Here is a 127,240-nt window from a genome sequence, read left to right on the forward strand (position 1 = left end):
CACAGAGAAACTCTGTCTCAAAAATAAATAAATAAATAATAAAATAAAAAATGAATGAAACAAGATAGTAAAAACAATTGCAGCCAGACATGATAATGCATACCAGAAATCCAAGCACTGAGGAAGCTAACCTGTACAACTTAATAAGCCGCTGTTTCAAAAATTAAAAGGTTAGCCAGACACAGTAGCACACTCCTATAATTTAGCACTTGGGGAGGCAGAGGCAGGCAGATCTCTGTGAGTTCAAGACCAGCCTCGTCTACAAAAGGGAGTTCAGGACAGCTAGGGCTACACAGTAAAACCCTGTCTCAAACAAACAAACAAATATAAAAAATAAATACAGAGGGTCTGAGCAAATAGCTCAGTAACAGAAGATTTGCCTAAGATGCGTGAGGCTTTAGGTTCAATCCTTAGTGCCTAGAGGGGCAAAGAAAACAAACAAACAAACAAAAAACCAAAAAACCCATTGAGATATGATGAGCTTTAATGTGAGACAGTGACCTTGGAAACAGATCATTCTGAAAAGTCCCATCTTTTTTTTTTTTTTAAAGATGAATTTATGTATTATTTATACAGTGCTCTGCCCGCATGTACACCTGCATGCCAGAAGAGGGCATCAGATCACGTTATAGATGGGTGTGAGCTATCATGTGGTTGCTGGGAACTGAACTCAGGACCTCTGGAAGAGCAGCCAGCACTCTTAACCACTGAGTCATCTCTCGCCCAAGTCCTGTCTTCTTGTCGGGCCGTGGCCTTCTCCTCAGGGCTCCAGATCGTCCATGTGACCCTGCGAGGGCCACCATCAGACTATGAGCTCTGTGGGCTTCCTGCCCTCAGTGCCGAACCCCTACTGACTACCATACAGTCTAATGCACAAATGGGAAAATAATTGTCTTATTTAGTGGGGTGCTGGAGTGAGAACCTAAGGCTGTACATATACAGGGCAAGCGTTTGCCACTGAGCTACCCTTACCTCCCCCCCCCCCCCCCCCCGCTGTCCCCTCCCAACCCTAGTAACTGTCAACTGAATGAGTCAGAAGCCGGGAGTTGGAATGTGTAAACCACCAGGAGAGAGCCCTTGTCTGGATTCAGATACCTCGATCCCCATTGGATCAGAAGAAGGGAGGTGGGGGTGGGGCTTTGGGCGGGAGGAGGATGGGATGGAGAGGAGGAGATAAACTACTGCTGTAGCAGCTTTGGCAAGAGAAAGAGGGCGTGTCACCTCTCCTTCCTCTGTGCCCTTCCACCCTTTCCTCCTGCTTTAGAGAAAGAAGGAAGATTGCTTCCCTGTGTGGAGATCAGTGGCAGAGCTGTGCGACTCTTGGCTCGATTCCTATCACTGTAAACAGTTTAAATGGTTTAAAAGATAACATTTATGCCAGGCATGGTGGTGCACACCTTTTAATCCCAGCACTCGGGAGGCAGAGGCAGGCAGATTGCTGTGAGTTCAAGGCCAGCCTGGTCTACAAAGTGAGTCTAGGGCAGCCAAGGCTACCCAGGAAACCTGGTCTCGGAAAAAAAAAAATACATTGATGTTGTTCAGTGTCAGGTGGGTGGCCAGGGTTCCCTAGGTCCAGTGGGTTGGTCCAGGCACTGCTTGCTTCCCAATGAGACCAGAGGGACCTCAAGATCAAAGGTCCCGTTTCTCTCAGGAACAGCTTAGAGCACTTTAAGGTGAGACCCATGCACTAGGTAAGGCTCCTGGTCTCACCAGAGGAGATGGAAATGATTTCCCACCAGGTGTCACAGTTTAGCTCTTTTAGAATGAGATTCTGGTATCAGATAGCAGTGGAAACTCACGACCTCCTTAAGCCTGTGAGGCTACCAAAAGTGTTGCAGTTCTTTATCAAGCTGCTGTGCTAGGCACGCAGAGGAAGCAAGTGGGTGTTCAAAACAGGATGGCAGTGGGGTTCGGTGAGATGCAGGCCCAGCGGTGCTTCACCTGCGGTCTGCACCGAGCTGGCAGCGATGGAGAGGGCTTCATTGGCTGCCAAGGCAGCTCTGCCATCTCTGCCTTGCCTGGCAGTCAAGCCTTGGGTATCCAGTGGCAATTCTCCCCCCAGAATAAACGGAATCTTAGCCAGTCACGCCAGAGGGATGGCACGATCACTCGAGAGCCAGTCAGCCAGCCAGCCCAACCTTTATTTATAAACCTTGGGCAGCAGGGAGGGATTTGAGGCTGGCTATGTCTGATTAACTGAGGCTAGGGGTGCCAGGATATTTAATCTACATGCAGTGGTACAGTAGCATGGGGTTCTATCACAAAAAAGGAAAATAGAGTACTTAATTATCCAATGGATGGGGGAAAAACTTCTAGGTACGATTAAAGGTCATTTGTTTAAGACTAATATCTCCTTAGCGTAGGATTGGGTATTTCCAGGAGTCCCCAGGTACTTGCTGAACAGGTTCTATCAGGAAAGGATTGGGCCTGTAATCTTTCCGGAGGGCTATGTGATGCCTCTTAGAATTTTTAGGGTTCCAAGAGGGGACCCAGCTGAGAAAGGGGATGTTGTCACTATATACCCAGCTCAGAGGCTATCTGGAAGCATCAGACTTTGACCTTTCCAGAAGGACCCCACACATGTAAAATACTTACTTTAAGTTAGGCATGGTTGTGCACACCTGAAATCTCAGCACTTTTGGAAGCAGAAGCAGGCATATCTCTGTGAGTTTGGGGGCTAACCTGGTCTACAAAACGAGTTCAGGACAGCCAAGGCTACGCAGAGAAACCCTCTTTTGAAAGTGTGTGTGTGTGTGTGTGTGTGTGTGTGTGTGTGTGTGTATGTGTGTGTGTATGTGTGTGTGTGTTGTTTTGTGCACATGTATCTACAGGTGCCCACAGAACCTGAAGAAGGTTTCAGATTCTCTGGAGTTAGAGGTAAGTTTGTGAAGTCCCTAATATGAGTTCTGGGAATCAAACTCAGGTCCTCTGAAATAGCAATATATGCTCTTAACCACAGAGCTATCTCTCTAGCCTCCAAAAGATACATTTTTTTTGTGTGTTTGTTTGTTTGAGACAGGGTTTCTCTGTGTAGCCTTGGCCATCCTGGACTTGCTTTGTAGACCAGGCTGTCCTCGAACTCACAGCGATCTGCCTGCCTCTGCCTCCTGAATGCTGGGATTAAAGGCGTGTGCCACCACGCCCAGCTAAGATATAATTCTTAAAAGCCTGCACATACAAAATGCACATAAACTGACACAGCTGCACACAAACTGGGCCATACATATAAATGAAATAAGTATTTGTTTGTTTGTTTGTTTGTTTTAAAGCCTAGAGGAGCTGGACATGATCCCTGAGTTTGGGAAGTTGAGGCTGTGTGTTTGAGGCCAGGCTAAGCTACATAGAAGACTCAATAAACAAAACAAATAAATAAACATTTAAAAGACAAAATTGAAAGTGAGGGACTGGCAGGTAAAGGCGCTCCCTACACAAGCCTGGCTGCATGGGTTCAATGCCCAGCGCTCACAGTAAGGTGGGAGAAGCCATTTCACAAAGCTATCCTCTGACCTTCATATCCGTGCCATGGCACAGGCATGCACACACATCGTACATGCACGTGTGCACACACACACACACACACACACACACACACACACACACACTGAAAGTCAAATGAACAGAAAAAGGCTGTAGGATGTTCTTCCTCCTTAGCCACGGGCTGCATCTCCGTTCACACAACTCATGCTCATCTGTCACCTGTCCAGCCTGCATTACCACCTCCTACCACACCACCCCCCTTCCCTTGTCCAGCCTATGCTTTCCACGGACGGGTTAGACAAATGGAACCGCTGACGGATAACTGTAGATGACTTCAGAAGAGAGAAAGACTCCCCTGTGGTGTCACTCAGCTGGCCATAACCCTTAACCAAAGAGCCTGTGGGCATAAGGCTGTCTGTTGGCTCTGCTGACATCCTTCCTTTCCCGTGCCTAGTCAGAGGGCCCTGATGTTTTCCTCCACCCTCTGCCCACCCACCAGCTTCAGAAAGGTCCCTGCTCGGCTTCCCTCAGGCAGCCAGCTCTGTCTAGCCTTCCTGTTTTCCTCCTTCTCCGTGGGGGAAGAAGTTCAGCTCTCTGGGATCTACGGGAGTCTGCATGCTCGGCTCTCACCCTCAGTCTACACAAGCCTTCTTTTAACACTACGCCCCGTTTCCATTGCCGGGGGAGAGAAATGTGCACACTAGCCCGGTGGGCTTCTTTTTTCTCTTCCTAGATATTGGGGTCCTCCTTCCTATGAGGAGATACCCCAGCTTCAGTACTCTACGCCTTCCCTCTCTCTCCCAGCACATGCTAAGGCTGTCTCTGTCATTTAACCCGTAGGATGTTTCTAGATCCCTGCTCCAAGTCCAGACCTCTGAGCCGCGTCTGAACTTTCCCTGGCCACGCGTCTCCCTCTGCCTAGACTTAACCAGTCTATCTCAGTTCAGCCTGCCTCGCTCTCTCTGTCTCCACCCACCTCCCATTCGCCCCCTCACACCTTGCCCCCTAACAATGGTCCGCTTACAGATTTGTCCAGTCCCCTCCCTTGCGGGTATGTTGAAGTCCTTTACAACCCCAAGTCATCTTAGCCCAATCCTCCAGTCCAGAGGACATGATAAATCAGCATGAAAGAAATACTCCTGGGGTGGAACACATCTTCCCCTCAAGGTTCACCTCAGTGATTTCTTCTTCTTCTTCTTCTTCTTCTTCTTCTTCTTCTTCTTCTTCTTCTTCTTCTCCTTCTCCTTCTCCTTCTCCTTCTCCTTCTCTTTCTCCTCCTCCTCCTCCTCCTCCTCCTCCTTCTTCTTCTTCTATTTTTTTTTCCTGAGACAGGGTTTCTCTGTGTAGCCCTGGCTGTCCTGGACTCACTTTGTAGACCAGGCTGGCCTCGAACTCACAGAGATCCGCCTGCCTCTGCCTCTGGAGTGCTGGGATTAAAGCCGTGCGCCACCATGACCCGCAGTGTCTGCCTCCTCAAGGCAGCCTCCCTTCTCTTCCTGCTACCAGGCCACCGTCCTGCCCAGTTACTTATTCCACTGGGGCCTGCCCATATCTCTGCCCCTTCTCTGGGGCAGGGCTGATGGTGCTCGACTAGTGAGGCATGGACTGACGATGAGTGAATAAATGGGTGAGTGAATGCATGGGCGAATGAACGAATGACAGATGGACGGATGGAAAGTGGGCTGGAGGCAAGGGCATAAGAGAACCCAGCCCTCCCCTCCTGCCCAAAGCGATGCATACTCTAGGTGTCCCGGGTCAGAAGGACCTCACACCCCTATTGACTGGCTCAGGCTAGGGAAGCCCGACCTGGACCAGAGGACTCTGCCCAAGGAATATGACCCCTCCTTCAGAGGACCCTTCCTCTGCCTGCTCCCTCTCCCTTGTTCCACCCACCTCGTGCTGGGGGTGGGGGGTGGGGGTTGAAGGGGGCTGGTGAACAGACAAACAGACTGAAGGCAGAGCCTTCTGGTTGCCCTGGCAACGGTCCCAGCCACTGTCCAAGGCCTGTAGTCAGCCTTTGCCTGGGCCTCTCTAGTCACCCAGACAACCACTATCTCCTTCTGGTCAACCATCAACCCTTCTCCCGTCACCCTAGCAACCAGCAGTGGACACATCACCTTGGCCTGGGTCCTTATCTGGTGGCCTAAGATTTTCTCCACCCAGACTTCCACTCTCGGCTCTGAGAGCCCCTCCTACAGGAGGAAGGCCTTGGTCCCGCCTATAGTGTGTGTAGGCCCTGCCCGGCCCTAGGGGTCGTGTGTCTTCTGTCCCCGCTCCCTGCTCCCCACCCCCCTACAGTCTGAGAAAGTCCATTCCTGTCTCTCCACACGCATTCTTGCATGAACAGTCCAGCCGCCACAGGCAGCTCTTCAAAATGCAAGCCATGTCCTTCCTCTGCTAAAAAAATCTCCCCGGCTCCCTTTGACAGCCTGCTTGCAGCCCCTGACGGGCTGGGAGCAGTGACTGGCCTCCTCCTCTTTCTAATGCCTGAACTTGCTTCCTTTTCGGACCTTCTACATGCCTGTTTCCCACTCCTGGGAAAAGTGCATCCATCCTTGCTCTCCCCAAGGAGGACTGTGTCCTCAGTGAGGCCTTATCTGAGTTGTCACTGGCAGAGCCTCCTATCCCCCCCCCCCCCCCCCCCGTGAACTCCAGAATTCTAAGATGGCCCCCCTGACTGACAAGAGAGGCCAGAGAGTGGTAGCTCTTGCTAGAATAGAAGGCGTTTTTCAGGTCCCACCAGCCCTTGTGCTACAGGGGATCCTATTGTTCATAGGGAATAAGCAGACGTGAGCGTGATGGGTGCCAGCAGGGCGGCCCATCCGGCAAAGGCTCTGCTGCGAGCTCAAGTCCTAATGCTCATCACAGCGACCCACCTAGTAGAAGGAGAGAATGAACTTTTGCACGCTTTTCTTCTGACTTCCACAACGAGCACTGTAGCACCGCAGCACGCACAGTAAATGAAGCACTATAGCACACATTACACACTACAGCACACATTACACACTACAGCACACACTACACACTACAGCACACACTACACACTACAGCACACACTACACACTACAGCACACACTACACACTACAGCACACACTACACACTACAGCACACACTTCACACTACAGCACACACTTCACAATACAGCACACACCACACACTACAGCACACACTACACACTACAGCACACACTACACACTACAGCACACACTACACACTACAGCACACACTTCACACTACAGCACACACTACACACTACAGCACACACTACACACTACAGCACACACTTCACACTACAGCACACACTTCACACTACAGCACACACTACACACTACAGCACACACTACACACTACAGCACACACTACACACTACAGCACACACTACACACTACAGCACACACTTCACACTACAGCACACACTACACACTACAGCACACACTACACACTACAGCACACACTACACACTACAGCACACACTACACAATACAGCACACACTACACACTACAGCACATACTACACACTACAGTACACACTACACACTACAGCACACACTTCACACTACAGCACACACTACACACTACAGCACATACTACACACTACAGCACACACTACACACTACAGCACACACTACACAATACAGCACATACTACACACTACAGCACACACTACACACTACAGCACACACTACACAATACAGCACACACTACACACTACAGCACACACTACACAATACAGCACACACTACACAATACAGCACACACTACACACTACAGCACACACTACACAATACAGCACACACTACACAATACAGCACACACTACACACTACAGCACATACTACACACTACAGCACACACTACACACTACAGCACACACTACACAATACAGCACACACTACACACTACACACTACAGCACATACTACACACTACAGCACACACTACACACTACAGCACACACTACACACTACAGCACACACTACTACAGAACACACTACACAGTACAGCACATACTATACAATACAGCACATACAACAAATAAATAAAACAATTTTTTAGAAAAGAGGGAAGGGGAGACGGTTCAGTGGTTAAAGGTACGTGTCACCAAGACTGATGTTCTGAGTTCTGGTCCCAGGACACAAAGATCCAACTCTTACAAGCTGTCCCATGACATCCCACCTGTACAACCCGTCTCCCTCTGCCCCCAACACACATGAAATAAACAAATCAAATGCAATTTTTAAAAGAAGAGAAGGCCAGTGAGGTGGCTCCATGCTGCCAAAATCAATAGACTTGAGTTCAATCCCCAGAAACCACAGAGTGAATTAAAATTAAAAAATAAAAATAAAAATAAATGGGCCAGGTAGTGGTGGCATAAGCCTTTAGTCCCAGCACCCAAGTGGCAGAGGCAGAAGGATCTCTGAGTTCCAGGACAGCCTGGGCTACATAGAGAGGGGGAAACTCTCTCAAAAACCTATATAAAAGTATAAAACAGCAAAGAACACTAGTTAACGGTAGTGCACACTGTAAATCCAGCACCCGGGAGCACCTTTGCTCTTACAGAGGACCTAACATCCCAGGACCCACACAAAGATTCACCATCCTCTGTAACTGCAGCTCCAAGGTGCCTGATGTCCCCCTCTGAGGCAGCAGACATACATGTGTACACACTTATACACACTAAAAACAATAGCTGAGCATGGGGGCCCCTCCTTTTTTTTTTTTTTTTTTTTTTAATCCCAGCACTTAGGAGGCAGTGTCAGGTGGATCTCTATGAGTTTGAGGCCAGACAGGATAGTGAGATCCTGTCTCAAAATAAATAAGTAAAAATAAAAAAACAACAATGCAGTAAATAGCCAGGAACAGTAGTATGTTCCTTTTTTTTTTTTAATCTTATTTTATGTGCATCAGAGTTTTGCCTGCACGTATGTCTATGTGAGAGTGTCGGGTTACGTCAAACTGGAGTTGCAGACAATTGTGGACTCCATAGGAGTTAGGTGTTGAACCCAGGTCCTCTGGAAGAGTTTCCGGTGCTCTTAGCCACAGAGCCATCACTCCAGCCCTTGGTGTGCGCCTTTACTCCCCAGTACTGGTGAGCCAGAGGCAACCGAATCTCTGTGAGTTCCAAGTCAGCCTGGTCTACATAGTCAATGTCAGACTACATAGTAAGACCCTTCAAAATAAATAAATACATCAGTTAATTAATTGTGAAAGACTAGGCAATGAAATTATTACAACTATTATGACAAGTCTGGAGCTGCTGGTCCACCTCACACTTGTTTAGTATTCTTCTGAGACTGGGTCTTTCTCTGTAGCTTAAACTGGTTTCATCCTCACTCTGTTGCTCAAGCTGGCCACAAACCTGCGATCTTTTTGCCATAGCCTCCGCTGTACAGAGATTACAAAGTGTGCCCCACCTACCATGCCCAGGTCTCTCTCTCCATATCTCTCTCTCTCTCTCTCTCTCTCTCTCTCTCTCTCTCTCTCTCTCTCTTTGTTTTTTGGGGTTTTGTTGTTGCTGGTTGGTTGGTGGGTTTGTTTTGTTTTGTTTCGGGGCAGGGTCTCTCTGTGTAGCTTTGGCTGTCCTGGAACTCACAGAGATCCACCTGCCTCTTCCTCCCAAGTGTTGGGATTAAAGGCATGTGCCACCATACCCAGCTTCTCTCTCTCTTTTAAATACTCCTATTGTGTTTAATAATTTATTTATTTTTATTATATGTACATTAGTGTTTTGACTGCATGTATGTGTGTGTAAGGATGTCAGATCCACTGAAACAGGAATTACAGACCATTGTGAGCTGCCCTGTGGGTGCTGGGAATTGAACCCAGGTCGTTTGGAAGAGCAGCCAGTTAACTGCTCTTAACTCCTGAACCACCTCTCCAGGCCCTCCCTCTCTATTTTTAACCCCATCATTTGGATGTTGGGTCAACAGGCCTTTAGACACTCAGCAGACACTTGGCTAAGCCAGATATGGTAGCACACACCTGTAACTCCAGTTCAACACCAGGAGAAAAAAAAGGCTAAGTTGGAGCAGGAGATTCTAAAAGCTGGCACTTGGAGGCCTCAGATGCCTATTTGTGTTTTGTGTGTGTGTGTGTGTGTGTGTGTATGTGTGTGCATGCACATGTGCATGTGTGTGTATGTATGTGTGTGTGAGTGTGTATGTGCACATTTTTGTGCGCACGTGTGTTTGAGTGTGTGCGTGTGTGTGTGTGTGTGTGTGTGTGTGTGTGTGTGTGTGTGTGTGTGTTATGAAGCAAATGTGGCAGTCAGAGAACCAGATGTGGGAATCAGTTCTGACCTTTCCTTCTGTCATGTGAGCCTCAGAGATTGAAGTCTTCATGCTTAGTGGCAAGCACTTTACCTGTGGAGAAATTGTGCCTCCTCCTAGACGTCCAGTGCTGTGCTTTCCTTTCCTGTGCTGAGTCAAGCATGCCCAGCTTTCTTTCTTTTCTTTCTTTCTTTCTTTCTTATTATGTATACAGTGTTCTGCCTCATGTACCCCTGCAGGCCAGAAGAGGGCATCAGATCATATTACAGATGGTTGTGAGCCACCATGTGTTTGCTGGGAATTGAACTCAGGACCTCTGGAAGAGCAGCCAGTGCTCGTAAGCACTGAGCCATCTCTCCAGCCCCAAGCATGCCCGGCTTTCTAAGAGAATCGAGAGTTATTTCCCTGGGGAGCTGAGACAGGTTGAGAAGAGAGAATTTGACCTGACTTGCGTTTGATCCTGATGGACAGGAGGATCATTGGGAGCTGCCCTGAGCCTGGACTCACTCGCCTGGTTTCCTGTGAAGGTCGTTGCTTGGTGAGGTGACTGATAAGCAGCAGAAAGGCACCTCATTCTTTGGTGTTTGTTTGTTTTAAGAAAATGAGCCAAAAATTATGTTTTTTTATTATTATTATTTCGCATTTGAAGTGCCCTTCAATGACATCCTTAGGTTCAGATCGTTACCATAGTCCTTAAGCACTGCACAACTGCACTTAGGCACTTTACCTGGCTTCCCCGCTCCCTCAATTTTGAGGCCTTCCCATCCCCCAGCTTCTTGTCTTCATCAACCTTAGGCTGACCTGGTGCTCAGCACAAAGCGCCTCTACCAACTTGACATACATAGGATCATCACAAGCGATGCCAGCACACAGAGAGGGGCTTGGCAGCTTTGAGTATGCCCACCACCCGGCCATTGTGGATGACGTTGTTGATCTGTAGCACCTGTGTAAAGCAGTACTGACATTCCTTAACGCTTCCAGCAGCAATGGCATTTGCCACCACTGCCCAGTAAGAAATAATTTTTTTTTTCTGGGTGGTGGTGGTGGTGCATGCCTTTAGTCCTAGTACTTGGCAGGCAGAGACAGGCAGGTCTCTGTCAGTTCGAGGCCAACCTGGTCTACAGAATGAGGTCCATCCAAGGCAGCCAGGGCTACACAGAGAGACCTTGTCTCAAAAAACAAAACAAAATTCTTTATTTAATTTTTTTTTTAATGTGTAGGAGTGTTTTGCTTGCATGTGTGTGTGTATACAGTGTGCATGTCTATATGCCAGAAGAGGGTGTCAGATCCCCTGGACATGGATTTATGGTGGCTTTGAAAGTCCATGTGGGTGCTGAGACTTGAACACTACAAAAGCAACAAGAGGTCTTACCCACTAAGCTTTCCTGCCAGCTTCACAGGCACTGTATTTTCTCTCTCTCTCTCTCTCTCTCTCTCTCTCTCTCTCTCTCTCTCTCTTTGGTTTTTCAAGACTGAGTTTCTCTGTGTAGCCTTGGCTGCCCTGGACTAGCTTTGTAGACCAGGCTGGCCTTGAACTCACAGAGATCCGCCTGCCTCTGCCTCCCAAGTGCTGAGATTAAAGGCGTGCGCCACCATGCCTGGCCCTTCTTTTTCTTATTTTAAAAAAGATTTTTATTTTAGTTTTATTTTAGGTGCATTGGTATGTAGGTGTCAGATCCCTCAGAACTGGAGTTACAGTTGTGAGTTGTCATATGGGTGCTTGGGTTGAACCCAGGTCCTTAGGAAGAGCAGACAGTGCTCTTCTTTTTTTTTTTTTTTTTTTTTCAGACAGTGCTCTTAACCACTGAGCCATCTCTCCAGCCCTGGCACCGCATTTTTCATAGTGGTTCACTTTAGCTAGTTAACATTTAAATTGAAGTATTAACCATGGGTTAGAACTCATGAATATTGTATGTCATATTGGGGAAGACTTAAGCTGCAGACTGGGGGGTGGGGGGTTGGAAAACAAGGCAGAACAGTTAGAATGTGTGGTCTGTGCAGCCATTGGGGGCAGGGGCCTCTGGTAAAGAAAGGCAAGACAGTCCCAGCATCTACCTCCACGAAGGAGAGGCACACCCGGCTCGCCAGAGCCAAAGTGATTGCTCATACATGCAAACACCCATGCTATGTGCGAGGCAAGATACATACCCACAGATGCTTCTGTGTGGAACTCAGGGGCCATTTGCTGTGGGTGCGCTGGGAGTCCACCCCATATGCAAAACTCCCAGGTACACAAGGACAGGGGATATATGCTTCTGCAATGTCATGTACCTGTTGGGCTGGTGGACAGGGGCTACTAGGCCAGCAGGTCTTGCAGAAAGGCCCACATGTACTGATGCATCTCCTGGGGATGGCTCTGTGGAATCCAGTGCCCACTGCCTGGCAGGATGTGGCTCTCCAGCCGGCCCGGCACAAAGCGGCTGCTGATGGCTTCCACCAGCCCCTGCTGGAAGGCGGGGTCTTTCTCACCCCACAACAGCAGTGTGGGTGTTGACAGTTCCTGGGGCTCCAGGGGGAAGTTCCTGTGGCCAAGACAGACAAGTATACAGAAAGAATGGTTACCCTCTTTCCCTTTGCCAGCCACTCTCCTGAGCTTCTCTCCTGAATACAACCTTACCTGAACAGGTTCCGGTAGTAGTTGAGGGGCCCAGTGAGGCCTCCCGGTTGTAAGAAGGGATAAAGCAAAGCTTCAAGTTCCCAAGGAGCCAGCTGCGGGATGCCGTTCTTGCGGTGGGTGAACATGGATCTTAGAATCTGGGTGTACACAACAGTGCGCTGGTTTCTGTGTCCGGGCCTGCCCAACCCCAGCTGGCCGGCCGGCTGTTCCCCATTGCTAGACCTCAACCCTCCTCACTGCACCTGGAAGTTGGACATAGCCAACAGCTTCTCTGGCAGCCACGGAAGCTGGAACAGGAAGATGTAGTTTGATCGGAATAACTGGCCGATGTGGCGGATTGCGTATTCTGGGAAGAGGGGAAAGGATGTGAGGTTGGGGTTTGGGGTGGCCCTATTCTCCTACGTTCCTATACGCCCAGCTCAGGCACACAGGCCTCTAGGACACCGCTACTGCCTGTCCTTCCGGGAAGACAACGACTCCACTCTGGCCGAATGCCCCCTTGCCACGCTGTCTTTGGATCTACAGAACAAGTTAAAGACTGGAAAGACAGCGGGTGTTTAAAGTGCTTGCTGCTCCTCCAGAAACCCTAAGTTTGCTTCCCAGCACCCACGTTGTGTGGCACACAATGGCCTGTGACTAGCCGCATGGGCTCTAATGCTCTCTTCTGGCTTCCATGGCATGTGTGCGTGCATACACACACACACACACACACACACACACACACACACACACACACACACACACACGATACATGCATATAAATATCTAACAAAAAATAACTTACTGGGGTGAGGGTGCACACCTTTAATGCCAGCACTATCTCTGAGTTTAAGAACAGCCTGGTCTACAGAGCAAGCTCCAGGACAGCCAGGGTTACACAGAGAAACCCTGTCTCAGGGAAAAAAAAAAAAAAAGAATGGTGCTAGCTCCCTCTACAGCTCCTGGGTGCCCCCCCAAGACACCAGCAGGCCTCCCCTGCTTAGGCCTGGATACATTCCCTGTGCTTCAGGTAGTAGACATTTATTGAACACCTACTGTATACTAGGCTCCTGCAGATAGGCATAGAAGGAGATGGATGTTGAACACAGTGAAGATTACAATGCTATTCAGGTAAGGTATGGGGTGTAGTTCAATGATATAGTAAGTGATTAGCAATGTTGAGGGTCTGGATTCTATTACCTCCCCCTCTGCCCCCAAGCAAACTAACCAATAAATAAAGGTCAAATGACAAAAGACATTCCATAGTCAAAGAGTGCATCTGCTTCTATCATAGTGTGGTTTATTAGTTGTTTGTATCTTTGCTGTCAATGCTGGGTATAGAGGCACATGCCTTTGATTCTAGGATTCAGGAGGCAGAGGCAGAGGTCTCTCTATGAGTCTGAGGCCAGCCTGGTAGATATAGCAAACTCCGGGCCAACTAAGGCTACATAGTGAGACTTTTGTCTCCAAAAAGGTAAGGAGAGAGAGAGAGAGAGAGACAGAGACAGAGACAGAGAGACAGAGAGAGAGAGAGAGAGAGAGAGAGAGAGAGAGAGAGAGAGAGAGAAAGAGAGAGAGAGAGAGAGAGAGAAGGCAGACACCATTTCCTTTGCCTCGGTTTCACTCAACTGAAACATGAAGCTAACAGCAGTTTCATAAGCCAAAAAGCCCTGTATAGTGACTTGTATGCAAGCCTATTATAGGCAACTGGAACACAGAGGTTGACACCATCATCCAAAACATTTAAATGCTCCAAAATCTGAATGGTTTTATATTTTGGAGACAGGGTCTCACTGTGTTGCCCTGACTAACTAGAAACTCACTCTGTAGACCAAGCTGAGCTCAAATTCAGAGATTTGCCTGCTTTTGCCTCCCAAAAGCAAAGTAAGGGCCACTATGCCTTGACGAAAATTTGAGTGTTAGCTATTATAGTGCTACAAGTGGAAAACTCCACAGCTGACTCTGAAGATTCAATATACACTCCTCTGAGCGTGCGTGCGTGCATGCGTGCATGTGTGTGTGTGTGTGTGTGTGTGTGTGTGTGTGTGTGTGTGATGTTTGTTTCAGACAGGATCTTGCACTATAGACCAGGTTGGCCTCTAACTCGTGATCCTCTTGCCTCAGTAGGAAATTTTTTTTTAAAGACTTACTCATGTTTTGGTTTGGTTCAGGTTTTGTTTGTTTGTTTATTTGCTTTTTGTAGACCAGGTTAGCCTCATACTCATGGAGATCCACCTGTCTCTGTGTCTTGAGTGCTGGGATTAAAGGCATATGCCATGATGCCTGACTTTTTGTTTGTTTGTTGGTTGGTTGGTTGGTTGGTTGATTTTTTTGAGACAGGGTTTCTCTGTGTAGCCTTGGCTGTCCTGGGCTCTCTTTGTAGACCAGGCTGGCCTCAAACTCACAGAGATCCACCTGCCTCTGCCTCCCAAATGCTGGGATTAAAGACTTGCGCCACCATGCCCAGTCTACCTGACTTCTTTTTAGATTTAATTATTTTTTATTAATGTGTATTATTGTCTACATGTATGTATTTATACCATGTGTGTGCCTGGTATCCATAGAGGCCAGATGAGGACATTTAGATCTTTAGGAAAAGGAGCCCCAGCCAGGTGAATGTGAGCTACCATGTGGGCCCTAGGACTCATGCTTGGGTTCTTTGAATAGCAAGTGCCCTCCACTGCTGAAGCCATCTCTCCTGACCCTGGCCCTCAAGGGCTCATATTAATAGGTGTACACTAGTATAGCCAACTCCACAAACTTTTCTTCATACACAAAATCACCAAAATGATTGCATTAATTTCTTTCAGTCTATTTAGTCTATATATAGAAAGTATGTAGGAAGCATAAATTAATTTCAGGCTTAGACTTAGGCTCTAGCAACATGATATCTATCTGATTATGTGTGTGAACACTCCAAAAGAAAAGAAAATACAAAGTCAGAAATATTCCTGACGTGGGCTTTCCCTTCCTTCCTCTCCTTCTCTCTCTCCTTCTCTCTCTTTCACACTCAGGCCCCTCTACTCTACTAAACAGGTGTCCGAGCACCTAGCTCCACCCCAGCCCTAGTGTGAAGAGTTTTGTTATACTCACTTCCAACCTGAAAGTGCTCAAAAACGTAGGCTATTCCTAAGAGTGCTATGATTTAGCTCAGTCCCTGACACGGTGTAAAGTCACAGATGACTATGCTGGCATGTAGGCATATCCCAACACACCTTGGAACACCGACATGGGAGGTGCACTAACCACGACCATCCGTTCCACCATGGACGGGAAGTAGATGGAGAAATCCCAGGCGATGGCAGCCCCCCAGTCGTGGCTCACGAGGACGCACTTGGAGTACCCTGGGTGGAGGACAGGGACAGACACAACGGTGTAAGATGTAGTAGGTATGAGGGTAGAAGTATTAGGAAGAGGTCCCAAGCCGCGGTGGCGCACGCCTTTAATCCCAGTGCTCAGGAGGCAGAGGCAGGTGGATCGCTGTGAGTTTGAGGCCAGCCTGGTCTACAAAGTGAGTCCAGGACAGCCAAGGCTACACAGAGAAACCCTGTCTCGAAAAAACAAAACAAACAAACAAACAAAGGAATAGGTCCCAAAAGATGAGGTAAGTATATACAGGATCGGAGAGGCCTCTCCTGAGTTGGGCAACGGCTCATACCCAGGCCTAGGATGATATCCCTGATATCAGCCAACAGCAGGCCAATGGTGTAACTGTCCACATCCTTTGGAGCATCAGAGGGGGCATAGCCACGCAGGTCTACAGCCACTACATGGAAACGGCCCTGGAACTCCCGCAGCTGGTAGCGCCAGGAGAACCTGTCAGGCGAGGGAGTCGGGAGTTGAGTCAACATCTGCAGGAAGCACCTCCTTGTGCCGCCCCACCTCTCTCCTCTGGACTTCTTAGGAAGGAAATAGAAACCCCAGGCAGAGAGGCCAAAGGCTACCTCATCTTCATTAGCTTCCTTGTTCTGTCTCTCCAGAGGGACAATGAGCCCTCCGGGTCAGTATCTCTGCCCCTTTGCACACCATCTGGGCTCTATATGCGCTGTACGCCCAGTACTACACAACCCTGTCGGGGTTCCCATTCCTTAAGTACCTCATAGTCAGAACTCTACCTTTCCCTAGTCCAGTGAGCACCAGGATCCACGGACCCAGACTTACCAGTTCTCTGGGAAGCCATGCAGAAATAGCATGAGGGGTCCGTTGCCATGACCAGCAGAGACATAGTGCAGACGCAGGCCGGAACTCTGCGGGAGGGCCCAATTTAAGTAAGAGCCAAGGCGAAGTAAAGGAGCTTCCTCCCTAGACTTGAGCCCCCAAGGACGACTTGGATTCGATATTTCAGCCGCCTTTTCTTCAATCAGCACCCACCCCCCATGAAACCTGCCGCCAGAATACTCACCCTGAGGGTCAGAAAGCAGTGCTCGCCCAGCGTGGGATCTCTCAGGCACTCTGGCTCCGCCGACAACCGCTGGCGACCGCAGCAGCCTCGGCGAGGGTGGCAGAGGAGGTTGGTGAACGCGATGCAGCTATAGACAGCCGCGGCCACCAAGGCAGCCAAGTACACCAGGCTCATCACCAAGGCGCGCAGCAGCTTCAGCGAGAGGCGCGAGGGCGCCAGCAGCGCAGTCACCACAAACTCCGGCATAGTCTCTTGCTCCGGGATGACGACAGAGCTGTGGTCAGAAGACTGGCCCACCGGTGCTGGCGCTGGCGCTGGCAGCCCACCACCTTTGTTTTGGGATCCCACCGTGCTGTCGGGGTCCGCGGGATCCGCTGAAGAAACAGATGAGCGGCTCGGGCAGGTACAGCAACCGCACATGACTCACTCTAAAGTGTCAGGTAAACCACCTGGGCGGAAAGAGACACACTTAAGGATGGGGTAGGGGGTGGGGGCGGATGAGGGGTGGAGCCTGCGAGGACTTAGTTTCTGTGGTTGGGGAGGAACTTTGGAGGAAAGTTTGGAGCAGAGCCCTAGGACATCTTGGATGGAGTTTAAGACGGGGACAGGTAATTAAAATGATTCCCGTAGCAGGTGGCGCCGTTCAGGGTCTCAGAGTGGCTCAGCAGGTAAGGGCACTTGGCATCACACCTGGCTACCTAAGCTTGATCCCAGGGAAGCACACAGTGGAAGAAGAGAATTGATTCTCATAAACGGTCCTCTGTTCACACGCATGAGGCAGATGTGCACCCCTAGGTGCTTTGATCTCAGCACTTGGGAAACAGAGGCAGGTGGATCTCTGAGTTTGAGGCCAGCTAATTTAGATAATAAGTTCTAGGCTAGCCAGAGCTACATAGAAAAAAATAAACAACGACTGGCAAGGCTCTAAGGAAGGAGAGCGGGGAAGCCTGGGGGAACACGGGGAGGCACCCTGTGAGATGGGTGGAGCTTTGAGCCAAGGGGCATGGCATATTCAGAGTAGATGGATTCTTTTTTTGGTTTTTCGAGACAGGGTTTCCCTGTGTAGCCTTGGCTGTCCTGGACTCACTTTGTAGACCAGGCTGGCCTCGAACTCATAGTGATCCGCCTGCCTCTGCCTCCCGAGTGCTGGGATTAAAGGCGTGCGCCAGCCACCACTGCAGAGTAGATGGATTCAATTTAGCCTAGACGGTGGGCAAGGGAGAGGGGTGTGGCTTATGAAGGTGGAAGGGAATTGGGTGGAGCCTGTATTTGGATGAGAAAGACTGAGGCTGCACTTGTTAGCTTGCGTAGAAGCTCGACCCAAGGACTGGAGTTTGCTCTGGAGCTGGAGCTGGGCCAACCCCAGAAATGGAAGGCAGGTGTGGGCAGCAGGAGTATCACTGAGTGCTCCCCGAACTGGAGGGCCGCGATCTTCCCCTGGCCAGAATGTGACCCATCATCGCTTTAACTGGCCCTGGTTCTAACCCCGTATCCTCTCCTCTAGTTGGCTTAGAAGGTTTGTTCTAATCCAATTACACGAACTGTAATTGGACAGCAGCTGCCACTGATTTCTAAGCAACAGCTGGGGCCCTAAGTACTAACTTGCCAGTATTGAGGTCCAGGCTCTCTCTATAGGTGGTAGTCAACCAGGGCCGACCCTGCCTCCTGAAGAATAGGTCAGACTTGGAAACTGGAGCTGGCATGGGCAGACTGCGTCCCTGGGACTCTGGTTGAAAGAGGAAGCAGGAAATGCCCAGGATGCTGATGGAGGATAACGTCAAGGGGTTGTGTCTCAACAAGAAGCCAGCTTCTTTTGCAACCTCTCCCAAGATCCTTGACTATTTTAGGGACACCCATTATTTAACCCTTGTAGCAATCTTGGCATGTAGAGTATGAACCTGAAATGTGGGAGTGAGGTCATTCTGACTGAAGCCATACATCTGGCTTTGCAGCAATCCAGGGCAACATAGAAGCAGCAATCTGCACCCAACTCTGAGGCTACTGGCAAAATTTCAAATCTCTTCTGGTGGTTAGTTAGGTATCTAGAGAAATATTAGGTATTTAGGGAGGTCGCCTTCTGTAGCTGCTTCTATTATTTCAGTACAAGTGACTGAACCCAGAGCCTTGCACATGCAGGGTAAGCACTTCAGCAGGGAGTTTCACCCTCAGCCTTTTTGTTTGTTTTGGTTTTTTTGAGACAAGGTCTCTTTCTGTAGCCCTGGCTGTCCTGGACTCACTTTTTAGACCAAGCTGGCCTTGAACTCACAGAGATCCGCCTGCCTCTACCTCCCGGTGCTGCGATTAAAGGCGTGCGCCACCATGCCTGGCTTCACCCTTAGCCTTAAAAAAATTATTATAAAAGCTGGTGCAGTGGTACATGCCTATAGTCCCAGCACTCAGGAAGGCAAAGGCAAGTGCATCTCTGTGAGTTCAAGGCTAGTCTGGTCTACAAAGCAAGTCCAGGACAGCTAAGGCTTCACAGAGAAACCTTGTCTCAAAATAAATAGATAGGTAGATAGATGGATAGGTAGGTAGGTAGATAAAGGCTGGAGAGATGGCTCAGTGGTTAAAGGCACTGACTGCTCTTCCAGAGGACCCGGATTCAATTCCCAACCCCCACTAAGAAAAGAACAAAAAAAAAAAAAAAAGAAAAAGAAAAAGAAAGAAAGAAAGAAAAAGAAAGCTTAAACATTTGGGCTGGGGAGATGGCTCAGCAGTTAAGAGAGCCTGAGTTCAATTCCCAGCAACCACATGGTGGTTCACAACCACCTGTAATGAGCTCTCTTTTCTGTCATGCAGACGCACATGTAAATAGAGTGCTTATATACACAATGCACAAATAAATGTCTTTAAAAATTATTATTATTATTCAGCTGTTTAAGAAAATGACATCACAAGCCGGGTGTGGTGGTGCACGCCTTTAATCCCAGCACTCAGGAGGCAGAGGCAGGTGGATCGCTGTGAGTTTGAGGCCAAGGGGGTTCCATGAAAAAAAAAAAATCCACAAACAACCCAGACTGTTGCTAAGACAATGGGCTGCTCTTCACAAACTGACAGTGAGACCCCACCGCAGAAGACAACACTCACACAACTCACTGAACGTGGAGAGTAAAGCGGGTGCCTACCTAGAACTTTCATCCCTACATTCTAGTGCCTTTGGTGCATGAAGGTACTCTGCAGGCCGCCAAAAGGAGAAACATAAACACCAACCCAGCCACAATCTCTGACCTACAATCTATCCTGCTTGCAAGATATGCTAGTGCAATGGTGGCACAGAACTTGTCAGCCAATAACTGATTTTAAGGCCCATTCCACAAGAGCAAACACATAACCATCAAATTCTACCCCCTCAGAGCTCAGGGAACCCAGAGGAAGAGGAAGTGGAAAGAGTATAGGAGCCAGAGGGAATGGAAAACACCAAAAGAACAAGGCCCTCTAAACCAACAAAGCCAGGCTTACATGAACTCAGAGACTGAAGCAGCAAACACAGCGCCTCCATGGGTGTGGACCAGGTACTCTGCTTCTAGTCTTCAGCCTGTTGTTTGCTTGAGACGAGTTTTCTCTGAGTAGTCCTGGAACTCGCTTTGTAGACCAGGCTGGCCTTAAACTCAAGAGATCCACCTGTCGATGCCTCCCGAATGCTGAGATTAAAGATGTGCCTGTTCTTGGAGCTCTTTTTCCTTCTGTTGAGTTGCCTTGCTCAGCCTCAGTGTGATGGCTTTTATCTACTATATTTTACTTTGCCATGCTTGTTTTTTTTTTTTTTTTTTTTTTTTTTTTTTTTTTTTTTTTTTTTAAGAAGCCTGTTTCTTTTCTAATGAGACTGAAAGGAAATGGATCCAGAGGGGAGGTACTGAGAGGACTAGAGGGAGGGGAAGCTATAATCAGGATATATCATTATGAGAAAATCTATTTCCAATAAAAGGCAGGGGAAACAATCACCCCTATTATTTTGTTTGAGACTGACTTAACTCTGTAGTTCAGGGTGGCCTGGAACTGGCCTCCTCTTCTGGTTTGATGAAATTAAGACATGGGCCAACTATATCCAAATTTTTGAGACAGGATCTTGCTTCCTACGCTGCTCGGGATCCTCTTGTGCCTCCTGAGAAGCCCTGTCCCTGGCTGAGTGGCTGGTTCTTTGAGACAGGATCTCATGTACCCTAGGGCTGGTCTCAACCCTTTCTATAACGGATTATTAACTTCTGGTCCTCTTGAGGGTTAGAATTACAGGGATGCATCATCGTGTTTGGTTCATGTGATGCTGAGATGGAACCCAGAACCTCATGCATGCCAGGCAAGCACTGTTCCAGCTGGGCCACATTCCTAAGTGACAACTTACATACGGACCATCTTGGCGTATTATCAGGTCACTCATATCACCCCTCACCTGGCTTTCTTCCCTCACTTCTCTATTGGTTGCCTCTAACTTTAAACACTACTCATCTCCTACTATCTCCTGTCCCACTTTCCAGTTATATGTCTTTCTATTATCAAACAGGATACTGCTGAACAGTATATTTATTCTGTTCAAGGACCATAATTAAACCCATGGTGAATGGCCATTCACATTTCAGTAAACAATGCCTTTGAATTACACTGCCTTTATTGTCCTTTTTAGACTTAACCATCTCCTTCCTTGCATGATTAATCAGCATTGCTTGGGGAGGGGGAGGCAGGGCCGGCCACCTACTCACGGTTCTGCCTCCACCCCTCCTCAGTGTTGGGATTATAAATGTGAACCACCACCGCCACACTCAGCTAACTTTGGCTTCTTTAACATTCCATAAAATCAATTATCTGGAATAAATATGGAATTCCCAGGATCTCTCCTGAGCCTCTAACTAGGTTTTTTGGCTAAGGGCATCTAATAACTTTCCGTCTATTAACTCCACTATACAGTCTTATCCCTAACCCCCAACTCACCTCCATTTTCCAATTCTACACTCAAAAAGACATCAGTAACCACAGGAGGATAATTTTTATATTCAGTACAAATGTTTATTTTTGCAATGAGAACTGCACAAAAAAAAACCCCCATTAGTATATAAGTGAAAAGTCTACGAATTCCCTTCTACAAATGTCTAAAGTATTTTAATACAAGTGTCTCAGATTCACTGACATAAGTATTGGCCAAGCGACCCGTGCATACAGTACAGTGGGGGCTTGTACACACCTTAATCTTGTATAGGACTAAAATGTCTAGTACTGCAGGATTTGAAAATGGTCAGAGAAACTAGATCCCAGTTCTAATTACAACCCAGTTAGAGGAACACACCCATCAGGCAAGTGTGGAGGGCATTCAAATCTCGAGCAACAAGGTATAGATGAAACAATTTCCCCAGCTCAGAAGTGGGGTCCAGAACGGGGAACTATGTAAATAAGAGAGAAACATGACGGAGGGATGTGGTGGGAGAAACCTCAACGGAACAAAGTGTCCTTGTTCCCGCACCGTAGCTTATGAAATGCTTAGAGTGTGGCAGGAACTTGAAGACGACATGGTGAACACTGGCTCACTGCCAAGTTTGGCCTTTTCTGGTTGAGGGTTGGGAAATACAGGTTAACAGTGCTAGAAATATTTCAGTCAATTGTCTTTGCATACATGTTGTTTATCTTGCATCCTAGAGACTGGTCTTCATTGTCACCCATGCCTTGTGGCTCGGGCATAAGCGAACAGGTTGGCACAAGGCAGGGAAGCCACCTCTGGGCTTTCTCAGTGGAAATGTGTTCATCTGTGGGGACACAAAGACCCTATTTGGAGGGAATGTACACCTACCTAAGAGTATCTGGGTAACCCTGAGCTTAAATCAAATACGGAGTTAGGTAGAGGCAAGAATGGTAGGGAAAGCGGCCCAGGGCCTTGTGTGAGCGCGGGGACTGGGATGGAGGAGGGCTTTCAGGAAGAGTGTGGTCTGGATATTGGCCAGTATTTCACTGGGTCCTTTTCACCATCCAGTGCAGGTAATTTATTTACAGGGTGTCTGGCTCCCTGTTACAGCTTGGGGGGAACACTGAGCCCAAACAGCTCCTGCCCAGGATAGGCAAGAGAAGCGCTCTGTGGCCACTGTTGATAAATCTTATGCAAAGGTGCTGGGGAACTGGGCTTAGCCTAAGCAAACTGTAATACCTAGCTGGTACACAAAGAAATGTCAGGGAGACACCAACATTATAAAAGAGAGATGTGTTTATTCCATGATCAGTACAGACCAAATGCATATTCACCATATGAAAGTCAAACCAGTCAGTGACTCCAGAGTTTGGCCAACACCGAGGCACCAGCACTGTGGTGTAGAGTGGGTTCTCATGGCACATGTAACCTCATCAGGGGCTCCAATTTTAAAACAAAACAAAACAAAAAAATAACAATAGGAAGGAAGGTACAGCCCACTGGTCTGACCAGTGCTGGGTGGGGAGTCTGCAGCCTTGCAGTGCCTGAAGCCCACCTCATCCCCAGGCTCTCCCTTTCTTGGTAAAAACAGATTTGACATTAAAAAACAAAGAAGCCAACACATATGGGGGTGCGGGAAAAGAAATTACAGCTTTCTGGTTTTATAATTAAAAATAAGACTAATAAAAGTTTGAAACTGAATACAAGCAGGATTTTTTTGTATGGGTGGTTTTTTTTTGTGTGTGTGGATTTTTTTTTCTTCTCTTTTTTGTTGTTGTTTTGTTTTGTTTTTTTACACCAGTTTGGTGGAGTCACCAACAAACTTCAAACAAAGATATGCCAACTATGTTCACTATACAGTACAGCCACAGTCACACACTACCCACAGCGCAGTGGGAGCTGCCGCTCAATGAGGAGACGATCACACCATTTGGAGATAAGCAGTGCCACTGTGTTTGAAAGAGAAGGGAGAATTAAAAATAAAACAGAATTCAACAACAACAACAAAAAATATATATATATATAGGAAAAAACAAAATCAGAAACAGGTGGGAAGGAACTGACTTTGGTTGGTGGCCTTACTCCCCAGGTAAGGTCTGTCCATACATGTGAACAGTCACCTCTATCTGAATTGCCATGGACAAACACACACTTCCATGGCACTATTCCCTTTTGCACAAGCGAACACTTATAGAGAGCGGCTCTCAATTAAAGGCTTGTGGGGGGAGGGGAGAGGGTCTGTTCAAGGCAAAGTCAGTGCCAGCAAGGGGTGGGCCAGTGCCTTGCTGCTCCAGTCCATACAGGCTTGCCCTAGCCTCCTGGTGGTGGGCAGCGATGGCTGGGGTGTGAAGGACTCCAATGAGTAGGACGTCACAAACGTCATGTTCTCAGAGACAGAAAACCAGTCACGGTGGCGGCAGCAACAATATCCTGTGTATACTGTGTAGACATTTGGCGCAGAGAAGGGCCTCTGCCCCGCATGCGGGGACGCAGGCCTTGGGTCCAGCCGGCACCTGACTTGTATTGAGGTGAGCGCTGAGCTGACGTCCTCTGAGGGGGTGGCATGTGGTAGGACGTCTGTCCGGCTGGCTGTAAGGCAGATGGGCTCTGTGATCCTCAGCTGCCCGTCAGGCCTGCCCCGGGCATAGCATGCAGGAGAGCCAGGCCCAGAGACATCCCTGGCCACTGCTACTGCCTCCACTGCCGCCCCTAACACTATGGAGAGTCAATATTTTTGCCAGAAAAAGTCAGAAGTCACCTAGGTGCTCTCAGAAAAGATTCTCTTCAAATATTGACAAAAGATCACTCTGGAAATTCATGTCAATCGTAGCTGCCATCTAGAGGGGAAGAAGGAGGAAGAAGTGAGTTTGAGGTACTCTGCTCTACCTGCTCCCCATTATTGCTGTGCACAGCTTCCACCTGCTGTTCTCTTAGACCCACCCTGGACCTTTTCAAATCCAGGTGTCAGCGAACTCATCAGACCAGGCTGGTGTAGACCAACAGGCCTGGGTTCACTGCCTACCCTCCCTCCCTAGGTCCTTAGGACCTGTACTCCCAGCATCTTCCGCCCAAAAGTTCCCACCAAGTCCCTCTACTCACTGCCTCCCTGCGCCTCCGTTCCTGCTCTCGTTTTCGGGCCAACTCCCTTTGTTGGTCCAGCATAGACTGGGGCTGGGAGCTCTGGGCCTGAGGGGCAGCAGCAGCGGCCACAGCAGCTGCCTGCTGCTGCTGCTGCTGCTGCTGCTGTTGCTGTTGCTCCTGCCTCTGCTGCTGCTGCTCCTGGCGCCGTCGTGCCTCCTCATGGGCTCGACGTGCCTGTTCCAGCGCATCCTCATCCTCTCGGCTCCTGGGCAGAGCGGGGCCCCAGGTCAGCCTGGAGCCCAGTATGGCCCTGGGAGCCCCAGTGCCCTGCATGGACCCCAGCCCACCTCATGCGCTCCTGCCTCAGCCGCTCCTTCTCCTTCTCTGCATGCTCAGCCTGAGCCTTCAGGGCCTTTTCCCGCTCCTCCTTCTCCCGAGCAGCACGGCGGAAATGCTCGAAGCTGTCACTTGAGGACTTGGCTGTGGAGGATGGGGTTGTCGGATGCTTCTGTACTAGGCTGGCCCAGGAGCCCATGTTCTTGATTTTCAGGTCCTATATAGGCAGAGGTTGAGGGCCAGGTGAGGACCCGCTGCACAGGATATGGCAGAAGTTTATGCCCACCAAAGCAATCTTCACGAGAAGAGTACCTCAGAGCACTTAAGGCACCTACTACCCTTACCTTTTTAGGTGCCACTGGTGTTTTTGGCTCCTGTTTCTGTTTATCCTTGTCAGGGGCCCCTGGTGGGGGTGCACTCTGCTCTGGGGGCCGGATCACAGGCCTCCCTACATCTACAGGCTTCATCTCAGGCCCTAGAATTTATAAGCAGTATGTGGGTCTGGGCCCCCTGGAAAGTGTGGCTCAGATCACTACCAACATGGGCCTGGGACCCAAGTCCCAGGGGCAGGCAGGGAGAACACTCACGCTGCGGCAGGTGGACTGGGGCTTTGATGCTCTCTGGGTGCTTGGGGGGCTCTGGTCGAAGTGAGGTGCTGAAAGGCTCACTGCGGATGATTGGTGAGTGAATCTTCTCCTCTTTTACTACCACCAGGGGCTGAGGCTGGACGACTGAGGGTGGGCGCAGCTCCTGGGACAGCATAGGTACGGCAGCCGGTGAGGCAGGTGGGCATCCCTGGCCTCGGCCCATGACTGGCCCTGGAGGCTGTGGCTCAGCCCTGCCCTTTACCTGCTTCTTAGGCTGGACATTTTGCTGGGGTGGAGACTGATGGGTCAGGCTCTGGAACTGTGGCATCTGAGGGGAATGTATCATAAGCGGAGAGGGAGCTTCACGAAGGTGACCTAGGAGACCAGACAAAGACTGTGTCAGAGGGCTGCTGTATAGGCCACTAGCCCTGAGCCACTTGGGCCTTGAGAAAACAGTAATGAGAGGAAAGTCAGGCTATACACAGAGTATCACATGGTCCAAAAAAAGCTGGAAGAATGGAGACCCACAATACCTGTTAAGGACACGACGTTCCTACCTCAAGGGATGGATTATCCCTTAGCCCCAACATATGGAGCCTGTTCCTGAAGTGCTAAGTCCCAGAGTTTGATCCTTTTGCACCTCAGCATTTCCCAGGAAGCTTTGTTAAACACACACCGGCCACCTTAGACGTCATGTGGGGTCTGGATGCCAGAGCTTTTATAAAAGCACCCTCAAAAGGCTCTGAAGTTAAACCTGGGTTATTCAAAGGTACATCAATAAATTCTGAAGACTCAACTAGATAATCTACTTTGTTTCCTTGTAGGCTGGGTGGCTGCAGAGGAAATGGACTGCTCAGACTCGAGTGAAGGTAGACTGCTCCCAATGCTGTTTCCTAGCTCAGCCTGCTCATCCTACTGAATGTAGGAAAACTTGAGACTGACCTCTATTTGGACAGCAAGCACAATAGTTTTCAGAGCTCACAGTGAGTCTACTTCCGGCATCTAACCAACAGGAATAAGGAAGTTAGGGGACCACCTAAGCACCCAGTTAGAAGAGTCCCAAGAAGTTCTTTGCTAGCAAGCAAACAAAGCAGAACATTGAATTTTGACACTCAACTGTACCCGAGTATTATGAATGAGTCAGAGCCTCTGGCCTCGGGAAATGGAAAAGCCAAGTCTTACCTATTCCCATAGTTTGCTCTCTATTTAAATCTAGCCAGAAAGGAGCCTTGCCACCTGTTATAGCTCAGCTAGCTACAGCCCAGACCCCCTTTTAAAAAATTGTTTTTTATTTATTATTATGTATACAGTGCTCTTCCTGCATGTACATGTGCAGGCCATAAGAGGGCATCAGATCACACTAAAGAGGGCTGTGAACAGTTGCTGTGAATTGAACTCAGGACCTCTGGAAGAGCAGACAGTGTTCTTAACCTCTGAGCCATCTCTCTAGCCCCCTGGGTTCCACTTTTAAGCCACTATGCTAGCACAGGATGGATACCTCTCTCTGTCTCCGTCTCCCTCCCCCCCTCCTCTTTCTCTCTCTCAGGGGTGGGGGAAGACAGTTTCTGGCTGTCCTAGACTCACTTTGTAGACCAGGCTGGGCTTGAACTCACAGAGATCCGCCTGCCTCTGCCTCCCGAGTGCTGGGTCCCATAAAACTCTTACACAGATACTTCATCAATATACCCTTCAGTCCAGTCTAAAATATTTATTTTGGCAGACCTAAAGACCAGAATATTTTATATATGGCAGACCCTTGGCTCTACTGTTGGGCTAGTACCAAAATCCAGTAGAGTGAGTTCTGACAGATTTTGATTTTTCTTCCTCCTTTGGAAGCTACCACCCTGTTTCCACTTGTCTGTGGTTCACAGGTAAACGTCTACGACAATCTGCCGTCTGTGTCAATGATGTTAAAAGTACCTGATGAGGCTGACCTGGACACCAGAAGACTCTCTTGCCTATGGTTCCACTGGTGGCTTAGCATTTCAGGGATGGTACCCAACTGCGTCTCTGACAACTTGGCTTTTGGCCCCATGAGCCACCAGCTAGGTTCCATCCCATATGGCTCCTTATGTCCCCAAATTACAGGAGCTTGGGTGGGCCCCTGAAGATTCTAAGGGAAAGTATGGACAGAGACCTTAGGCTGCTGGCCTGGGTGACCTAAAGTTCCTGACTCCCCTATTCACCACCTTCTTTCCACAGGGTGAGAACAGCATAGCTGCATGGGTGGTCATGTCCAACTCTGGTTTTTCCCAGAGAAAACCAACAGCTGCCTTCCGCTCAGGGCATGCAACCAACAATTCACTTGCCACCTGGCAGCTTGTGTTGAGTCTAGGAGCAGTCACAGCCTTGTTTTGGTACTCAATTTGTAGGCAGCACTTTAGTTCAACCTTAAAGCAGACTGCGTTGTTTATGTACAGTGCTGAGCCCAAGAACCCCACCCTGGCCCTCAACTCTTACTGTAAAATGTTACGGTAAGCTTTGAATGGCACACTTTTTAGCCAAGGATGGCTACAGCATTTTGGTTACCAACATTTCAAAGCCAAGTGTGCAAGAAAGGTGAAAGGCCGGGGCTGGAGAGATGGCTCAGAGGTTAAGAGTGCTTCTGCTGACTGCTCTTGCAGAGGTCCCGAGTTCAATTCCCAGAAACCACATGGTGGCTCATAACATCTATAATGAGATCTGGTGCCCTATTCTGGCCTGCAGGCAAAATACTGTATACATATTAAAGAAAAGAAAAAAAAAGAAAAGGTGAAAGGCCTAACTAAACAACCCCGATGGAGAATGAAAGGTCTGCACTAGGCTGCAGACAGGGAGTGTTCCTGAGTCAATTCTGCTTCTGAGTCCTATTCCCCAACATGGTCCATGCAATGCTACCCGAGTCTTTTGGAGCTCAGTATAGAGACTGACTACACCCCAAACTATTCTGATTCCCAACCTGCTTACCCCATGTCACCTCCAGGAAATCTACCCACCCTGGCCCTGAATGGGTAGATCTGGTGCCTTAACTGGCTGCTGGCTCCCGTTTAGCAGGAATTAAGGTCAAGGGAAGTCTTTTTCTGGGCTACTTCTGCTTGTGAGCAAAGCAGATAATACAAAGGAGGGGCGGTGATACTCCAACTACATAGTGCCTACAGGGTTTGGCTTTGAACCCAAAGAAGCCTGAAACACAACTAACACTGCTTTGTCACAATAAGACACGAAGCCCAGCTCCAGACTCCCCAGAGTACAAGAACAGAAACGACTTACTGGCTGAGTAGGGGTCTGACTTGTGGTGCCGGGGTGAAGGGTGATGCTGAATGACTTGCTGAGGCTTGGCAGGCTGTGGTGGGGGTGGCTGCTGTCCTGGGGGTGGGTGGGTAGGCTGCTGTCCTGTGGGGGGTGGGGGCTGCTGGATGTGAGCAGAAAAGGGCATGGATGGCAAGTGAACTGGCCGTGGTGGGGGTTGGTGTTGTTGCTGGGGTGGTGGCTGGGGCTGGGGCGGTGGAGGTGGTGGGGGCTGCTGCTGGAGCTGCTGCTGCTGCACAGAAGGGTGGGGTGGAGGGGGCAAAGGAGGTGGGGGTTGGGACTGCACCTTCACGGAAGGGAGTAGCGGTGTGGGGGGCTGCACCTTCTGCAGCTGTTGTAGGTACAACTGCATCTGCATGGAGGTGAGGGGTGGGGCAGGTGGCTCTTCATCCTCCAGCAGCACTTGGGGGGGCTGAGACATGGGTGGCTGTGGGAGCAGGGGGGGCTGGGCCAGGGCAGGGGACACAGCTGGGGGTCGGGTAGGCTTTGGAGGCAGAGCAGCAGCTCGGTTGCTGGGCCGAGATGGTTGCTGGGGCAGTGCATTGTGCAAGGCTGGAATGACAAAAAATATGGAAGTGAGGCCTTAGTTGCTTATCTATGATTCTGGACTGGTTTTTCTGTTCTACCCTGACTTTGTCTAAACTACAGTGACTGCCTTCTTTTCTTTCCCCGCTCTCCCTAAGCTTCCACAAATAGTAGAATAAAGACAGCTTTCAGAAAGCCCTCCAAGAGGTAGGTTCCTTACAGTCACCCTGACATACACACACTCTGTCCCTAACCCTTCCTCTTGTTCCCTGGGCAGACCTTATTCAGGTCTTACTACTCCCAGACTTTCATCAAATTGCTAAGAGGGTGAGCACCCACTTCTCTATCTCTCCATCCCCATCCATCTTGTTCAAGTTCCACAGGAGTAACTGTGAGAATGAGTATGTCTCTTCCATGCCCTAAACCAAGAGCTGCAGACAGGCTCAATCTTTTCTAATCTACCTTAATGCCTGGCCCCAGAGATTTAAGCTACAATCTTCTAACATGCCAGTCAAGTCCCAGAGAAGCTACTGACTTGATTACTGAAGCTAACAGGCTGCCTAGAGTAACAGGCCATGATGCGGTAGAACGAAGGTGGCAGAGGGAGAAGACAGCCATGGCTCACCTGGAGGAGAGACCACAGCATGCTGGTTGAGATGGGGTGGAGTGCTGTGCTCAGGAGGCTGGGGCAGGTGAGGAGGCAGCTCCGGCTGCGGCAGGTGCAAGATGGGCTGGGTGAAGTGACCAATAGGGTCAAAGACACTGCCTGGTAGCTGTGGTTCCAGGACGGGGACTTGGGCAGTGATGAAGGGCGGGGGCGAGGACTTCATCGCTGGGGCAGTCTGCTGAGGCATGGAGGGTGGTGGTGGAGGGGGTGGGGGCTGTTGTTGTTGCTGTGGAGGTGGGGGTGGAGGAGGCTGCTGTGGAGGTGGGGGCGGCTGCTGGGGCACAGGAGCCGGGGCTGGCTGCATCTGTTGATGGTGATGATGGTGATGCTGCAGGCAGACAGAGAGACACCCAAGGCTGATGTCAGATAGGGGAAACCAGCCTGGGTCAGACCCACAGTACCCTCTCAGCTGAGTGGCCAGCTGTCACCTAAGAAGACACCCCCAATGCACATACCTTTTTTTGGTCCCTCCCAGGATGCCCCTTCTTTTTTGACTTAGGAGCCATCTCTGCAGAGAAAAGAAAAGGAAGTGAGACTCTGAGGGAGAGATCATCAATTGGCCTCGGATGCAAGAGGACAATGACATAGGGCATTCAGGACAAGGGCTGGTAACATTGAAAATGCACCTGAATTGTGCCATCACAGGAAGAAAAAGATAAATGGAGTGTCACTTATCCATCTGCCTGCAGCTATCCTAGGGACCTGTGCCTGAAAAAACGCCTTAGCAAGCTTTAGACCACAGGCACAAGTAAAGCACAAGGCCCTAGCTATATCAGGATCTAAGCTATGGCGGCCTTAGCTTATACATCCCCATTTCACAAGTCGTATCTTGGGTGTTAAGTGTTAGCACACTCTGGATTCTAACCTGCTATATGTTGTAGAATAACTCAGAATGTCTACAATGACCCCATTGGATGTTTGAGAACAAGGCTCCATTAAAAAAGGTGAGTCAGTAATTTAGAGGCTCTGGCAGAATATATTACTGAAGTACTTGCCTCAGAGTGGGCAAGGAAAGTGCTGCTGAGTGAGAATCCTTTTAGGAGTAAGGAAGCAGGATGGCCTCCCCAAAATGACCAGGAACAAACAGGGCAGATGCTCACTGCCAAAAAGATGGCCCTGGCCCCTTCTCTTCCTTGGGCAAGACAGATGCCAATGATGTTCCTTCTCTGGAACTGTCAGTATGCTACAGAAAGAAGGCATATGTGCCTTGGCTCTTCAAAGAGCTGAAGGTCTGGTGCTTCGTGTGTTTACCTCTGTGAGGCTGGTTAAAGCCTAGGTGCATACCTCTATCTCTATCTACCCTGAGCGTTTCTAAGGCTGTTTTACCAACTGGGTATTCCAGAAGAAGGGTAAGACCCAGGAAGTACTCCAGGGTTGACAAACAATACAACTGTCATTCATCAGGTTGGAGGCTGGGCCCATGGTACAGAGCCTTTCAGATTCCTGTCACCAAAAGTCACTTTGTATCTTTGCTTTGGCTTCCCCCAAGGCACCTTGTCAGAACATCAGTTCTTGATGCTAGTGTCCAGGCCACCTCCGTCTGCTCTTAGCTGTGCCAAGCTACTGTGAAACACAGGGCCCTCTGCTACCTGGCAGGAGCTCACCACTCCACGCAGGACTGACATGACACAAATCTAGACATCAGCAGCCACAAACACGTCCTCCCACAAATGGCAAAGGGGCGCAAGTGAGGACACCCAGCACATGGAAACCCAAGGCTGACCCTAATTTGGATGCCAGGATCAGAGCTCTCACATCTCCTTGGGTCACAAGAAGAAGTTTGGTTCTTACAATGAAGACATCCAAAAGCGGGTTGTTGGGAAGACTTGGGGTATTGGGGGAAAATGCCATTTGGCTGTTTTGAGTGTGGAAGCAGCACTAGCTGGAGCCCTCACATCAGAAGGACTTGTATGACAGGGGACACACAAAGGCTAGACACCCACTAATTCAGTATTGGGAGAAAGAGACAGGGAGGCTGGGACAGCTAGTGGACAGGCTCCTCTATTATAGCACTTCCGGTGTAAAAAGGTAAAGTGGGGCAGGAGAGACAGGGACTTGGGGTGAGCTACTCAAAACAAATGCTGAGTACACTCTTAAGGGGTTCTCAGCATAGAGAAGCTAAGAGATGAAGCTGAACCACTGTGTCATACGTGACCTGAAAAAACCCTTGGAGGTGCTAACCAAATGCTAAAGTGAGTGGTAAGATGTGTGGGGAGGGTGGGAGTGGGGGGGGGGGGCTGCCGCCTGTTCTATGAGGTAGCTCAACGGCACTACAAAGGTCCCAGGAGTATTCTGGGACTCATCTTCAGAGTGGAAGTGAAGGTGGGCCCAGGTGAGGCTAGTGGACCTGAAATGTAATGTGAGGCAGTCCTGTGGCCCAAGCCTGCTGTTGGGTTACCAGTAAGAAGACAAGACAGTAAATGAACAGCTTCATGACATACCAGCCCCAGACGGCCCTCCACCCCCCACCCCCCACAAAACTCTCTAGAAAGGGCTACATGAAGATGGCCTCAAATACTGTGTGATCTTTATTCCATAACAATCTTAAACTCCAACACAAGTTTCATCTTTACATAGGATGGTATTGTACAAAGTAAAAATCTGATTTAAACACTGATTTCTTTCACTCCAGCCAGTCCCACTTGAATGAAGGAGACAGAGATTTAAGGGCAGGGCAATCAGAGGAGGAGCCCTCCACTGTCTTGGCTGTCTCCCAGACAGGACCCCATAGTCAGCTGGTACACGAAGCTTAGTGCACCCCCCCCCCACACACACACCTTGAACCTCCCATTGCCTAGAAACAGAAAACCACCAACAAGGAAGAGCAGGTGGGACACTGTCCTTTCTGGCTGTGTTCCCAGGGCACCAAGTACAATTGATAGTTTAAGTCTAAAGATCTTTCAAGTTCAACAGATCCTGAGTGTTCCTGCCACACAGAAGGCCCACATAGGCAGAAATGGGATTCTGGACAGCAGAGAGTACTATACAGGACCATCTGTCCTGTATGCATGCACGTGTGTAGAGAGGGTGTAGGGAGGGGCAGAGGTGGCACACAGCCAAGACACTGTGGGAATGTAGGCTGCCATTTGGTCCAAGATAGCAAATCTTCCCAGAAAGATAGTGCCAACAGCTTCCCAACTGTCCTGTGGGAATCTGGGCAAGAAGTCTCCCTTCCCTCTAGTCCCAGCCAAGCCAAGTTCATTGGGAACACGTCAGGCACAGGCCAAAGGGCAGCTCAAAATAGTCTGTTTGGCAAAAGGAACTAACTTAAAGCTAGACAGCACAGAGGGACTTGGAATGGCCTAGGAACTCAGCAGCATTACCATGTGGGTGGAGGGAGGAGGGTGACACTAGATGGCCTTAGTCAGGTACAGGGCAGCAAGCAGCCCAAGGATCCCGAAATCTGGCAAGGGGCAGAGCACCACCTTAGACTGCTTTTAGACCCAGGGGATGGCAGGCTCCAAGAAAACAGTCCTCTCAGAAATATGTAAAAGTGCATTTTAAAGGAGAAAAGGACAGAAAGAGCCCACTAAAATAAAGACGCAATTCCTCAGAGGTCTTTTTATGTTAGGAAGTTTTCTGGTAAGATGCTAGATTTATGATCAAAAAGGGGCAAGGACCAGTACTTGTTTTCAGGCAGGAAACGAACAAAAAAACCAAACCAACCAAACAAACAAACAAAAAACAAAACAAACCCCAGCATTATTTCAGTTTGTTTCTGGACAGCTTTGGGTGATATGACACACTCTTGCCTGTTCTACCCCAATAGTGTTGTCGTTATAGGAAGCTGAAGATGAGGATGGTCATGATGGCAACGGAGCTTGGAGAGGCGCTGTAGGCAACTCACAAGTACTCATGATCTCCTTTTTACCTACTTCCCAGATCTGACCCAGCTTGGCTGTGGGGCCTAATGTGCCTGTATGCCCCTCACCAGCAGCCTTGGAGGGTATTTTTCTTATGTGACTTGAGGAAAGACCAAGGAACTTGGGAAATGCCTGCTGGGCCACTTAAGCTTTTAGTCCTCTATGGGGACAATGGAGACTCAAGGAGAATTCAGGAGGCTATGGGTCAGCTAAAGCTGGTCATGGCCTCCAGCTAATCAAGCCAACCAGGGTGGCCCCACATAGCCTTTGGGAGCCCAGCTGGCCTTTAAAGATCCCACATGTTCGCCCTCAGGGTGATTAGATCTTTGCTGGGCTAAAGTCTGCAAGGTCTGGAGTCTCAGAAAAAGATGGAAGGGACGGAGAAAGGAAACACACTGTGATCAGGCTTCATACATAGAGCAGCACCACGTGTATGCAGAGAGGAGGCTTATCACCACCCTCTAGGAGATGTCACCCACCCAGAAGACCCCAGATGACCAGGGGGGCCGGGCAGGATAGCCAGGCAGTCTTTGTACAGAGAGGCCAGGCAGCAGGCCAGGCAGGCAGCCTTCCTGAAGGTGAGACTAGGTGTGCTGCTGGACATGACTAATCCACCCCGGGGGACAGGCCCAGGGCTCTGAGCAATTCGATAACTTGATGGAGTCCTGTCCCTTTCACAGAAGAAAATGGACTTAAGCTATAGCTCGCTGGGAAGGAATCTGGAACTGAAGACCGTTTTATTAAGAGTCCGTGTCCAATGATTAGGCAGGACCTACGTAGAGGGAGAAAGAAACCAGTGTGAGAGAATGGTGTGGAATGTACCGTTCAAGTTACAAGAACAGAAGAATTGCAGATTGAGCCAGCTTCTGTACCCTAGTGACTAAAAGGGCACAAGAGAACTGTGTTGGAAACCAGCCCCATCCCTGCCTCAGTAGGACGGATAAATCTATACCACAGAAATGCTAGTAGTTTATGTACAAGTCTCTAAAACTGCTTGAAGCCTGTCTGCACTTCTAAACAGAACTGATTCTGCTAATTAGCTCCGTGTGCCCTGTTATACTGGTATTTTCTTTACCCCTAAAGTCTGTCTTGAATGTGAGAGGTGCCCGTGAGTGATTTCAGCAGTCAGGTATGTCAAAGTTACCAGTCACCAGCTAGTCAATCGTTCCTCAGAAAATACCAACCCTTTCTCACAGTGTCGTCAGGTAGGTAAAGCCCTCAACAAAGGAGGTAGGCAAAGAACAGAGTCATCTCTATCTCTGCATCTCCAAAACCAAAGTAGAAACTATGAAAAGGGGATTTGAGCTGGACGAGGTGGCGCACGCCTTTAATCCCAGCACATGGGAGGCAGAGGCAGGCGGATCGCTGTGAGTTCAAGGCCAGCTTGGTCTACGAGTTCAGGACAGCCAAGGCTAACACAGAGAGACCCTGTCTTGAAACAAACAAACAAACAAACAAACAAACAAAAACAAAAAAAGAAAGAAAAGAAAAGGGAATTTGATGATAACAATTGCTGAGGGGAGGGAAAGGCCAAAGAGAAAAGGCCTTGTCTTTTCCATCCTTTTTCAGAATATCCAATATGGCTTCTGGTCCAGAGAGGGGCTTGGACTGGTTCCCACATGTAGCAGAGTGGCGGCGCCTCTGCTGGAATTATAAATGTTACAATCCCTAGTCCCAGAACATGCCTGGGAAAACCCCGCCCACATAGCCTCTTACTGTAGGCCACATTCCAGAAGGCTGGCCCTCACCCCAGTGAAACCCCAATCCCTCCAAACTCCTGGGCTTCTTGAAGGTGTCACCTGGCTCTGCATATTTTTGTACTCGAGAGGTCTTACCCCTTTCTTAAGCAATTCTAGCAGCAGGACCACCATAGCCCTGAGATAAGACTTGAAGGAGTCTTATGTCTCAAAGATCCTGGGGCCAGGGAGCTGAGGCGGGCTTCCTGATTAGAGCCTCTAGAGTGTCTCATGGCCTCTGTCTGCACTTCCCAGCTCCAGCCTTTCCAAAACACCATGCATTCCTCTTTACTCTGGAGCTATTTAGGAACACCCACATGCTCCAATCCTGGGAAAAGGAAATAAGACTAAAATAGCTGGACTGTGCTCTTGCATGAACAGGCCACAGAACCAGAGCCTTCCCTTCTCACCGTACTGCTCCAAATGCATTCCAGCTGGGTAGCTGAGGTGCACTCTAAGGGTGGCTCAGAGAGGGAGTACATAAACTATGTAGCCACCCATGCCCACAGAGACCTGAGGAAAATGTGAGGAGAACTAAGTGTTAGCAATATGATGAAAGAACTGAAACAGAGTCTTAGGACCTCCTTTACCTCAAATGACAATTCACTTGATCGTATGCTGGTGGCCACAGCTGGGAGGGTAATGGGGAAAAAAGAGCCACAGTATCTTACTCCAACTTGCCTCACCCAGGTCTGAAGACTTCCTAGATGGTGAAGAGAGGTAGCACCTGGGCCTTATTCAAACACCGAACCCCCAAGCAGTTCCAGACGCGTTGGGAAACAAAACAAGCCAACAACAAATAGCTGGGCTCAAGATTGGCGTCAAGAATAGCCATTGGTGCTGTTACAGAAAATGAGTAATAGGAGCTGGAACCCAGCTAGTAAAACACTCTACCCTACAGTGTGCACGAACGCTGAGCATCCCTGCCATGTACGCAGAGGAGCTTCCTATACACCGTCCCAGCCCCTACTGAGTGCCGCTTTAAGTTTCTTTACGAGATTTGTGTCCCTGGGGTCATGCCAGTAGAACTGACCCATAGTACAAAGGACAAAAATAGCTTCAATTCAATAGAAAAGAACAAGGAAAACATAACTAGACCCAAAGACCAAAGTTAAACGCCTTCAGTGTCAACCGCATCCCTATCCCACTCTCCTGCCAAGGCAGAAAGAACTACCAGTAACTTGTCACGGAGGTTGGGGCAGCTGAGCTTCCTGAACCCTGCTAGAGAATCTGCCCATCCCTGAACTACACACCACAAAGTGCGGTGCCTGTGTGGCATAAGGAGACAAAAGCTATGTTTTACTGGTGTGCCCTTTACTGGTGTGTCCATGTGTGTTTGTGCCCTTCTGCATGTCCCATCTGGAGATCTGCAACAAACTCTCAGCAGGTACTTCCTGTGCAGTATTTTCAACAGCCTCACAACTTAGCACTCTGCACACAGTAGGAAACAAAAACCTACTACTCCATTGGCAATACTAGTGGCCTGAATGAAGACAAGAGAGAGGCAGCAAAGCAAAAACGGAAAGGAAATCATCTGCAACAAGGGAGGGACAAATGGTCAAGCAGATGGCCAAGGCCTAGAAGTCTGCAGGTTAGCAGATCCATGACTTTAAATATCACCCTGTTCCCAGGACTATCAGATTACTTGTTGCACAAGCTTTCTACTTAAGGAAGGTGGCCTATGGGGGGGGGGGGGAGGCGGGGGAAAAAAACCTCTATAACAGTAGCAAAAAGCTGCTGGAAATGTCATTATGACAGCCACCAGGGAAAGAAGCAGGGCACTCCTATGGGACCATAGGAAGACAGTTGTGGGAACTGTGTGTGTGTGTGTGTGTGTGTGTGTGTGTGTGTGTGTGTGTGTGTGTGTGTTTTGAGTCCCCAATATCCCAGAAGTAAGCTAAGTCAGCATCAGGTCAGGGTCAGACTCTGGGATGGTCTTTTGATCTTACTTTAATTCTTAAAAAACAAGGCTGCAAAATCTTAGATGGAACGATCTGGAAAACACAGGAGGCACAAAAAACCCAGAGGAAAGGCAAGTCTGAAGCTTGGCTGGCAATGAAAGTGAAAAGTCAGTAGCCACCAAGAATGTTAATGTAGCCCTAAGAATACATCTATTCACCCCGTTTACCCTGCTGAAGGCAGTGGCCCCAGTTCAAAGCAAGAATGGCTCAGGGCCAGCCCTTCCCAGCAGGCCTAGGCTGCAGCTCCACCTACTGGTTCATGGGAAAGCAAAACGAGGGGTTTTAGAATGAAAAGGGCAGAGAATGATGATAGGGGAGGCTATCGAGACCAGCCAACTTCTGCAGTCCATGTGGGACAAATGCAGGACACACATTTACTAACAGATTATATTTCCCTTCTAATTACATTGGTCATCAAAAAACCTGGAAAGGCCCAAGCCTACTCCATGGCCCACAAAAATGCTTCCTCCCCGTAGCTCCTAGTTTCTCTGAGCAGAGGTGGACCTGTGTTTACAGTCTGAAGCAACAAAGCTCATCTTAGTTGTTGTAAGGGAGCCTTGACCTTGCTTGGCACAATCAGCTCATTATTCTAGATCTGTGAAGACTGCCAGGAGCCTTTCCGTCCTCAGACCCACTTTCCACTCTAGATCTCACACATCCTAGCCCATTTAAGGCCCCAGGGCTGGCTCCTGGTAGACTGTAACTTATCTGCTCAGCTGATGGGACCCACTCTGCCCAAGGGTAATGTCACTCATATGAGCCACATGTCAGGCAACCCAGGTACACGATGCCTTCTTCCCTATCTTTACCTTGAGGTCAATGTGAGCACCTGCTCCCACTATTACCATCTACTTGCATCTGCAGCTCTGCAACTGGTGCTCAGAACAAACATAGAAATTGAACACCATTATACAAGCCCACAGGGCACAAGTAGACATCAGTAGAAGAGCAGAACATACATGTCCCAGCGGGCATGTAGTTAGAGCAGATCTGGGAAGAGCCAACACAAAACAGCAGTGAACACATTAAGAAGAAGTAGAAAACAGCAGTTCTCAGAGTTTACAGCTCAGGCTACAGATAACAGAGCTCAAAGCAGACTGATTATGCAGGTGGCTTGGCTCTATTGTGATAAAAATGTGGCCAGAATTGTTTCCACGCCAACTGTAATGCCAAAATATGAGAAGGGGAGTGGGGGAGGGGGCATCCAACCCAAGGTTAATGGGACTCCAACACCTGCAGTCCTCAAACTCTGCACCTACCCACATGGACAGAATAGAGTGCTGTTACACAGGGTGTCTTGCCACCCTGCAAGGAGAAAATTTAACATGGTGGATGGGTAGACAGAAGGGCCCAGGCTGTTCTCAGAGACTACCAACTCTGGGCTCTTGAACAACCTGGACAAAGGACTGAGATAATACCAAAGTTGAGTGGGGTAGCTTGATAAGATACTTAGACAGGAATCAGCTAACCTGTTTCCGAGTCTTCACTGTCAGAGGAGCTGGATTCACTGGTGCTCTCCGACTCAGAAGATGAGAAGCCCTTCATCTTGGAAGAACCAGCAGTCACATCAGCTTTTTCAGCTGCAACCCAAACAACAGAACTGTATCAGGAAGGACACCAACCCAGGCAGCTACTGTTAGCCACAGCATACTATCAAGTGCCCAGTGGGAAGTCTGTACCCTGCAGGCTTACAGGCCACTTCTGACAACTACTACCAACCCGGCTCCAAGTAAGTAGTTCCATGGTTCTCACTGGTAGCCTACTACTCACTAACTGAAACGTGGCTTTGTGCTACAATTTCAAGGCCTCATGAATCTCTTGTAATAGCCTCTGAATGATTTCTCATGGATTTAGAAGACAAGGCAGAGAAAAATTTCTTCATACAATATCCTGGCAGCTTTGGATGAGAAGGTATTTTTCATAGAGGGGGTATTGTGTACAGAGCACACCAAAACAAGCAAAGACCACTAGAGTTCTCCCAGTTCCTGTTTAGTTGAAAGAGTAAAGCCCAAGTGATGCTACTGAACTTCAGATTCAGAGGACAGTTCTAAGGACCTAGAAGTTACTCTTTGACAGGAAAGTAGGATTAAAAAAAAAAAAACAAAAAACAAAAAACTTTGACATACATTCTAAGCCAATCCCTCTAGTAATAAGGGGGGAAATTACAAGCCAATATGAGGCATATATAAAAAAGATAGAAGAGATGTTTGGAAAACTATTGGCAGGGATGGGGTAGGCATTACCCCTGCTAGCAAAGTGGGGCTCAGTAATGAACTAACATCAGTACACATATCCCTAGGACACCCGGATATGCTTTCCTCTTGGCCTAACATCAACAAAGGTGGGAGATCACTTTTGGTGAAGAGTGTACAGCTAGCAACCAGAGATAAAAACAGCTGTTGCTTAAAGCAAGGTTCAGGTAGCTCTCACCAGCTGCCAAAGAGGTTCAGAAAGGCATGACAATCCAGAGTCCACTGTATTGTCATTCTTGGGGTTTCCACGCAATTTTTTTAAAAAATATTTATTTATTTATTTATTATGTATATAGTGCTCTGGCTGTATGTACACCTGCAGGCCAGAAAAGGGCATCAGACTGCATTATAGATGGTTGTGAACCACCATGTGGTAGCTGGGAATTGAACTCAGTGCTCTTAACCTCTGAGCCATCTCTCCTGGCCCTCCGCGCAATTCTTAATTGTGTGTGGGGTGTAAGTGAGGCTTCACTCGTCAGGTGCTGAAGGCTAACTAAGGGTTTCCATGGGAAGGACCCCTATTCCAAGAGTTCTCAAGAATACCTTGAGGTTTCCTTTTCTTTCGCAAACAGGAGGTGACATAGCGCTCCAACTCTCGAAGTGTGGACGGTTTCAGGGTCTCAAAATCAATTTCAATCTCATCAGGGTTGGAATTCTTAAGTGATGGCTCTCTCGACTGGATGATGTGTACTACACGGCCTAGCTTCTCACCAGGAAGTTTGTTGATGTCTAGACTTAGCTGCCGTTTCTCCTCATAGGACATGGGCTTACACTTGTCCTCTTCCTCTGATTCATACGTAGGAGGCGGCTTGTTCTTCATGGGTGCTGGTTCCTTCTTGCTATGAAGGGATCATGATGACAGATAAAAATGGGTTCCCTAAAGAAACTGTGCACACATCCCTCAGAATGTATGTGGTTGGGGTAGGCGTTGGGGGGGGGGGGGTCCTGTCTGGCTTCCCACACACACAGGAAATGAAACTTAAGACTACTTGCTATTAGAATAAGCAGCTGTCAACTCTGGCAGCTGCAGGAGCTATAGCTGCACAATGGCCTCCTGCAGCCCCTCTCCTAAACATGCTGAGCTACCAAAGCTACTCAAGAAGGAAGAGCTCAGTGTTTATGACAGGGCACCAACCCAGACTGCTGACTGCAGCGAAAAGATGGTCTTCCTCTCTACTAAAGGGTTTTGGGGATCACCACTCCCAAAAATGGAAATATTGGGAAGCGCGGACCTCACATTGCTGTTGCTGTTATTTTTCTTTGTCTTTTTGGGAGGAAGTTCCTTGGTTTTGCTTTTCTTATTTTCCTCCACTTCCTCTTTCTTTTTGTGCTTTTCCTTCTTCTTTTCCTTCTTGTCCTTTTCTTTTTTCTTTGGTTTGTTCTGCTGGGGCTGTGAGAGGGCTGCAAGCTGCTCATGCACGGCTTTGAGCTGTGGAGCAAACAGGAGGGGAAAAAAAAATCACAACCAGGACAGGTATAATGGCATAGGCCTATCATCAACCCCTTTCCCATATTTGGGAGGCAGAAGTAGGTGGATCTGTGAGTTCCAGCCAGCCAGGGCTACACAATGGCAACCTGTCTCAAAAGCAAACCAATTTGCCCACAACCAGAACTGAATGTTCTCACCACCTAGACTCTGGAGGATAGCTCTGTATCACGTGAACAACGTGTGCTTGAGCGTCAGGCTGTGGGTATGGGAGAAGCCGAGGATAGACCTGCCACATTAATGAGACCCCTGAAGTGCATACCATCCACTCCCTGATTTCCAAGGACTGCTGCTGCAGTCCTCCACAACAGAGGAACTGCCCAGGCTGACAGATGCTAAATCTCCTGGCTATCTTAGTGGCAGGGTGTTTCCAGGAAGGAAGGTTTCTAAAGGGCTGGTAAAGAGTACACTGAAGCACTGGGGTAAGATGATGTAGGCAGGTAGCTCCAGGATCCTGAAATGTCCATACCTCACTCCTATTCAAAGCACACAGCATATACATTGATAGGATTAAGATGTCATTGAGTAAGTAAAAAGGAAATGCCACGAGGGAATCTTTGGAGACGTAGTCTTGAAAACTCTGAGAGACCACCCTGGCTTCTGGGCATAGAACCACAGGTTCCCTCACCTGCTCCTGGAGCTCAGCCAGCCGCTGGGCTCGCTCTTCCTCGGAGTCGTCAGTGGAACTGTCACTGTCTGAGGAACTATCACTGCTGCTGTCACTAGATGAAGGTGGAGCCACCACCTTTGTAGGGGGTGGCACTGCAGGGGAGGACACCGTAACAACTGGCTCTTCAGGCTCATCAGGCATCTTGGCAAAGCGCATTTCAAACACATCCTGGGGAGAAAAAGCAATTCCTATCAGGGTGCTCAGCCTCTGGAGCCCCTGGGATCAAACCAACAGGAAGCTATATATAAGTACATCTCTCTCTGCCTTCACCCTCCCCCACCCCACATGACACTACAACCAGTCTTGCTGCAGCTAGACACTCACTCCCTGGAGGAAACAATGACCAAGGCAAAATAACAACACCTTGTATTCTAACTTGAGTTTGAAGGTGCTTATTAAGCTATAGTATACTAGCACAAACCCCCAGAAAACATGCCTGTGAATCTCCTGTCAGGTCTGTAGTTCTCTGACAGAAGAACGGTTTGCTGGACTTCCACATAGAGGAACAATACTGACACTGGCTCTGAGTTGAGGATTCCCGACATAGTGCATTTTTTTCTGCATCTGCCTCCCTCCTACTCAGAGTGGTCCAAGCAGACGCAAGCCCCTGGCTCAGGCAGCAATGCTGGCTCTGATGTATGGTGCTTATGACAGGCTTAGGGAAGGAGTACCTTGTGAGGTACAGGCAACCAGAGCAAAAGCCACAGGGATTCTAGGCACAGGAACCCACTTCAAGAGACTCTTGAGATCAGCTGACAGCTACACGCAGTTACAGAACTCATGGAGCAACAGCTCCTGCATGTGCTCTTAGGAATCAAGTCACATGCAGCCAACCAACTGTTAAACCCTCCCTGTGGTAGGGACTCCACAGCCAATCCAATGATGACTCACAGAACAGATGTGTAAAAACTAAGTCTGGCTTCCCAGAAAGATTTCTTTATATATACTTTAAGAATAAAATAAAATGAAGTGTGAATCTGGAGAAATTAAGAGGAGGAGAGACATGCATATGGAGATGGCGTTTGCTACTTTGTGGGTTCCTTTCTCTCTTCAACCCTTCTCTCCCCTTTTCTTCTTCCCTTTCAACCCTCTAACACCAGATAGGAGAGAAAGAATAAAGGGGACCGGGAAAGGGATTATCAGACTACTTCCTGATGATTAGGGGGATCAAGTTCCTTTGGGCAAGTTTAATCTTTGGTGCCAGGATATCTCATTTCTTCTTGTTTCTTTACTTTATGACTACCTGACACACCATAAACAACAGCATCCAATCAACTAGCCACCCACCTATTGGGACTCTAGTATTTATACATCTTCTGAAAAGACCCCAGAATCCCAAACATCACACACTCACAAAAACTATCTTCAACCGGCAAACAGCAGCCCTGCACTAATTTACTTATTCTGAAATAAATCCTTAGAGCAGAGCTCTGACAAATATACACAAGAGGAGGAGGTGACTAACACCTGACAAGATGGAGGACCAGGAAAGAAAGGGGCTCCACACCAAAGTGGAAGTCCCTATTGGAACAACTAAGACTTCTATTAACACCTATTATGTGGCAGAGAGGCTCAATCCATTACTCAGTATCTTTGATGTAGATAGGCCATGGCCCCCTAAAAAGCAGCCAGCGCCATGGGTTTCTGTAAGACCAGGCCTATGGTAAAGCAGAACAGAGCAATATAGTGAATGAAGTGTGCCTGAGAAGTGCCAGGATTTTGTAAAGGAAGTGACCAATTCTCCTTCTAAGAACACAGGGAAGGCTCGATTGGAAGCTGTTTCAGGTCCTATATATCATCCACCCTTCCTGGGCCAGCTTTGAAATACCTTTTACTGTAAGGACATCTCCATTTTTTTTTCTAAATTGGCTGTCCTGATGTGAGTGGGGTGGATAACACGGTGAGGCTCCTTCCATTCTCTAAGTGTTCTGACTTGCCCAAAGACAAGAACAAGCAGCAAGGAATACTAGACAGGAAGCAGGTTGAGATGAGAGTATCATCGAGCAAGGATAGATGTCCTGGTTTCCAAAATGTGTCCAGGATATGAGGATAAAGGATATGACCCACCCTTTTCTTTTTGTGGTACACAAGAGTCCTGCCTTAATAGAGGTAGAGACATGAGGAAAATAGAGCTGTGGAGGAACGCCTTCTGGATGTAGCAGTTGTCAATAAAGTGCTGTTTAGCCAGTCAGCTGGGCAGAAGGACAGGAAGTGGAAGGCTGGGCTTCCAGGAGAGGAGGGGGAGGGGCAGGGAGTTGAGAGTGGAGAGAAGCTGCCTAGGAGAATGAGATTGGCAAGTTAACTGGGTTCTAGTAGGTTACGAGGACATAGAATTAGAGTGGTTTATTTTAGTTTACTGGTAGGTTAGTAGCAGTTTAGATTCTGCCCAGCGTAGTGCTTGCAGCTTTGAATTCCACTTCAGTCTCACTGTGTCATTATTGGCTTCCTGGGCCATACAGATATAATAACTGCAACACAGAGCTATGGGAAGACAATCTTGCTAAGGCTTCCTACTTTAAAGAACCTAGAGTCCAGTGGGAACCTGGACCATTAGTGAACACAAAGCTGTACTAAGGGAGAAACACAAGGGAGCAGAAAGAACTGGGAGGAACTGGAGAAGGTGTGTAGGACCTCAGAAAGACAACTGAGTCCAGGAGAAGAGAACACAGGCGGGGGATGCTAACACCCGTCAGAGAAATCTAACTCTCAGACCTCTGGTTGGGTTGACAACATCTAAAGGTAGGTTCAGTTACGACCTGCCCTAAAACTTGATGTCTATGTCTCTCCTCTGTTCATCACAGCTCAATGGCTTTTAGAGCAAGCATCATCATCATCATCATCATCGTCGTCGTTGTCATTGCCAACCCTCCCCCGCCAACCACAGTTTCTCTTTCCTCCTCTCCCCCACCTCTCCTCTGCCCATCCCCATTCACTCCTCCATTTCTCTTCAGAAAAGGGCAGGCCTCTTATGGAAATCAACCAAACATAGCATATCAAGCTGCAGTAAGACTAGGTACCTTCCCTCCTATGCTAGGCAGTGGTGGCACATGGCTTTAATCCTAGCACTTGGGGTGCAGAGGCAGGTGGATCTCTGTGAGTTTAAGGCCAGCCAGCCTGGTCTACAAAGGGAGCCCAGGATGGACAAGGCTACACAGAGAAACCCTTTCTCCAAAAAAGACTACGTACCTCTCCTCCTATTAAGGCGAGAAAAGGCAACCCAGTATAAGGGAAAGGGTTAGAAGCTGGCGAAAGAGTTAGAGACAGCCCCTCCTCCCACTGTTGGGAGTCCCACAGTAAGACAAAGCTACCCAACTGTAAGATATATACAGAGGTCGTAGGTCAGTCCCATGTAGATAGAGCAATTACTTGTGTCTGTGTAATAACTAAGCAGCCTTACTTAGCCCAGGCGATACATAAAGAAAACATAAAAGTTCTTTCAGTACTCTCAGATGCTAGGAAGCCACAGTGTCCAAACAGTCCAAACCTGCCTGTCTCTGGGACACAAAGCATCTAAATGTGCTTTATAGTTTCTTTCTCCCTATGAAAACAATTGCAACCGCCCTGAATTTGTAACCACCCCTCAACAAACTAACGCCCAGTAAACACATGGCTTAACCATATCACTATAAATTTTCTGACTTTGAACAGAGAATAAAAATAAAGGGTAGGCTATCTAGCAGCCCTGGAAACACTCCAAGACTAGAGTCGCTTGGCATCACTCACTGCCAGGCTAAACACAGGTCTCCAAAATGCCCAAAATTAAGGAGAGTATGAGGGAAAAATGAAGTGGGTGCTTTTCTATATAACTTTTCCAAGTAAATTCTAATCCTGCAGCATAGCCTAATTAAGGAACTTAATTTGGTAGCAACACACCTTTTTTTAAAATTTGTTTTTGTGTGTCTGTGTGACCATATACACTTGGAGAGGAGAAGAGGGCATCAGGTGTCCTTTATCATTCACCTACTGCTTTGAGAAAGGGTCTCGCTAAGAACCTGGGCTCATGTTTTTGGCAAGGTTAAGAAGCTAAAAAAGGCTGGTAATCCTACTTTCTCCATGCCCCCTCCAACTTAAGGTTATAATCATGTGCAGGATGTCTGGCTTATTGCATAAGTTCTGAGATCCAAACTCTAGTCCTCATGATGCACAGAAAGCACTTTTTTTTTCTTTTTTCTTTCTTTCTTTCTTTTTTTTTTTGTGGTGGTGGTATGGTTCTTTGTGTGGCCTTGGCTGTCCTGGACTTGCTTTGTAGACCAGGCTGGTCTCGAATTCACAGAAGTCAGCCTGCCTCTGCCTCCCTGAGTGCTGGGATTACAGGCGTGAGCCACTGGGCCCAGCCCTTCAATACCTCTTAAAGAAATAAGAAGGGTGAAAGTTTCATGTCCTTCTCTCTAACTACTTACAACATTCTGATAGAGGGGCATTGTAGAAAAAGAATGCAAAACCCAAAGATGCCACAAACACACTACCTTCCCAAACACAAACTCCCCTAGCAAAAGGTACTACTACTCTCAGAAACACCTCCTACTCCTGCTCAAGTGGACTAAACCCTCTCATTAAGTAAAGCTTGTTATCAAGTCAATGCAGAGACAGATAGCTTGGTGATCATAATAATAAAAATGTCATGCTTGGACAGATTCACTCACTAAGAGAAAGGTATACAAAAGAAAACTTTTAAAACAAACACCAAAACAAAAATCTTCAGAGAAGTAGAATCTGTAAGAGGGAGGTGCCAGGAGAACAGGAAAAATTAGATGCAGAAAGAAAGAAAGCGCTAGATACGTTCTTTTCTTTCCCTTTTTTAATAAAGTAGTTTAGAATAGCATTTTCCCCTGCTGGCAAGTAACTGATGTGAACTTTGAGGTTTTCACAATGGCGGCAAAAAGGGCACAGATATCAAATCTGGGCACCATGGGCAAACACTACGCTGTCTTCTCAAGAAGGTGAGGAGGAGAAGGGATTCTAAGATCCAAGTCTGAAAGCACTGCCACTTGGTGGCCCTGTTTAAGAACTGCAGTCAGTGGGGTACTGTGGAGCCTATTTAATCCCAGCACGCAGAATGCAGAGGTGGAGCTAGCCAGAGATACATAACGAGACTCTCTTTTCAAATAAATTAATAAATAGGATACAGCTTTTAAAAATCTGTAGCGAAATGTGAAAGCCTGAATTCCAGATAAAGACTGGTAAAGACAAGCATAAATGGTAAAGTAGCTGCCTTCTTTATGAAGCTGAAGGACAGATAACACCAAACAGGAAAGGGAACACTAGACCCCAGTGCATGTCAGAGAAAACAAAACTAAGGGAAATTCTAGCAGGGGATTCAGGCTTTGTCCCTAACACCTACAAGGCAGCAGGCAGTCTAGTGGATCTGCTACCCTCTTCTGGACTCCACAAGCACCAGGCACAGACATATCAACAAATAAATGTAAAACAAACCAAACTTAAAAAAAAAAAAAAATCCTTCTAATCTGAACATGCATTTGTATTTTAAGATCCAAGTCAACCCTAACAACAAAGAGAATATTCAATCCTATCAAGTTACCCTTCAATCTGACAAGTTCTCTGAACTGAAGGCAACACATCATTAGAAGCCAAATGACAGAAGTGCCTAAACTCTGGTGAAAGAAGATGCTAGCTTATTGTGTGGCACATTAGTGAAGCTAACAGAACAGTATGGAGGCAGAAAAATCACTGAGGTTCAAGTGAGCTCTGTATGACAAAGACCAACAAATGGGTCACCAAAAGCTTTGCAATCCTCTACCCTAGAAGCACCTAGAGAATGCTATGTAAGCAGATCCAAGGAAGCATTGAGTCCCACAATTAACATACCTGTGCTTCATAATAGTAGGTTGCTCAGTCTACAGACCACTGACCTAAGAGCATTAGCAACCCACAGACTAAGGAGGAAATGGCTGGGAATTATGATATTTCCTTTGAAAGGCAGGTCTGGGGGCTGGAGAGATGGCTCAGTGGTTAAGAGCACTTGCACCTTACAGGTTTTAAGTTCAGTTCCCAGCACCCATGTCAGGCAGTTCATAACTCCCCTTTAACTCCAAATCCAAGGCATCCGATGTCCTCTTCTGGTCTCTATGAGATTCCATACACATAGCGAGACACATAAGTAAAAATAAAATTGAAAAGAACAAGTAAAAGGCAGGTCATAAAGGTATTAAATGTTGACTTTAGTCTCCAATTTCAACCACACTGATCACTTTTTTTAAAAGCCAATAAACAAACAAATATAACAAAACCTAAACACTATAAATTTAAGTATGTATATCCTTTTCTTTAAAATAAAAAAAGCTTCCTCCAGGTTGCTGGGGATGGGGTGGGGGTGGGGCAGCTGTGGTGGCTCCTAACTGCAATCCCAGCACTGGGGAGGCTGATTCAAGAGGAATACTGAGTTTGAGGCCTGCCTGGGCTACAGTATGAGATCCTGTCCATAAACAGATGAAACAGTTCACACATTTATTCTGATTTTCAAGGCAGAGACTGAGAACTAAATCTGCTAGGGACCATGGTCACACAGACCTACATATAAATAGCCACTTTGCAGCTAAACTGTCAAATAAAGGCTTCCACAGTTGGTGGGAAAATATCCCACTAGTCTGGCTCACGTGTGGCTACAACAATGTCAGTCGAGATGTCTAAACCTGATGGCGTGCCCTCCACCTACTAAAGACAGGTCGATTTTGAAGAAACTGGGTCCAGGCACTACACACATGCTTTTTCAGGCAGAGTAGCAGAATATGGGTGGAGGAGGAGAAAGAAAGACTTTCAGTGGGACAAAAACCCAGCCACTCTATTTTAACAACCCTGACTTAAAATGTACATATGCATTAGAGTAATTTACATATGCTGTTTGGAGGAGCTGTGCAGAGGGATCTCTGAGTTAGATGTCAGCCTGGTCTATAGTAAGAGTTCCAGGATAGCCAAGCCTACACAAGAAAAACCCTGTCTCAAAACTAAACAAATGAAAAAACCCAAAACAAATGGAAAAACTCAACCTCCTCCCAAGCCCCACAGCATTATTATGAGTGAAGTCACAGTATTACTATCTGCCAAAGCCCATACAAGGTCTGGCCTACTCTTCTTGGAGTCTCACCTGGAGTTTTCGAGCCATGGCTACCACTTCATGGTCAGGGGGGTTGTACTTGTAGCAGTTGGAGAACATCAATCGGACATCAGCACCAAATTCCTGGGCATCTCTGTACTCACGGGACTCTAGTTTAGACTGTAAATACAAGATAGGGCCTAGTTAGCCATGTCTGTCTGTGTTTTAATAAGGGAAGGGTATATGTATGTGTGGGTGTCTATCTGTCCATCTGTCAGTCTGTCTGTCTACAGAGATGGGTACCTGTGGGAAAATAGTAGTCTCTCAGTGGCTCTCAGTTTATTCCAGGCAAGGATATGGAATATGGGGACAAAAAGGGAGCAATAGGTCATCACTCCAGTTCTCAGCATGAACAAGAAGACACTGCCAAGTTTCAGGGCTGGAGAATGACCTGTTAGTACCAAACTTGCTTACCTACTAAGGTCACTACGATGTCTAAAGGGAAACTGAACACACAGAATCCCAGAAGAGATTATGTCAGAACTAATGAGAAGATAAAGTAAGACTGGGTCCAGTTCTGATCTTGAATGTACTTAACTTATATTGAGGGTACAAAACAGAATAGAAGCTGGACACAGCATTGTCTCCTGTTTGAGCAATGTTATTTTACTTCCAAAAGGAGAAAAATCACAAAAGGCATTAAAATACTTTGGTGACGATATTCATAGTGCCGTATCTCCTACAGTGAAAACAGCAAAGCCTTCCCAATCACACTGAGCCCAGAGCATCCAGAGTCTCCTAGAGCATCTGCCAGCTGCAAAGAAATACAAGGGGGCATTAAGAGAGGCCCCATCTTGCATCTCCTTACACCAAGGAAAGAGGCAGAACTACTACCAGAAACCAAAGTGGCCAAGTACACTAGGTTAGTGTGCACTTCAACAATGCACTGCAGGGGGCAGCTGGGATTGTATTAGATTTACTGGTCTAGGGGATATCAGGGGTCTGGTCGCTAACCTTGATTGTGCTCATGTCCATGGGGTGTTTAATGATGTCACAGTAGTCATGCAGACCCAGTGCCTCCACGTCCACAGGCTTGTAGAAGGGCCAGGCATAGGCAGCATGTTTCTTGGCAAACATCTCCTTGAGGATGCCACTGCAACACTTTAGCTGCTCAGAGATCTTGCTACTCTTCTCTGGTGCTGGGTGCTGCTGTGAGTCTGGTACATCCTTCTTTGGGGGCTTCACAGGCCTGCTGCTCTCCCGCCGAGGACCCAACTTGGTGGTCTTGGGCTCTGGGGCCAGTGAGGGCGGCTCATGAATGGGGTCGATGGTGGTGGGGGTGGTGGTATCTGCTTTCCTCTTCACCCCTTTCTTTGTCTGCCATGGGCACAGGCACAAAAGTCTCAATCAGAGGCTCTGGCTGGTACAGCTGCTCTTCAGGATCACCTCTGAAACCAAGCCCTGACTAGGATCCCAACACTCACGACAGGCCCAAAGTTAACTGCACGGAGACCCTGTCGCATCACTGTTTTCCACAGCTGGCATAGGACCAAGCAGCAACATGAGAAAAGCACAAACCAAATATAGTATTTGCTCCCTTAGAAGCCACAGAACCCCCTTAAGAAGTTTCCTGCTTAATACCAGGCCCTTGACCATACAGCCCGTAGAAGAAACAACTAAGAGAAGCTATTTTTCTCTTGCAAGCCCGTCTCTAATGGCAGCAGTCCACCAGTGCCCAGGATGCTCACCTTCAGAGGCTGTGGGGTGGTTGCAATGATGGGTGGGTGGCTCTGCACAGGCTGTGGAGCTGGAGCAGGTGGTGGTTGTGGCTGGGGGGGTACTGGTGGAGGTGTCTGAAGTGGCTGGGGGGGCACCATTGTCATGACAGGAGGCTGGGCTATGAGGTCTGGGGTGACAGCAGGAAAGGGATGAGTTGTGGCCTGCACAGGTGGAGGAGGGTTCTGCTGAGGCGTCTGGGTCTGCGGAGAAGTTGATGCTTGAGTTGTGTTTGGTACCGTGGGCACACCAGGCTTTGCTGTCCCTACCAATCATAAAAAAGATAGGTGATTAAAAGAGGGTATGCTAGCACACACTGGCTGACTCTGATAAAACATCAATATATATTTGTATAGTACATGTACTTTAGACTATTCTGAATACTCCGGATATCACTGTACACGAAACTTATCCTCATGTGCCCAGGGTTGAGAGGGCAGCAGCATACCGTACTACATTTCCTGAGGTGTCCTGGCGGCAACTCTTCACAGGCTGCTGTAAGAAGGGAAGCCTAAGCTTAAAAAGTAGGAAACCTATATGCTGAGGGTTAGTGTTAGCAGCAGGTTGCACATGTAAATAAAAAAAAAAAATGTTCTTTGGGAAATTCAAACAGCTATCCTCAGTCCCTGAAGTGTTACCCATAGAGTGCTTTTGGCAAGATCTAGCAGCAGCCAACCTTGAAAGGTTTCTGAAAACTAGCATGACCTCAATTCTCAGAGTCACTGGAGACTAAGTGGAGAGTTGTGGCCTTTCGTGACTAACCAGGTTGTTTCCTTGCAGCTGTACTCCCAACACAAAGCATAAAAAGGTTTATAACTACAGTTCAAAGGTGAGCTGGTGGTCTAGGGCCCATACCCCATACTGCCACATCCTTTGCATGCACACTGAATGCCATGGAAACAGGGCAGACAATACCCTATACAAGCAAGTCTTTAAAGCCTGTAATCTCGGCAGTGAGCAGGCCAGGGTACAAGGATTGAGGATTTGGGGCCAGCCTGGGCTATGTAAATAAAAAACCCTGTGTTAGAAAAAAGGACAAAGCTGGGCGTGGTGGCACACACCTGTAATCCCAGCACTCGGGGAGACAGAGGCAGACGGATCTCTGAGTTTGATGCCAGCCTGGTCTACAAAGCACATCCAGGACAGCCAGGATTACACAGAGAAACCCTGTCTTGGCAGGAAAGAGGGGGAGGGAGAGAAAAGGGGGAAAGAGATATAAGCAAAAAGCACTCTGCATCTGTAGGCTGTCCTAGAGCAGTGCCCAGATATAAGGGGCAAGGAGGGAGGTTCTACTGAGTTTCCCAGTTTTCTCTCTCTAGATACCCAAGTCTGGGCTTCTGGGATGGATAGAGAAGACATTCCCATGCCCACCCCATGTGCAAATAATCCAAACCACTAATCCTGGAAAGAGAGGTGTAGGCTCTGCATGCATGAGTAAGGGATGTGAGTTAATAGTATAATTGCCAAAAGAGTGGCCTGGTTTTAAATAGTAGTTCATGCATGTGGCACCAATACTCAAGAGACACGAGAATCTTGAGTCTTAAGTTAACACAAAGGCCCTGTCTAAAAGAGTGAGGAAGGAAGGACAGAGAGAGAAGTAGAGAGGGAGGGAGAGGAAAGGAGGAGGGAGGGAGAGCGGGGAAGGGAGTAGGAACATGCATGTGAATGACTGGCTACACCGGATTCAGCGGTCCTGTGTCTTTGCCACTTCACAGCAAGGAGGGAGGCCAGGCTAAATGCATCTCTTCAAAGAAGCAAATAACTAACATCCAGAAACTACCTGAAAACTGTCACCCTTTTGCAGCTCAGAGCCATAAAAGGATACCTGTTAATAGCAATCTGCCAGATGGCTACTAGAGTTTTGTCAGTGGTGGTGCAGGTGGGAACTGGGAGGCAGGACATACACACAGACAAGAAGTAATCGGCTTCAGATGAATGAGCATCAGAGGTGAACACGACTGACATAGTGCATTAAGGCAATTCAGATAACAAATCTTAAGGCTTTAGGATTGGGACACCAGTAACAATAACTTGTCAGATTAAAAATTTTTATTCTAAAATAGAAAAGCAGGGTTGGAGCTCAAGCTCAATGGTGAAATATTTGTCTAACTATGTGAGTAGTGCTAGATCTGAGCTTTAGCACTGCAAAATAAATAATAAAGTTGAGAGAAAAAGCAATAAATAAATAAATAAATAAATAAATAAATAAATAAAATAGCATCTTCAGCACTAAAGGTGAAGAATTTAAACACCAAAGTGCTTGAAAAAGTCATGCTTTCTTTTGTACCTAAGTCTATCAACTACTCCAGGCTCAATGACTTCTGTCCAGAGGAGACCTTCAGATCCATGGGACCCCTCCCTGGGAGCACAGCTAAAACTGAAACTAATCGCATACTGTTCAAACAACAGCACTGAAATATTTACTGTCACCACCCGACTCCCAGTGATCCCTAGCACCCTGATAAATATGAGGGAGGAACACAGCTGATTTACTTGTTATTTCAAGTACTCTACCTGTTTCTTTCCTCCCTCGTCCTCTTCCTTTTGCCTGGACTATCATTATCTCAGTTTCTTCTGTGGGCAGTTCATTGATTTTTTGCAAGAAGAGCTTCTCCAGAGCTTCTGCCATTAAGACGATGTCATCTCCAGGCTGAATGAGGAAACAGGTGGGGTAGAGCTGGAAGGCCCCCTCTTCCCATTTTTTGTGGATAGGACACCAAAGCCACCCCCATGTCCCATCACATGGAGCATTGTACCCAGACTCCTTCCATGATCTGGACTCCAGGGGGCCACAACGGTTATGCTACCTATGTTAGGTATTCTTAACAAGAGCTGTCCACCTGTATCTCCCTTCAGTTTTAAGCACCAAGAAACCATCCTTATGCCTTATGTACCTACCAACTCAGTCAATCTCCTAACTGGATTACTTTGGGATTTCTTCAGATACAACTCAAGTGAAATCACTAGAAATATTCAAATTACAAAGCATTTCTTGTGATGAATACTTTTCAGGGTTTCAACAGTGCTCCCCAATGTACCCCAACAGCAGCTCAGTGGGGTCAGGACAAAGCCTGTATCACATTACCTAATGGACCCCCACTCTGTCACTATGTCCAGAACATGCTGTCCCCGTTTCAGCTCTAAACTGAGGGCCTAGTCTGTACAGTTTGGTACCTCCTAAGTGGTGAGAACTAAGGCTTTACAAAACACAGTAAACTTCAAGAAACTCACCTACCCATCTCTTCTGGGCAATTTTACCCACTACACGAGCAGAGGTCAAAAGCTGAGTTCTGTATAGTGTCTCCCTCCAGAGTCGTTCTATTTGAAAGGGTTGGTTTTAATCACATCTGTGGTCTGAACTGTAAACAAATGATCTGGCTTCATGGCACAGCCGAGCCGAAAGGTTTGGCTACGGGGTTGGGAAGTGACCCATGGGTCTATATGTAAGACCAGGGGGACATTCAATTTTATGGCCATGTCCACAGTTCCAGGAGACTGTGACCCACAGAACAGCTAGGATCTGCAGCTAGCCCCACTGTACCCTCTCACATCAAGGTTTGTGACTGAGCACACTCCTGCAAGACTCTAGTTGCACAGGCTTTTACCTGACAATCTACATCATCCCAATAGACCACTGGCGTCGTCTGTCCTCATTATGCTCTCTACTAGACATGCTCAAGAACTAACAACCCCAAGGATACTAGAGGCAGGCGCTTCAGGTTAACAAAGATAAGGTCCCCCTGCCCCCACCCCCCGAAACACCCAGTCCTAGGCACAATTACAGGTCCCATTACTCTACCTCTGGGAGTTTCTTGCTATGATACTTACAGCCCAACTGCTCCCAGCAACCCTGCCCTTAGGTTCCTGACAAACATCCCCACTTTTTGTTCCCTTCCTTCCCAAGCAGGGCACTGGACCCCTGCCCCCCACATCTCACCTTGTTGTAGATGTAACAATTTGTAAACATAGTGTTGAAGTCCTGGATACATTCCTGAGCATTCCAGTAATAGTTGTTTTCCAAGCGCTTCTTTATTGTTCCCATATCCATGGGTGTTTTAATGATCTTATAGTAATCCTGAGGAGCAGAGAGATCAAAGAAGGCCAGTGTCACCTTAGCAGTCATGCTGGACAGGCTATTCGGGCATGTGAGCACCTCTCATGCCTTGTAACTCCACAGTCAAAGAATTTTCCATGTTGTCATTGAGGAACTGAAGGTAAAGTGGGTAAAGGACAGATTCCTAAACACTAAACGGCAATGTAGAGGGGAAAATGTACAAGCTAACAGGTTGTCATCATGGGGGGGGGGGGGGGGAGGGAGAAATCAAATACTTTCCTTTTTACCAAACAAAACAACAAAAAACCTCACACAATGTATTTTGATCATTATGTGCCTTTATCCCTCAATCCCCTCATCCAGGCCCCCTTGTCCTTCTTAAATATCCCACTGAGTCATATTAGTGCTGCCTGTATATACATGAGTGAGACTATTAGGAGCATCACCAGCAACCTCCCAGTAAACATATGCCCAAAGAAAACTGACTCTCCTCTCCCACAGCAGCCATCAATCACCATTATCTCCTCAGGTAGGGGTGGGGACTTATAAACTCCCCTTCTCTTTTGGGGTGTTAAAAACATCTTTTTATTCTAAGTATTAGGGAAACCACACCACCTTTTAAAACGTAGTTCTTGGGGATAGAGGGACATAGGAAAGCATCAAGGGACTGTCTCAAAATTAAAATGGGCAAAGAGGTTTTGAGCTGAGCTGACACTCAGAAATAAAGAAAAGGCCAATACTGCCTACGTAAAAGAAGTCATGTGCAGATGGCCTTGCTCTGGTCAAGACTACATATGCATGTAGCCCAGGCCAAAAGACAACTCATAATCAGACTTCCTAACCTATTTCATACTCTGCCTCCTCCCTTCCTAGGAGAGGTAATAACAAACTAATCCCTGTGGAAATCTAGATAGAGTTTATTCTGTTGACAAAACTCTCTGACAACAGTGTTTAAATCTGTACTGGCTGGTGTGTCGGTGGCTCAAAGGCAAACAGACAACAGTAAAGGGCAAGCAGAAGAGCAGTGGGATGAAAGAATGCTGGCGGAAAGGAAACGAGAGTTAAGGCAATGAGTTTAAAGTAGGACAAGGGGTCAAAATGCATGTGAAGACACGAGGCCCCAGAAATTACAAAGGGGAACCTGGAAGGTGGCTAATAGATCCTGAAAAGTATGAGCTCTTATGCCACCAGATCTACTCAGATTAAGGGTCTTGAGATCATTCTTGTCCAGCAACCTTTCTTTGAAGACAGAAAATCAGTGGGAGTGAACACCTGCAATTCTAGAACTTAGGACATAAAAGTAGGAGGATATGGCGTTCAAAGGCCAGATCTGACTATGTAACAAGTTCAAGGCCAGTCTGGGACCCGTGAGACCCCATCCTTTTATTTGAAAAAGTCTGCTAAAGATGACATCAAAGTTGGCAGAGGAGCAGGATTCACAATGTCCGGGAGAGGAGAAATTTGACCCAGTTCCAGCCTCTGCACTTGACAGTTTTTAAAAGCCAGGCCTCACCTATCATATAGGTACTAGCCAGGGTATTCCTGTAACCTCACCCAAGCCCCTTAGGAACCCCAGCATGTTCCTGTGACCTCACCTGAGTCCCTTAGGAATGTCCTATCTTGACCTTTGACCCTTCATGCCCCTGTTGTATCTTTCTATAGAAAGTGGATATTCTATTCTAGCCTAGACATACTTTCCCTACAAATCCAAGTCTGCTCAAATAGCAGCTTCAAATCCTCACCATAACCTTCACAAAATCACAGTTCTGGTTTTGACTTCTATGTCAAATCTTTCTATTAAATGATTTATTTAATAGATCTACTAAAAGATCTATTAATGATTTTTTAAACAGCCAGCGGGATGATCGTGTGAGACTCATCCTTTTTTTAATCTTGTTTTCTCTGCTGTAGAAATCTAGCGACTGTGGGTTTGCTGGTGATTTTTGGTCTCTTCAATAAGGCCTCGCTCCCCTCTTCTCAAAGTTTGGAAACTCCTGTCTTCCACTCCCCCTACCCCCCCAACCCCCGCTCTTTAAATCCTATTTGATCTAAGAATGTTGCTGTGGTGATCTACTGAGAATAACTCATATATGGGAATACTTGGTCCTTAGCTGGTAGACTGTTTAGGGCTGTATGTCACTAGAGGTGGGCTTTGAGGTTTCCAAAGCATACACCTGGCCTGGTAAGTCTCACTCTGTCTGCCTTCATCTTGCAGATAAGGCTGTAAGCTCTTAGCTACTATGCCAACACCATAACTACCTGCCACCACACTCCCAGCCATGATGGTCATGAACTAACCAAATCCTCAGAAACTGTAAACAAGTCTTCAATTAAATACTTTCTCTTATAAGCTGCCTTGGTCATGATGTTTCTTTACAGCAAAAGAATGGTCAGTTTTTCCAACCATGCTGCATATCCGTGCTATACACTAGTGCCATTAATCTCCTCAAACAGCCTCCTGAGGGACCTGCAAGCCCCCACCGCTAGCTGCTTGCATTACTTATCTTAGTTAATGGTGGGCATTACTGCACCCCACCCCACCCCCGACACACACCACTTTCTACCAAGTTCATTACTCAGATGTCTTGTCTATTAAGGCCAGAAGACACAACAGCACAACTGTGGTTTTCTTTCTTTCTTTCCTTTTCTTTTTTTGAGACAGGTTTCTCTGTGTAGCCTTGGCTGTCCTGGACTCACTTCATAGACCAGCTGGCCTCGAACTCACAGCGCTCCACCTGCCACTGCCTCCCAAGTACTGTGATTAAAGGCGTGCGCCACCACCGCTCAGCACAACTGTGGTTTTCAAGACAGGGACATGTCTTGTGTACTTGCTCCTGAGAAGATACTCTTCTACCTGCATCAGCTTGGCAGTGCTTTGGTAGTGCTGCAAGTAACTGCTGTTGCAGTAAATCAGGCCCCTCTCTGCACAGGCTGATCAGTCACAGCTGAGAAAGGAAAAGGCTTGGAGTACTAGTTGGACCTCTTGATTTTTAGCTCATCCTGTTTTAATCTCTCTCTATACAACTTTCCTGGGGCCCCAAATTAACTAAGAAATCAGTGTATATCTAAGCCAGTTATGGCTTCCTCTTTTTCTTTTCCTGTTTGATTTTCAGAACTACTACAACGAAATACTGAAAGGCCAATGTTGATACTGGTATTCAGAGTTCTTACCAGGTGTCCAAACCCACCTCCACCCTTCTGCAGAATCTGCCTACCAGGAGAAACTGAGGGTGGTAGTAGCCATAGGCCCTGGCCAGCTACTCACAGGGAGGTTCAGCTTGACGGCATCCACAGGCTGCTGGAAAGGCCACGCAAACTGGTGTTTCCATAGTGTCTTTAGCACCACTCTGAGCAGATATTGCAGTTGGTTGGTCTGCCTCTTGGGCTTATTAGGGTTAGAAGTCTCTGGGGGTGGAGGATTGGTGCTGGCTGCATTTGCTGGCTGCGGTTGGGCCTGGGCCTGCGTTGTAGACATTTGGGAGGTTTCTAGTCCATCCCCCATTACTGGCAGATTTCTCAATCTCGTCCCAGGGCCGCTCTCTGTCGACATGCTAGTGATCCCATCACATTCTTCACCAGGTACTCTACACAGAAAGAAAACAATCCCATCAGAGACCAGACAGCATGTGAGCCACACGAGAAACAAGTGTCTGCAGACTCCAAAGATCATGTTCCATTGGCATTCACTGGTCAGAATGTCTGAGAGAGCTACCCCACTCTCCAAGTAAAAGGGCCCTAGTAATCAGACTGAACATCTAGCTGAGCTTGGGGAGGAGAGACTGAGGAAGATTTAAGACCTTCCAAGTTTAAGACCTGTCTGAACAACTCAGTCAGATTGTGTCTCAAAATAAAAAATAAGAAGGGAGCTAGGTGGATATATCTTAATGGTAGAATACATGCCTACCATGCATTGATGTATATAATCCTAGTACCACCAAAAAAGAAAAGGGAAAAAAATAAATAAGTAAAATAAAAAGAGCCAGGCGTGGTGGCGTATACCTTTAATCCCGGCACTCGGGAGGCAGAGGCAGGCGGATCGCTGTGAGTTCGAGGCCAGCCTGGACTACAAAGTGAGTCCAGGACAGTCAAAGCTACACAGAGAAACCCTGTCAAATAAAAATAAATAAATAAATAAATAAATAAATAAATAAAAAGACTGACCATCTAAGCACAAAAGATAGGTATTACCAACAACTAGGGGCAGAGAACTTGGAGTAAGAGCTCATCAGGAGCAAGTGAAGCCACCGGGAACTACGTACTTCACAAAGGGAAAAGGTGTTTCATAAGCCTGCATGACCCTTTCCCCACCTATACATCTGTAAGGATGCTGGTTGTGTGACGGGATAAGATAATGTAAACCCTTGTTTCTTATGTGCCTTATGAAGCATAAAGTCAAATCAATATTTCTATTTAGGCCAGAGCTACACCGGGAAGAACAGCAAGGTAAAACCTACTCACCTGGCTTTGGATAGCTTCACATTTACTACTTTTTCTGGGTAACTCAAATAATACATGTTTACTGAGGAAAGAAATCTTTTAAGAAGTTACTGCTTATTTAGTCTATCTAACTATTCCAACGAAACAAACTAAGGTTTCTAAATAAACCACAGCTGAAGGAGTAGCAACCTGTCCCACTCTGATCCCCAGTTCAAAACGAGTATTTTCATGAAGTGGATAAGGAAGTGCTTTATGGATGTAAAGCCTTGTCTTTTATCTCTTCAGCATAGCATTTGAGATAGCGCAGGGTACCAAGAGCTGAAACTAAATGTGCATCTTCTTCACATAAGTCTGATGGGGTTGGTGATGAAGCAGCCATGCAACTTGTGGAATGCACACCATAAGTGAAGACACAGGTGAGCCATGGCTTCAGGACCAAGATGTGGCAATCCCTGCAACACCTTCAGTGGAAGGTGTAAGCATGTTGAAACACTGCCTTAGTCTAGCATTATCACGGACTATGCTGGTTTCTTTCTTTTAAAGAGACACATAGACAATGTGACTGTCCATTGAAGCTAAAGGACAAACCTCCAGATTGGTTGTCACAATCAGGTTTCTCCTAGAAAGCTTAGGGCATGCTTATAAGCCCAAAACTTAAGGGTGAGGCAAGATCATGAGCTTGATGCCAACTGGGAACACACAACTGCCTCAAAAACAAAACCAAACCCAACACATATATTCTCCATCTCCTTCCGATGCTATGTACTAAGCATCTGCCAGGTAAGCAAGTGGTGGGCAGGGAGGCTAAAGCTGAGGGACAGGACAGCCCACAACTGTCATCCTCATCCACCACAATACTGTTAATATTCTCATATATAACAATGGAAACTGAGGCTCTGGGAACTTCAAGAATCCACTCCTACTGCAGTGACATCTACCCGCCCAAACAGAAACAAAACAAAAAAACAACAGGGGTGTGAGGAGACAACCAGAACAGAGCAGCTCCAAAAAAATGAGGCCCGGTGATTGCCCTAGAGCAGAGATATCCATTCAACTTTCCTTGGTAAATTCTCCCTTTAATGTCATCCTTATTGGACTCACACAAACCATCTATGGTCCACAATATGACTATTGGCATCCCTGTCACGTTCACACCTTTCGTTTCTTGTGTACACACGCACACATACATCCTGCCCAGCACCTGATGCTTCCTTGACCTTCTTCACCTGTGACTTCCAGTAAACCCTTAGCACTCATATTTACAAACTTGAGTCTTGAAATCATTTTCATTCTTTCACACAGAAGACTGTTACTGTGGCTCTGAAAAAGCAGCACTCATGTGGTATCTGCCAGACTCAGTCAGGTACTTAGCCAGTGTGTCTCATTGGCAGCCTGGGGTATTTAGCACCTGGCATGGCATTTTTCTGAGTTGATTAAGCAACACTTGAGGCCAATACCATCAAAAATTGGGCTACTGCTCTGGCCATAGATAGGGAGAGAAGATACTGTACTAATGACAAGGCACACTACATGTGCTCCTACAGTGAGGTAAGCAGAAATAGGTCTGATCAGCAGTGACAACAGAGACACTGATATAGACGAGAGACACCAGCATCTATGAAAAACAAACACAAGGGTAGCTAATAATCTGACAGTTAAGACAACTATTTAGGCCAACTTTCCTATCTAAGGGTCAAAGAAATGTTGTTCCCCTTTCTACTTCCATTCTGACCAAGTGGAAGAAGCCCCCATTTCCCAAGGTTAGAAAAAGGTGAATAATAGTTAGAATTCCTGTTGTTTTCAACTCTAAAATGCTTCAGGACCCCAGTGGATGCCATGATTCTGAATATGTTCCAGAAGAAAGCCTGAAATAATCTGTTTTGAGTTTAGAGAAATAAGGGGGAAGATGAAACAAGAGTGGACAGTGTGGTGCTAATAATGCCAAGGTGTCCCAAGATACCATCATGTTAAAGTGAAAAGGGCACTGAAAACACTATTAATACGATGCAATTGATCACTTATTAGGCTCTAGTATATTCCTTTCAATGGTGCTGTTAATTTCCAAAACTTAACATCTCACCGTTGCTGTTAAAAAGAAAAAAGAAAAAAAGGAAAAAAAAAGGGGGGGGCAAGTATCACACACAAAAAAAATCAATATAAAAGGGGAAATCACAGTGGTTCTAAATCTGAGAGGTTATACTTAGTATACAGTGCTTAAGAGAGACAGTCATTAACTATAATTACATAAAGTATTTCTCCCTTCAAAAACATTATTTTTTTCAACCACAGAGCTGTGGGGCATTAGCAGCTTGGTTGTTTCTAATAAACAGAACCCATGAGTGCTCCCTTAGGCCTGAGTGCATGTGGAAAGGCTGAGATTGCCCTTCCCCATTTTCACACACTGGCATATCCATGTGCTTGAATATGTACAACGAGTGTACACTGTGCCTGCAGGTGGAAGCACTCAGTTGAGAATTATCATCAATTGCTCGTCTACCTTACTTCACTGAGACAAAAATCTCTCCATCAAGCCTAGAGCTCACTGACTAGTCAAGTCTTGGTAGCCAACCTGCCCGTGGCCACTGTGCCCCTCTACCACATATGTACGTTTTGGGGGGGGGGGATTTGGGAGGGATCTGAACGCTGGCCGTGCTTGGATAATTAACTTTTAAGCTGATTCCACAAGTCCAACCCTGACATTTTTAAAGATGCTATGAATTTATATGTGTGTTCTGAATTAAAAGGTATAAATATTGATATATTCATAATGAATTAATGGAAAATATATATATACACACATTCCCAAAGTTCACCAATTTATGATTAAGAATGCTTCCTCCTGCCTCTGCCTCCCAAGTGCTGGGATTACAAACGTGCACCATGCCCTCTTCTTAAGGACATTCTTTGATACCATCTTGCCTCTTAAAATAGTGTTAAGACTACTTTAAAAACACCTGGTACAGAATATATATATATATATCCCAATGGCTACTGTACAGTTGTTGCCAGTTATGATCATTACCAAGAAGTTCAGTAAACCTAGTAGGTTGTGACCAGCCATATTTTGTTCCTGATCAGGTTCCGGCCTCTTAGTCCCCTAAGCCCAGTCACCCCTCCTTAATTCTGCCCTGTCCCTTCAGGCTTTCCTCTTTCTTGTAATTATAACACAGAGGCAGCAAAATGCTAGGGAGGTAAGGAACAATTATGAGCACTAGATAACTGAAAGTCATTACTGAGCTGGGTGCAGTGGTGCACGCCTGTAATCCCAGTACTCAGTGCTGGTGGATCTCTGTGAGTTCAAGGTCTAGAGTGAGTCCAGGACAGCCAGGGCTACAGAGAGAAACCCTGTCTCAAAAAAGCAAAAACAAAACAAAAACAAACAAAAAGCCTAACAAACAAAACAAAAACACACACAAAGGAAAGGGAAGAAAGACAGACAGACAGACAGACAGTGCTGCATAATCTGCCCTAGAGCCTAGAAAAAAACCCCACTTCTAGGTCTGATGACGCCCTATGCTCTGTATTATAAACTTGATCTGTATTAGTTTAATTAATCCTCACAGCAACCTCACAGGTCAAGGAGTGGAATCATCATCTTCACTGTGATACCCATGACAACACAGAAGTCAAATGGAGGTCATGTACAGTAGTGTGTGCTTGGTGTGCTCTAATCCAAACTAGCCTCATCAAGCACTGGAGCAACAACCATGAGCTTCTGACTTGGCTGACAGCACAACACCTCATTCCTCAGCAAGCCTGCCTGCACCATAGAGGTATCAAAGTATCACATGACTCAAAGAGCCAGCGCGACCCCCCCCCCCTGCATACCAGAAGGGGGACATCAGATCACATTATAGATGGTTTGTGAAACACCATATGGTTGCTGGAAACTGAACTCAAGATCTCTGGAAGAGCAGACATCCAGCCCCCTCAAGTCAGATTTCTTTTTTCTTCCCCCCCCCCTTTTTGGGGGGGTTTTTCAAGACTGGGTTTCTCTGGGTAGCCTTAGCTGTCCTAGACTCACTTTGTAGTCCTTGAACTCACAGCGATCCACCAGCCTCTGCCTCCCAAGTGCTAGGATTAAAGGCATGCGCCCGCCGCCGCCACCACCACCGCCGCCCAGCCTCCCCCCCCCTTTTTAAAAAAGATTTACTTATTTATTATGTATGTATACAGTGTTCTGCTTACATACACCTGCACGCCAGAAGAGGGCACCAGATCTCATTATAGAAGGCTGCGAGCCGCCACGTGCTTGCTGGGAATTGAACTTAGGATCTTTGGAAAAGCAGCCAGTGCTCTTAACCGCTGAACCATCTCTCCAGCCCCATCAAATCAGATAGATTTCTAATAGCACTATCTCCAAATATTTTCACCCACCAGTAAAAAAATCAGAACTGAGACACCTTGTGGTAATTGGCCATCTGTTTGCAAGGAGACTTGGATATCATTATAGGCAAAATCTGAAGCACAATTTCCTAATGAAGCTTGGGGTATAAGAAGAGGCCTGAAAGGAGGACATAGCTTAAACTTGTTTTCTGCTGGCCAATGTAGCACCCAACGCCCATAGAAAAAATACATTCAAATGCCAGGCGTGGTGGCACATGCCTGTAAGCCCAGCAGGCAAAGGCAGGTGGATCACTGTGAGTTCGAGGCCAACCTGGTCTACAAAGCAAGTCTAGGACAGCCAAAGCTACACAGAAAAATCCTGTCTCAAAAAACAAAACACCAAAAAACAAATTCATGCCTATCCTTAAGGCGTGGGAGAGCACCTTTCTATGAGTATAAGGTACTTGCATAAAGCATTTGAGGCAATGACAAGAGTCAAGGTAGGGGACACTGATATTGGCAAAAATAATTAAGAAAAGTAAAACAAGGACTTTGCAGGTAAATGAGTGGAACAAAGATCATATTGAGTAAGGCAGCCCAGACCCAGAAAGACAAACATCTCATCATTTCTCTCATTGGAGGTTCCTAGTGCCAAATTTTCAGATGTGAGTACATATTTTGGAGTAACTGCAAAAATCAGGAAAGCAGGAAAGGAACCATTGGGAGGGTAAAGAGTTAGGGGAACAATAGAGTGGTGAGTAGCAGGGTCCAAGTGATCTGATCTGCTAAATGTGTGTGGGGGTGGGGAGTACTGAGGGAGGGAGGATGAAAAAATATATAAGGAGGGTAAAATAACAGCAGTCTTAAGGAAGCTGGGAGTAGTTGTGCATGCCTTTAATCCCAGGAGGCAGAGGCAGTAGTATCTCTCTTGAGTTCAAGGTCAGCCTGGTCTAGAGAGTGAGCCCAGGACAGCCAAGGCTACACAGAGAAACCCTGTCTCAAAATAACAAAAAACAAAAATGCATAAGGAATCACACAATTAAGTCAGTTTAAAAAATATAATACACATATCTATATATAAAATACACATAAATCGTTTAAATAAAATTTTGTCACCTGGGCTGACTATAATCCCTCCTAGAGCCCAAGACCATCTAACAAAAACTCCAACACCAGGCAAAAGAAGCCCTCTTTTAAGTTGTTCATTATGGTTATTTAAGAGACTTCCAAACATGCATGAAATTCCTGTGCCCTGGGTTGCTCTGGAGAGGTGGAAGGCAAGTCCCTATTGCTAATGACAGCATGCACTTCAGACATGGGGCCTAGAGTCCCATGAACTGGAACTAATCTGAATGCCTCTTCATTGAGAGCTAGCTTTTCACGTTACTAGAAGGTAACCCCAAAACTCCTATAAAACACATGACTGGCAGGCACAGTACACATACCGTGGTGGTAACCAATAGCCAGCTCTATAATTGTATTCAAGACTTGTCCAACAGGAGAGAAATTATGCTTGGGCTAGTTAAGTCATAGATCTGGGAGGAGATACTGACTAAACCAGCATAATCCTTAACTACACTCTAAACACTCCTCCACCTAGAGCTCATGGAACATTGTGGAAGAGGTGGCAGAAGATTCTAAGAGCTAGAAGACCAGGAAGCTTGCTGTGAGACTGTCTCCTAGTAATGTCAGAAGTATACCCACAATGGTTCAGCAATGTGACAGCCTAAACATGAGCTAAACAAGAACAAAGGGCATGCTAAAGTAGATGGTGGACAGGAGGTCACAATGCCTCAACCCTACACAGACAACGACAGGCAACTAAGAAATGCTGATAGTGGGACAAATGGTCTTCCCCAGGGAAAAGGACACCAATTGTTTATCCAATACCAAATGGTGGCCCTGAAAACATAAAAGTAAATTGGCATATATTGAGTAGGTTATATTTATATTTGGAAATATATATGTATGTAATATATGCATGTAAGCAATCAACTTTTTAAAGCACAAGAATCTGAAATAAACCAAGGAGAAGTATAGGGGAGGGACTACAGGGAGAAAAGTGAATGTCAAAATGATGTAATCATATTACAATCTCAAAAAGAAAACACAAAAACCAAACACACAAGTGATTTCTCGTTACTAGGCAAGTTGCAGCTTACCCTGTCCTAGGAATATCTTTCCTGAAATACTGATTATACAAGGATATAAGAAAGCCCATTCGTCTCCTGGTCCTACAGCAATGGCTACTTCACAGTCATGACGACAGCACTGTTTCATTGTGCAATCTGTGTCAGTGGGGAAGCACAAACAGGATTACTTTTCCATCTGACTGGTTCTTGCAGCTGGTGAGAACAGGGCTTATATCATGAGCCAGACTGTACCGCCTGGAGCCAGGCCAGTGGCTGTATGCCAAGGTAGCTCTTAGAAACCTTAATCCTTTTTTGCTCAGTTTGTACACATCCTGGCCGCCCCCCCACATGACAAATTAGACTCCATTACCTCAGACTCTGCAGTACTGCAGACCCTGTATCTTCCCTAGAACCAGATGAGTGAAGGTGGAGATAAGCCAGCCTTTTTGCTAAGGGAATGTGAGAAACACTCTAGTTCTGTCGCCTCCACTGGAGGGAACATGGGCCAACAAAGATCTTCCAGCCAGGAAGAACAGAAGCCAGGCCCAGGGCTGACTACAGCCCTACCAACTCCAGTCCTAGTGCTTTTCCTTTAGCAAGCAATAGGCAAGCCAACCACACTGGGAGTATGAGAAAGTTGAATTTCTCCCTCTTCTCTATAAAAGATGCCAGCAAGCTGGAGGGACAAGCAGCAAGTGTACGATAAAAATGCTAAACTGTTGCATATAGGTTACATCATGGTGGTGACAACTACAATCTGGAAGTAAAGATTTAAAGCGTTTCTGTAAGAAACTTGCAGTAAGCCAGGCGTGGTGGCACACACCTTTAACCCCAGCGCTCTGGAGGTAAGAGGCAGGCAGATCTCTGTGAATTCAAGGCCAACATGGTCTTCTACAAAGTGAATCCAGGACAGCCAAGGCTAACCTTGTCTGGAAACCCTCCAAAAAAAAGCAAAGCAAAGCAAACACTGATATGGACATGATCAATATTGCTGAACTAACAGAGTAAATAATGTAAGCTGTGCAGGACAGACACAGGTCTCTTAAAACAACCCATTCTTCTGTTACCACAATGTGAAAAGCAACCAGAGACAAGAAAACAGGTAAACCCAGCCACAGTGGAGTAAAATGCCAATTGGCTTAAGGACCAGTTTGCAGGTCCTGTTTCACAAATTTCTAGACTTTTTGAAGAGAATGGGAATGGGAAATGTCATACATAAATATGTCAAATATAAATAAAATTTTGGTTTTGGTTTTGTTTTCTCCTTCATAGACAGGGTTTCTCTGTGTATCCCTGGCTCCCCTGGAACTCACTCTGGAGACCAGGCTGGCTTCAAATTCAGAGACTCATCTGCCACTGCCTCCCAAGAGCTGGGATTAAAGGTCTGTGCCACTACTCCTAGCTATTAAGTTTGTTAAAAAATAAAAAATTCAGATGATGTTAGTTACAGATGTACACAGACACATGTATGAACAAGAGAAAAAAGTGTATGTGGTGGCAGGTCTGTGAATGACTGTACCTATTCACACTGAAAAAAACCTGGTGGGTTTTTTGTTCTGTTTTCCCCCTTCCAATATGGGGGGGGGGGTGTTGTTAAAAAGATCTTTATACCTAGGTTTGAGTAAGAGGCACACCAGACATAACTGAGTCTCTGCTTTCCATGAACTTAGCACTTGGTGGAGTAACAGTGCTATGCCAGAATGCTTACTTAAAAGAAGAGGTGGCTCACTGCCTGCTCTTCGGAAGGACCTGGGTTCAATTCCCAACACCCACATGGCAACTCACAACTGTCTGTTAACTCCAAGATCTGACACCCTCACACCAATGTACATAGATTAAAGTTAAATAAAATAAAATAAACTACTGTGGTGCTAAAAGAACAAGGGCCCAAATTTCATTGAGTTTTTTGGGGTTTTTTGTTTGTTTGGTTGGTTGGTTTTGTTTACTTGTTTGTTTGGATGGTTGGTTGGTTTTGAATTGGGGTCTCATTTCATAGCCCTGGCTGGTCTAGCACTCACTATGTAGACCAGCTGGTGAAAACTCAGATCTCAAGCCCTGGGATTAAAGATGTGAGCTGCCAGTCAGCTCTCCTTACCCTTTTATAGAGCTTATTGGTATACAGCAGTCAAATATGGCCTTGAAATGATCCTCCTACCTTAGCCTCCACAGAGCATTAACCATCATTATGTTGACCTACCTCTCATTAAAAACAAAACAAAAAAATCAACTGAACTAAAAGCTTTAGGTACATTCATGTTACTATGTAAGTACCATACCACACACATCTCTCTAACTTTTTCCATCCTGCATCCATAAAACACTAACTCCTTGCTTTCATGATTTCATTCCTGGCAACCAATTAACTACCTTTCTGTCTCTAGAGGCCTCACTTAAGTGGAACTTCATGGCTTATTTCATTTAACAGGACATACATTACAGCATATTTCAAAAGTCCTTTCTTCCCAACTTTAAGGTTGACTGTACACACAAATCACACTTTACTTATATGTCCATCCAGTTTCTGAACACTTGGATTTCTTTTTAAATGTGTATTAGTGTTTTGCTAACATGTATATATGTATACTACATGCATGCCTGGTGACGGAAGAGGTCAGAAGAAGGAATCTAACCCCATGGAACTAGAGTACAGATGGTTGTAAGCCACCATGTGGGTGGTAGGAACCAAACAGGCGTCCTCTGTTAGAGCAGCCAGCGCTCTTAGCCACTGGGCCATCTCCTCAGTCCACCACCACTCTTTATACAGTTTGTATAGCTATTGCCAATCATGCTGCTACATGGGTATAAATATCCATTTGTATCCCTGATTACAAAAGAATGCCCTGCTTGTCTTCTGAGACAAGGTTGCCCAGGCCAGCCTTGTATTCATGATCATATCGTTCTGCCTTCTAAGTACCAGATTACAAGCATGCACCAACACATCCAACATGAATGCCCTCATTGTTTTATTTTAGCATGCATGCAGATAGACATATGTGTGTGATATGTGCCTGCGGGCCTCAAGTTTGATACTGGATATCTTCCTTGATTCAACTTTACTGAGACAGAATCTCTCTATTGAACTCAGGGCTTGGTGACCACCTAGTCTTACTAGCTAACTTACCTGGTGATCCTGCCTCTGCTCCCTTGGTGTTTCTGAGTTTCTGAGATCCCAACTTTCAAGGATGAGGACATGTTTGCAGAGAAAGTGCTTTATCCACTGAGCCATATCCCCAGCCTCATGCCCTTATTCTTAAAAAGAAGTGAAAATTTTGAAAAAATACCACATCTAACTCCTCCTTCGGGGGGAAGGTGTGAATTAAAAGAGGCATGGTGACACATGGGGTAGTCTGAACTACTTACTTTAGAGGCCGAGGATAAAGGGGATCTCTAAAACTAGAAAATAAAAGGCCAGCCTAGGCAACATAGCAAAACCTCATAGAAAACAAAGTATAAACATGGCAAAATTTTAACTGATGACAAGTCTTTCTTACTGTTTTGAAAGCTGCCAAAAACCACTGGGGTACATGCATGTAATCCTAATACCCTAGAGGCTGAGCTATGAAGTTCCTAGATTTAAAGCCAGCCTTGGCTACATGTGAGACCCTCTCAAAAAAAAAAGAAAACAAAAGTAGCTGGGTAGGGTGAAGCACACCTGTATCCTAGCACTAAGAGAGGCAGAGGCAGGCAGGTCTACTAAGTGAGTCTATAACAGCCAAGACTATACAGAGAAATCTTGTTTCTAAAATCCAAAAGGGGGCTTGGGAAGAGAAAGAAAAACAATGTCCCTACCTTAAAATCCAGCATTAGGTGTTAGAACAAAAAGCCAGCATAAAAATAATCCCAATGAATGAGCCAGGCACAGAGGTGCAGGCCTGTAATCCCAGCAGAGGCAGGTGGATCTCTGAGTTCAAGGCCAGCCTGGTCTACAAAGAGTTCCAGGACAGCCAGGGCTACACAGAGAAACCCTGTCTCAAAAAGAAAAACAAGCACAATGAAAACAGCCTTGGCTGCTGGTCTAAGGCTGAGTGCTGCCTTTGATTTCCTAAGTCTGATGAGATTTTTCTCGTCTAAAGTGAAAGGAACTGAGGGGACTAAAGACCCTGATCCCACAGGACCAGCACTCTGCCCAGCTAGTTACCTTACTTGGGGTAGGCATCTCACTAACTCTTTAAGAGCCTTATAGAGGAGAAGGAAACAAGTTTAGCATAGAGGCTCCTACAGGAACAAACAAAACCACAAAGGGGAAGGAGGTGCTAAGGGTATAAATCAGTGTAGAGCACATGTTTATTCTGTATAAAGCCCTAGTTTCAATCCCTAGTGAACATACCCTCCAAAAGAGGAGAAAAAAGATTGGGTAAGACTTAAAAATAACTTAAAAGCCTGGAATGGACTGGATTCTCAAACATCAGGACTAAAAGGAACACAGCACAGCAAGTTAGAGGAGGCAGGTAGGGCCATACGGTCTTAAGCTGTTATCAACTTAGAGAAGTAGGGGGAAGCAAGCTTGTTCTTCGAGAACCAAACAGTACATACAAAGGGGGAAGCAGGAAAGCATGAAATATGAAATAGGAAAAGTAAGGTACATAAAAGACTCTCAAACAGAGCTGAGACTGAAGGAAAATCTTATAACAAGAAAAATACACTACAGTAAAAGGGATGACCAATTAACCTATAAAAGAGTTTACAGAGTCTAACAAATAAATATGCTGTGCTAAGCTCTTCACACCCTTAGGTGGCTTCCCCAGGCAGGTACAGAAATGTGTGAGCTTTATAGTATCCCCTGTTCTCATCATAATAGCTGTGCAGCTTGTTCTACATGAGCCAGTACTGTCATAAGTGAGAGGACATTCAGGACCCCCTCAGAGTAGTACCAAGGGCAGGGAAATTAAGGCACCTTCTCCAGCAGATGGAAGAAGGCAGACCTCTGAGTATACCGGTCTGTGAATGAGTTCTTCTATTGCTGAAAAACATGCTTACAGAATCCTCTGCTTAGGGAATAGGAAAATCACAGGCCCTCCAGAGACAGGCAAAGAATACTGTGAGAGTGTCCATCTTTGTCAAAGCAACTCCAACATGCATGCACCCCGCCCCCCAGCCCCAATAAACCCCTCTGTCCATAACAACTTAAAAGAAAGCAACCCAAATATCAGAAATGCTTCCAGTGTAGGGCTGGGGCGATGGCTCAGCAGTTACGAGCTCTGGCTGCTAATGCAGAGGACCCAGGTTCTCCAGCCCCAGCCCCACACGGCGGCTCACGGCTGCCTGGAACTCTAGTTGCAGGGGAGCTGACACCTCAGGCAGAACAGCAAATGCATATGAAATTTAACAAAGATCGTCTCCAGTGTTCTGCCTCAGCCTGCCTTTGCTAGCTCTCTCTTACTCTACCCTCACACCTCTGTCATTTACACTCTAGGTTCAATCAACTGATGCCTAAGCCAGAAGCCAATCATGAAGTGTTATTTCCAAATAATTCCAGTAGAAAACTTGGGTTTTGGCTGGTGTTGCACACATGGAGATGGAGTTCAAGGGCAGCCTCAGCTACATGAGACCCCATCTCAAAAGAATAAACTCCGAGCTTAGGTCATTTGTTTTCAGGCCTCCAACCTGAAAATAAAAAAGCATTTTTCCTGACTCTAAACTGTTCCAAGCTAAACCTGACAAAGCTAGAAAAACAGAAAGAAGCTAGGGCAGATGTGGCTTATGGAGACCCTGGAGTACCACTTATAACTGGGTCCCGACTTCCTGACAGAAGTCAACCTCACAGGGTGGCACAGTAACCTCAGCAGAACCAGGCTTAGGTTAAGAAAAGCTCCCTGAAACAGAGAACAAATGGTGGTAAGAAGTAGGCACATTTTTTAGTTCTTGGGAAATTTTGGGTTTTGAAGTAACACAAGTTAAAAAACAGGTGCCCTTCTGAGCATGGCACGGTTCTTTAACCCCAGAATTTGGGAGGCAAAATGTGTTTTCTCCTCTTTTGCACCCTCTGCTGTATTACAGATGGGATTCCAGGCTATAGGTATAGAAGACAAGTGTTTTACCATCGAGCTATATATCCCCTCTAATCCTTAGTTTTGAGAGGTGTGTACCACCACACTCAATCCGCCAAAATCTGTATACTCTGAGAATAAAATCATTAATGATTTTACTGAGGATCTATTTGGAATTAAAGTAAGCAAAAAAACAACATTAATGAATGAACAAACAACAAACAGGTTGGAAAATGGCTGAGGTTAAAAGCACTGGATGCTCTCCCAGAGGATCCAGGTTCAGTTCCCAGTACCCACATCAGGTGGTCACAACTGTCTTGTTAACTCCAGTTCCTAGGAGATCTGATGTTCTTTTGTGGAGGACATACGTGTAGAAAAAGTGTGTGTGTGTAACATATATACAAGCCAGGAGGTGGTGGCCTATACTTTTAATCCCAGCACGTGGGAGGCAGGCAAACCTCTAAATTCAAGGGCTGCCTGGTCTACAAAGCAAGTTCCAGGACAAGCAATACACAGAGAAACCCTATATATACACGTGGGAGACACACAACAATGTTGGGAGTGATGATGTCTTTGTGCTCTGTGTATTCGAATGCTAATTTCTGTTCCGGCAACAGAGATCTGATTACTGGCTGGACATTGGTATTGTCATTATTATGAAGCATCTCCAGTTTTAGTATCTTAAGAGGTTGTTTCCTTTCTTTTTATTAATTTATTTATTCATTTTACATCTCATGTCATAACCCCCTCCTCCCTCCTCTACTCCCAGTCACCCTTTCCCCTGTGGCCTGGAAAGGCAGTCCCATCGGGGGAAGTGAAAAGTAGGCAACAGAGTTCATGTCATATATAACCCCCTCCCCCTACTTCCCTTTCTAGTGGACCCAGAAGACTGAGCTGCCCCTATCGGTTACATCTACGTAGAGGACCTAGGACCAGTATGTGCATGGTCCTTGGTTGGTGCTTCAAACTCCACAGGCCTCTGGTAGGTTGGCTCTCTTGGTCAAACATTGTTTTTCATCACCTTCTGATTTGGCAAATAGAGAGCTGAAAGGCCAAAAGCTGGGCTGGTGCATTTAGATGGGCGTTCCGGGACCAGAAAGAGAGGGTCTCAGGTGGGGACTAGAGAGAAGGGAGGCACCACTGGTAACGCGGGTGCCAGAATGAAACTAAGATGACAGGTAACAGGGCCCCATGGTGGGACATAGGCCAGGCCAGTATTAGCCTAGCCCAGTTATAGTGCCCTAAGGTCATAAGAATAACAGGTCTCCGTGTCATTATTCAGAGAAAGGGCCGGCATAGAAAAACCATATGGTCACACAACAACAATAAGAACCCAGAAAACAAAAAATATACAGTAGTCAACATTAAAACTTTGTGCTATCCAGACCTGAACTTGTGCCTTTAATCCCAGTACTTAGGAGGCAAAGGAAGGGAGATCTGTGAGAGTCCCAGGCCAGTCAAGCTATACAGTTAATGAAAAAATAATTTGTACTGAATGAGCTCAATTCTCTTCAAAAAGCAGCTCTGACATACAATAGAATTTTAGATGTGCCTTCACTAATCTTGTGCTAGATACAAAAATAGAATCTGCTCCCTTGGAGTTCACTGGTTGCCATAGAAATGGCATCAAAATGCATTAGACGTTCAGGTGAAGAAACGTACTATGGGTGCCGAAAAAGAAAAATCTTATTAAATCCAGCACAAATTTACAACCTTTTAATGATAAAGCAGTGCAGGCACAACCCAGAACACCACCCAAATGAATACCTTAAGCCTAAGAGAAAAGATTTTCCAATGCATGTAAGAATCTAGGCAAATCTGACTCAAGTATCCATGCAGGGCCACCATATTCTGTGCCTCCAGTCTTCAGTTCTACCCTAGAGAGCCTGAATTCACAGAGCCCATACAGCTCCCTCCTTCTGCAACACAACATCTTTTGTGTTTTTTTGTTTCCTTTTCATTCTAAGACATTTATAAAAATGTGCCCCCTCAACACCCACAACTCCAAGTTTCTTCCTGGAGTCAAGCACATCTAGAGAAAGCAACTTACCCATGATGTGTATCTTGCCTCACAGACTGTGTGGGTTTGGGTTTACAACTGAGCTCCTGACCAGGGTAAGAGCAGAAAGCAGCAATACACAGAACCACACAGCCAGCAGTGTCTAGAACACCTTTATAGTTTTTGATACTTCAATAAAGTGGTCCCTAGTGAGTACTCAGCGTTACATTTTCAAAACCTTCCCTAATTAACCTTAAAGCCATGACTCTGAACCACTGCACAATCAAAAACAATTAAGAAATAGAGCCATACCAGACACACCAAACAAAACTCTGTAAGTCTTCACTGTAGACTTGTGAATCTTTAACTTATGAATATGACTAAGTGTAATTTTGTCCCGCCCCCCCCCCCCCCCCGGTTTCTGAGGCTGTAACTGATAAAGATCTAAATATGCAGTTCAATGGAGGATCAAGTCTCTAGCCTGGCGAGCCCCAATGCAATGCAGTGGGTACATCTTGGTGAGTACACTACTTAGATCCACTATTTTGTCCAGTCCAAAGCAAACATGGAAATGAGAAGACAGGAAGGCATTTTTATTATCAGTTCTAAACAAAACTGGAATACAACTAGCTATCTTGCTGGCTAGAAAGCAAGGAGAATAGAAGTGTGGTCAGGATGGTAAAGAAATAGCCTGAACGAGCTGGGCGTAGTAGCACACGCCTTTAGTCCCAGCAATCAGGAGGCAGAGGCAGATGGACCTCTGTGAGTTCGAGGCTAGCCTGGTCTACAAAGAGAGTTCCAGGATAGCCAAGACTATTACACAGAGAAACCTTGTCTCAAAAAAGAAAAAAGAAAAAAGAAAAAAGGAAAAAAGAAAAAAAAAAGCCTGGCCTGAAAATCTAATGATAGTCACCCCCACCCTCTTTCCACTATTTTTGGAGAAGCTTTCTCAATGTATCAAAGACAACTAACAATCTACAGCAGGCTTGTGTTTACAAGGGCAGACTCAACCAATTTCTGCAGCTCCTGTGCCAGATTCCCAGGGAAGAATGCTATAAATGATGACTGGATGCCAGGACTAATGCAAGAAGAACACAATTCTGATCTCCTCAGAGCCTGGGGCTCTAGGGCCCAGGTGACATCTAAGCTCCTTGGTAGGCTGAGCCACTGTTGGACCATGAAGAAAAATTTAATTCAAAACATGGCTGTCTGGCAAGAAGTCATATCCGGCTGGAGTACAAACAGGCTTAATCCAGAAGACAGAGGCAAGCAGATCTGAGTGCAAGACCAGCCTGGTATCGAACACATTTCAGGTAAAGAAAACCTTAGTTCCAGGGGTGGTGGTACATGTCTCTAATCCCAACAATGAAGGTAGGTAAAGATAGTTTGTAGAAGGAAGCATCTATGCTTGAAAGTAATGTCTATTGAGTGGCAGAAAAGATTTGCAGAATAAGATACGCCCAACTCTTCCCGAGAAAGGGGGGGGGGGGCAGGGAGAGCTACTTAAAGGGCAATGCAGAGTGACTGAGAGGTAGTTTTACTGGGATAGTAGTAGAGATAGAGATTGCAGAGAGAGAACTAACTCAGATGAAGACAGCCAGAAGACTAGAAAAAGACTGCTGTAGTTTGAGGACAAACAGCAATTCAGTGGCTGAGAGAAAAGCCAGCTTGAATAAGTCAGCCGGGAGAGGAACTTGAGCCAGAACAGCTGAGTTCAACCAGCCAGCCTAGGTTAGCAGGAGGAGGCAGTAAGCTTCCAAGACAATTGAAACAGGCAAATAAAGTTCCTTTTATAGGACCGTGGGACTCTAAGCGCAGAGCGGTGAAGCGATATGGCAGTCATGGTCAGAGAGGTGGGCAAGCAGGTTCCATGCCACAAAGACCATTTAGAAAAAAACAGCATGGCAACTCCAAAAGCATTCAACACCATACTTTTACTTCTGTTGTTTACAACTTCCTATTCTGATACTACAGGTTTCAAGAAAGGGAACAACAGTCCAAGGAACAAATTATTCAGTTAAATTATACCTGCCAGGTGTGGTGGCACAGGCCTCTAATGCCAGCACTTGGGAGGCAGAGGCAGGCAGATCTCTGTGAGTTTGAGGCCAGCCTGGTCTACAAAGGGAGTTCCAGGATAGCCAGAGCTACAATACGAAGAAACCCTGTCTAGGGAAACAAGAACAAAAAACAAAAAACAAAGCTGTCAACCTTAGACAGCCAACTTGCTTTTATTTTTAAAAAAAGAAAAAGAAAAAAAAGTACAATATTCTACTGCAATCCAGGGATGCCAACCTAAATCCAGCATCTGCAGACCATATGCCTAACACCCCAGTGCATCAAGTAAGTTGGTCAGACCCAGGGACACTAAGGGTATTATAGCTAAGATTTCTTTGAATACTAGCTTATCCCATCTTCCATAACCCTGCATCTGTGATCCTCAAGTGATTTTTTTTCCCCAATGTTCGTAAGACCTCCTTAACACTGAGGACTAGAGGTTTCGGCCATTTATGCACTGGAACAAGCAAGAGTGCCCTCTAAACTGATAGAAGCCCTAACTAGTAAACAAGCGTTACAAGTGGGAGGAAGTAACTAAAAACTTTCTCTGCAGAAGCCATAATTACCTTCCTCAGAGAATCCCAAAGAATCCAGCTGGGTGTGGTGATGCACTCAGGAGTCAGAGGCAGGCAGAGCTCTGAGTTCAAGGACAGCCTAGTCTCATAGAGAAAGAAACCTGGGGAGGAGAAGCTAGAGGTGGAGGTGGAGAGGGAGCAAGAGGAGGGAGGGAGACAGAGAGACAGAAGAGGGGGGCTGAAATTTGGAGGTTGGAACAGGACAGGACGTTGCCTTTTAGACCACAAAAACAGTCCAGCACAGTTGATTCAAGTGGGGCCCTGAAAGAACCACTGTAAGTGTGTGGAAGCACCTACTGTACAGTCTCCCTGACCTCTCAACCAGTTTCTAAAGCACCCTCCACCTGACTATGAGTTTAGTAGAGCATAAAAAGAAACAAACCAACTTTCTCTAACTCTGAAACGCTAATGACAAAACAGAGTGCTGCATTCTAAAATCCCCGTTTCTCTGGTTGTCGGCATGAATAACCATGGTTCTACTTGTGTACTCTCTGGCAGTGGCTGCCCCGCACAGGTAAATTACTCTAAACCACCAAGACCTTCCTACAGACCTACTTTAGCCCAAGGAAAGAATTTTCTATCACCAGCTTTACTTTCTTTTCTAATTTATTATGTATATGTGTGTTTGCTTGCATGCATGAACAGGCCAATGTGTCCGATGTCTATGAAGGTCCAGAGATACCCTGGAACTGGAGCTGCTGATAGTTGTGAGGCAACATTTGAGTGTTCAGAACTGAACCCAGGTCCTTTGCAAGAGCAGCAAGTACTCCTAAGCATTTAGCCACCTCCCCAGACCCATTAACCTTATATAAGAATTATAAGGTTATGTAAAACTAGCCAGTATAGTATATAAAAACTGTAATCAGAAGTTTCTTTTTTTTTAAAAAGTCTCCCCATACTCTAGTTTCTCTTCAGATCGTATAACTCTTTCGCCTTTTAAAAAGTCTCCCCCAATACATAGATAAATATGTAATTCCATAACTGTGAAACTTAAGAGGCCTCAACTTACATTTTTACCATTTTGACAAGAAAACAGCATGGTAGTGTTTAATTTGGTCTCCTTTATCACACCCTCAAATGTCAAGAAGGGAATATAGAGAGATGGTTCAGTGGGGAAGAGTTCTTGCTGAGTAAGCACAGGACTCAATTTCATCCATTCTTTTAGATGAGTGGAAAAAAAGAAGAAATGTAACTCGAACAACTTGTTACCTAAACCACATTGTCATAATGTGCATCCTACTGCCAGGAAATCAGTTCCATGGGGAAAATGGCAATCGTTCGTCCAGGTAACCCAACAGCTACCTGAGGCCCAGAGGTGATGGTAAACACCTTTAATCCCAGAATGTGGGAGACAGAGGCAGGTGGATCTCTTGTAGTTCGAGGCCAGCCTGGTCTACAGAGTGAATTCCAGGATGTCAGGAACACACAAATAGAAGCCCTGTCTCAACCCTTCCCCTAAAACAAAAACCAAACCAAAACACACACTCACAAAACAAAGCTGCAGCGTGAGAGGGTAATGTGGTAGCAGTAATCTCAGCATTAGTGATACTGGAGGTAGGGCAATAGTTTGTTGAAGCTGGATGGGGCTGTGTAAGACCTGTTGTCATTACCCCACCTCCTCCTTCGCAAAACCAAAAAAAAAAAAAAAAAAAAAAAAAACACCCCCAATAAACAGCAAGCAAATACAACATGAAGAGATCCCCATGTAACATATAGATAGGCTTGGGGTGGCCCAGAGGTTAAAAACACTGGCTGCTCTTACAGAAGGTCTGGGTTCCCAGCACCCACCTGGCTGTTCAAGGAAATCCAGCACCCTCTTGACTCTGTAGGCAACAGGCACACCCATACACACGTGGGGGCACACACATCTATGTACACAGAGGCAAAATACTCACACTCAAAAAATAAAAATAGGTCTTTATTTTAAAAGTTTCTAGGACCCCAACTGTTGGTGGTATAGCCTGATGTCTGTCTATATCCATTAAAGTACTACAGACAGTAACAACCTGCTTCTGTTAAAAGTCCTTTCCCAGTTACAGTAGCACCATGGTCCTTGCAGAAATGACTGAGACACAAACACACACACTTGATATGGTGACTGCTAAGCCTGTCAGACATCCACTTAATAGAAATAGGCACAGCCCTCCCATTCTAGGCGGGAGAGGCACTTCTGGTCAAATGCTATTTGTGACCAATCATTTGTCTTAAGATAGAAGACCCTGCCGGGCATGGTGGTGTATGTCTTTAATCCCAGCACTCAGGAGGCAGAGGTAGGCGGATCGCTGTTTTGAGTTCAAGGCCAGCCTGGTCTACAAAGCAAGTCCAAGACAGCTAACGCTACACAGTGAAATCTTGTCTCAAAACAAAAAGAAAAAAGAAAAAGAAGACCCCTCCCTGAGCAGTGGTGGCACACACCTTTATCTCAATACTCAGAGGCAGACGCAGGTGGTGGATCTCAGCCTAGTCTACGAATCAAGTCCAGGATAGCCAGGGCTATACAGAACAAAACAAAAAAGAATGCTCTGTACTCTATTAGTAAGATGACCACTATGCAATGAATGGATACAGCCCCCTTTTCACATTTTAAAAGTAATTCCCTTGGGCTGGAGAGATGGCTCAGGGGTTAAGAGCACTAGCTGCTCTTCCAAAGGTCCTGAGTTCAATTCTCAGCAACCACATGGTGGCTCACAACCATCTGTAATGAGATCTGGTGCCCTCTTCTGGCACGTAGGTATTTTTAATAATAATAATCATAATCATATTATTATTATTATTCCCTATGGTCACTGAAGTTTTATGTTTATGAGGGTTCGCTTGCATATATGTATGTGTACCTGTGTGTGCTTGGTGTCAGTGGAGGTCAGAAGAGGGGTCGGAGCCTCTTAAATAGTAGTTTCAAATAGTTACGGGAACCATAACCCTTGCGGGAACCAAGCCTGAGTTCTTTGCAAGAGCAGCAGGCTTTCTTAAATACTGAGCCATCTCTTTAGCCCCCAACTTCTGCCACTCCTATAGAAACTCAACAATTCTTTTCATTTCAATTAATTTTATCTTTATTTTTATATGTCTGAGTGTTTGACTATGCCTGTGCATCATGTCCATGCCTGGTTCCTACCAAGGCCAGAAGAAGGTACTGGTCTCTTAAAATTGGAATTGTAGTTTTAAGCTGCAGTGTGCATTCTGGGAATTGAACATGGGTCATAAGAAACTAATGTTCTCAACGGCTAAGCCATCTCTCCAGCCCCCAAGCTCTGCCATATCTACAAAAGTCACTTTAAAAAAAAAAAAGCTATGAAGGTCCCTAGTCAAAATAGTAATAATCACTTGGCGTCTCTTGATAGGAACTAGGATGAAAAGACAAGTGGGCAGGACTTCGGGTATCCAAGGGCAATACTACTTCCCCCTTGAGATCATTTATACAATTACATTTTATTTTATAATTCTCCAGCCTCAGGCAGAACTCAAGTAAGAACAACAGTTGAAACTCATGGAACAGTGACATACTTCCATGGTTCTTTGGTGGCAGAACATGAATGGATTCTGGGAGCATAATGGTCACGCTTCCTCCAAGACCAGAGTAGTTAGCTGGGCGTGGTGGCACACACCTTTAATCCCAGCACTCAGGAAGCAGAGGCAGGCAACCCTAACCCTAACCCCTGTATGTTTGAGGCCTGACTGGTCTACAAACCGAGTCCAGGACAGCCAGGGCTACCTAAACAGACAAACCCTGTAGGGGGAGGGGGGGGCACGAGGAGACTATAGTTGGCAGGCAGGCAGTCCCCATCACTTAAAGGAACATGAACTAGCACTCTAGTGCTAGCTTACTGGAAGTGACCACCTGCTTCTGCATCTCACTCACCTAAGCCATTTAAGATCCATAAACAAAAAGAACCAGGCACTTTTAAGAGTACATGATGGGGCTGGGGAAGTGATGGATAAGTCTTTAATTCCAGCATCCAGAAGGCAGATGCAAAATGATGTCTGAGCTTGAGACAACCAGGGCTACAGAGAAACCCTGTCTCCAAAAAAAAGAAAAGGAGAAAAAAAAGTGCAGGCTGTTCTTTCAGAGGACCAAGTTCAGTTCCCAACACCCACATCAGATAGCTCACAACTGTCTAACTACATGGCCAACTTCACAGGCAGGGGACCTGACACCCTCTTCTGGCCTCCAAGGGCACAGCACTCACATGTACACCCCTCACATACAGATCCAGGATTTTAAATCTTTTTAAAATGAACTAAGAATATTGCTGCTCTGAAGAAACCTTGCAAAGTGGTGCCTCTAGGTTCAATGAATGAGTTGAGAAAGTTTTGTTTTGGTTTTTGTTTGTTTGTTTTTGGTGTTTTGAGACAGGGTCTGTGTAACCTTGGCTGTCCTGGACTCACTTCGTAGACCAGGCTGGCCTTGAACTCACAGAGATCTACCTGCCTCTGCCTCCCAAGTGCTGGGATTAAAGGTGTACACCACCACCCAGCTATTTTTAAAAATATTTTCAATCATCTGTTTTGGGTTTGAGTATTATAAAGACAATAATAGTAATAGTCCAAAGATGATGGAACACACCTGTAATCCCAGTACTCAGGAGGATGAGGCAGGAGGACTGCTGTGAGCATATTGACACCAGCTGGAGATATACATCACACCAAAATAAATAATATCAATAACAAAAAATAAATTAAAATGCAAAATTGTGGGGTTTGGGGAGTATATTTCAGTGGTAGAACACTTGCCTGAGATGTTCAAGACCCTGGGTTTAATCATGAGTTCTTCAAAATCAGTAAATTAAATAAAGAGTAAAGGGGTTTGAGATGACTCAGCCAGCAAAGGACCCACATGGTGCAGGGAATGGACTTCTAGCTGTCCTCTGGTCTGGAAGCCTATACACCTAAACTTGTGTATACTTTCGCTCCAGCACACATTCACAAAGATTCTTACCAAAGCTATGCTGGGGGCTGGAGAGATGGCTCAGAGGTTATTAAGAGCATGCCTGCTCTTCTGAAGGCCATGGGTTCAATTCCTAGCAACCACAGGGAGGCTCACTGTAGGCTCTGTTTCTTAACAATTAAACTTTATTATACAACCCAATTAGCTTACACAAGAGGTAAAAAAAAGGTTAAAGGGAAAAAAGAGTGAACCTTTCGGTATCAGTTTCACGGTACAGGTCTTTAGGTGTCTCTGGCCTGTGTGTTGGTCCAGCCTGTTCGCTGATCCACGTGCCTGCAAGCCCTGTCTGAACCTGCTGCTGCTCTCTCCTCTCTGACTGTGTCATGTGCGAAGGGCAGTCTCTCTCTCCCATTGAGGGTCGATTAAAAAAACAATAGTCCAGGTGGAGTTCCCAGGTCTGTTTCCTGAATTTCAGGCTCTACTCAGTCTATCTCAGGGTATTTATGGGGTGTCCAAGGGTAAAGCCCACCAAGACTGCTTTCACCTGTGACAAAGCTTAGTCTTTCCCATAGCTCATGACCATCTGTAATGACATCTGGCACCTTTTGTGGCAGGCAGGCTCGCATGTAGGCAGAATACTATAAAAATAATAAATCTTAAAAAAAAAAATCTAAACAAGCCAGGCATGGTGGATGGTGCATGCCTTCAATCTCAGTACTTGGAAGCAGACAGATCTCTATGAGTCTAAGGCCAGTTTGGTCTATAAAGCAAGTACAGGACAGCTAAAGCTACACAGAAAAACTCTTGTCTCAAAAAACAAAACAAAACAAAACAAAACCAAAAACAGTCTAAACTGGGAAGCAACCTGAAGTGGCCCCTACAGAACATCTTCATGTTCAGAGGGAAAAAGCAGCACTAAAAAGGACAAATGTGTCTATGAGATTAAATAAAATACAACGACTGTGACAATAAAATGAGAAAAGCTAGGGAAAAGGCCACCAGGCATGTAACACCTATCTCCACATTTTAAAGGTAAGCCATAGTAGTGCTTATAATCAAAAGTGTAGCCACCACAGAGGGCTCACGTCTTTAATCCCAGCACATGGGAGGCAGGGGCAGGCAGATCTCTGGTTTCAAGACCATCTTAGTCTACACTGACTTGTTTCAGGACAGCCAGAGCTGGGGGAGGAAGGCATGACACATGACAGGACAGAAAACAAAACTGTACCCACACCTTAGTGTGGGTACCTTAAGCTGTTGCTTTCCCATCACTACAGGTCAGTCTCACTTGACTAGTCCCCACTGTTATCTGCCTCAATTGTTCCAGTTTTCCAAATATGGTCATCAGAGTGAAGAAAGCGATCAATATGCATCTGATGGCAATTTTTACACTTCCTGTTACAACAACCTTCATTGTGAGAGACAGGACAAAGCCCCTGACCAACATGCAGCAAGGCCAGGCACAGTGGCATTATCTACAGGTCTCACTGCTCAGAAAGTTTTAAGGCAGAACAATCAATTTAAGGCCAGCCTGGTCAAAGTAACAGGACTCTGCCCCCGACAAACATTCCCAGCACAAGAAACCCCATTAGCAAGCTATACACAAGATTCAATGACCTTTGTTTATCTGATGCCCTCATTCTGACATCAGACTACATAAGAGTAAAATTTAAAAGAAATAGCCACTGAGCCCTACTTTCCTCCAAAAGAACACTTAAAGCTGTTCTCACTGTCTACTATCTTCAAACCTTCCACACAATTCCAATCCATGCTATCCCTTCACAAACCACCTAGAGAAGACATGTGGCACAAATGCCAAAAGCTATCAGACCCCCTGCCTATCTGTTGGCCCACAGGAACATATACTGTGTATGGGGCATATATAGTCCTTGACAATCACTAAAACCACCATTTCTGCCCAGAAGGCTTAGCTCAGCTCAATGCCTTCAGGCTTCCTGTCACAATTTTGAGTGGGGAATAAGCAAATAAGCAGTCCTTGGAAACAGCCCTGTGACCCAAGTAGGGATACACGAAACAGAAGCCATTCATCTAATCATCCATTCATTTTCTCTGTCTCTGTGTGTGTATGTGTACACACACATGTGTACAGGATCTCTCACTAGCCTAAAACTTGTTAAGTGGGCTAGGCTGGATGGCCAGTAAGTCCTAGAAACTCTGTCACTACCTCCCCAATACTGAAATTACAAATAAATGTCAGTGAAGAAGAGATAAGCATGTTTTTGTTTAGATCCCCAGTGTGGGATGAGGAATAGACTTATGAGAGCAGGTGATGTTTCTCCCTTAGAAGTCTACTTTGTGGGGGAGATTGGCTGTTACCAGCTGGAAAACATTTTTAAACAAATTCTGAGGAGATAAAAATGTGACCCCCAAAACAGGAGGCATGGTCTTTGGAGACTTGGGATTGGGCGGTTGTTCACTGCTTGCTTTCGAGACACTCCTTGAGAGAACCGCTCCAGCGAAGGCTTTGGGGCTCTGGGCTTTGGCTGCTGCTCCTGGCTCCAGCAGAGGTTCGGGTTCCAGTTGCTCCAGGTTCCAGCAGAAGAAATCCTGCTGATGGCGCCAGGAGAGTCGCTCCTGGGAACTAGTACCCAGAAGGTTTCGTTTTTGTCTTCTTTAATCTGCTTTTCCTTAGGTTTATGCTTGTTGGATTATAAGGGAGGTACGCTTGTTTGATAACTTCATAATAAAACATAATTGTTAAGAAAATTGAGCCTGCTGGTTGGTGGTGATGCACACCTTTAATCTCAGCACTCAAGAGGTAGAGGCAGGCGGATTGCTGTGAGTTCAAGGCCAGCCTGGTCTACAAAGTAAGTCCAGGACAGCCAAGGCTACACAGAGAAGCCCTGTCTCAAAAAACCAAAAAGAAAAACTGAGCCCACGTGTCACCTCATTTAGACTTTTTTTTTTTATTTTAACATGGTTTCTCAGGTCCTATGAGTGCAAATCAAGCACTTTAGTGACTTATCTCCTTATCTTCCCAGAAGACAGTCTTGTGCCTTCACTTCTAGAATGCATAGCTGTTGTGAACATTTTGTTTTCTTTAAAAACTCAGTTATGTTATGTAAACATGTTTTTGTTTTAATCCTAGGTGTGGGATATGGGGGCTATTGCAGTTATAGCAGCTCAAAGTGATAGACACCTGACTTTAAAAACATCTAAAAGGGGGGGCTGGAGAGATGATTCAGAGGTTAAGAGCACTGGCTGCTCTTCCAAAGGTCCTGAACTCAATACCCAACAACCACATGGTGGCTCACAGCCATCTATAATGAGATGTGGTGCCCTCTCCTGGCATGCAGGCATACATGCAAGGCAGAACACTGTATACTTAATAAATAAATCTTTAAAAATAAAATAAAAAGGCCACTCTGGCCACACTGAAACTACACAAAGAGAAATAAGACCTGCTGAGTCAAGATATATTCAAAACTATTCACAGCTGACAATGTACAAAGTATGTTGAGGTGACAAAGCTGGACTTCCAGATTAACTGATAGGACAAGTGAGACTTTAGCAAAGTGACAGTATGGGTCTAATTCATTTAATCTGATGCCTTTTATGTGGGGGAGTAGAAATAAGAACCCAAGGCCTTGAACATGCCAAGGAAAACTCTTTACTACTGAGTCATTATCCAGCCCATGACATTTGGGGGTGGGGGATGAAGACAGGGTTTCTCTGTATAGCCTTGGCTTTGGCTGTCCTGGTCTAACTTTGTAGACTAGCCTGTTCTTGAACTCACAGAGATCCGCCTGCCTCTGCCTCCCAGGTGCTGGGATTAAAGGCGTGCGCCGCCGCCACCTGGCTTGACTTTTTTTTTTTTTAAGACTTGTAAATGTATTTATTTTTATGGCTTTTTTTTAATGGGCTCACTGTGAACCTTAGGCTAACCTCAAAATTGAGATCCTCCTGCCTCAGCCTCAAGTATTCCGATTACAAATGTGCCATCACATCTGATACTGGTTGCTGGTTTTTAAGGTTGTTGTGAAAGAGATTTCCTTGGCCTTTGAGTACATTTGTACTCAATAGCATCTCCCAACTGCAAGGCACTGTTAACGTGCAAGCAGAATATGAAGTCTACCAGTAGGCTTCTACAGTAAAGAGCTCTAGCGTGTGTTCAGAAAGCAAGAAGGTAGCAACCTGTGGTGACACACATCTTTGATCCTAGCACTCACAGAAAATGGAGGAGCTGGATCTGAGTTTGAGGCCAGTCTGGTCTACATATTGAGTTCCAGGCCAGCCAGGGCTAAAGAGATTGTCTTTTTTTTAATGGCGGGGTGGGGCGGGGCTGGGGGTTGCAGGGGGCAGACGGGGAGTTATTAAGTGTTGAGTGAGGTATTGGGGTGGAAAGTTGGCTCAACGGTTAAGAACACTGGCTACAGCTGGGCATGATGGCACATGCCTTTAATCCCAGCACTCAGGAGGCAGAGGCAGGCAGACTGCTGTGAGTTTGAGGCTAGACTGGTCTACAAAGTGAGTCCAGAACAGCCAAGGCTACATACACAGAGAAACCTGTCTCCAAAAACAAAACAAAAAGAAAAGAAAAAAAGAACATTGGCTGCTCTCCCAGAGGATCTGGTTCAATTCTCAGCACCCATATGATGGTTCAGAACCATCTGTAACTCCAGTTTCAGAGGATCCAACCCCCTCTTTTGGCCTGTGAAGGGTTAGGGCAGGTGATACATAAACATACACACAGGCAAAATACCCATACACACCAAGAAGAGACTTGATAGCCTATGAGCATATACAGGGGGAGGAGGTCCCCCTCAGTCACAGTGATAGGGGAGGGGAGTAAAGGGAAAATGGGAGGGAGGGAGGAATGGAAGGACACAAGGGATGGGATAACAATTGAGATGTAATATGAATACATTAATAAAATATATTTTTAAAAATACCCATACACATAAAACAAATAAAATTTTTAAAGAAAATCAAGTGTCATAGGCACATGTTGAGATATTTCTAGCCAATGAGGTGTTATTAAGTTATTACATAGAAGCCGGGCGGTGGTGGCGCAACGCCCTTAATCACAGCTCTTGGGAGGCAGAGGCAGGCAGATCGCTGTAAGTTCAAGGCCAGCCTGGTCTACAAAGTTAGTCCAGGACAGCCAAGGCTACACAGAGAAACCCTGTCTCAAAAAAATAAAATAAAATAAAATAAAATAAAGTTATAACACAGATACATTTGATAAACATTACCTAGCTGTAAGCTAAACATAAATAAAAACAAAGCTAAAAAACTCACTGGTAACTATTTATATAATAAATGTAGCTTAAATTCTTAGAAACAGTAGAACTATAATTGTCGTGATGTAGTAATAGGACAACCTTAATAGATAACAGATTTAAATTTTACCTTTACAAAAAGAGATGTTCTGGAGGAACCACCAAGATCACCCAGCAGGTAAAGGCACTCTTTGGCCAGGCCTGCTGACCTGAGTTCAATCCCAGGAACCACACAGTAGAAGACAGAACCTACTCCTAAAATCTGTCCTCTGACCTTTCAAAGGCTGTGGCACTCAAGCCCTCAAATAAAATTTGAAACAGGCAGGCATGGTGGCACACGCCTTTAATCCAGCATTTGGGAGGCAGAAGCAGGCGGATCTATGTGAGTTAAAGACCAGCCTGGTCTACAAAGGGACTCCAGGCCAGCTAAGACTACACAGAGCAACCCTGTCTCAAAAAACCAAGAGTAAAAGACAAAAAATAAAATAAAATTTGAAATAAAAGTACAGAAAATCTTTTGCACAATGATATGCATGTAACTAACATGTTCTATTCCTAGAGCCGGTTAAAATAGTAAATCTGTGTTTGTATGATGTCTCTCTATGGGGGGAAAAGTAAGGAATGGCTTTACTCCATGCTCTTCAACTATAAAGTGAAGATTGGCAAGCACACATCACCACCACCACCACTGAGCTGTTTTAAGTGTCAAAAGAGACACTACACAAAATAAATGCTCAAATGAACAGCAAACTATTAAAGTGAATATCATTAGTTGAAAATAAAGTCAAGCCAGGCTCGGGGCTGCATGCCTGAAATCCCAGCAAGAGGCAGAGGCAGCAGATCTCTGTAACTTTGAGGCCAGCCTTGTATGCAGAGGGAGTCCAGAACAGCCAAGGCTACAGAGAAACCCTGTGTCGAAGAGAAAAGAAAAGAAAAAAATTCAAAATATTGTTTTATAGCCTTATGTTCATTGCGCTAGTACATGAGCTCTGTGGATAGCCATGCTTTGTCCTTGTCCACTGCTAAGCACTGACATCCGGCACCTGTATGGTCCCTGCTGCCTGGGACAGAAAACTACCCAATAAGCAGAAATTCAAATACCAGGAAACTTGTAGGAGTACACAAGGTCCAAGTCTACAACTTGGGAGCCATCCTACCTAAACCATCAGGTACATCTTTCTTGGCTTCCGCTGACTCCAAATGGAACTGCCACCAGCATTTCTTAGTTGGCATAGTTCAGTTTTCAGTCCTTGTTTAAATCTTCTCTATATACAAATCGCCAAAATGGGTAGTCTTGCTCAAAGCTCCAATCACAAAATGGGGTTCAGCGTGAGACAGGTAATAACACTCTCCTCTAAAAACTAGAGATACAATACATAGCTAAGTACTAAAGGACTGGTATGGTTAACAGGTTGCATAGTTAGGGTGGGGGTGACAGAAGCCCTCCCAAGGAAGCTGAATCTACTACCAATGTTCTCATCTCAACCTGAGTCTGGCCTTCTCAAGTTAGCTTCTCATTTCAGCATTAGAGGAATGAGAAAAGACGTACCGGTGCTTAACGTTATGATCCAGATCGTGTCACCCTAAATCCTGGACCTCTCCCGTCTCTCCCCAGAGAGCCCTGCGGAGCTCTTACTAACCTCTGCTGGCAGCATTGAATGATGATCAAGTCTGGCTAATAGCATGGATCTCCACCTGCTTTCAGGGCCACTTTCTCTAAAGCCTGTCAAAGTAGTTAACAACAGCACTGACCGAATTTTCCAGACTACTTCAAAGGATTACTTATGTACAGCTCGTGGTATCTACCAGGCTAGATAATCTTCTGGACACTGGACAGAGCTGCTGCTCTAGAAACTTGGGGGGGTTGCCAGATATGGTGGCACATCACTGTAATTTCAGCACTCCTAAGTCAGAGGCAGGAGGACCATAGTAGGTTTGAGGGCAGCAGGTCTATAGAGGGAGTCTCATACCATCCAACAAACACCTTCCTCATCTCACAAAACAGAAAGAATACACAGGAAGTGAGGAAAGGCTGGAGAAATGAGTGAGTTAGTGAATAGCTGATTGGAGTAAACTCACTGTGAAGTCCAAAACAAATGGGTTTGGCTGGAGAAGTGAGGCATCATAGAAATGGTATAACAACAGCCTGTCACAGAAACCAAGGTGCAATAAGGTTGTCTGAGTATGAAAGCAGAGAAATAAATTATGTTGTAGTAAGGGGTGTGTGTGTGTGTGTTGTTCCTCCTGGTCACTTTCTTTCTGAGAGTCTCATGGTTGACCTTGTGCTCTCTACAAAGTCAAAGCTAACCTTGAACTCCTGCTCCTCCCAGCCTCTGCCTCCTGAGTGTTGAGATTACTGGCATACACTACAACAGACAGGGAAAGCATCTTTGCTCACCATCAAATTCTCACTACATTACAATATAGGACACAGTGGCAAATCACCCACTATATCCAGCAAGCACACTGTGAACAGGGGTCTTCATAAAGGACAGTCCCTTTGAGTAATGTTGGGGGCAGGGATTACCTACAAACTAAAACTAGATTGTACCAGCAAAAATGGTGTTGAAAGGCCGAAGGCTCACCATTATCTAGACCATCTAGTTCAGACAACTGATCTCAACTGGGCCAAGTTTACTCTCTGTGGCTATATTCTTGCCACAGTTTACTAAATATCTTCCACTCCCAAAATTCCTTTACTTTGCTGGTCAGTGGTGGCACACCCCTTTGCTCTCAGAGGGAGTCAGAGGCAGGCAAACCTCTGTTCCAGGCCAGCCTGGGCTACACAGAAAAACCCTGTTTCAAAAAGAACAAAACATCAAAAAACCTTCTTTCACTTCACTCAGACTCACTAGACTATCAAAAGGAAACACGGAAGTGACTCAAATCAAGGCAGCTGGTGCTCTAGAAGGAACTTTTCTTAGGATGAATTTAAACAAGTGTTCTTGCCAATGATTTCAATGTCAGCACTGCTTTTACCGACCAGATAGATGAAAGAATAAAAATGTGTGCTGGACAGTTAGCTCAGGGGCTAAGAGCACTGGCTGCTCTTCCAAAGGTCCTGAGTTCAATTCCCACCACATGGTGACTCACAACCATCTATGAGAACCCTATAATGGTGCCCTTTTCTGGAGTGCAGGTGTTACATGAAGGCAGAACACTGTATAAATAATAAATCAATACGTCTTTTTAAAAATTTATTTTAAAAAAAGAAAGAATAAGCCAGGTGGTGGTTGCACATGCCTTAAATCTCCGCACTTAGGAGGCTCAGGCAGGTGGATCTCTGTGGGTTCAAGGCAGCCTGGTCTACAAAGTGAGTCCAGGACAGCCAGGGCTACAAATAGAAACCCTGTCTCAGGAAAAAGAAAAGAAAAGAAAAGAAAAAAAAAGAAAGAAAGAAAGAGAGAAAGAGAGAAAGAAAGAAAGAAAGAAAGAAAGAAAGAAAGAAAAGCAAGCAAGCTGTACAAAGTTTCTCACCCCTCTTTTGATTTCTCACCCTGCTGAGCACTGAAGGCCCCGCCTCTACGCTACATCCTTTCCTCTAATCAGAGGTAACTCTTTCTTCTTTTCCAAGATCCTTTCTGGAGTCTATTTTGTACATATACATATTATGAACCATGCAAACCAACTGAGATTCCTGAAAGCAAACCTGCCCCAATGGATTCCCTCTTCCCACAGAACAGAACAGCAGGTTCTAGAGTGTGATCTCTAGAGCTAGGTACTGCCACTAACCAGTTCTATGACCTTGCAAACCTTCCCAAGTGACTGAGCTCTCCTTGCATCATGCCCTTATTACAAAAGTGGGGATGGTACTATTAAATACTTGTTTCTTAAGATTATTTTCTAAGGACACAAGGAATACAACATTACCAAATAAACATGAAAGCACAGGCTACTCAAATATTTTAGAGTGCAGCAGCCAATAGTGGTATGCTCAAGCCAACAGTCTGGGGAGGCACCTATGGTAGGCAGTAAAGTAGCAGCTCTCATACTTACAAAGAAAAGTCAGTAGAGACTAGAGGAAACAGGCCAAGAGATAAGATGTCCTGAGATGTGTGCAGCATAATTCAAAAAGGGCCCAAGAGAGGATGCTGATAATTTGGAACTTCCTTCCTGGGATTACAAAGATATGAAAGTGATAACCTTGAAATATATTAATTCCAGCCGAGTGTGGTGGCACATGCCTTTAATCTCAACACTTAGGAGCCAGAGGCTGGCAGGAGAACTGTGAGTCTGAGGTCAACCTGGTCGACAAAGTGAGACCAGGACAGCCAAGATAACGTAGAGAAACCTCGTCTCAAACAATCAAAAGAGAAAAGGAAAACTGCTTAAATTAATAAAAAGCCATGCCTTTACACTAGCTAAGAAATGGGAGCTATTAAAAGCTAACAATAAAGCCAGGAATGCTGGCCCACACCTGTAATCCCAGCACTGGGAGGCAGAGGCAGGCAGATATCTTTGAGTTCTTCCAGGCCAGCCTGGTCTACAAAGTGAGACCAGAACAGCCAAGACTACACAGAAAAACCCTGTCTTGAAGGGCAAGGAAAAGGTAGTAATAGTACACGAAGGCAGGAAAATAGCCATTAGTGTATATACTGAGAATGTCAACCCTTAGAAGTTAGGGAGGGGAGAAGGAGTTTATCACAGATGTTGTACTGTTCTTAGTATTAGTGAGTTATTTTCCACTCTCACCTAATTCTGCCCCAATTACAGAAGTATGAATTATTTAAGTTTATGGTATTGTATTTCCATCTTCCACCAGGCAGTGATGTGAGGAGGGAGAGTAGAGTGACAAAATCCCAAACACATCCTGGTATGTTGCCATGTACCTGGTGTGCAATACTTTCTCACAACTGTCTTCTTCAACCTGCAGGTCTATGGCTGAACAACTGTCCCCTAACTGAGGGCAGGCACTAGGCCACATGAAAGACCATAGCCGTACATCATATCTTCTAAGTCTACCTATCTCCACCAAATAAATCATCAGGCTAGGTAAGGCCTATTAGGTTACCTTCTGCATCAAAGGTTCTAAGACAAATGGACAGGACATTCTCCACACTTACATAGAGAGTGGGGACTGACTCTGACATGAACTCTGGTGCCCCTTATTTGACCACTTCCCCTTGGTGGGGAGGCCTGGTGGCACTCAGAGAAAGAATAAGCAGATTACCAAGATGAGACTTGATAGCCTATGACCATATAGTGGGAGAGGAGGTTCCCCTCAGTCACAGACCTAGGGGAGGGGAATAGGGTGAAAGTGGGAAGGAGGGAGGAGCGGGAGGATACAAGTGATGGGATAAGAACTGAGATGTAATCTGAATAAATTAAAAAAAAAAAAAAAAGGCTCCAAGACAGCACCAAATCCCAGCAATAAGAGATATGGAAAGCAGAAGTTAGGGCAAAGTTCTGGGGGGAAAGGCCTTTCTTCAACTATATATTATATTACACCACTCTTAAATCCTTCATTCCCAATAAAGAACACAGTATAGCCAGGCAGCGGTGGTGCATCCCAGCACTCGGGAAGGCAGAGGCAGGCATGAGTTTCAGGCCAGACTGGTCTACAGAGTGAGTCCAGGACAGCCAAGGATATACAGAGAAACCCTGTCTGGAAAAAACAAAACAAAACAAACAAACAACAAAAAGGGAATAAGGTGAGGAAGGCACAGGGCACTCCAGCAGTATGGCAACACAGTTGACACAAAGGTAACTTGAGAGCTCTAGGAAACCCTCTCATGGAGGTTTACAAGGACAAAACTATTGAATGTTCTGGACTGGTTTGGGGTCAAAACTATGAATCTCTCCAAGAGCAGGATGTATGTGTAAGTCTCCAAAAACTGTCTAAACATCATAACATGTACCACTGCCAAAGTAAACACAGTAAATTCATCCTGAAGGTAGATCTCCATCTTCAAGTTTCAAAGTCTAAGTGTGAATGCATTTTTTTTGTTTTGAACCACATCATTCGTTGAATTCTTAAGGGCTCTCCAATCCTGCCTAAAGCTAACAGCTGATGCTCTAGCTAAAAGTTTGACTGGTCTAATTCTTGACCACTGGACTGTCAATTTTGACGAGTTTTTTTCAACAACAAGAACCATAGGAAAATGGCTATTCTAGAGGAGCTTATTATGATTAGCAAATCTGAGTAGAGGAATGGTAAGCAGACTTACAGAAAGTTTAGCGGGGCTGGAGAGATGGTTCTGTGGTTCAAAGCACTGACTGTTCTTCCAGAGGTCCTGAGTTCAATTTCCGCAAACCACATCTGGCCTGCAATTGTGCATGCAGGTAGAGCACTGCATACTTAATAATAAATAAGTAAATATTTATTTATTTTGGTTTTTTGAGACAGGGTTTCTCTGTGTAGCCTTGGCTGTCCTGAACTCGCTTTGTAGACCAGGCTGGCCTCGAACTCACAGTGATCCACCTGCCTCTGCCTCCCGAGTGCTGGGATTAAAGGCGTGCGCCACCACGCCCAGCTAAGTAAATATTTAAAAAAGAAAGAAAAACAGTTTAGTGCCAGGGATGGTAGGTAGTGCACACCTTTAATCCCAGCACTCAGGAGGCAGAGGCAGGCAGAGCACTGTGAGTTCTAGGTCAGCCTGGTCTACAAAGCCAGTCCAGGACAGGCAAGGCTACACAGAGAAATCCTGTCTCAAGAAAAAAAGAAGAAAGAAAGAAAGAAAAGGGGAAACAAAAGAAAAGAAGCAAGTTTAGCAAATCATGAAACTAGGAATTCCTTCTGCAAGCACGGAAGATAGAGCCAAAATATCTTATAGAACAGTGTCATTCATGTAGGTCCACTGAAACTTACCTATCTGGCTTCTTTTTTGTTTTGTTTTGTTTTTCAAGACAGAGTTTCTCTGTGTAGCCCTGGCTGCCCTAGACTGGCTTTGTAGACCAGGCTGGCTTTGAACTCATTGTTCCTCCTGCCTCTGTCTCCATGAGTGCTGAGATTTAAAGGCGTACACCACCATGCCCGGCTCCTATCTGAATTTTAAACCAAGACTTCCTTACAATTCTTCTGTGGTGTAAGACTCTCATCCTTGTGTTCAGCCAACCTAAGAACCAAATTACCAACAGCCTAATCCTCCTACCCACCCAACAGACTTTGAGAAGCAGCTTACCTACTCCTCTATGAGCGTCCAGAGTAGCTAGCTCCCTCTGTACCTGACATAAAATAAGATATAAACCATGTCTTTCACTTCTGTTACTAACAGATTTTTCTCTGATTTAAAGAAAAAAAAAATCCATTATCATCTTCATTTTAAGCCTTTTGGTTTCTGGCAGAAGGGATTGGAAGGAGGCAGATTGGAGTGGGGCAGATGATGTCTTGCTATTTAGCTTAAGAATGCTTGGATTACAACATGTGCACTATCACCACACAGATTTCAACTACTTCTGGCTTATGACCTAGGAAGGAAAATAACCTTTCCTTTGTTCACCCAAAATTTATTTTTTGTGTTATTAATACACTCTCCTTCCAATTTAAGAGTCTATTCAAGAACTACCGAGCCTAGTTTGTCATGTTCAAACAGCAAGGCACTGCTAAGAGCAGTTACTTGGGATGTACGACAGAAACCAGCTAAGGTGCCTACAGCAAGGTAGTTTAAACATTTCCACTCTGTACCTGACAGATGGACAATGCTGTAACCCAGAGTCCTCTGCCATCAAGAGGGCTCTTTACTGGAAGGAAACACTTGACCTTGAGGTCAGAATAGTAAAAAAGGTAAAACAAGCTCTGAAGTCATCATCTGAGCCTTTGGCCTCACACCAAACAGCATTTATTTGTTGTTTACCTTTGCTTTTATGGACAAAGACTCATTATGTAGCTCAGGAGAAATTGCAATCTCTGTCTCAGCATCCCTAGTATTGGTACTTACAACCACATCTGGCTAATGACTAACAAATTTCCTTTTGTTGTTAACTAGTTTGGTCATATTCAAGTCTGTTTTTATGGTACTGGAAACCTAAAACCTGGGTCTCACCCACATCAAATCAGTGTTCTCCCATTGAACTGTATCATATGCCCAGCCCAAGTTTAATTTGTTACTTATAAAAGAAATCTAACACAAGACTTGATGGAAGTTCCTTTAACAAAAGATGAGGACTGGGGGAATGGCTCAGCAGTTAAAAGACCAAGGTTTGGGGCTGGAGAGGTGGCTCAGTGGTTAAGAGCATTGACTGCTCCTCCAGAGGTCATGAGTTCAATTCCCAGCAACCACATGGTGGCTCACAACCATCTATAATGTGATCCGAGGCACTGTATACATAATAATAAATAAAAATTAAAAGACCAAAGTTTGAATCCCAGTCTGCAATTCCAGTTCCACTGATATAATGCTCTCTCCTGAATTCCAAGGACCCTTGTTCATATGTGGTACACTAACATGCTCAGGAGCACATATAAACAAACAATATAAATAAGTATATATTAAAAAGACATGAGGAGCCGAGCACAGTGGTGCACACTTTTAATCCCAGCACTCAGGGTGCCAGAGGCAGGTGGATCCCTGTGAATTCAAAGCCAATCTGGGCTACAAAGCAAGTCTAGGACAGCCAAGGCTACACAGAGAAGCCATGTCTTGAAGGGAAAAAAAAGATATGAGAAAAGTACCTGAAAATAGAAGACAAGTAAGTACCTTACCACACAGCACAGTATGCATAGAACACACAAATGACAACCTACAAATACATCTTGTTTCCAAACACAGACAAGATCTCCACTCTCTGCTTCTAAAACCATGACCATATCCAAACTTCTACCAAGCACTGAGTACAAATAGAAACTAAAGACCAAAGCATTTTCACCTAAAGCATATGCAGAATCACTCTTGGAAAGGGAGGGGGTGGGGTGAGGGGGGAGAGGGAGAGAGGGCTTAAAGTAGAGGAAGGGGAGAGGGGAGACATTTCAACACATACTCAGGCAGATATTATGAGCTAGCCTTGAAATGGATGATATTCTTTGTCACATCTTAACCCACTAATTCATCTTATGAGCCACTGTTTGAAAACAGATAAAGAATTACTGTTGGTCAGGCGTGGTGGCGCACGCCTTTAATCCTAGCACTTGGGAGGCAGAGGCAGGTGGAGTGCTGAGTTCAAGGGCAGCCTGATCTACAAAGCAAGTCCAGGACAGCCAAGGCTACACAGAGAAACTCTGTCTTGGAAAAAAAAAAATTACTGTTATGTGAAATGACTCAATACTTGTATTCCTACACTCAGAAAGCTACTGAAAGATTTTATTGAGTTAGATGCCAACTTGAGGTACAGAGATCATACCTCAAACTAACAGCAACAATACTTCTCTCAAACTCCAGACTCTAGAACCAAACCTTTTACCTCATTTTATATGTAAGAAACACTCCTGGGAAATCACAATAGTCCAAAGTCAGCTGCCCTGTACAACTCCCACTCTTCCACACTGGCAGGTTCTTCTTTCCTGCCCCACTCCTTTTGATTTTTTTGAGACAGAATTTCTCTGCATAGCCCTGGCTGTCCTGGAACTCACTCTGCAGACCAGGTTGGCCGTGAACTCACAAAGATCCACCTGCCTCTGCCTCCTGACTACTGGGATTAAAGGCTGGGGGTAGAGGGAGCCCCGCAGCGGCTCACACTGGCAAGTTCTATACTTCATATGGTTTCAACCCTACAATAATGATCAGCTCCCATTAAAACATGCTTCCTCAAAAATGAATGCCAACTATTTTAGACATAAAGTCCTCAAATTTAAGCCTCCCTTTAACTATCCTCTTCCTGTTTTTTGTTTTGGTTTTTGTGTGTGTGTTTGTTTTGGTTTTTGGTTTTGGAGACAGGGTTTCTCTGTGTAGCCTTGGCTGTCTTGGACTCACTCTGTAGACCAGGCTGGCCTCAAACTCACAGCAATCTACCAGGCTCTACCTCGAGAGTGCTGGGATTAAAGGCGTGTGCTACCACGGCAGGCTTTAGTTTCAACTAAAGGCCAAACTACCTGTAGTCCTATGTGCCTTATCACCTGAGGTAGGACAACTGAGGATATTAACCACACTCAAGGACACAGGAATTACTAATTGGTATTTCTGGAAATTGCGTAACACCAAGCCCAACAATACCTCTCCCCAGGCACTGTCTCCACGATGTGTCCAAGTCTCTAGATGTAAGAGAACCTTACAAAGAAGTAATTCTCATCTTGAACGGAAACCAAGAAGAGTCACCACTGCAAAGTAGAAAAGACCTGAACAGATATTCTTAGCCCTTTCAACAGAACAAATCCTTCTGGTTTCCACCTGTCCCACAGGATAGCACAACAGAGCACTAAGATATGTCCTCAAACTCAGCCAGAGAGTGCCACCCTTTTCCACATTAATGCTTAGGAACACTAATCCCCTTCTTCCAAAGGTCAGAACTGCAGCTTTCAGAGATAACGTAACTTTGACAGGAATAGGCAGCCATGAGTCTGAACCCCAACAGTGAGTTCCGTGGCTATCTTTCTGGTATTCAGTGCTATGCAAGACTTTGCTATCTGCAGCAAAGCTCAAGAGCCTTTCCACACTGACATGATTTTCTATAGGAAAAAAGGGGGGAAGGGGGCAACAAGCATGACAGCACCTCATTAATCACAGCACTCAGAAGATGGCTAATTTACTCAATTTCTCTTAATTGGCTTGTTTTCGGGTTCTATTTGCTTGTTTTTTGTTTTTGAGACAGGGTCTTACAATGTAGCCTTGACTGGCCTGCAGACCAGGATGGCTTTGAACTCAGATCTGTCTGCCTCTGCCATTTTCAGGGGTAGGAGTAAAGGTGTGTGCCACTACACCCAGCAATTTCAACTTGGGGTGAATGTTCAAATTATCTGACTGATTTGTAAAATACACCTTTATTGTTTTTAAAATTATCTTATTACCTGTAGGCCTGGCTATCGATCAATTAAGACAAAGACACTTGTTATATACATACATACATACATACATACATATATATATATATTTTTTTTTAACTGTTATATTTTAAAATAGCCTTAGTTAACGTGGGGCAGGGCAGATCTCAATCCTCTAAACTACCTCCCATAGTGGGGCAGGCATGAGGTCCCTACCTTAATCTCATGCCATCAGCTTCCAATAACTTCTACCAAGCTACCTCCCATCCATAATCACAAATACTTGCTAATGTTCTTCATCTGGGCTGGATTCTCCATCAACGCCAGCCTTGTGCTTCTCCTCCAGCTAACCCATGGCAGCCTTCCTCTCTTCCCTTCAGGCCTCTCTCCTTTCTCTGTGGCGGTGTTTCTTCTTCCCAGAATTCCTCTCCCTTAGCCCTATCTCCTCTTCCCTGCCCAGGTGGCTTTTTATTAAGCAAAATATTGGGTCAGAGACTACAAGCAGTAATTAGCATCAAAATACATCAGACCATCCCCAAAGCTGGCCTCATAGAGATCGACCTGTCTCTGCTTCCCAAGTGCTGGGATTAAAGGCCTGTGCCACCACGTCGGGCTGTTTTTTACTGAAAACATGAAAGTTCTGTTAAGAAATTCACCAAGGCAGTGTGTGTGTGTGTGTGTGTGTGTGTTTAAAAGGTTTCTGGAGTGCAGAGCAGTGCTGTGCAGTGGTGGCTTTAATCCCAGCACTGAGTCTGAGGCCAGCCTGGTCTACAGAGTTCTAGGACAGCCACAGCTACACAAAGAAACCCTATCTCAAAAAACAAACAGAGAAAAAGGGAGGGAGGGAAGGAGGAAGGAATGGGGGAGAGAGGGAAACAGGGAGGGGGGAATGGAGAGAGGGTGGGATGGGGTGGGCCTACCCATACAAGTTTATTATTATTACTCTCTTTCCCTTTTCAAAAAATTTTCTGCAGGTCAGAGTTGAAACAAAGACCAAACCCAGTCAGCACACTAAATAAAAACTCACAACAGTACACTAAGCAACAGTATACCACCATACTGCTCAGACTCAGTAAGTTATCTTAATGAAAACTTATGTTCCTTGCTGGGTGTGGTGGCACACGTCTCTAGTCCCAGCACTTGGGAGACAGAATCAGGCGGATCACTGTGAGGCCAGCCTGGTCTACAGAGTCTAGGACAGAGAAACTCTTCTCTTGAAAAACCAAGCCAAAGCTACATAGAGCAGCCCTGTCTCAAAAAACAAAACAAAACAACAAACAACAACAAAAAACCCTCAGAGCCAGGCGTGGTGGTTGCACGCCTGTAATTCCAGCACTTGGGAGGCAGAGGCAGGCAGGTCGCTGTGAGTTTGAGGCCAGCTGGGTCTACAAACCGACTCCAGGACAGGCAAGGCTAACACAGAGAGACCCTGTCTCAAAAATACAGAAGTACAAAACAAAAAACAAACAAACAAACAAAATCCACGCTCCTTATAAGTCACAGTATTTTTTTTAATGCTCACACTGCATTTAGTATTATAAATGGCAAATTACTATCCAGTTGTTAAGCTGTTATTTTAGACACCAAGGACACAACATAGAATAAGAAAAGCAAAGCCAAACAAAATGCTCTCTTGTGGAACTTAATTCATTTTTTTGGTTTTGTTTTTTGTTTTTCGAGACAGGGTCTCTCTGTGTAGCCTTGGCTGTCCTGGACTCGCTTTGTAGACCAGGCTGGCCTCGAACTCACAGCGATCCGCCTGCCTCTGCCTCCCGAGTGCTGGGATTAAAGGCGTGCGCCACCAAGCCCGGCTTGGAACTTAATTCTTATTAAAGAAAAAAAAAGGACCTTACAGGAAAATCTGTTACATGCGCATGCCACATGTATGAAGTGAAAATGTTTCGTGTGCACGCCACATGTATGAAGTGAAAAAGCAGCAACAAGGATTTTCTCACAATTCTTAACTTTTCAAATGTCCAGTGTTTTCTTACTAGAACAATAAAAACCACAAGACTTATCAGATACTATTTTTCAAGACATCATCTCACCATGTAGTCCTGGCTGCCCAGCAACTTGCTCTGTAATCAGGCTGGACTCAAACTCAAGAGATCCCTCTACCTCTAGAGTGCTGAGATTACAGGCACATGCCACAGTGCCCAGCTTAGACGTGTGTGTGTGTGTGTGTGTGTGTGTGTGTGTGTGTGTGTGTGCGCGCGCGCGCGTGTGTGTCTCAGTTCATATGAGAGCTGAGGTCACAGGTTACTGTAAATTACCACTGTAGTCCCCTGGAAGAGCAGCTGAGCCATCTTTCCAGTCTCTAAACATCAAAATACTTTATATCCAGAGACAATGACAGTGGATTGTCAGAAGCAGACTGCCCAAAACACCTTTTCTTTAAAAAAACTCTAAGCAGGATGTTGTGGCTCATAGCTAGCACTTGGAAGTCTCTAACAGGAGGACTGTCAAGTTTGAGGACAGCCTGGACTACAGAGCGAAAACTTGTCTCAAAAAAACAACCTGGGGAGGCAGCTGGAGAGATGGCTCAGTGCTTAAGAGCACTGCCTGCTCTTCCAAAGATCCTGAGTTCAATTCCCAGCAAACACATGGTGGCTCACAACCATCTGCAAAGTAATCTAATGCCCTCTTCTGGCCTGCAGATGTACATGCAGACAGAACACTGTATACATAATAATAAACTTTTAAAAAACAAAAAACCAACCTCAAAGACTGAAGAGATGGCTCAGAGTTACGAGCAGTGACTGCTCTTCCAGAGGTTCTGAGTTTATTTCCCAGCAACCACATGGAGGCTCACAACCATCTATAATGTGATCTGATGCCCTCTTCTGGTGTGCAGGTATACATGCAAGCTGAGCATTGGATACATAATAAATAAATCTTAAAAACACACAACCTCAGGCCTGACATAGTGGTATGAGCCTTTAATCACAGAGTTCCTTAATCACGTTAACACTAGAGACAGAGACAGATCTCTCTGATTTTGAGGTCTGCCTGGTCTACAAATTCGAGTCCAGGACAGGCAGGACTTGTTACATAGAGAAACCCTATCTCAAAACACAAACACACACACACACACACACACACACACACACACACAAAAGGCAAAACAAAACAAAGCTCTCCAGCAAGGAGAAAGGTATGTGTAGTTGCTGTCTTGCTGAAGACCCGGGCTCTGGTCCTACCACCCCAGTGGCTGCTCACATAGCCTTCTGTAACTCTAGTTCTGGGGGCCTCAAGGGCAGAATGCATCTAGTGCACAAAAATTAATAAAGCCCTCCAATCTACAGTATTTCTAACTCTCAAGTCATTCAACAGCCTGAATTGTGTAACTTGAAAATACTTCATTCTTTCCGATTTCCAAAAGTGCAAGAGTGATTTAGTACAAAGATCACAAAAACTGGCTCAAAAAGATTATCTTTTGCAAACAAAGTCTAAATTCCTTTAAAGGACTCAATACTTTAGTGGGTAGTTCACTAAGTGCTCTAAGGGTCTCCAGCAGTTCTCAGCTCTTTTTTCCTTGAAGCCCTCCAAAGTAGACAGGTTCACACTGGGAACACCCAAAGTTTCCCAGCCACTTTTCCTGTTTTCATTGCTGTTAATTGGGTTTTTGAGACAAGGTTTCTCTGTGTAGCCCTGGCTGTCCTGGACTGACTTTGTAGACCAGGCTGGCCTCAAACTCACAGCAATCTGCTGCCTCTGCCTCTGGAGCTGCTGGTATTAAAGCCAAGCCTGGCCTATCCCAGCCACTTTGGCATCCCAGCTTTCATCAGTAGGCAAAAATCTCTTAACTTTAACAGTTTGCAAGTGTAGAATGCTAGCAAGATATAAGGGTGTAGTTTACTTTGAGTTAAAACTAACTAATGGCCGGCATGATGGGTGGCCCACGCCTGTAATCCCAGCACTTGGGAGGCAGAGGCAGGTGGATTGCTGTGAGTTCCAGGACAGCCTGGTCTACAAAGAGAAGTCCAGGACAGCCAAGGCTACACAGAGAAACCTTGTTGTAAAACAAACAAATAACAACAAATTAAAAAACACAACAACAAATTAAAATTTTAAAAAAAGCTAACGCTATTTTAAGAAACTTACTCTAGCTAGTCTTTAAACATTCTATTGTCTTATCAAAGATATGGTGGGCAACAGGCAGCAACATATTTTGTAATGGATTTTCCTTCTCAGTTTGATCAATATGAAGTATTTGACAGTTTTATCTTCTCCAACCTTGGTGGAAGAGATTGCTTATCTATAAATGACACCTCCCCCTCCCAAAAGATCATCCCCATCAAAATTAAAAGGAAAAGAATGTTCTTTTAAATTATTGCAAAGTGGTCGAGCGTGGGTGTGGGGGGGTGCATGCCTGGATTACTATGAGTTCAAGGCCAGCGTGGTCTACAAAGTGAGTCCAGGGCAGTCAAGGCTACACAGAGAAACCCTGTCTCAAAAAAACCAAAAATAGGAAAAAAAAATTATTGCAAAGTCCATAAAACACAGTGCCATCTAAAGCCTTCTGGAAATTGAAAACACATTCACAAATCCTTTTCATTTTGCGCATAACTTTCTTTACAACTTCCAAGATCTACCAATTCCAGGTACTAACGATTTAGGAAAGTTGACATCTCCATTCATAAAAATTTTGCAACCATAATTATAGCACTAAACAGCACACTGGCTTAGAAGTACACTGTGAGTTGGATTTTAGAAACCGGGACTATTAATGCCCCTTTCATAGTAAGTAAAAACATTTCAATTCTCAAGAGGCCTGCTGCAGGCTAACACTGGCATCTAACATATACACACACAGAGAAGATAATCTCACTAGATAGCATAAAGCATAAACAAGTAAACAAGCAGGCTAAAACACTTAAAAATAATAATAATCCTTGTCTTGAGTAAAAGGGAGGTCAGCCACTAAGCAGAAGCACATGACTCATCCACCGGCCTGAGCGCAAGTATTCACACTGTCCACTACATTAACCTGGTATTTCCCATCTCCAACCAAGACCCGGCCTCGGGGGCATCTCGTTTAAATCCTATTTCCGTGTATGTGTGTGTGCGCGCGCGCGTGTGTATGTATGTGTGTGTGGTGTGTATGGGGGGAGGCTCATTTTGCTGAATCACAACTCCCCCACATCCACACCCTACACCGACACACACCTGCAAGAAAAAAAAAGAAGCCATTGCAAGGGATGCCAGCGAGCACAGACCCGGCAAAACAAAGCACCCAAAGAGTGGGCTTCCAGGCTGGGAGTGGGTGGGCCGAGGGATACTCCTAGTCCACTGCCACTGCTCCTGTCCCCTGGGTCCGGCCTGGAGCAGGCGTGCGGTGGCAGTTCTCTCCCTGTAGACAGGATCTTCTACCTCTTTCTAGGCAGAGCTCCAGGGACCGCCGGGAAGGTGATAAGTGAGAACTCGTTATCACAGCACCAGCGGGAGGAACCAGGTGATGGAAGGAGAACACGCCGAGGCACAACCCGCAGGAGGCCCCCGACCCAAGACAGAACCTCAACCAGTGGAACCAGCGGTACCCGCGGCCAGCATCCGGGCCGGGACTTACCCGGGCCGGGCGCGCACCGTGGATTCCGCGGCATCGGCTGCCGCTTCCTCCTCCTCCTCCTCCTCACTTGACAAAATGGCGGCGGCAGGAAGTGCCGGGCGCTTGGCCCGCCCCCCGCCCGCCCCCGGCTGCCCGTCCCGCCGCCCAGCGCGCCCGCGCCCCCGGTCCCGGTCCCGGTCCCGGTCCCGGTCCCGGTCCCGGACCCCAGTGCCGCCCGCGCCAAAGGATACAGCGGCGGCCGCAACTGCCCCAACACGAAGCCCTCGAGCCCACCCTGCGGCCGCCGTACCAACGACGCGGGCAGCTCCGGCAGAGCGCGAGCAGCAGCAGGCTCCCGGCCCACGGAGCTGCGGCCTCCCCGCCCCCGCGCCGCGCCGATGGCGTAGGTAGTGGCGCACCGGCTCCATTACGCAATGCAGGTTACGCGGGCCGCGCCGTAGGGGCCCGGCACCCGCCTCGCGGCCGCGAAGGACACCGGTGCTCACCTGAGACGCTAGGCCGCACGCTGCCGCACGCTGTCCGGGCCGCCTGCGCGAGCCGGGGCCCGTCCGCCGAGTCCACTGCGCCGCCGCGCTCCCAGGCCCCGCTCGCCCGCGGGCACCGCCGGCAGCCTCCGCTGCCGCAGCCGCCGCCACTGCTTCAGTTCTCCGGCTGCGGGAGAGCAGAACAAACAGCCCTGCCGCCGCCGCCGCCGCCGCCGCCGCCAGCGCACTGACGTCACCACGCACGCTGCGTGCGCGGCCCCGCGTCATCGCCGCCGCCGGGCGTGCGCGGCCCGCCGTCCCTCCCAGCTCCAGAGAGCTTCGCTAGAACCGGCAGATGTTGAGAGGTGAGGACAGGAGACTGGCTCCCCAACTGGGGGGGGACCTTCGAAGACGATCAAAGGACTCTACGGACAGAGGGAGGACGTGGTGTACCCCGCAAACTGAGGCTAGCCCTACCGACAAGAGGAGGTGGAGGAAGCCGACACGAAGACTCAAGAAAGGATCCTTGCAGATGATGGGGGATCATCACAGAGAAGGACGAGAAGAGGTTTTGTTGTTGTTGTTTGTTGGTTGGTTTGGTTTTTGGTTTTTCGAGACAAGGTTTCTCTGTGTAGTCTTGGCTGTCCTGGACTCACTTTGTAGACCAGGCTGGCCTCAAACTCACAGCGATCTGCCTGCCTCTGCCTCTCGGCTGAAGTGAAGAGAATTTTAAGGCTGGGACAGACATCCAAAAATTTAACACTGATCAGATGACAAACACAAAAAGAGGCAGAGGGTGAAGAGAGACTTCCAAGACAGATGGTAGAGAGACACTAAGGCCTGAGGACTGTATAATAGTACTACAGTGTAGGAGGTTGTGACCTGACCGTGCCTGAAAGTAAACCTGTTTCGCTACATTCAATTTATATCATTGTATCAATATATTCTGAGTAAGGGAATAAGCCAGCGGGTTTTTTTTTTTTTTCAGAGTAGGATCTTAAGAATGTTTACCCTTCTTGCCTCAGCCTTCCAAGTGATGAGCTCATATGTGTTCAACACCACACCCAGGCCTTCTTTCTTGGCTGGCCTCAGTAGACGATTTAAAGATTGATTGGCACTGATATCTAAGCCTAAGGCAGTCTCCTTCTTATCCTCCAGATTAATTTTAATATTTAAAGACTAAGTCAGCTCCCAGCATACTCTTAAACTAGGTATGTGTCCCCTGGGGGGCGGGGGAGCGCTTGCAAAACATCCCTGTCTGGAATATAGAAGATCTTTGAGGTCTTTTGAGGCATGGCTTCTCTGCATAATAGGACTGGCTGTCATGGAACTTGCTTTGTAGACCAGGTTGGCTTTGAATTCCCAGACATCTGCCTGCCTCTGCTTACCAAGTACTGGGATTAAATACATGCACCACCATGCCTGGCTAATATTGGATATCTTTATGATTGGTACAAGTGAGATTTGGGTTGCTAGCAGCTTCTGTGAAATTATGTTTAAATTTGGACAGACACATAACCATTCCCTCTCTCTTTTGTCCTTAGCAATTTTTGGTTTCATTAAAAAAAAAAAAAACTGGGCCATGGTGGTGTAGGTCTTTAATCCCAGCACTTAGGAGGCAGAGGCAGGTGGATCTCTGTGAGTTCAAGGCCAACTTGGTCTACAGAGTGAGTTCCAGGACAACTAGAGCTGTTACACAGAGAAACCCTGTCTTGTGGGGAAAAAAGCAGCTGGGTGGTGGTGGTCCACGCCTGTAATCCCAGCACTTAGGGAGGCAGAGGCAGGCGGATCTCTGTGAGTTGGAGACCAGCCTAGTCTACAGATCAAGTCCAGGACAGCCAGGGCTACAATATCTCTGGGGGGGTGGGGGGAGGGGGGACGGACCACAGCTGGGTGTGGTGGCGCACACTGAGTGCAGAGGCAGACAGGTCGCTGTGAGTCCAGGACAGCCAAGACTACACAGAGAAACTCTGTCTCGAAAAACCAAAAACCAAAACATAACAAAAGTAATTGTAACACTTGTTAAAGCTTTTAACTTTGACTTGCAAACCATTGAAACTTGCAAAAAAATCTCCTAGTTTTGCATACTGTTATTTCCAGAAGATGATCAGAAACAGGTAGGAAATGACACATGATGCTGTGTAAATACAGAATAACAGAGTTGATAACAGATGGTTCGGGGGCTGGAGAGATGGCTCAGAGGTTAAGAACACTGTCTGTTCTTCCAAAGGTCCTGAGTTCGATTCCCAGCAACCACATGGTGGTTCACAACCATTTGTAATGAGATCTGGTATTCTCTTCTGGCCTGCAGGCACACATGGGGGCAGAGTACTGTATAAATAATAAATAAATAAATAAATAAAATCTTAAAAAAAAAAAAAAAAAAACCAGATGGTTCAGTAGGTAAAGATGTTTTTCCTGGGCATGGTGGCGAACACCTGTAATCCCAGCACTGGCAGACAGAGGCAGGGAGGCAGATCGCTCTGAGTTCGAGGCCAGCCTGATCTACAAAGTGAGTCCAGGACAGCCAAAGCTACACAGAGAAACCCTGTCTCGAAAAACCAAAAGCAAACAAACAAAACAAAAGGTAGGATACAGAGTGACTGAAGGTACCAGCAGTTGACTTCTGGCCTATACACATACATGCACAGACAAGTACACTTGTGTGTCCATTTGTGCACATACTTACCCAATGAAAAACACATTGTGAGACAAGACGATCTGAAAAGCATTAATGCCCAATACAATATGAACAACTCTGGATGAAATTACCAAGGCAGCAGTTCCTGTTTCTAATAAGTCTCCTAACCATGAGTGCATCCTAAAATTAAAAACTCATTTTGTACTTAGGTTTACATGGAACAAGGATCATGCTTGAAGGTGTTTACAGGTAATTTTCCAAAGGTGTCAACCAAAGCACGGAAAGAATGCCAGAATACCCGATGTGCCCATGCATAGGTTGCTTTGTCAAAATATACAGCAGACCTCCAAGTATTGTTCACACAGTGATTTAAATTCCTCATTCTCTCCTTCTGAAGAATCAGAGATTGATGAACAAACTTTTTTTTTTTTTTTTGAGACAAGGTCTCTCTGTGTTAGCCTCAGCTGTCCTGGACTTGATTTGTAGACCAGGCTGGCCTCAAACTCACAGAGATCTGCCTGCCTCTGCCTCCTGAGTGCTGGGATTAAAGGTGTGCGCCACCACGGCCTGGCTGATGAACAAACTTCTGTTGCTCCAGAAATATATTCTGCAAACATACACAGTAAGAGATGTAAAAAAACAACTCAGGGAAAAGCAGAAAACTTAAAGAAACACAATTCTGTATTCTATTATGCAAAAAAGATGGAATGAAATAACTAGTACTTTTCCAATTAACACAATGACATTTACATGAGATACCTGATACTACAGAATAACCTTAGTAATGTGAAGGCCGCTCATTTGATGGGAAGTGTTTCTACCTAACAGTATTCTAAACATTCTTATTAGTTCCGGAAGTCTTGAAAACTCACCCATTAGTGGCCTTCAAATCTGGTGAACTCTCTGTATATACAGAAATTACCTTGAGTTGATCCCGTTATTTGTCACTTCCTCATACAGGACTCCACTCCATTTTCTCCTTTCCAGTAAAAGTAGAGCCAACAGTGCGATGCTTAACGGGGATGGATTCGATAGGACTAACTTCAGGGGCTGGAGACCTGGCTCAGAGGTTAAGAGCATTGGCTGCTCTTCCAAAGGTCCTGAGTTCAATTCCCAGCAACCACATGATGGCTCACAACCATCTGTAAAGAGATCTGGTGCCCTCTTGTGGCGTCCAAGTTTACATATAGGCAAGGAATCTTTAAAATAAATAGCTGGAGAGATGGCTCAGAACTTAAGAGCACTGGCTACTCTTGCAGAGGTCCTGAGTTCAATTGCCAGCAACTGCGTGGTGGCTCACAACCACCTATAATGAGATCTGGTGCCCTCTTCTGGCAGGCAGGCACACATGCAGACAAAGCATTGTATACATAATAAATATATTAAAAAAATCTTTTTTTTTTTTTTTTTTTTTTTTGGTTTTTCAAGACAGGGTTTCTCTGTGTAGTCTTGGCTGTCCTAGACTCGCTTTGTAGTCCAGGCTGGCCTCGAACTCACAGCGATCCGCCTGCCTCTGCCTCCCGAGTGCTGGGATTAAAGGTGTGCGCCACCATGCCCGGCATAAAAAATCTTTTAAAAAAACATACACATCTAAGGCTTGGCGTGGTGGCCCACACCTGTGATCCCAGCTCTCAAGAGATAAAGGCAGGAGGATCTCTGTGAGTTCAAGGCCAGCCTGGTCTACAAAGCACATCCTGGATAGCCAAGAGAAACCCTGTCTCAAACAACGACAAAAACGACTTCACATGTAAAAGAAAATTTTGAAATAATTCTGTGAGATGGAAACTTTTTTTTTTCGAGACAGGATTTCTCTCTGTAGTCTTGGGTGTCCTGGACTCGCTTTATAGACCAGGCTGGCCTTGAACTCACAGATATCCGCCTACCTATGCCTTCCCCAGTGCTAGGATTAAAGGCGTGCACCACCACGCCCGCTTGAGATGAAAACTTTTATGTATTTTTCCTTCCACACCCAGTAAACTGAGGCACAGAGGTAAATTGTTTTCCTGAGTTAACATAACTAGCAAGTGACTGGACTGTGACTGCGCTCCAATTGGTAGCATCCCAGAGGCACCGGGCTGGACAGTGCCTCCATCTCCCGCAGTATTCCAGCTTCTTCCCCACTTTTGTATATTAGACTCTTCAGAAGGTCAGCTCCATCCTCCTCCAAGAAGAGCAAGCCCTCAAAGACAGCACTGTTCAGAGTCCACTCCCTGTTCCCCAAACCTCACTCTCATCTGCAGGTTAAAGGAGAGTCCGTCATCGTCACACGTCCATCGCGCCGAGAAGCCTTTCCCGCTTTTCTGGGACTGGGCTGGTCTCAACTCTGAAAGCTCAGTCTCCACCCGCTCTGCCGCAGCTACACTGACTGCTCCCACGCTGCATCCCGGATTGCTGTGTCAGAAGAGGCTGTCTCAGGCCTCCTGCTCCTTGGTGTCCACACCGTGAATCCTAAAGGGCTCCCCCTGTGAATACAGTCCCATACCTTCTCCTGCACCCTCTAGGCAGTGACTGCTCAGACCCCCACTCCACCCCCATGCTGGCTCCTAACCCAGTCATCTCTCCACAGAAAAAGAAGCAAGCCTGAGGATGGCCAGTCTCTCCTCACCACAGCCAGCACCCTCCTTGTCTCCTGAGCTCCTGTCCTGTCCCTTTCCCTCCTGACTTGGTGATGCTGACACAATGGAGTCCTTCCAAGCTAAGCCGGATTCAGAGAGTTTTTCTGCCTGTTTCTTGACTTGGTTAACTTCCTATTCAAATTCATAACCTGAAGAGAACATTCTTCATAGTTTCTGCCTGTAAAAGACACCAGTGTACAATGTGTGTGATATTCCTGCACAGCATGAGGAAAGTGAATTCAAAGCACAACTGATTTGCCCTCTCTAACTCTATGGGATGGAGGCATGAGGAAAAGACATCTACAATATTCTGCTAGGGAGAAGGAAACTGAGGTGGATTATGTTGTCTTACACTAACAGTACCTGTTCCTCCTTAGCTGAGAGAGAAGTCACTTCACACCTCCTAGGGCTAGAGTTCCAGGCCAGCCTGGTCTACAGAGCAAGTCCAGGACAGCCAGTGCTACACAGAGAAACCCTGTCTCAACAAAAATAAAAATAAAACAAAACAAAACAAAAAGATGTTTTTCCCAAGCTTCCTGGCTTGATTGTATCCATACATGTAATAATGTCTTTTAAAATTTAAAAATAAGCCAGGCATGCAGGGAAGCAGAGGCAGTCAGATTACTGTGAGTTCAAGTCCAGCCTGGTCTACGAATAGAGTCTAGGACAGCCAACGCTACAAAGAGAAACCCTGTGTGGAAAACCAAACAACAACAACAAAAAAAAAAAACTGCAGGATGTCCTGGCTGGTGGCGCATGCTTTTAATCCCAGCACTCTAGAGGCAGAGGCAGGGGGGATTGCTGTGAGTTCGAGGCCAGCCTGGTTTAAAAAGAGAAACCCTGTTCTGAAAAACCAAACCAACCAAACAAAAAACCTCTGGCATAGTAGTAGTGCGTACCTTAATCCCAGCACTCGGAAGACAGGCATCTGGATACAGATCTTTTTGAGTTCAAAGCCATCCTGATCCACCCAGGGAGTGTACCAGATCAAGTGAGACTTTTTCCTCAGAAAAAATAATTTTAATTTTAAAATAAATATAGAGTAACAACTGGTGTGTTGTTTCAGTTTTTTGTCTCTTTTCTTTTTTAGAGACAGGGTCTTACTATGTACCCCTGGCTATCCTGGAACTCACGGTGTAGTCCAGCTGGCCTCACAGAGCCACCTGCCTCTGCCTCAGAGGCAGTTGCAGCATAGGTATGTTGTGGTTAAAGAAACCAAATTGTATCAGTTCTAAACCACACTGTCCCCAACCACACTTCTCTTGTGTTACTAATTTAATTTATTAGTGTTACAAGGCAACAAATGCTTTTGAAAAAAATTTGGAGCTGCCAGTTTGCAAAGCGTAATAAAATCTGGCTTTCCCCGCCCCCCAAGACAGGGTTTCTCTGTGTAGCCTTGACTGTCCTGGACTCACTTTATAGACCAGGCTGGCCTCAAACTCACAGCTATCCCCCCTGCCTCTGCCTCCCAAGTGCTGGGATTAAAGGTGTGTGCCACCACCACCCAGCTGCTTTTTTTTTTTTTTTTTTTTTTTTTTTTTGCCTTGGGTAAAATAGAATACCACTGAGAGATACAAAAATGGCAATTTATAGCCAGGTGGTGGTGGTGTGTGTCTTAATTGTTTTTCGAGACAGGTTTCTCTGTGTAGTCTTGGCTGTCCTGGACTCAATTTGTAGACCAGGCTGACCTCAAACTCACAGGATCTGCCTGCCTCTGCCTCCTGAGTGCTGGGATTAAAGACATGTACCCCAGAGGCAGAGGCAGGCGTATCTCTGTGAGTTTGAGACTGGCCTGGTCGAAGGCAGAGAGGCAGATGGATAGCCGTGAGTTTAAGGCTAGCCTGTTCTACAAAGCAAGTCCAGGACAGCCAAGGCTACCACAGAGAGACTCTGTCCCAAAAAGACAAAAACAAAAAGATGAACCTGGTCCACAGAGCAAGTGCCAGGAGAGCCAGGGATACACAGAGAAATCTTGTTTGGTTTGTTGTTGTTGTTGCTATTGTTGTTTTTGAGACAGTGTTTCATTTTGTATCCCTGGCTGTGTCTGTAGACCAGGCTGGCCTTGAATTCAGAGATCTCCTGCCTCTGACTTGAAGTTTCATTTATTAGTTACACTTCATCTGAGAAATTCAATATAGCCTGAAGAGACACAGTAGCTATTGAGTCAGTATCCTTTGGAAACAATGTCCTCCCTTTTTAAATTAATTTATCTATTATGTATACAGCCAGAAGAGGGCACCAGATGTCATTGTAGATGGTTGTGAGCCACCATGTGGTTGCTGGGAATTGAACCCATGGCCTTCAGAAGAGCAGGCATGCTCTTAATAACCTCTGAGCCATCTCTCCAGCCCCCAGCATAGCTTTGGTAAGAATCTTTGTGAATGTGTGCTGGAGCGAAAGTATACACAAGTTTAGGTGTATAGGCTTCCAGACCAGAGGACAGCTAGAAGTCCATTCCCTGCACCATGTGGGTCCTTTGCTGGCTGAGTCATCTCAAACTCCTTTACTCTTTATTTAATTTACTGATTTTGAAGAAGTCATGATTAAACCCAGGGTCTTGAACATCTCAGGCAAGTGTTCTACCACTGAAATATACTCCCCAAACCCACAATTTTACATTTTTATTTATTTTTTGTTATTGATATTATTTATTTTGGTGTGATATATATCTCCGGCTGGTGTCAATATGCTCACAGCAGTCCTCCTGCCTCACCCTCCTGAGTACTGGGATTACAGGTGTGTTCCATCATCTTTGGACTATTACTATTATTGTCTTTATAATACTCAAACCCAAAACAGATCATTGGAAATATATGTGCTGCCAAAGCAAGCACAAGATCATTGAAAATATTTTTTAAAAAATAGCTGAGTGCTCGCTTCGGCAGCACATATACTAAAATTAGAATGATACAGAGAAGATTAGCATGGCCCCCCCGCAAGAATGACACGCAAATTCGTGAAGCGGTCCATATTTTTTGATGAGTGAGTTAACCCAGAAACAGAAAGACTCAAATGGTATATACTCACTTAAATCTGGACACTAGCCCAAGGGTCATGTCCCATGAAAGTCTTCACTTACCAGGAAAGTGGGACAGAGGGGAGGACATCCTATTGGGACTCTAGGTGAGAGAAGCATGGGAGAATGGGGAAATAGAAGGATCCAGAGGGTCCTAAGATCCTATAAGAACATTAAAATGTGCAGATCTGGGCCCAGGTGTCTGGCGCAAACTATGGCACCAGCCAAAGACAATATGTGCAGTAAACTTTGAACCCTTACCCAGATCTAGCCAATGGATAGGATGCTCTTCACAGTTGAGTGAATAGTGGGGTCTGACTTTCACATGAACTCTGGTGCCCCATATTTGACCATGTCCCCTGGATGGGGAGGCCTGTTGGCACTCAGAGGAAGGATAGCAGGCTAGCAAGAAGAGACTTGATACCCTATGAGCACAGTCTTAGGGGAGGGGAGTAAGGAGAAAATGAGAGGAAGGGAGGAATGGGAGGCTACAAGGGATGGGATAACAATTTAGATGTAATATGAATAAATTAATAAAATATATTTAATAAAAAAAATAGCCGGGCAGTGGTGGCACACACTTTTAATCCCAGCATTTAGGAGGCAGAGGCAGGCGGATCTTTGTGAGTTCCAGGCTAGCCTGGTCTATAAAGCGGGTCCAGGATAGTCAAGACTAACCCAGAGAAACCCTGTCTCAGGGGAAAAAAAGAAAAAGAAAATATTGAAAAAATAGCCAGGCAGTGGTGGTGCACACCTTTAATCCCAGCATTCAGGAGGAAGAATCAGGTGGATCTCTGTGAGTTCAAGGCCAGCCTAGTCTACAGAACAAGTTCAAAGAAATGAGCTGGGCAGTGGTGGCACACACCTTTAATGCCAGCACTTGGAAAGCAGAGTCAGGAGGAAATCTGAATTTGGGCCAGCCTGGTCTGTAGAATGAGTTCCAGGAAATCCAGGGCTACACAGAGAAACGGTGTCTTGAACAACAACAACAAAAAAAGTGTAGGGTTAGTGAAAGAGAATTTCAGTCTTAACTGGCTCTAAAAACCAAATAGAAAAAAAGAAAACATTAAGGAGTGAAACATGAATGCATCTAGCCCAGGATGGCCTTAAACTTGAACCGTATGTAAAGATGACATTAAACTTACCTTCCTGCCTCAATCTCTAGTTATGGAGTTACAAGTGTGAACCAGCATGCCTGATCATGTACAGTGCTGGGGATAAAATGGAGGGCATGTGAGCCAGAAGATGGCACAGCAGTGGTTAATAGCACTGGTTCTTTTTTCTTTTTTTCTTTTTTTTTGGTTTTTCGAGACAGGGTTTCTCTATGTAGCCTTGGCTGTCCTGGACTCACTTTGTAGACCAGGCTGGCCTCGAACTCACAGTGATCCACCTGCCTCTGCCTCCCAAGTGCTGGGATTAAAGGCGTGCGCCACCACCGCCTGGCAATAGCACTGATTCTTAAACACCTTTCTGCCTAGGAGTTCTAAATCATTTTTTTTTTTAAGAGACAGTTTCTCTGTGTAGGCTTGCCTATCCTGGACTCACTTTGTAGACCAGGCTAGCCTCAAACTCACAGATCCACCTCCTCCGCCTCCCAAGTGCTGGGATTAAAGGTGGTGGGAATCACTACCACTACACCTTGAAACACTTCCTAGAAGGATAGAATATCTATTCCTGGGGAAATTGTAATAGAACACTTACTTTGGTTTTGTTTAAGATTGATTTCACTTATTATGTATACAGTGCTCTGCCTGTACATTCACATGCAGGCCAGAAGAGGGCATCAGATCACATTATAAATGGTTATGAGCCACCATATAGTTGCTGGGAATTGAACTCAGGAACTCTGGAGAAGTCGGTGCCTTTAACCTCTGAGCCATCTCTCCAGCCCCTAGAACACTTGTTTTAATTGTAGGCATTTAACATGGTGAAAGGAACAAGCTTTGCACACTAAATAACTGTAAAAAAAAAAAAAAATTAAGGATTGGCCGGGTGTGGTGGCACACACCTTTAATCCTAGCACTCAGGGAGGCAGAGGCAGGCGGATCGCTGTGAGTTCGAGGCCAGCCTGGTCTACAAAGCAAATCCAGGACAGTCAAGGCTACACAGAGAGACCTTGTCTCGAAAAACAAAACAAAACAAAACAAAAACAAACAAACAAAAAAAACCTTAAAAAAAAAAAAGTAAGGATTGTATTCGATTTTATGTCTAGTTTAATACGGCTACTAGAAAATAGAAAGTTATGCATATTGCTTGCATGATACTTCTTTTCCCAAAGACCTCACACTACTACCCCAGCCTCGCACCTTATTCCACTGAACAAGCAAGATTGGTCTAGAAGAAAAAAAAAAGAGAGGAAAAAAAAAAGAAGAAGAAGAAGAAGAAGAAAAAAGATTGGTTGAGCCGGGCGTGGTGGCGCACGCCTTTAATCCCAGCACTTGGGAGGCAGAGGCAGGCGAATCGCTGTGAGTTCGAGGCCAGCCTGGTCTACAAAGCGAGTCCAGGACAGCCAAAGCCACACAGAGAAACCCTGTCTCAAAAAACCAAAAAAAAAAAAAGAAAAAAGAAAAAAGAAAAAAGATTGGTCTAGAAGGGAGGGTAGTCACCTGTGTGTGGATGCACAGGCGTGCTAGCCTGTGAGAACAAAGGTGGAGGGGGAAGGCCACAAGTTGATGTATCTTCCTTCTTTGATCTCTACCTTAAAGCAACAATTTAACCCCCGAGTCATCTCCCCAGGCCTAGGTTTTTGGGGTTTTGTTTGACTTGTGTGTGGACAGGAAGTGGTATCATCTGTTTTTTTTTTTTAAATATGGGTTTCTCCAGGTAGCCCTAACTGTCCTGAACCTGGTCTGTAGACCACTGGCCTCAAACTCAGAGCTCCACCTGTCTCTGTCTCCCAAGTGTTGGGATTAAAGGTGTGTGTCATCACCTCCTAGCCTGGCCTAGGATTTTATTATTTGTATTTGTGTGTTGTGTACATATGATTGCAGGTACTCAAATAAGCTAGAAAATGGCATCGGATCCCCTGGGGCTAGAGATAATGGTGATTGATTGTGAGATGCCGAGCAAGGGTACTAGGACCTAAACCCTAGTTGTCTGTAAGAGCAGTGTGGGGGTTACAGGTGGTTGTGAGTCACTATATGTGGTTGTTGGGTGCTGAACCCGATCTCCATGTCCCCCCAATATAGTATTTCCAGATTTCTTTTAAGACAGGAATCTTTCTACATAGCTGTCCTGGAACTCACAGAGCTGTCTGTCTCTGCCTCTGGAGTACTGGAATTAAAGGCAAGCACCACCACTGCCTGGGTCCAGCCAGGGCTTTGGCCTCACTCAAACTATAGCCATGAGACACTGGGGATGGAACCCAGGGCCTTGTGTGTGCTAGACAAAAACTCTACTAATCATGCTTTTTTTTTTTTTTAAGGTTTTTTGAGTCAGGGTTTCTCTCGTGTAACAGCTCTGGCTATCCTGGACTCCTTTTGTAAACCAGGCTGGCCTCGAACTTTAAGTGTTTTTCTAAGTTAAAAATTTATCTGGAGCCGGTCGTGGTGGCGCAGGCCTTTAATCCCAACACTTGGGAGGCAGAGGCAGGTGGATCGTTGTGACTTCGAGGCCAGCCTGATCTACAAAGTGAGTCTAGGACAGCCAAGGCTACACAGAAAAACCCTGTCTCGAAAAACCAAAAAAAAAAAAAAAATTTATCTGGAGCCAGGTGCCAGTGACACCTGCCTGTAACCCAGTACTTCTGAATTCGAGACCAGCCTGGGCAACAAATGGAGTCCAGGATACAGGTCAGCCAACGCTACATGGAGAAACCTAAACTAAAACAAAACAAAACCCAAAAACACTTATCTGGGATTGTATGTGGTAGTGCACACCTTTAATCCAGTACTTGGGAGATAGAGATGGGGAGATCCCTGTGAGTTCAAGGCTGTTGGATTTCAGACCATGCCAAAGTGAGGCTGGCCTCCTGGGTTCTCCCAGCATCCCCTGGTTCCTGACTGCTGCAGGGCATTGCTGGCATACCCAGCCCTTTACCCTGAGTACCCAGCCAGGGGAGGGGCTTCCCCTCTTCCAGAGCCTCTACACCCAGACATTTTGGGTCCCCCTTTTCTTGTTTTGTTTTTTGAGACAGGGTTTCTGTGTGTAACAGCTCTAGCTGTCCTGGAACTCTCTCTGTAGACCAGGCTGGCCTTGAACTCACAGAGAGGTTCCTCTTTCCTACCTCTCCTCTCCCTGCCCCTCCCCCTCTCTCTCCCTCTCCTCCTGCTTGGTGGACTCGAGCTGCTCCCATTAAACCCCCATTTATATACCATAACTTGGTCTTGCAATTAGCCCACTCTGCCAGTTCATTAAAAGGACAGTGTAAAAAAGAATTGGGCTATGCCGGATGTGGTGGTGTATGCCTTTAATCCCAGGGCTCGGAAGGCAGAGGCAGGTGGATTGCTGTGAGTTTGAGGCCAGCCTGTTGGCGCCCAGATTGATACCAAAAAAGAACCAGAGATACCAGAGACCGCTGTAAATACAAGAGAATCTTTTTGTTTGTTTGTTTGATTTGATTTAATTTTTTCCTGAGATAGGGTTTCTCTGTGTAGCCTTAGCTGTCCTGGACTTGCTTTGTAGACCAGGCTGGCCTCGAACTCACAGTGATACGCCTGCCTCTGCCTCCCGAGTGCCGGGATTAAAAACATGCACCACCATGGCCCGTTTACAAGAGAATCTTTCATTCAGCCTCAGGCGCTGGGTCGCATCCGATTCCCAATTCAAAGGTCTCAGAAACTGGCCTGAGGGACTTCTTATAGTTGACCTGAGAAGGTGTTCCAAAATCCAAATGACTACAGAGGGGACAGGCGCCAGGACTGCACACAATTTAACCTTCTTTGTTCTTTCCTTTTTCTCGCCATTTGCTCGGGAGAGTGTATCCCATCTCCAGGGGATGTAACCATACTCATTGGGTAAACCCACAACAGTCAGAAAGAGGCCATCAGTAAAGAAGCCTACAATAGGCTGTGATGAAAGTGATTAAGCTGCTTTTGTTTTTCTTTTCTTTTCTTTTTTTTTTTTTTAAGGTTTATTTATTATGTATACACTGTTTCGCCTGTGTGTATCCCTGTGTGTCAGAAGAGGGCACCAGATCTCACCATAGATGGTTGTGAGCCACCATGTGGTTGCTGGGAATTGAACTCAGGACCTCTGGAAGAGCAACCAGTGCTCTTAACCTCTGAGCCATCTCTCAAGCCCAGATAGCACCATCTCTTAAATCCGTTTCAAAGAGTTTTATGGACTTCAGATAAGCCATTTGTACTGCTACCAACTGCACTGCTAAAATCATTTGGTATTAGCTTAAAAGGCTCTATGTGTCTTTAGATGTTAAATAACATTTCCACACACTTCCCTGGCGGCTCTGCCTTCTGCGCTTCCCCAGCTCTGCGCTTTCTTCTCTCATTATCCCCTGACTAAGAGGGGACTCCTCTCAGATCCTTGAGATGATTTGATTTTAGTCCTTTAATCGCTGTCATTGGGGAAAGGACTGGAGGTTATGGTGCAGTAGTCCTCGGAAGTTCCTGTTGGGGAGTATAGAAACTAGGAATGTTTAATGTTTAAAAGTCATTAACGGGCTGGGGATGGTGGCGCACACATTTAATCCCAGCACTCAGGAGGCTGAGGCAGGCGGATCACTGTGAGTTCAAGGCCAGCCTGGTCTACACAGTGAGTCCAGGACAGCCAAGGCTAACACAAAGAGGCTGTGTCTCGAAAAACCAAAAACAAAACAAAACAAAAAGTCGTTAACAGTTTCACCAGTGGCCACTTCCTGGTACTGTGACCGTAGCACCATTAACTGAATGGTGCTCAGTCTCCATTTAATATATGTTAATAATTTATTTAGCAAGCATAGCCCGGAGGTGACTAACAGTAGTAGAATAACAGATGGGCCCAGGAGGGCAGATAGTGAAGTTGTTAGCCCAGGTGATGTATTAAACCAGGTTTCAAATCATCCTGTCTTGGCTTGTCTTTCTCTGTGTCTTTTTTCTCGACCTTCCCTGACTTTTGCTAGGACTCTTTTATAATGTCAGACCTACTGACATAAAAGCAGCATTCTTCTGTGAGCGCCTCACATAGCCCCCTTGTCGGGAGAACACCAAGTCAAGGCCTCTTTTGTTTTGAAGAACTGCTTCCACCAAAGGGTCAACATTTTGTTCTAACCCTGAAATGGAGCTCGCTAATAGTGAGTGTCCTGGTCTGTAGATTCTCTTAACTGACTATAATGCTTGTCCTGAAGGATCAGTGAGGAGATGCTGTTCCTGCCCCTGCAGCTCCTAACCCTAGTGATACTGCGAGAGTTACAGTTGTTATAGGTTCTCTTTTATCTCTTATGTGACCTTGGCTACATGGGTCAGAGGCCAGGAGAAACTCCTCATTGCTGTGATAAATGAGCTGGGGGATCAATTGTACTAGCACGCAGCAAGAATCTTTTTTTTCTTTTTCTTTTATAAAACCTTTTTATTTTAGAAGCAATTTTCCAATGTAGTAGACAACTTTTTTTTTTGTTTTTGTTTTTATACATATACATACAGTATTCTGCCTGTATGTGTGCCTGCATGCCAGAAGAAGGCACTAGATTTCACTTAGGATGGTTGTGAGCCACCATGTGGTTGCTGGGAATTGAACTCAGGACCTTTGGAAGAGCACTCAGTGCTCTTAACCTCTGAGCCATCTCTCCAGCCCCTCAGTAAGAATCTTAAAGTAGCTACCATACCCACAGGAGGTCAGGCCAGAGGAACAGGGCCCATCATGTATTGTTAGAAGGTACCAGATCTTGGTCTGTCCCTACCCCAGCAATAGAGGACTGCTTACAGAGGCTCCCATGGGTGTCTGGGATCATCTCCCCCACAAGTTCTGCTTCCAGAGACCAGTTGGAGAGTAAGTCTGGCCTGTGGGAGTTGATTCCATCTGTAGCAAGAGCGTAGTTACTGACAATTGCTATGGCTTCATAGAAAGGGGGCTGTGCATCATAAGATAGCCAACAAGACTTGGTGAGGTCTGGGCGGGTCCCAGTTAAAGCTTTATAGGTGTTGAGCAGATAATAACGCCTTTTTTATGGTTTCAAAGGCTTGCTGATGTTGAGCTGTCCAGGTGAAATCACCAGTATTTTGTTGTTGTTGTTGTTTTTCAAGACAGGGTTTCTCTGTGTAGCCTTGGCTGTCCTAGACTCACTTTGTAGACCAGGCTGGCCTTGAACTCACAGCGATCTGCCTGCCTCTGCCTCTCCAGTGCTGGGATTAAAGGCGTGCACCACCACGCCCGGCCACCAGTATTTTCTTTTGTGGCTGTGTAAAGGGGCTTAGCAAATTCTGCAAAACTTGGTATCTAGAACCTACAGAATCCAGCTGATCCCAGAAATTCACGCACTTGCTTTGGATTTTTTGGGGGGTGTGATCTCAAGGGCATCTGACAGCCACCTCTTACCTTCTTTTAAGATGAAACCCAGATGCTGTACCTCTGATTTGCATAACTGAGCTTTCTTTGTGGAAGCTCTGTATCCAAGTTTTCCCAGCGTCCGGAGCAGGTCTCTCGTCCCTTCTTTATCTGAGGCTGCTAGCAGCAGGTCATCTACGTACTGGGAGAGGGTAACTTGGGGGTGCTATTCCCTGTACTCACCCAAGTCTTCATGAAGAGCCTCATCGAAGATCGTCAGGGAGTTTTTGAAGCCTTGTGGCAGCCTTGTCCAGGTTAATTGTCCATTTTCTCCAGTTTCTGGATCATGCCACTCAAACGTGAAACATTCTTGAATTCTTGGGCCAAGAGGCAGGCTAAAAAAAATCATCTTTTAGATCAAAGACAGTATACCATTGACATTCTGGGGACACTCAGGAGGGTGTGGGGATTGGCCACAGTTGTATAAATGTCCATCACTTCCCTGTTGACCTCCGTGAGGTCCTGTAGGTCGTTGTTTGTGTGTGGCTTCTTGACAGGCAGTAAGGGCGTGTTCCAGGCTGACTGGCATTGGTTGAGGACTCCCAATTCCAGCAGTCACCAGATATGGGGAATGATCCCCTTTTTAGCTGAGGGGATTGGATATTATCGAACCCTGGCAGGATCAGCACCATGTTTTAATTCAATGAAGATCGGTGGCCTCTGTTTGGCCAGTCCTATGCCTCCCGTTTCTGCCCATACCTGGGGGAAGTCTTTCAGCCAGGCTTCTATGTCCCCGCCTGGCTTTACAGCTAGGATGAAAAGTCTGTATTCATCCACTGAGGTGGTAGTGAGGATGTGAACTGGGGTCCCCTGTTGGTCCAGTACTTCGATGCCATTTGAGGAGATATGTATCTGGGCTCCTAGTTTAGTTAGGAGGTCTCTTTCCAGCAGGGGGCAGGGGCAATCTGGGATCACCATAAAGGAATGGGTTACTTGGCCCCTTTCTGAATCCACTGTTCTTTGAGTAGTCCGTGGATGTTGTTTTATCCCAGTGGCCCCTGTACCCAGGATTTTCTACCGGACAATGGGCCCTTCAGTTGTAGTAAGACCGAGTGTTGGGCTCCAGTGTCAACCAGGAAATTCACAGGTTTCCCCTCCACTTTAAGGGTTACCCTAGGTTTGGGGAGAGGTTCCAAACCTGCTCCTCTTCAATCTTCTCCCTCATCTGACCCCAGGCGGAGTATCTTCTGGCTTTCCTTTGTCTTGGGGCAATTTTTTGCCCAGTGCCCTGTTTCTTTGCAGTGAGCACACTGGTCAAGGCCCAATTTTTGTCTTCCTTTGCCTTGCCCCTTACCTTTAGAGATGTGCATCATTTGTCCCAACTGTCTGTGACGATCTTCTGGTTCCAAGCTGGCCTCTAGGAGCACTTTCTCCGTTGTAGTTGCCATATCCTTGTGGCATTTCTGGTTGGCTTTCATCTGTTTTTCCTCTGCACTCTCCCTGCTGTTGTGTACCTTGCCTGACACGGCTACTAAATCTCTGAGGCTCTTTTCCTTTAAGTCATCCGAACCCTGGAGTTTTCACCTGATGTCCGGTGCCGCCTGAGCTACTAAAGGACATCGCAACTGTGGCCTTGTGCTCAGCAGCTTCCGGGTCGTGTGGAGTGAACCTCTGGAAGGCATCCATAATTCTCTCTAGAAAAGCAGCTGGGCTTTTGTCAGGTCCCCGCCTGATTTCATAGACTATCGTCAAATTGATGGGCCTTCTGCTGGCCACTTTGAGACCTGCCAATAGAGCCGGGTGGTAGACTGGGAGCCTCTTCTTACCTGCAGCTGTGTTGTAATCCCAGGTGGGTCTCTGAAGGGGAAAACTGTTATCTATAACGGCCTGGTCAGTCGTGGCTTCTCCGTTATTTCCTGGACCCTGCTTTCTAGCTTCTGTCTTGGATACATTCTCTTCCTTCTTTTGTAAATAATATCTGTAACAGTTGGTGACAATCGCCCCATGTTGGCTGATGGGTGAAAAGGACAGTATCAAGCAATTCTGTGAGGTCTTTTGGATCTTCAGAAAACCTAGCACGCCTTCCCTGCCAGTTACGGAGGTCGCTAGTAGCATAAGGGCAATAATGGTAAGGTTGGTTGCCTTGGTCATCCATCGGCCCAGCCACTCGGAACGGAAGGGCTACGGTGAAGTCTTTCTCGGGCGTTACCATTCGTCTGCTTCTAGTTCCCAGCTTCTGCCGGAGCTACTGCTGTAACCACCTCCCCAGGCTGTATATGTAGCGGGCGAAACTACAGGAACCACTTCTTCAAGCAGCATAGCCCGAGGAAGACTTAGGGTAAGGCGGAGCTGGGAAAGAGTACCTCTTCCTCCGACCACCCCCCCCCCAATCCCTCGCAGCACTGGGTTGAGGAGGGGGGGGTGCTGTTGGACGCTTGGGCGGTTCTCTCCTACGATTCCTCAGTCTGGGCTGTTCCACCCTGGTTTCCTTTTTTTCCGCGGCACCAACAGCACCTCTGTAAGGTCTGAGGGTTTAGGGGAAGGAAGGATTTTACCCAGAGTGGGGCGTTGGGTATGAGGTCCTCCCAAACCGCCATGTAAGACAACGGTTCTGGGTAACCCAAGTTTGGTTGGAAAACTATTCGCTTGACTTCTTTAATTATTTTCAAGCTAGAGGTTCCTTCCGGCGGCCAGGCAACGTTGAAGACCAGCCATTCAGACCGGCAGAGGGTGGTGAGATTGCTTTTCTTGAGAGAAAAGGAAAAGCTGGGCTGAGAGATGGCTTAGAGGTTTAAGAGCACCGTCTTCTCTTCCAAAGGTCCCGGGTTCAATTCCCAACAACCACATGGTAGCTTACAACCATCTGTAATGAGATCTAGTGCCTTCTTTTGGTGGGCAGGCACACGGGGTGTAGATGGAGCCTGTCCCATAGTGTATGTATGTCGTAGTCTCATCCAGACAAACAATTGCCACAGATAACCAGACAGACAAACACAAGGCTACACAACAAATTCTGCCAGGTGAGTGTGGGAGTGTCTTGCTTCCTTTTCCCCAGTCAACCAGACTCTCTTAGGGAGCCAGCCTTACACTCTTGGGGCGCACGATCACCCCTTATTGGGACCCAGCATCCCACTCCTTGAACCCAGAGTTCTACTCTTGGGGCTCTCCGTCCTCCCTATGGTCTCTGGCGTCCCGCAGACCCTCCGTGGCAGCAGTAGCCTAGAACGTCTTCCAGGGTCTATCAGCGACTGCTCACAGCCACGTTACTCGTTGCCCAGCAGCTGCGGCTCACGCTGCTTCCAGCACTCACCTGAGCACACAGAATAAATGACAAAAGGACAGGACACTTGGCCAAGACAGCTGCACTTACCGGGAATTAGATTCTCTGGTCTCTGGAGTTTCTGGGACTCCTTTGGGGGTCCTGGATGAGCCCCCAAAAGCTGCACCTAGATCGATACCCCCAAAAGAACCAGAGATACCGGAGACTGCTGTAAATACAAGAAAATCTTTTATTGGGCTCCGGGCGCTGGGTTGCATCGGATCCCCAATTCAAAGGTCTCAGAAACGACCCCAGGCACCGGGCTGAGGGGCTTCTTATAGTTGACCTGAGAAGGTGGGGTTCTAAAATCCAAATGACTACAGAGGCTCAAGAACCACACACATTTAACCTTCCTTGTTCTTTCTTCTTGATATTTGCTCAGGGGAGTATAATCTCATCTCCAGACAGCGCTATCTCTTAAATCGGTTTCAAAGAGTTTTATGGACTTCAGATAGCCATTTGTACTGCTACCTTCTGCACTGCTAAAATCATTTGATATTACCTTAAAAGGCTTTGTGCTTTTTTAGGTGTTAAATAGCATTTCCGCATGCGTGTTTCCCTGGGGGCCCTGTGTTCCACGCTTCCCCAGCTCTGCGCTTTCTTCTCTCAAGCATGGTCTACAAAGCGAGTCCAGGACAGCCAGGGCTACACAGAGAAACCCTGTCTCGAAAAACCAAAAAAAAAAAAAAAATAATAATAATAATAAAAATAAAATAAAATAAAATAAATGGCTTAGTGGTTAAGAGTATTGACCATTCTTTGGTTTTTTGTTGTTATTGTTGTTTTGTTTTATTTTTTTTCCCCTGAGACAGGGTCTCTCTGTATAACCTTGGCTGTCCTGGACTCACTCTGTAGACCAGTCCGGCCTTGAACTCACAGAGATCCGCCTGTCTCTGCCTCCCGAGTGCTGGGATTAAAGGCGTGCACCATTACACCTGGCATTTGACCATTCTTTATGAGGTCCTGGGTTCAATTCCTAGCACTCACATGGTGGCTCACAATTGTCTGTAACTTCAAGATCTGACACCTTCACACAGGCAAAAAACAAACAAACAAGCAAACACAAAAAACCAGTGTAGATAAAAACAACAACAACAAAAAAAAAAAAAAAAGAAAGAAAGAATGGGGTTAAAATGCAAGAGAAGCACACAAGGCTAAGAATGAAATGGACAAGCTTGTGAATGTGCTTAGAACTCACTCCTTTAGACTGGCCTTGAACTTGGAGAGCCAACTTCCTCTGCCTCCCAAGTTCTGGGATTAAAGGCATGTGCCAACAACCATCTGGTTAGGCTAATTTTAAAAACATAAAAATCCTCTACAACCTGGTAGGGTAATGGTGGCACACACCATTAATCTTACCACTCAGATTGCAGAGACAAGTGGGTCCCAGAGTTCGAGGCCAGCCTGGTCTATAAATTGAGTTCCAGGACAGCCAGGGTTATACAGAGAAACCCTGTCTCAAAAATAACAAAAGGGCCAGGCTTGGTGGCCCACGCCGTTAATCCCAGCACTCAGGGAGGCAGAGGCAGGCAGATCTCTGTGAGTTCGAGGCCAGCCCGGTCTACAAAGTGAGTCTAGGACAGCCAAGATAACACAGAGAAACCCTGTCTCAAAAAAGGGAAAAAAGATTTCTATTTATATACATGGGTGGGATTTGTAGACATGAGTACAGGTCCCCATGGATGCTAAAAGACAGTTTCATATCCTGCCATCTGACATGGGACCTCAACTTGGATCCTTTGCCATTTCTCTAGCCCTGGGTTTTATTTTTTGTTTTTGTTTGTTTAGGTTTTATTTTGTTTTTCAAGACAGGGTTTCTTTGTGTAGGCTTGGCTGTCCTGGACTGCTTTGTAGACCAGACTGGCCTCCAGCTCACAGGGGTCCACCTGCCTCTGCCTCCCTGAGTGCTGGGATTACAGGCATGCACCACCATGCCCTCATATTTTTGTTGTTTTATCTTATGTGCATTGAGTATTTGCCTGCATGTATGCACACATATCATATGCATTCATGGTATCTGAAGCCAGAAAGGGGCACTCTATGGACAGCTATCAGACTGGAGAGATGGCCCAGAGGTTAAAAGCACTGGCTGTTCTTCCAGAGGTCCTGAGTTCAACTCTCAGCAACCACATGGTGGCTCACAACCATCTGTAATGAGATCTGGTGCCCTCTTCTGGACTGCAGGCAGAACACTGTAAATCTTTAAAAACAGAACAAAAACAAAACAAAACAAAACAAAAAAGGGCTAGAAGGACTCGTATCAGAATAAGATACCCTGAGACCAAGTTCTCAGCACAAAGGAGACTTATGTGCCCCAGAGGGACAAAGGACTGGAGGTAGAGGACAGGGAAGAAGGGAAAAAGAACAAGGCGGGCAGGAGTATTTGCCCCAGGACAAAGGACTGTCTCTGTATAGAGAGGAGACAGACTGCAGGCAAATGACAGTTGTTAAAGGAGACATCCTGTATTAGGATGAATGGGTTAATCTTGACTGAACATGTTAATTAGGGCAGCCAAAAGGGGACTTTTCTTTTCTTTTATTTTTAATTTTATTTATTATGTATACAGTATGCATCCGATCACATTATAGATGGTTGGGAGCCACCATGTGGTGCTGGGAATCGAACTCAGGACCTCTGCAAGAGCAGTCAGTGCTCTTAACCACTGAGCCATCTCTCCAGCCCCAAGGGGGACTTTTCATTGCTGGACTTCAGTACGTTAATAGCTGGACCTTGGTGGTCAGCCTCAAGGGGAGGAAGTGGCCAAATAAGGGAATAGACCTTGGTGGCTAGCTTTAGGAATGTCATCTTAACTATTTAGCAGGACAGAGGGAATGCAGGGAGAAGGGCTAGGCCTGCCCAAGCCATGCTTGCTATGCTGGGGCCTGTTATAGCCACTTCAGGTACCAGATCCTCTGGAACTGCAGTTAGAAAGCTGGGAGCTGGTGCCTGGGTGCTGGGAACCTGAACAGGGCCAAGTACCCCTTTTTTTCCCCTCACCCTAAAGGAACTGAGCCATAGTTGGCCTAGGAACACAGATTCGGGTTGCCTCAAATGATACTCACATGAATTATTTATTTATTGAGAAAGGGTTTCTCTGTGTAGCCTTGGCTGTCCTGGAACTCACTCTGTAGATAAGGCTGGCCTCAAACTCACAGAGGTCCACCTGCCTCTGCCTCCTGAGTGCTGGGATTACAAGCATGCGCGACACCACTCCTAGCCCAAGTGCTCTTAATTATTCAGCCATCTCACCAGATTTTATTTAAGACAGGTTCTCACTCTGTAATGCAGGGTAGCCTTAAACTCATAGAAATCCACCTGGCTTGTTAGCCACCATGCCAGGCTTGGGTTTATTGGCTTTTTTTTTTCCTCTCTCTTTTCTTTTTTGGTTGTTTGAGACAGCGTTTCTCTGTGTAGCCTTGGCTGTCCTGGACTTGCTTTGTAGACCAGGCTGGCCTGCCTCTGCCTCCCGAGTGCTAGGATTAAAGGCATGCTCCACCATGCCTGGCCTGGGTTTATTGTTTTTTGAGACAGTCTCATAGCTGCATCCCTGTGTGGAGTTGGCTATGTCGACCAGGCTGACCTCAAACATACAGAGATCTGCCTGCCTTTGCTTGCTGAGTGCTGGGACTAAGGCATGTGCCACCATGCCTAGCATCAGGCTTATTTTTGGAGATGGTTTCCCTTTGTAGTCCAGGCTGAAATCCTTCTGGGTCAGCCTGAGAATTCAAGGTTGGGTCACTACACCTAAGCAGGAGTCACTATAAATAAGATTGGAAGCTTTAAGGATAAACTTGGCTTGGCGGGGGGGGGGGGGGGGGGGGGAAATAAGTGAAGGTTGTGCAACTGTCATTCTACCCCATGGCACTGCACACTTTAAAACAGCTTATAGGCCAAGGGTGACAGTGCATGGTTGGGATCCCAACACTGAGAAGTCTGAGGAAAGAGGATGTCCACCTTGAATTACAAAGCCATTCTTAAAGCCCCACGCATGGTCCCCAGCACTCCATAAAGCAAGTCGGTTAGTTATGCTAGCACAAAGCTGCAATGCCAGTACTCAGAAGCTCTAGATTAGCCATGGGCCACCATGCCTGGCATGGATTTTCTTTATTGTATGTACTCAATTTGGTTTATTTATTTATTTAGGGTTTTTTGTTTGTTTCTGAGACAGGGTTTGTCTGTGTACCTTGACTATGCTACCAGGCTGGCCTCAAACTCACTGATCTGCCTGCCTCTGTGCTGGGATTAAAGGAATGAGCCACTACAGCCCAGCTTTATTTAGGGTTTTTTTTTTGAGACAGGGTTTGCGTGTGTAGCTCTGGCTGTCCTGAACTCGATTTGTAGACCAGGCTGGCCTTGAACTGAGATCTACCTGCCCACACTTCCCAAGTACTGGGATTAAAGGGCTGATATTTGTTTTTTGTTTCTCCAGAGTTTCAGTGAGCTGATATTTAAAGAGACAAGAATCTCACGTAGCTCAGGTTGGCTCTGGAATCCTTACAAACTCCATGACGGCTGAACTCTTACCAAAGTGCTGGTATTAAGCATGCCCAAAGTTGGCAAACTGCTGTGTCAGGAATTATATTTAACTAAATCTGAGTGCTGAAAACTGATGTACCCTTGTAGATAAAGTTGCCCAGCAGTTGTTTGCTTTTTAAATTTTAGTTCTGCTGGGGATTAAACCTAGGGCCTCACATATACTAGGCAAACATTCTAACAGAGGTATTTATTTCGAGTCCTTTTAAATGTCAAG

General features: G+C 46.1%; 2 protein-coding genes and 1 long non-coding RNA gene across 8 annotated transcripts in view; 1 reads left to right on the forward strand and 2 right to left on the reverse strand.

Moving 5' to 3' along the window:
* EPHX3 (epoxide hydrolase 3) overlaps positions 1 to 18,450 on the reverse strand; it is a 20,380-nt gene extending 1,930 nt beyond the window's left edge. Inside the window, exons 1-9 of one of the 2 annotated variants that reach the window (XM_084759413.1) lie at positions 18,346 to 18,448; positions 16,744 to 17,192; positions 16,503 to 16,588; positions 16,000 to 16,157; positions 15,557 to 15,685; positions 12,605 to 12,708; positions 12,363 to 12,499; positions 12,017 to 12,267; positions 7,637 to 8,646 (exon numbers count right to left, since the gene is read on the reverse strand). In XM_084759413.1, the coding sequence (XP_084615539.1) occupies positions 12,042 to 12,267; positions 12,363 to 12,499; positions 12,605 to 12,708; positions 15,557 to 15,685; positions 16,000 to 16,157; positions 16,503 to 16,588; positions 16,744 to 17,163 (1,260 nt within the window). In that variant the 5' untranslated portion in view covers positions 17,164 to 17,192; positions 18,346 to 18,448 and the 3' untranslated portion in view covers positions 7,637 to 8,646; positions 12,017 to 12,041. Of the gene's footprint in view, positions 1 to 7,636; positions 8,647 to 12,016; positions 12,268 to 12,362; positions 12,500 to 12,604; positions 12,709 to 15,556; positions 15,686 to 15,999; positions 16,158 to 16,502; positions 16,589 to 16,743; positions 17,193 to 18,345 lie in introns of those variants that run through there. The other variant, XM_084759414.1, reaches the window with a different exon arrangement.
* A 4,456-nt stretch (positions 18,451 to 22,906) lies between these two features.
* On the reverse strand, positions 22,907 to 103,644 carry BRD4 (bromodomain containing 4). 4 transcript variants are annotated; one of them, XM_084759381.1, is made up of 20 exons: positions 103,019 to 103,145; positions 58,227 to 58,545; positions 54,845 to 54,982; positions 53,422 to 53,557; positions 50,880 to 51,172; positions 50,146 to 50,508; positions 49,183 to 49,311; positions 42,039 to 42,248; positions 41,157 to 41,353; positions 40,468 to 40,763; positions 39,142 to 39,252; positions 30,568 to 30,620; positions 30,071 to 30,440; positions 28,882 to 29,472; positions 25,895 to 26,007; positions 25,633 to 25,795; positions 25,390 to 25,520; positions 25,057 to 25,262; positions 24,728 to 24,974; positions 22,907 to 24,465 (listed from the first exon to the last, which is right to left on the reverse strand). In XM_084759381.1, the coding sequence occupies exons 2-20, from the start codon at positions 58,509 to 58,511 to the stop codon at positions 24,397 to 24,399; spliced, it is 4,101 nt and encodes a 1,366-aa protein (XP_084615507.1). In that variant the 5' UTR covers positions 58,512 to 58,545; positions 103,019 to 103,145; the 3' UTR covers positions 22,907 to 24,396. The 4 variants fall into 4 exon arrangements, with proteins under 4 accessions (XP_084615507.1, XP_084615508.1, XP_084615506.1 ...); XM_084759382.1 differs by lacking the exon at positions 103,019 to 103,145 and adding an exon at positions 103,504 to 103,644 and having other exon boundaries at positions 25,633 to 26,007; XM_084759380.1 differs by having other exon boundaries at positions 25,633 to 26,007.
* Positions 103,645 to 103,725: 81 nt separating this feature from the next.
* On the forward strand, positions 103,726 to 114,275 carry LOC311584785. Of its 2 annotated transcripts, XR_014774996.1 has the most exons (4): positions 103,726 to 103,847; positions 108,364 to 108,587; positions 108,690 to 109,580; positions 114,259 to 114,275. It is a non-coding gene; the product is annotated as an uncharacterized lncRNA (long non-coding RNA). The 2 variants fall into 2 exon arrangements; XR_014774997.1 differs by lacking the exons at positions 103,726 to 103,847; positions 114,259 to 114,275 and adding an exon at positions 103,854 to 104,050 and having other exon boundaries at positions 108,690 to 109,269.
* Positions 114,276 to 127,240: the final 12,965 nt, after the last annotated feature.

Source organism: Acomys minous (assembly GCF_964271855.1).
Source record: "Acomys minous genome assembly, chromosome: 15".
Taxonomy (NCBI): domain Eukaryota; kingdom Metazoa; phylum Chordata; class Mammalia; order Rodentia; family Muridae; genus Acomys; species Acomys minous.

Bases quoted from the DNA above. Each gene is read 5' to 3' on its own strand.
- BRD4 (XM_084759382.1), bottom strand. From the start codon at position 58,511: ATGTCGACAGAGAGCGGCCCTGGGACGAGATTGAGAAATCTGCCAGTA. The intron at 40,764-41,156 runs GTCCGCGCTTCC...ATCCCTTCATAG, and splicing joins AACAGCAACAGCAATGTGAG to CAAGAAGGAACCAGCACCCA. The intron at 39,253-40,467 runs GTATTCTTGAGA...TTTGGGTTGCAG, and splicing joins AAAGAAAAGGAAACCTCAAG to CTGAAAAAGCTGATGTGACT.